Below are 144179 nucleotides of genomic sequence, written 5' to 3'. Positions count from 1 at the left end.
CCCAGAGGACCAGGAGAAAAATCCACGCGAGCACGGGGTGAACATTCAAACTTTAAATATACAGCAGCAGGCGTCAGGGTCGAGATCGAACCCCTCGACCTCCTGTATACCAGGCGAGGGAGTTAACATCTAATGATAACCACATGAAGAGGCGTCGTCTGCTTTTCAGTGGACGTTAAAGATTCCCTGACGTCATCCTCAGGACGAGCTCATTATGTGCCAGCATCAGTATCCAATGTTGCTAAATTCGAAAATTACACCTGCAAATTACTAAATTGGGATCTCATACACACACACAGCAGCAGTCATTACCCCCTAATAGCAGACTATTGCCCCAGGTTACTCTTGAAAATGAGACTCGATCATGTCCTCTTGAGGTCTCAACTGGTTAAACTAAATAAACCTGAAACTGTTCGACTTCCCACAAAGTGGTACTTGTTTATTGACCCGGTAGAGATGATTTGCTGAATCGGGAAAGAAATGCGGCGCCAGTGCTTATACAGCCGATTCCAAAATTCACGGAGTTGAACTGCAAATACAAAGACCCCCCTATAGCCTTAGCAGATTGTTGGAGCACGTGCTGTTAACGAACACGTATGAAGCCCACACAAACACACACGAACAAATGACATTAAATTCGAGAATTAAAATATCGCTTTGCTTCTCCTGCCGTGAACATTATGGTCACGTGTAAAGCGGGTGGGAAAGTGCTGCCCTCCCCTGAGTGGACCAGAGGTCAATTGAAGAAGGCATCTCAGAAGCAGGTCTGTGATATCCGCTTCCGTGGGTCGTTCTCGAGAACGAAGGGTCGCACTGCCGTGCGAGAGATCCGAAAGCGACCTTAGTTTGATGACATTGCACCGATTGCACAATCGGAATATCTATAATTTTTTTAAAAGTTAGATGACACAAGAGATATTAGTTTGATGATGCAAAGAGACATTAACAAGAGGAAGAAAGATTCAGCGAGATGGGACAAGCGAGAGGAGAGGAAATAGCCTAAAACACAAATAAGCAATCGCACCGGTCAAAACCCGAGGACCAATAAACCCCGTAGCTTCCAATCTTGTCAGATTTATGTATGTATTTATGTATCTATTTATTTATTTTAATGCAGCGTTGATATAAAACAAGATACGCATTTCGGGGAAGGTCGTTAGGCAGCCTTGTCCCGTTCACGTGACCTTCCGTCCACGTGACCTTCCGTTCACAAGGCCGGGGCACGTCGTGGCGGCGTGTCAAGCATAAGCGCCCACTCTTATTTATTTATTTATCTACGCGGGGGTTTTTTCTTTTTGTTTTGGGCTCCAGCAGGGTAGTTCGGGTTTCCCATTCATCCAGCGGGCTGCGCCACGGCACCAAACACGTAAGGTTCCACCGGGGTGATTAGGAATAAAGGGGGCAGTGTCCAGTTTGGGACTGATATAGCCGCTCTGTGAGCAACGGAGGCTCATCATTTAGGGACCCCAGGAGTGAAAGAGAAAATAAATGCCCCATTAGCAATGCTCTTACTTACCTGATCATGATGCTGGGCGGTGGAGTCGGGCTACCGTCTTTGGTCATAGCGCACGGCGCTACGAAGGAGGGTCGATCGCCGCCAACGTCAACTATTAGATATTTACATTTTTAAGGCCACACTTTTATTGACCAATGTTGGGGGGGGAGGGGTTTTATATATATAATGTGTGTGCTTATGCACCGCTGCCAATGCGGTATCACCAGATGATGTGCTCTTTGTTATTCTGGAGATCAGTGTTCTTCATTGCAAGGCCCGTGGGCCCCTGGCGGCCTTCAGTTCGGCCCCTGACCGTGCGGCCCCCGACAATCCACACAGAATGAAGTCGCCCCCCACCATCATCATCATCGTGCTGCTGTCAAACCCAGCAATGGTTTAAAACGCGTGGCGGCCCCCACACTGACGATGTCTCATCGGCCAAAGTGGCCCCCTCTTAAAATTAGTGAAGAACACTGCTGTAGATTATGAACTGCATTACACCCTGCCTCCCCCCCCCCACCTTTGTTTGTATGTTGAACTTCTTTCGCACCGTACGTAGCCAACAAAAAATCGGAGGCAGGAGAGAAGGACAGCACACTGAACTCATCACCCCCACACACGTGTCCATGCCCCACCGAGATATTTACCCACCAGCCACCACTGTCCGTGAGTTAAAGACCCATGCTCTCATTCGTTCATCATCATCAGCAGCAGCCATGGTCAATCCACTGCTGGATGAAGGCCTCCCTAAGCCGCCCGCCACCTCTCGCCATCGTGCGACGTGGTAATTCCACCGAGCGCCTGCACACGAATTTATTCCATCGTTCCACCTCGACGGCGGACGTCCTCTCGGAAGCGCTCCATCCCTTGGCTCGCCACTGCCGTGATTATCGAGGGCCGCCAACCTTCTACCCTTCCAGCTGTGACACGTCTTGCCCACAGGGCCCCACTGTCACGAGCACTCTGGATGAAGTCGTGAGCCCTGCGCATGTTCTCTGATCCATGGCTCCTCATTCTGTCTCTCGGTGTAGTTCCAAACTTGCATCTCTCCACGCACTCTTTCGTTCTCTCTTTTTGCATTCATGGCCACGGTTCTGACCCATATGTCACAGCAGGTAGTGCACACTGTTTAAAAAGCATTTGGCCTTAATTGATGGGGTTGATGTGAATGGCACCTGAAATAAAGTTGAAATCTTGGTCGGGTGTCAACTTAGCCCATTATCCCACCAGGATGATTAAATGATGTACTGCAGTTGTCCCGTGGGGTCACTCGCCTCCTGTCGTAGGAATGTGGAATTTCTGGTTTTATTCTGCGCGCAGGAGATGAGCGTCACATCACACTCGTTTGTTTTTTAAGCACTAAACCACCTTAATATGTTGATTTAAAGCTTTTCTTCACCTGAGGACGGCTGCTTGCGTTGTGGCCGAAACGTCGTAAGAATATTGTTACTTTCGGTAAAAAAATCCCGGGAAGAAATGTAAGTGAGCTTGTTGAGGACACGTCACGAGAAGGGTCGGTGGCCCAGACTAATGATGGAGTGCCAGCCAAGGGAGGGGAAAACGATGAAGAGAGAGCACGTTTACCCTGGAGACGGGGCGATGAAATCAGCTGGTCGTGCAGATGCTAGGTGGACCGTCCCATCATCTTTCTTGGTTCTTTCGGTAAAGTCACGTAGAAGGAAAATAAACAAATAATAATAAAAATTACATCATGAGATAAAATTCTCATGACGTTTCGGTCACAACGCAAGCAGCCGTCTTAATGACGCTATCTTTCCGACAGCCCTTTTCGTCACCTGAGGACGGCTGCTTGCGTTGTGGCCGAGACGTCGTGAGAATTTTTTCTTATTGTGTTTTATTTTTATTTTTGTATTATTTCCTTTCTACGTCACTTTACCGAAAGAACCATGAATATGAATCTATGTAGCCACGAAAGCTTTCAATCGAAATCGTCCCATCATTGTACGAAGGTGACAGCTGAGGGAGGACCTCGTCCGGCAGTGATATGATCATGGGTGACGATTAATAATGATACGAAAAAAAACAACGCCATTCATTACCTTTGCCCAGGAAAGTCTCACAGAATCTCATGAATGAATTCTAGATTTGAAGTTTTCGTGACTGCAAGGATTCATACTCTTTGTTTTTTTCAGTAAAGTCACGTAGGTAAAAAAATTAAAATAAATTAACTCACGACGTTTCGGAAGCAACACAAGCCTCCGTCATCAGATGTAAAACTGCTCCAGTAAAATTGAATGAATATGTTTCAAGAGCGCCGTGCCGCTGTTAAATGTTTATCCAGCTCCTTTGCCGAGTGTTCTCTCTCCTCGCTTTTGAGCGCATTAACGCTGCAACCAATGCAAGCGCAATCATTGTTTGTCATTTTGACGCGCGAATGTTCATTATAAAACAACAACAGCGACAACAAAGGACGGCTGCTTGCGTTGTGGCCGAAACGTCGTGAGAATTATTTTATTATGTTTTATTTTTATTATTTTATTATTTCCATTCTACGTGACTTTATCGAAAGAACCAAGAAGATGAATCCCTGCAGTCACGAAAGCTTTAAATCGAAATTTAAAAGTCGACGTTGTGCGTTAGTGGCTGTTTTTTTGTTAAGCCGGGGTCTCATTGAATCGAACCCAAATTGCACACGAGGGACGCCAGATAAGGCACGCGGCGCCTACGCGCACAATGTACTTGAGCACAAAGGTTGACGCTAAGATTCGTCGTGTTTTGCCTGGGGCGAGTGTTGTTAGTGAACACCTATTCATGCGCAGCCCACAGAGGAGCCGTGCGGCCAGCTGTCTGGAGTTTTTGGTTTCTCTTCTCGACCACAACGGCGTGCTGATTTTGGGCTGAGTGGGTCTAGCGGGAACTCACAGCTGCCAGATGTGGTTGCTGATGCCCGTTATTGTCTCGGCAAGAATGTTAACTCAGTGTGTGTGTGTTGCGAGGTAAAGCAATTGGCTCATACACACAAAGGCCAAGACCCCCCATATAGCCATTTAACATAATGTTGGGGGCAACACGGTGCCTGTGCCAGGCTCGGTGCACTTTAAGGCCGCGTCAAGTATCAAAGGCTCGCTGGCAGGAGGTCGCGGGACAGAACCAGGTGCTATGGGTTGCCTGACTGAGATGACTGGCAGTGCGGAAACACACACAAATACACACCGATAACCCCACCGTCATACGCTGCTGCCAAAGCACCTTGAACGTATGCCTCATTTGCCAGATAAGTTAAGCAGCGCTGAGCCTGGTTATTACATGGATGGGAGACTACCACGGTGTAGCAGGTGTTGTAGGCTTTGGCTGCGACGCGGCCAGCGGATGGCAGAATAGCAGCAAAATCGTTGAATAGCCACGTGCCAAGTTTTGAGTGTTTCCCCCTCGTTTGCGTGGTGCGTTTTTCTCCGTGTTCTCCGGGTTCCTTCCATGGCATTGCCCAAACCATCCCAGTGCGGCTGGACCCCTCCTGAATAAGCAGTTTTGGGACTCAGCTGAGGCATTTCTGGATAAATAGAGGGCATCATTATTTCTTTTTGTAACAGACGCAAGCACGCACGCACACGGGCCCCGAAAGCTGTCGGCTAAAACGGAATTTTACTGCTTTTAAATAAGCACCCACGAATTGGGTTGTGCCTTCTTATTTCTGCCTCGCTCAAGGCATTTCATCAGGGCCCGGAGCTCTCATAGGAAAACAAGCAATTTGCGGCCAAATGTTTAACATTCCTGCGTAAATCCACCCACAGCATTGAATTACACGCATGGATGTGCCCACCGCTTTTATTTAGCAATTCTGTCGGGCTTTAACGACGACAATGCGCCGCTACCACTGCTGCTGGCACAGCGGTGCGTCCGACGGTACAGAATGGTTTAATTTTACGTGACGTTACTTTGTAGGACGCGAACGAGGACTGCATACTCCCACCGAGGCGCCCACTCACACACCCTGCGTCTCTCCTGAAACAGCTGCTAACATTTCCGTGTATGGTTGTGATTAGGGCTTTGCAAAATAATGTTTGTGCGTGTGAGCGTGCGCGCGTGTATTATGTGTGTGTGGCGAGTGGTGGCGCAGTGGTTAGCGCGCCACGCTATAAACCCGGCGAGCCGAGTTCGATTACCGCTCACGGCCAATACCAGTGATTGTTGTCTGAACCGGTCCTGTGCCTTCCTTGGGTTGACTCGGCCTCAAATGACTACCCGCTGCGGTGTGTAAACATCGTCACGAGGGAGACAAAGGCGGTCGGGCGTGGTGCTGGCCACCCGCCCTCTCGTGTACCTTTCCGGCCTTAAAACGATGCTCGCTCACAGCATGTGCCCCAAAAGTCTGTTAAAGGCGACATGGGGGGTCGTTGTGTGTGCGTTTGTAGGTCAACTCAGCCGTAAATGAGCGGTGTGTGAATATCGCGCACTGGGGAGACAAAGGGGGGCCGGGTGTGGCCACACTACACCACCACGCCCGCCACGCCACAATGAGTCTCGCCAGCCTTGAATGTGTCCGCTAATGGGCCTTGCCTCATCAACATTCGCGCAATAATCACAGTGGGATACGTGCGAGATCATTGTGGGAGCACGAGATGAGTGCCCTACGCGCCGTTCGTTAACTTTCCGCGCTGGGGAGACAAAGGTGGCCAGGCAGTTTTTTTTTTATTTTCCTGCCACACCAATCACTGGCAGTAATAGTCGCTCGCTAACAGCACTCGCCCCAACAGCCTGGGCAGCCGAACATGCATTTGTCTATGCGTGCCTCTCAGCACTGGGGAGACAAAGGCAGCCAGGGCATTGTGTTGATCGCATCATCTACAAGGCCTTAATAGGCGCTCGCTAACAGCTCTTGTCGTATGCGTGCGATAAATGCGTAGTTGTATTTCCGTACCGAGTGCGCTGTTATTGCGATCCCGGCAAATTCTGGGTTTCCCATTTCTCGCCGTGATCGTTGCCACCTGCGGCCCATTGGTGTCGGAAGCTGTGTCGGAGCCTCCCTTAGGTCAACTCAGCCATAAATGAATACCTCAATGATGAAATGTGATGGCAAAACAAAAGTGGCCAGCCACGCGTGATGCTGGCCACAATCGCCTTTTTAGTGTGGCTCTGTTGACCTTAATAGCCGCTGCTAACAGCACTTGCACAATCTTTAAGTTTGAGCGGGGGATTTTTTTCTCTTTGTGTGATTGTGCGTGCATGCGTGCGCGTAACCATACTATTATTACCATGTTTGTGAGAAAAAAAACATTATCATAACCAAAGGTTGTATTCCTAGTATGATATATGATTAAGTCTGCGTGTGTAAAAAAAAATATTTTTACAAGGGTGTTTTTTTTAATGGCAGCAGATGTGTTCTAGGAATTGTACTTCATTGATTAATGTGTTTCTTCTGGAACAGACATTATCACATTACTTCACTATTAACGTTGTAAAGTATAAATGTGCTTATCGTTACTTAAAGCATGGTTCCCAGCACGGATAATTCACGGTTTTTCGCTTGCAAATTACGCACGTGTGATTTTTATTTTATCTCTTTTTTCTTTTTGATAAGGCGTTTAGTGCAGACGCATTACGAACAAAAAAAAATCAGTCACTATTAACAAAACCCCGACAGCATATTCTCGCACCTGCGAACAGCACGGCTGGCTACATTATGGTGCGAAAGACGTTCAACATACACACCGCATATGAATGAACATAAACACGAGTCAAGAAGAAGAGTTCCTCTGCTCAAATGATCGCGGGGTGCTGCTCATCTCTGTTGGCAGCCCAGCGTCGGCAGTGGAAATTCCACATTTCCCATGGCAAGTGTCAATCTCTCCATAGAACGAGGGTGGGGGGGGGTGTCTGCATGGAGCCTTCCTCGAGTGAAGGTCCTTGTGGCCGGCAGTGGCACGGGGAAGCGATTACAGGGAGATTGCACCTTTACCTATTCAGATTACTTTGCTGCTATAAATGTCCACGTGATAAGCCACTTCGTTGAGCTGTCATTTGTGGCCAGGTCGCTTCTGAAAAAGAAGCTAAGAGCTTAGTGGGCTTTACTTGGTAGGGTAAAAAAACGTTGTTTAGTTTCATTTGCGTGTATTTTTAAGTGATCTGTTTACCTTTCCTATACTTTGAACTCCTATGGTGTGTTTTGTATTGTTTATCGTTGTGACGTTTTCACCTGGAACTACTGGACATCTGTGAAATAGAGCTTTACAGCGCATAGGATTCCTCTAGTATATAAATATAAATTCTGATTCTTACCTTCCTACAACGTTGTAGATGTCTTTTTTGGCCCCGGTGAGATTGCTTGATATGTTGTTATATTTACTGCTGCGGTTGTGAGCCGCATTGCTCCTCCGATGGGAGCTCAGGTTCCAACGCGAGTTCATTCGGTACGATGTCCGACGTTTCAATCAAGTCCAATTGGAAAAAAACGCATCGGCAGGGGTAATAGCTGACGGTGTACATTAGGCCAATGTAAAGGCATCTTCCTTTGTATGGCACGGTGAACTTCATCATCATCTTCATCGCGATCCATGGGCAGGTAGCACGGAGGTGTCCACTGCACATTTCGCCAATTGTTTCCACTTCCCGCCGTCTTGTTCCATTTTGCTCAAGTGGTGAGAACTTAGCAGCATCATATGCGTACATGTATGTCGAGATTGTTAAGCTCTCCAGTCGCCTGCGTGGAGGCTCGGTGCATATAGAAAGCAATGAAACCTACAGACGTGTGTCCGCTCGGACATGCCACACGCAAGTATGAAGTCAATGTTTTCCAGATTAGTCACGCGAATTATCCAATATTCCTCAACGGTTACAATCATCCGCAACAACCCCAGAGGATGCATTCCTGACTCGCTTGCGGTATGCGGTTGTGAGTCAGTTTTTAATTATTGTTTGTGAACAGCTTCTGATAAACCACGTAGGTTGCAAACACAGTAATGACTTCTCTTGTTGCGTGTGCTCTGTGTTTTGGTGCCATTTCTCAATTCGTCTATTCATTTTTTTATTTTGCTTGGTTGTAATTGGGCTTTCATTCGCTTGGCAGTGGCTGTCTATGGGATTTGGTCCTTGTATATAATGAATGTACAGGGTTGTGGCATTCCATTAGCATGAATGACGCAATATCAAATGAAAGGATTCATATTTTGTATTGAGTGTTATTATTATTAAATACTGTACGTTAGATTACAAATATTTGGCAATCCACTGCAGGAGGAAGCCCCCCCCCCTCCCTCGCGCCTATCTGGGCGTGGGCGTTCGTTTGGCCATACTTCACCACTCCTTGTCAAATAAATGATGCCCTTTCTTCTTCTTCTTTTAATCTATATATCCAGGAACGCCTCGTTGAGTCTCAAGACTCCATTGAAATGTCCCGGAGATAGAAGTACAGGATGAATATTGAATCTGTCTGTGTGGAGCTTTGAGTGTTATCCTCCGTAGTTGTGCGAGTTTTCTCCAGCACCCCCTTCTTTCCGTGCACGCGACGGAAGCGAAACGCTCTTGAAGGAACGTGGCCAAGCATCTCACAGCAGGACCCTCTTGTACGGGAGTCTTGAGACGCATGGACACTTTTTTTTAGGGGTACATGGCACATATTGTAAAATCACACTACACATAAAATCAAACATATAGGGGTACAGAGTGTTGGGGCAAGTGCTGTTAGTGAGCACCTATGAAGGCCGGTACAGCACACGAGGCAGCGATGTGATCACCGCCGTCTCCCCAGTGCTGATGCGTTTACACACTTAGCAACTGATTTAAGGCAAATACACAAAGACAAATATTCCCCGTGTTGAAACAGACTCGTCGGGCAAGTGCTGTTAGCTGCATGGCATACGAGGGGGAAGATGGCCAACGCCACGCCCGGCCGCCTTTGTCTCCCCAGTGCTGATGTTTACACACCGCACCAGCTGCTCATTTGGGGCTGACTAGACCCACACACCCACACACCCACATTCTCCGCACATAAACTTAAGTCACAAACGCCGGGGGCAGGCTGACGGTGCGTGTCATAACAGTGGCAGTAAAGGCATCACAATTGGGTTAAAGGGGGATAAGTCAACGACAAAGCCAGTGCCCGCACTGGGCTCACAAGAGGTTATTTTAATGTGCCAGATACATTGGGGCCTCTCTAAACAGGCGGCGATGGATGTGGGAGGGGTGCTCGGTAAAAGTACAGGGGGGAGCTTTGAGCGAATCTCGGCATTCCAGGGGTGAAGAGCGTAAAGAGAAACAAGCGGAGACTCTATTTGTATAGTGGTGTGGGAGGGTGGCCGGCCTGTAAAGTTTGTTTGAAATGTTCACTAAGAGCCTCAGCACAGACCGTAAGTAGCTATGGGTGAGCGACTGCGTGCGGGTATTTAATTTACGGTAGGGAGGGGGGGGTGGGGATTACCCCAAGGCACATCGTGTAATATCATTGTCTACTAATGCGTATCACCAAGTCGCCCCCAAATGCACTCCGATCACGAACGCTGGCTGAGCACATTGTACAGGGTTCGTACTCGTATGAGGTTGAGCTAATCTAGGGGAATGCCCAGGCAGGCACCGGTTCAAATATCACCCGCCTCTGATGTTAGCCGAGGATAAGGGATCAAACCCAGGGTGACTCGGATAGTAACTCAGTGGGAACCGGTGCGTAAACACGCACACAATGCATGTGCACGCACCGGCACACGCTAAGTGATTCACGTTAAGAACTATGGCCAAATAACCTTCAACGCATGCCATCCCATCGGCTCTCTGAAGCTAAGCAGTGGCGAGACGCTATCTCCCTCGCGTGCTATGCAGAAGCGTGTGGGTTCGATCCGGGACCCTGCCAATGTCTGTTGTATATTTGGAGTTCGCGAATTATCTCTCTCTCCCCCCCGTGGTGGTCACGTGGATTGTTCTCCCGGTCCTCTACAACATGTATAAACGCGCGTTCAGATTATTTGTCTGCTACCATAAATTCCCACGTGTGATGTTAAAAGCCACTTCGGTGAGCGATCACGCGTGGTCAGGTCACCTTCTTGAAAAAGAGCTAATAGCTCAATGCGCTTTAAACGGTAGTAGTAAAGTAAGTTTAACTTTAACATCTGGGCATCCATCGGAGTGTGACCTCCCACCGGAAGGCTGCAGTTTCACAAGATTGTTCCGTGACCTTCGACCTCTGGGTAATAACAGCGATCGTGTGATGATGCACGGAGTGAACCAACGGCGTGGGGTCACAACTAAGTCCTTTTGCATTCGCTCGCCGTTGGATCGGCAGATGGATATTTATTCTTCATTAACTGCCTGGACTCCATGCGAGATTGACTTTTCCCTGCTGTGCTCTGCTCTTATCACACAGCATCACAAAGCCAAAGCGATTTCCTGCTCACATGAGCAACTGATGCTTAATCTCCTGCTTACAACCCAGTGCGGAGCCAGTGGTGGAAATTCCGCATTATTATGGCAGAGGCGAGTTCATCCATAAGACAACCACTGTTGATTACCTACCCCCCCCCCACCCCCAACAAAGTGGTACGACATGTATCGACCCTGACGGTCTGATGGGCTGACTCGACCCCCAAATCAGGATTTGAACTCGCTACTTTCCAACTGAGAGCCACTTGTTCTACCGCTGTTCCCACCTGGCCAGGTTGCATTACGCCCACCTGTACACAAGCATACGGAAGCCGCGCGCAGATACAAACACACGTGTTCAAGATTTTTTTGCCCGATAGAGATGCCGTGACAAACATTTAGCACGCCGCGTCGCGATCGAGCAAAGCCTGCACGAGTCAAATGTAAACTTTGCCAACGTGTACTGTACACGCGAACTGTATACAGCTGTCAGTGAATAATCCGTAAGTGCAGGGGGAACAAGATTGGTCACGCAAGAGGACACGATCAGGAAAGCAGCTAATAATTATTGAAAGCTTGCGACTAATCAACTGGGAAGGCGCCGTAGTGGTGCAATAATCGTTTTGCACACTCGACTTTCAACGCAGAGGTCGAACAACGGGGCGAGTTTATTCAATCGCCTCGACCTCCCCGCCTCCGATCATCGTGTCTGTCCCACCCAGCAGCGGTATAAAATGGGCACAATCACGGCCGAGTTTCGTCTGCAAGGTTGGTGTAAACTGCAGGGGTGGGGATCGTCCGGCCCGCGGGCCGTATAAGGAGCGCGAAATCATTTGGTGTGGCCCTGCCAAGGCAACCGCAGGCTGGACTCGAAATTCAAAAAATCTAGGAGCGAACCTGGAAAAGCAGTTGCGAGTAGCAACATCATCAATACCGGCTAACATCACACGCCTCACCAAAGAGAAGCAGTTCCAGCCATCACATTAGGGGGTGAGTTCATTAAACGTTTGACCAAATATAACAGGCACATTTTTAAGTTGATCATTTTGTATGGCCCGCGAATGATGTTATAAATGTCCAAATGGCCCTTGGCAGTAAAAAGGTTCCCCACCCCTGGACTGTAAAGCGTGGGTACGGCCAAGCCGCAGCCAAGGCGGTCTGGCCCATCGTTGCAGTTGGTAGGTGGCATCCTCTCTTCGTGCAGACAAGACGCCTCGTTAATTATCTTTAGTTTGTTTAACGTTTCGTGCGGCGTAAGAAATAATAACCTCTCGCCGCGATGAAGAAACTGATTTCACGACCGGTGATGGGGCTGTTGTTTTTTGTCCAAGGGTTCTCTCTTGGCCTTGAAGAGACTTTGGACAAATCGCGGCGCTTTTTTTTTCAGAGGGCACTTGGATGAAAGTCGAGGGAAACGTTTCTTTTTTTAAAAGTCTTATGACCCACGCACACACACACTCACGGAGGGGGAAGGGTAGCTATCGCCGCCTGCTTGCACTTTGTATAGCGGATAGGAGCGCTTTGTAAGGCGAATCGTGTGTTACGGCGGTGTTGTTAACCTTTTTTATTTTAATGGACCTACACGTTCACGCGCTGGTTGCACTCTCTTACAAGTGACCGCGAACGCCTCCAATGAGTCTCTGCGATGCACATTTTATTTTCAAGAGGTTTCCCATCGGGGTGCGTTTTTAGTTTGTGGCCAATTCGCTTTTAACGAAGCCGTAATTTTCACGCGCAGAATCAAAGTAGACCTCGACTTGTGAGAATATCTAAATATATTTAAAGCCCTTTGTTGTTGGTTGAAGGCGGGGGGGGGGGGCTGATTGATTGATGGTCGAGGTACCACTCGCCACTGATGTTCGCCGTTGCCGGGAGTCTAACTCAGGTCGCGAGGAGGTAATACTGAAACCCACTTGCCCTACTTCCTTTCCGTCGATGTCTCTCGCAACAACATACGACATTCGCCACCCAAAGTGGCGGTGACGTCACCACGGCATTTGTGCCAGGCTAGGTGCCCTCTATCTCACACCAAAGGCAAAGATCCACCCCCCCCCCAACCCTCCCTCCATATAGCCTTCAAACTTTTGGGGCAAGTGCTGTTAGCGAGCGCCTTCGAACACACACGCACACACGCGAGACTCCATCTGTACGCGATCCGTCTAACCCCAAGCTAAATGTTGTTGCAATTGGAGGCGCAAGAGGCGTGTACAATGACTTGATTGTGCGCCGTGAATATCCGTCCGTGCGTCCAGGTGAGACCTGTACGTCGGAGGCGGTGTCTCTTCTAAAAAAAAAACACCGGCAGAGCTCAAAGCGCGCAAGCTTTTATCTTACACCTCCACCATTATTGCCCTCCGCTGGAATGTCAATTGGTGCCACAAAGGTGCTCGCAGCTAACTTTAACAAAAGTAAATTTAGCCGTCCCCTTTGATCGCGCTTTGTACCTCTTGTTATGTATATAAAAAGACGGAACAAAATGTTTCGTCGGCGGGCTCGGGCATTTATGGGGCAGGGAGGTAGAGAGCGTGACATTGTTTTGCTGAGGGCTGACATCGGACAGCTATTAAAAAAACGTCGCCGGGAATGTGCGTGCCGAGTCACTGCGATGAGCAACGATGCAGCCCCGGCCGTGGGGTCTACACGCACGTGTGCGACATGGAAAATAAGAAAAGGTTTTTTACCCCTGTCTGGCGATGAAACGGGTGGCAAGATTTTTCGAACGCCAAGTGGGGGATCGCTTTTTTGGTTTAACACGTGGGATTTCGCAACCAATATTTTTCATAATAAAGTTTTTGGGTTAGATCGCGTTATTTATAAATGTGTCGTAACCCTCCTCCACCCGACACGGCCAAGTCAGAAAAAATGTGTCACGTTGACAAAAGACAAATAGTTCACTACTTTAGCCCACCGGTGTGTTGAAGAGTGAATCCACAACATTTACAATTTTTGAGTACGACGTTTCGTTGGTAATTACATCCAGCATCATCGGGCAATTTTTTGTTTGTTGTTGCAAAGAATCGAGTGTGCATGTAACCACACGTACACGTTTGAACATCTTAACACCTGTTTTATTGCCAGAAAGGGTCAAACCAATTTTTCATACATCGATACTGGCAAAAAGGGTCCCATAATATGTGTATGTTTAACACGTAGGCTTTCGCGACCAATATAATCCATAATAGAGTTTTTTTAGAAATGAGTTTTCAACCTAGATGTAAAAGTAAATAGCTCCAGTGGTTTCCAAATATCGGAAGAGGGTTCCAGACGGCCGCATCAGCACATCTGAAAGCGCTGTGCGATGCGGCCACAGTCTTTGTTCGATAGCTAGCGAAAAGTCGCCGCTGTGAGGATGACCGGAGTTTTGTGTGATGCTTTGACGAGATCGGCAAGGAAGTGGTATTGTGGCAAGCACTCTGTGCAATGAGCGCTAAAAGGCCCAAAACCTCTTTCCTGAAGGCCCCAACTATATTCTTGGTTCTTTCGGTAAAGTCACGTAGAAGGGAAGTAATAAAATAATAAAAATAAAACATAATAAAATAAAATAATTCTCACGACGTTTCGGCTACAACGCAAGCAGCCGTCTTCTTTTTTTTTTCTTCACCTGAAGACGGCTGCTTGCGTTGTAGCCGAAACGTCGTGAGAATTATTTTATTTTATTATGTTTTATTTTTATTATTTTATTACTTCCCTTCTACGTGACTTTACCGAAAGAACCAAGAAGATGAATCCCTGCAGTCACGAAAGCTTTAAATCGAAAAGGCCCCAACTATTTTAAAAACAAAAAGCTCCACATCTTTCACCCGACTTTCGAGCGACACTGAGCTGCTTGCCTCCGTGTCTCAAGAGCCGCGGTCGCTTCACGCCCGTGAGATATTTGTTGTGGCGCGTTACCAATTGCCTTCTTTCTCAAGTCAAAGTGATGTCCTTCCTTAAACGGGCATTGAGGTGGGCATTGGTGTTCCCCTCCTGTCGCCTAGTGGTGGGAATTTTCACGTTCAGAATCGTAATCTTTTATTTCAGAATCTTGTATTTGTCCTGGAGGAGGAGGAATTTGATGAGCTTCTGCAGATCGTGTTCAGAGATGTCCGGCAGGGGTGGCAGGTCGGCAAATTACAACAACAAACATTACAAAAAAACGATAGATGCGCGAAAAATAAAGAAGCGGTAAGGAGGTCACTTAAAATAAATAAATTAAAAATAAACTATATTCGTATAAATTGCATAAGCATATCATACATGCCTGTCGATTTTTCAACACTAAATGCAAGCATACTCTTTGGTTCTTTCGGTAAAGTCACGTCGATAGGAAATTAATAGATCACGACGTTTCGATCGCAACACAAGCAACCGTAATCAGGTGAAGCAAACACAGCAGGAGAACTGCTGACGTAGGAAAACGAGCTTTTTCCTACGAAACGTCGTGATCTGTTAATTTTCTATCTACGTGACTTTACCGAAAGAACGGAAGACTATGGATTCCTGCAGTCACGAAAGCTTCAAATCAAGACTAAATGCAAGTTTGGGCAAAGAATCACAACGAAAGACGTTACTGTGGCAGGGGCGAGTCTATCCAATATGACAACAGCTATTGACTCCTCCCCCCCCACAAAGTGGTACTCCTTTAACTGACGCCTGAAGGGATGATGGGCTGAGGCTACCCCCAGCCAGGATCGAACTCGCAACCTTCCGATCGCAAGCCGCTCGCTCTACCACTGAGCTACTTGGCCGCTTTCTGACCTCGGTGGGTCTTGGTGGTCAAATTATAATTAAGCATCGTAGGGGAACATGTTAGTAAAATAATGTCTCCTTACCATATTTGAAGCTGCACATATACAAATGTTTAACACGACCTATCAGCCACACGACCTTCTGATAGTGCAACACATCGGCAGCATTGGTTCAATATACAAGCAAGCTCTTCACTGGTTTCGACATCCTCATAAGCAAAGCCAGGCTTGCTTAAACCAATATAATCTGATTAGAAAAGTTTGGCTGTGTCGGGTGGTGGCGGGTTTAATGACGCATTAATATTTAAACGATCTAACCCAACAAAAAAACCTATATTATGGATGATATTGGTCGTGAAAGCCTACATGTTAAACTGCTACAACGTATGTGTATGCATGTTGAACTTCTTTCGCGGTGTACGTAGCCAATCACGTGAATGGGAGATGTGGATAATAGGTGCTTTCCAACAGATAATAGGTGCTTTCCAACAGCACTCGCCCCTACGGTCAATATGATTCAGAAGGGGATCTTCATCTTTCGTGCGTGGGTTTCCAGTGATAATAATAATTTGCAATTATTAGGCGCCTTTCACAACATTTCAAAGGAGGCGCCGTGCACAAAAAGGACAAATATAATAATGGGATCGTGTGGCAGAATAAGAGCCAGAGATGAACAATGCCGATTAGAAGTAGGCTTTAAAAAAATATGGTGTTTTTTTGTGTGTGGACTTAAAGAAATCATCAATGTGCGTATGTGCATATACATTGATGCTCGATAACATAACTTGCTCCTAAGGGTCTGTTAAAAGCTAGACGGGGGATCTTTGTCTGTACACATGTGGGTGTGTGGGTAGCTCTTGGTGTGGTGATTAGCACACTGAGCTCATCACAGTATCGCAACCAGTCCTAGGCCTCGCTTAGGATTAAATCGGCAATCGATGCAGTGTGTAAACATCGGTACTGGGAAGACAAAGGTGGCGGGTCGTGGCCACATTACACCCTCACGGCACGTAACCAGCCTTAATAGCTACTCCATAACATTAATAGCATGGTTGACAGCACATTCCGCCATTATTGACAATTTTGAAATTTTTGTTCTGAAAAGTAATGCACAAAACAACACGACACGCAATCTCGGTTCATTTGCTAGCCGTGAAACGCATCCTCCATCATTTGTTGTTTGAAAATGGCCTGGGTCTCCACTAGGTCAACTCGGCCTAAAACGAGTAGCTGCGTGAACAGCATCAGCGATGAGGAGACAGTTGACGGGGCATTTTTCCGGCCACCTCCTAGCGTTCAAATGCTGCCCTTAATAAACTAAACTATCTTGATTTGAAGCTTTCGTGACTGCAGGAATCCATACTCTGGTTCTTTCGGTAAAGTCACGTAGGTAGAAATAAATTAAAATAAAACAAGTCACAAGGTCTTGCTGAGGTCCAGAATCAGGTCTTGCTGATTTGTTTAATTTTAATTTATTTCTAACTACGTGACTTTACCGAAAGAAAAAAAAACATCTTCGTGTTTCTTTCGGTAAAGTCACGTAGAAGGGAAATAATAAAATAAAAAAAATAAAACATAATAAAATAAAACATAATAAAATATTTATTATTTTATTATTTCCCTTCAACGTGACTTTACCGAAAGAAGCAATAAGATGAATCCCTGCAGTCACGAAAGCTTTAAATCGAAAAAAAAAAACCCATGTTTTATTTTCTACTTTACCAGGTAAGGCCCAATGGGCTTGCTTTATTGCTCCTTGTCAGACGCAACCTGGCCACAAATGAGAGCTCAACGAAGTTTGCTTATGTGGAGGTTTCTAGCAGCCAAATACTCTAACCGCATGGTTCTAGATGCGGAGGGGACACACCGGAAGGCGTGGATAAGAATCCACGCGGCCACGTGGGGAACACGCACACTCCAAATATGCAGGCGTCACGGTCGGGATCGAACCCACAAACTTCTTGTAGACCGGGCAAGGTAGTTAACATCCCCCCCCCCCCCCACCGGGGTGCCCTGGTAATAGGTTGTTCGCTCAGTAACACTCGGTCCAGGAAACTTGCAGTATAAACTGTGTAGGCTAAATGGGTGTGTGTATGTGCGGTAGGTAAACATTTCCACTAGGGAGACAAAGGCGTTCGGGCGTGGTGTTGGCCACCCACCCCCTCGTGTGCCGTGCTGGCCTTCATAGGTGCTCGCTAACAGCACTTGCCCCTAAAGTCTGTTAAGGCTATACGGGGGATATTTGTCTTTGTCTTTGTTTATAGGGAGCCGTAGTGTCGCGGTTAGCGTGCTGCGCTACGAACCTGGCGACCCGTGGTTCGATTCCCGCTCACGGCAAACACCAGTGACGATTATCTGAGCCGGTCCTGGGCCTCCCCTAGGTCGACTCAGCCTCAAATGAGTACCTGCTGCGATGTGTAAACATCGCTGCTAGGGAGACAAAGGCGGATGGGCGTGGTGTTGGCCACCCACACCCCCTCGTGTGCCGTGCCGGCCTTTATAGGTGTTCGCTGACAGCCCTTGCCCCTACAGTCTGTCAAGGCTATACGGGGGATCTTTGTCTTTGCTTATAACCGAGGCTGTATCATAAAAGTAACAGCTTTCTCACGTGGTCGAAATAATTGCAGTGGAACATTTTTTTTTGTTATCTACGTGTGGCTTAATAATACTGAGAAAGTGTGGGTTCACTGGTTTCCTTGAAGTCCCCTGAGCAGTTCAGGCCCAAATAAACAGGCAGAATTAAACACGTGTTTGCCCAGTTTCGCCCTTTGAAGCCAAGCACAGTTGACCAATGCTTAACTGCCAAAGCCTCAAGCCAGGCATTTGTAGTCTTTGTTTGCGACTCGTCTCTAGCTGGTGTGGGTTTATCTTTTTTTCGAGGTGGCATTTTGACACGAACAACTGGGTCTCAATTACATTCATTGCCATCAATGCAAGCGGTGGGAATGTTTCGCTGGATATTGAGCGTGTAACATATTCGTTGTGTGCGGCCGCTGAAAGTGGTGCACAAGCACATGTAATAATAATAATAAAAACTACTCAACAAGTTTGTTGACAACACACCCGACCCTTAAAAAGTAGAAACAAACATATTTTAGTGGAGACGTTTGACGGAAATGGCTCAACATAATTCCTCATCTCATCTGCACTTAAGATTGGCCATTGCTCGAAACGTTGCCAACTATTGATTTTGACGCATGTTTTGAAGTTTTTGTTGTGAGCATCTTGTATTGTGCGTGGCTCTTTATTGTATATATTTTTGCACGCCCATTTATCGGTGCAATGCGGAATGAAGTCCTCTCCACACCGTGTCCGTCATGGGGATTTGGTTTTTGACCATACTTCACCACGTCTGGTCAGTGCGGTGGGTTGGGGAAGTGGTGGAGGTCCGGAACCAGGTCTTGCTGAGTTGGTGACACTTTGGCCAGGAATTGAACCGAGATTGTCAGGTTCATGGCACAGGTTAAAATGTGTTTAGGGGGGGATTAATTATGTTGTCATTTGGTTCATTGACCTTTTACAGACGGATGAAAAACCAGCAGCACAGTTATTCATTTTTATTTTAAGAGCACCCTCTGGACCGGAGTTTACCATTTTTGGGTGGCATCAGCAGCGTCGGGCTTGTATCTGTGGCACGATAATTTTCGAAAACATCAAGGAGCTTGACATCAAGCCCGAAGCTCATCATCTTGGCAAATTGCCGCGTGGGTGGTAACGGCCAAATTGGCACGTTGCTTGCACTGTACCGTACTTCTATGCTCCTCTCCACCAACTGCACTGAACAGCGTGGTACAGTATCATACTGTAATCACCCCGAGTGGGGAAGACATCATCCAGCAGTGGATTGACCAAATGTTTTGCAATGTAAATATTAGATCATAGTTCCAACAAATTAAACGGAACTTGTTAAACATGGGAATCGGGGTCAATGTGGCCGGCTCTTAGTGAGTGGTGGGTATTCAATGTACAATTGCTGTTGACTGCATAATATAATGTAGTACTAGTTTTAGCGGCCCTGAAAGAGATGATGGGTTGTCTGTCGGCCTCCTACTGGTATTGTTTGTTTTCTTTCTTCCATCCACCATGCTTAATAACATCGCATTTTAATGTAAAATCATTTTTTTTATGTCCGTTCGCAACACAATACCTCCTAATTTTAAGTCAAATTATTTTTTAAAATGTGTATTTAACTTAAAATTAGGACGGTACACGAATTACACTGTGTAACAAAAACATGTTTTTGTTCCTAGGTAGTAAGTGTTATTTCCTAATTGCTTATGCCTCAAAAGTACAGAACATGGCTATTATTCCCCACAAACTTTGCTTTTGTGACCAGGACAGTGATATTTTGAAATGTACCTATTTTCAATGAGAAAACGTGTGCATTTGTGTATTTTGTTCGCATAAAGTCCTGGTCACAAAAGCAAAGTTTGTGTGGAATAATATCCATTTTCTATACATTTTAGGCATAAGCAATAAAAAAGATAACACTTAGTACCCAGGAACCAAAATTGTGTTACATAGTGTTATATTTTGAAAGCTCGAGGGGAATTCATGGTTTGACCTTGTTTCTAATAGTTTGTCAGAACAAAAACATTTCGAACGTAGCTTAAATATTTAACAAATCCCCCCCACCCCCATCATACCATTGTTTTCATTTTAAAATGTAGAACTCATTACAGTTTGAAAAGTCAGCACCGCATAATGTCATACTGCGCCCCTCATTTGAAGTTTAAATACACACGCGCGCGGAACAAAAAAAAAGTTAAACCTCTTTAATATAGATGCGCTTTTTTATATTTTAATACTCTTCAGCTGCCCGCAAAAACAACTTTGATATTTATTATACTTTTGAGATTCATAAACCCACACGGAGGTATTATCCCCCTCTAACTTGTTTCATGTAGCTCTCTTAAAGGTCCCCTTTTAAATAACTCAAGGCTTATAAATAGAGGTTATTATTATTTAAACTTCTGCACAAAAGGGGGGGGGGGGGGTGGATGCAGGCTTGCGTGCTCTCGACTTGTAGTGCCGCCAGGAGTTTGCCTGCCATGTGCGCATGGGGGAAGGGAGGTTTTGTGGTCAGTTTGCATTCTTAACTGGATCAGGGGCTCCTTTCAAAAGAATAATGTGGGTTGCGAGAGTGAGAGAGGGAGGGAGGGTGGGTGGGGGGTATGTGTGGTAATGGTCTGTAAACAAATGAGTCCACTAACACCTTTTCTGCTGGCCAGAGTGAAAATTGTTGGCAGTGCGATCAGCTCACATTTGGAAGGCTTGCAAGTTCAAATTAAAGTGTGGGGGGGGTGGGAGCACGTCCATTATCCGATGATCACAATCATCATCATAATCATCCTCTTCATATTCGTCGTGATGTATAATAGTCAGCGTTATCATAGTTGTCATTCCTGTGTGCGTGTGGGGGGGAGGGGGGGGTGTCACTAAATGGGGGGAGCGGTGGTGCAGCGGTTAGCGCGCTGCACGACGAACCTGGCGACCCGGGTTCGATTCCCGCTCACGGCAAACACCAGTGACGATTATCTGAACCGGTCCTGGGCCTCCCCTAGGTCGACTCAGCCTCAAACGAGAACCTGGTGCGATGTGTAAACATCGCCGCTAGGGAGACAAAGGCGGCCGGGCGTGGTGTTGGCCACCCACACACCCCCTCGTGTACCGTGCCGCCTTTTATAGGTGCTCGCTAACAGCACTTGCCCCTACAGTCTGTTAAGGCTATATGGGGGATCTTTGAACTTTGTTTTTGTGTCACTAAATGAGTGCCACCTTTAGTGTTTGACCACTACGGTGAAGCTCACTGCAATGGGAATGTGGAATCAACGCAACTGGCTTGCTCCGAGCCCAGCAATGGAGATGAGGGCTGCCCTCCCGATGCTCGTCTTGAGCAGGGAGACTGGTGACCTTTGGGAAACTAAGACCCCGACTATGTGTGCACGTACAGACACCCATTCGGTTAATCCGCTGCCAGTTGAGGGCCTCCCAACACCGTGCACGTCGTGTGGATTGGGGACAATTTTGACCACACTTCACCACGCGACTGTTATTTAATATCGCGGCAAACAATTTTACTATCAGCCAGATACAACCCCCCCCCCCCCCACTTTTAACACGTGTAATATTTTCTTGGGTCTTTCGGTAAAGTCACGTAGAAGAGAAATTAGAAAATAATAAAAAATAAAACATAATAAAATTATCACGACGTTTCAGGCCACAACACAAGCATCCGTTGTGTTGTGGCCGAAACGTCGTGAGAATTGTAAAATGATAAAACATAATAAAATTCTCACGACGTTTCAGGCCACAACACAAGCAGCCGGTTTGTTGTGGCCGTAACGTCGTGAGAATTGTATTATTGTTTTATTTTTATTATTTTATTATTTCCCTTCTACATGACTTTACGGAAAGATCCAAAAATATGAATCCCTGCAGTCACGAAAGCTTTAAATCAACATGTGTAATATGATGACGGTATTTTCTGGACACGTCGCCTTAGAAGGGGGATTCATTGCCGGCGTAACCAACAACAAATTGACAGCGAGAGGAGGGAAATCGCCCGAGAAATCCGACAACCGCGGAGATGGAGCAAAGAGATGATCTCGTGCGTAGGTGTTAAACGGAATCCTGCATCGCAGGGCTGTAACATGAATTACAGTAACATGTAACGTGTTTTTTTGTAACACATGACATGTTACGTAACCTTCCGATTAGCATGTTTGGCTACGTACTGTGCAAAAGAACTTCAACATACGTACGTGTTCATGACGGCTTAGGGGTGACCTTCATCCAGCAATGGATTGATCATGGCTGATGATGATGGTGTTGAAGTATTTGAACATTAATGATGGGGAACCACTCATATAAGAGAGTGCCAGACGTAACTAAGCAGCAGCACCATGAGAAAGCAAAACAATAATCTTGCATAAACATGTTTGAGAGAATCCAATTGGTGATCCTGAGGCTTGTAGTAGCAATTCCACGTTCCTGTGACAGGAAGCCGGTTTCACAAAGTCGACAACTGTTTACTTTCCCAGTGGTGGCTTAGGTCACTTGGCACTGGAGGTGGGATGGTCAATGATTATGATGATGCTGATGGTGATGTTTGCTGATTGACGGGGCTGAGGTTACCCTGGCTGGGATATGAACTCGCACTGCTGTTATGATTGGAAGCCAAGTCCTTAAATTTACATCTCGTGTAAGTGAAATGTTTTTTTGTTGTTGTTTCAAAATACACAATTCGGATACACAAATCTCACAATTGAAACGACTGAAAATTCACTCGAGCTTTTAATAGCCTTGAGAATGCTGAAAGTGTTTTTTTTGCGTGTTAAGTGCCGACTGCTCCTTGGTTATGGTTGCACCGTTCGCCAATAAACTGAGGGTGATGCTCGTTCCAGGCTAGGTGCACTTTAGCTCAAAGCCTCTCCTTCTCACTGGAGGTCACGGGACCACAGACCCATGCGTTATGGGGTTCACTGATTATGGTGACTCGCCTATGCACCACCTGCCCTAGCCACTGTGTCACATCGACCTCCCCCCTCCTCCTCTGCTCGCCGTTGTGGGCATCATCCCTCCACATTGTTGCTGTCAGAAGGCGGCTGCTGCCAACTGTCCGGTAGCGCCTTTCATGAGCCCGTTCCGCAGAGACCGCTCTCGACACTGCGAGCCCCTTGTCGAACCCATTTAGCGCCTCTAACCGCATTGACACACAAAGACAAAGATCCCCCCCCCCCATAGCCTGAAAAGACTGTTGGGGCAAGTCCTGTCCCTAATGAAGGCCAGCATTGGCACGAGAGGGCATGGGGTGGCAAGCGCCACACAATGCGAGTGTTTACACAACGCACCAGGTTACAGTTCTCATTTTAAGGCTGAGTCGTTTCTGGGGCAGGATGAGTTCAGACATCCGTCACCAATGTTGGCTTGTGAGCGGTAATTGAACTCGAGCCACCGGATTCTTAGCACAGTGATAATCTCGACACTACCGCTCCCCTCCCCTCCACTACACTGCAACAAAGACCCCCCGTGTATACCCTTTAACAGGCTGCTGGGACAAGTGCTGTTAGCGAGCACCTATGAAGACCGGCACGGTTTTCGAGTATGTGTGTGGCCAACACCACTGCCGACCGCCTTTGTCTCCCCAGTGGCGATGTTTTTTTTTACACCGCACTAGGGTACTCCATTTGAGGCTGAGTCGACCTAGGGGAGGCCCAGGATCGGTTCAGAAAATCGTCACCGGTGTTGGCCGTAGGCGGGGGGAATCGAACTCGGGTCGCCGGGTTCGTAGCGCAGGGCGCTAACCGCTACACCACAATGTAAGTAAGTCCATAATACCTAATTAAGGTCAATTAAAATAAGCATCACATTTTGGTAAGGCATTAGTGGTTGTCTTGTGTATAGACTGCCATAGTAATGAGGAATTTCCACCAACGGTGGAAGGAAATGAGTGCAGCCTTGTTGCTTTATTTAAACAGGCAAACACTGACTTAATCAACCCGTCTGTATTGAGTCCTTGGAGAATAATTATCTTTTTGTAAGGCAGACCTGGCAGCAGAGACTGAGTAACACTCACACACAGTGACACATCACATTGTGTGATACACACACACACAGTTAAGACTCGCAAACATCAATTACATGGACACGTTTGAGGCACACGCAGAGTTTACATACACACCATGTCGTACACAGTAAAAGATCAACGAAATAGACTTTTGCCTTTTTTTACCAATACAAGCTGGTGGGGAAAGTGCAACGAACGGGTGCACATATTTGGGATTCGCGGTGCACAAGATGACTTTAGGATTTGTGGTTGCCAAAAACTACACTCGGCCACCTTTGTCTTCCCAGTGGTGATGTTTGCACACAGCACCAGGTACAGCACTTATTGAAAGGTCGATGTGACCTAGACGAGGCCCAGGCCCGGTTAGGCTATAACATGCCACTGATGTTATACACAGATTTGAGAGACGGACACAAAGACACACACAGTTATTGCCATACAGACACGTACTTAGACCCATATCTACACATCACATATTACACGTGTATTCGACAAACAACATCCAATGGTATACACAGTTAAAGACCATTAGACCACCACGTAACACATTCCAGCTCAGAAATGCAAAGACGCACACACAAACCACGTATACACATAAGCAACTCTGGCATGAGCACATCATTTAATAAACATAAGCAGTTGATGCAGGATGTAACATAACAACCATATCAATGAACAATACAGTTCATATGTACCTATCTCACTATACTGGTTCCATATTAGTTTGTTTTGGGCTTAGACCACGTGGTGGCACTTTTATGCCAAAATCCTGGTCATTAACCCTCCACGTTGTCTCGCTCACAAGGAAATCATTTATACTTGGCCAATGTTATCGATACAATTCTGATCGATACTGGCCTGAGACTGTGTGTGGGGGGGGGGGACATGTGCTTCTCCCCAACTGCTCTAGAGCTTCCCAGGGTAACGACCTCGGACGCCATCGTCGAGCGAATTGAGGCCACCCCACCTCGTACCCCGACTGCTGCTAAAGTCGCCGCACTGCCCACAGGGCGGGGGGGGGGAGGTGTCACTCCCGTTGTAATTTGTGACTTGTGTGTTTTTTTTTCAATGCTAGATTCTTTTTAAACGGCTTCTTTTCCCGAGAGAGAAAATCCATTCCCAATGGTTCGTCGGCCGAAGGTGCTCGACGTGGCATTCAAACATGAAAGCAGCAATTCTGTTGATTTGACGACGGCCCAAGCACTCGGTGATTCACTCCAATCAACTTCACCTGCTTATAGCTCGCCCGTGGTCACGATTACCGTGAACTTCACCCACCTACTTCCTGCACCCCATGGCGAGGACTCGGTCGAGCGGACTGACAGTTCCGTCTCGTCCACCCAAACACGCTGCATTCAACAACCACCCAACACTGCAGGTCACGGCAACGAAGACGGAGATGATCAGATCGCAACAGCCTTGAACAGACTGTTGGGTCAAGCGCTGTTAGCGAGCACATCCCATGGAGGCCGGAAGCGGCCGCCTTTGTCTCCCTAGTGGCGATGTTCACGCACCGCACCAAGTACTCATTTGAGGCTGAGTCGACCTAGGGGAGGGCCCAGGAACGGTTCAGATAAACGTCACAGGTGCTGGCCGCGAGCGGGAACCGAACTCGGGTCGCCGGTTTCATAGCACGGCCTTAATAGGTGCTCGCTAACAGCACTTGCCCCAACCGTCGGTTCAGGCTGTACGGGGAGTCTTTGTCTTTGTGTGCGTGTGTGTGCGCCAAAGCTATTTTTGTCAAGCCTTAAAAAAACAAGGAACTGAAGTGACACTTAGCATTGAAAATTTGGTGTACAGTATAGAAGAAATATACTGCAGGATTAACACGCTTTTACATTTAATAATTAAAAACCCATAAATGATTAATTCATCTGCTTTGGCATTCACTGATGTGTCAATTGATCAATTGTTTTGCAATTGGGAGGGGGGGGGGTGAAACAAAGATCGAAAAAGACCATAACCATTATCATCACGAAGTGTGCGTTCTCTCTCCCACGTGGACACCAATCCGAGTGAATTTACGCTTCCAAATTTACAGATCGCAGCAGTGAACTGTAAAAAAGCGCGTCGAAAGGTTAATGTCTGACATTGCAGAGGGAATAGGGGAATAAAACACGTGAATTAGAGAAGATACAAAAGTTAACGCAGACATCTTGACTCAGGGTCATTGGACATTAGTGAAATATCTATAAATGGATCATCCTGTGTTTATTGTTAAACCATGGCTGCTGAGCCATAGGCCCAAGACGCCAAACGGCCAGGTAACAAACAGTACCATAAAAGTTGTGATTTATGTAACGTTTAACACGTTGTTCTTTTTAATTCAGAAAGGTTATATGAGCTTGGGGGAGGGGGAGGGGGGGCACTTCGACAGGTTCGAATGATATACATTATAGATGCCATCGTGGTGCAATGGAATACGCATCAGACACAGCACAGGCTCTGTAAACTTCGTGGTTGGCGCGTGTGGTAGTACTGGGAACATCGCTATGGGTGTTTTAATGGGTTTGTAATAAGCTGGAGGGTATCGGGCGGGGAGGGAGGGAGGGAGTGAGTGAGGATGGTGTGGTGGTTATTGTGGGAGCAGGAACACGGCTGGTTTAAAGGTGTTTGTGTAAGCTTTGGGGTAACAGAGGAAGGGAAGGGAGTGGTGATAGGGATGGTGGCGATGGTGGGGGCAGGGCTATGGGTTTTAAATGGATTTGAATAAACTGGAGGATAACAGGGAAGTGAGTGAGGTGAGGGTAGTGATGGTGGGAGCAGGGCTATGGTTTTTAAAGGGGTTTGTCTAAGGGGGGGGTGGTAGGGGAGGAGGGAGGGAGGGGAGGGAGATGCTGGTGGTGATGGGGGATGGGTGGGTGGGTGGCTGTAGGGATAAGGGATGGGTGTGTGTGTGTGCCGGGTTGGGTGCTGGGACGGAGTGGGTGGGACGAAAGTGAAGCTTGTTCGGGCTGAACGTGGATCTTAGCGCAGTCGGAAGGTTGAGGCAGTGCCGTGCTGCCCATAGCATCGTCTTGTGTGTGTGTATATGAACGCGGACGGATGTACGCATAAGGTAAGCGTATACTCGCATATATAAAGACATACACAATGTACATATATGGTAATAGATACGAGCAGTTTCCGCAAGCGAGTATTTACTGCATACCGTACGACTACACACACAGCGCCGCGTACACGTGTGTGTATATATACACACACACACGTAAACGTGTACAATAACTATGCATGGAATACGCGTGCAGTATATCTAGACATACGCGCCCGTAGGGATGCACACACACACACATAGAGACGTAATACATCAAAAAATATACGTACATTTTCAAATCTACATTAATGCTTAATAAGCACAGAAGACGCACACGCACTCGCACACTCGCGTACAAAGATGCGAAGACAAAAAAAAATTCGCCGTGTAGGCTACACACGCGTTTGGGCCAAGTGCTGGTTAGGCTATGGTTGTAGCGGCGTGGGTTCCGTATAACCACGCCCGTCCGTCTTTGTCTCCCCGGCGTTAATGTAGCCACGGGCGCACACAAAGGATGAGGCCACGCAAACGCCACTCGTTGCGATTCAACTCTATCGCCGTCGAACTGGCCGCATTAAATGCCCAGCGTTGCGCTTAGAAACGCGCGCGCGCACACAGACAGACACTGCGCGCTTACACCCCAAACAGCAATGCAACAATAATAATAATGACACAAGGCATTTAAAACGGAGCCGAGACGTATATATCGGGCGACAGGCGAGCGCACAGCAGCGCGTTCGCGGAATGTCGGTCGTTGGACGGCAAACTCGTGTCATCTGCTGGTCATTATAGAATATATCTCTCTCTATTCGTTACGTTGGGGGTATTAACTAACGCCGCCTACGCCAAACGCAATGACAGAGGGCATTTAAACGGACCGAGATTAATAGAGGCAGCTGTATCATCAGCTCGTGGATATCAATAGACGATAGCGTGAAACTAATATCGTCAGCCGGACAGTACTATATTTGGTGCATATTCACGTACTGCTATAGACTGTGCACGGTGAATACGTGTTTTGTATTCCGGGTAATTAATTTCATGAGCTGTCCATTGTAGTAGTATTATCATCATACGCGCGTGCGCGTGTGTGTGTGTGTTAGACGAGTGTGTATTGTTAAGTGGATCGTGGCGCCTTGCCTGCTATTACATTACATTAACACCATGTCGGTTTTATATAGCATTGAGCGAATGTAGCCACAACAGAGAGAGAGACGCGTTTACTCGATATGGGGGGGGGGGGGTGAGATACGATTTGTGATTGCGTCTGGCCGCTAACTGCTGCTGCTGCAGCTGATGATGGTGATGACGATGATGGAGACTCGGATGTTGGAAATATCATCTTGATTGCGACGCTGATGATGATGGCAAACGATTAATGATATCACACTGCGGTGACATCGGTATAATAAAAATAATTGATATCGTTGGCATCGTAATACGAGTCTGGGAAAGGCTCTATATGCTGGATAATTTTTTTTTAATTGGACCTCTCTGGTATTGTTCTATGGGATGGTTGGATGGGTGGTGCTGATGGTGGTGGTCGCGGCGGCGGCGGTGGTGGTGGTGAAGGTCTGATAGAGACGAGGATCGGAGACGGCTGGACGCATGGCTTGCAATCTGCGGTCGCACAAGCATGTCCGGTGAACACTACGACAGTGGAGATGACTGGGAAATCGGAGTGGGCGATCTGATCATTGACCTCGACGCCGACTTGGAAAAGGATCGTCAGCAGAAGCTGAAGGAGCAGCAGCAGCAGCAGGAGGAGGAGACCGCGAGCAGCAGCAGCGGCGTATCGCCTTCCGGGAATAACCGCAAGAATAGGCACAGCAACAGAAAACATACGAACAAAACGAAGGGCTTCCCTGAGAGCGAGTGCAGCGGGGATACCGTGGACGCAGGAAGCGGCGTGGGCTCTGTAATTGTGGACAATAAGGACTCTGATCAAGCGGCAGACATGAAGTTGATCAATAACAACAGCAGCAGCAGCAGCGCCTCTGAGAAGACTGGGCGTGTGAAGGCGAATAAACGAAACAACAAGACCTCGAAGGCCAGGAACTGTCGACCGTTGTCTCCTGAGCAAGGCACTTTAGCTGAAACTGCCTCCACAACCACCCCCACATCCACGATCACAACCACCACCAGCAGCAGCAGTCCCACCACCACCACCACGACGAGTGAAAGCGCTGTCCCATCCAGCCCACAGACACTTGGAAGAGTTGGAGGTCGCGCATCTGGGAGCTCGAACAAGCGAGACAAAGCTAAGAAGAGCCTAAGTGCTGGTGGACAACATAGTTCGATTGACGATGATAATGATGGTGGTGGTGGCGGCAGCGGTGGTGGAGATGGTGGTGGTGACAATGTCAACCATCAGCATATTTCTAATCGTGGAAGCGGTGTCAATGGAGCTCAGTTGGATGATTCGGCCGAGGATAAGACGGTGTCTCTGCGGGAAAGCTGCGTGGATGTTTCGATGATGGACTTGAGAAATGTCGATGAATCTCAGTCCAACTCGAAGACTGCCAAGACTGGATTGGTAAGTGATTACAAACGCATCACCGTCGTCATCTCACGATCATTTACATTTTTTGAGATGTGATTTTTTTAAATTAAATATATATACGGGACCCGAAGAAAAAAAAACTGCTTCTTTAAGAAATATATACATTTGGCCAATTTTCTTTAAAAAATTCTACGTTGCTTGCGGAAATAAACTGGGCGCTTGTGGCCAAAGAAATTCCACACGCGCGCGCACACAAATAACGTAAAAAAATACTAACATGATGTCAGCAAACCTGCTTTTAAGACCCACAACACAATCAAACTATACAATAGATGCCGCCATACCATCCATACACGTGCCTATAACCATGATACATTGTTGGCATGTACGAGCACATGTTTGTTTTAAATGTATAATGCACATAATGCAGTCCAGGAGAATCAACGTCAATGCACCAAGTCAGTACTGTACAGTATATTTCGGTCAACATGCGCCTTTGTGAATGCACAACACCATGCAAGCAAGACGATAATTGCCCATATCTGTCTAAATTAAATTAAAGTGCACGTGTAATTTAACCATGTTCAGAAAATTAAGTGGGCCTCGACAGGACATGTCATGTGTACAGATGATGATGATGATGGCCCGGTAATGATCACGTCCAAGAGAACGTCCACCGTGGAGATGGAGTGATGAAATCAGCTCGGGTGCGAGGTGGCACTACTAATAATATTATACAATCGCAGGGTCGTGAGAGATTGCGTGGGTTCGGGGGGGGGGGCTTCTTCATCCATCCAGCGGTGGATTGACTGACTGATGATTAACTGTCTGCAGCATGTGAGCGAGCCTGTTGAGTCAACAATGTCTCGCAAAAAAAATACCACGAAAGGGTTATATATACTGTGTGCTCCTGCTATTAGTAAGTATTTATATATAGCCTTGTTAATTCTGGTGTATTCGTTCATTGGATTGTTTCAATGGAAACACTGGGAAAGCTGTCAATGCCAGCCAAGGTTTACGTATATTTTGTATGTATTACGTCTCTATGTGTGTGTATCCCTACGTGTGCGGGTCACGTTTACGTGGGGACAGTAAAAATGATGTTGCCCTCACCCGCTCCTTCTCTGTATTGTTTGCCATGGAATTTTTATCACCCTCCCCAACCTCCTCCTCCCCCCGTTCGTCTTGTTCAGTCGTCTTGCGACAGCTCTCCCGAGTCGAGCATTCTGGGCTAATTTTAGCGAGCGAGCAAATGCACACATTGCACCGAGCAAAAAGGCGTGGTTACAAAAAAAAAACCCAACACACAAACCCACTTGGGAGCACCCCAAGTGCTAATTAACTTAAATGGCAAAAGGCACACATGTTAACAGGGGACATCTAATCTCAGACCTCTCATAAATGTCCTTGGAGCTGTACTGTTATTATGTTTGGCAGCGAGTGTGTGTGTGTGAGTGCATGGCGTGGTGATGTGGCTACCTACCCCCTCGTGTGCCGTGCCGGCCTTCATAGGTGCTCGCTAACAGAAATTGCTCTAACAGTCTGTTATGGCTGTACGGGGTGTCTTTGTCTTTGTCTGGCGTGGTGCTGGCCACCTTCACCCCCCTGTTGTGCAGTACCGGCCTTCATAGGCGCTCGCTAACATCACTTGCTCCTCCATTATGTTAAGGTTATACGGGGGATATTTGTCTTTGTGCGTATATGTGAGCGGTGGCAAAGTGGTTTACAAGCTGCGCTACAATCACCAGTGACCCTTGGTTAGACTCCCCAATGGCGACGCAGAACATTAATTGGTGGGAAGTTGGTAACTGGACCTCTGTGGGTCTCAGTAGGGTTGCCTCGGCCTTAAATAAATACCCCCCGGAACGGTGTGTATGCAAGGGTGGGGGGACAATGGTGGCTGCGGTGAATGTGGAGATTACCATACCTTTAGCCCTGATGTATGCGGTGCCAGCCTGAATCGGTAGCTCACTAACAGCACACTTGGACAATTTAGGTGCGCAAAACGTGAACCGAAAAATGTTGAAAGTCCTTCCCTTTCCTGTCAATGACGGCGTAAGAAATCAGTAATTATTTTTTGTAATTAACCTGTCGCATTTTAATTACCAGCTATATTACGTGTAGGCTCAATTAAGTGGCAACTTGATAATCCCGTGGTCCGGGAGGGGGGAGGGGCACGCTCCTTTTTGGTGGCGAGTCAAGATAGGAAAACAAAAGTGTTTATTTTAAACTGCACGCAAGGAAATGTCCCCCGTGCCCCGCATTCAAACCCATCCCTCGATTTTGTTTTTTAGATTCTACGACAAAAAAATGACATCTCTTTTTGAAAGCGACCTTGAGGTTCGAATTGTGGAGATAACATTTCGAGTATTTCGCAATGCCACACATGCCATTTGTAAATGGCAGACACACAAATGCGCGCGCATGCACACGCATGTCCTCCTGACACGATGCTTAAACCGCTTCTTGTTAATGTGCGACTCAAGCGCAGCCCTCCGCCGCTAATTCGACGTCCGCGCCGTAATGGCGATGCGCTTTTTTTGGGTAGTCTCCGATTTTATTTCGTGACAGATTTGAGAAGCGCCCGAAACAAGCCACCGCGTCTATAGGCCCCATGCGAGCCGTAGATTTAATTTGGCTTATTGTGATGATCGGTAGGCAGGGGGGGACAATCAATTTGTGGCATTTTTTGCTTGATTGAGTGAGAGCTGTGTAATTATTTTGATCCCAATCACATACATTGGCATTTGTGCATGCTAAAGAAATGTATTTCGCTTCTAAGCAAGAACCTAGAATTGGTTTGAATTCGTTCATATGTCTCTACCCTTTGGAAGCATATGTGTGGCGAAGTAATATATTATTTAGCCGCTTTAACAAAGCTATATACAAATAGCAGTGTCTTTTTTTACGGAGAGAAATGGCTTTCCATGATCACAAAAAAAAATATATATATACCCCAGACTAACGTATCCTGCTGGGTGGCCCTTGTGGTTAAAGCACTTGGCTCACAGCTGGAAAGTTGCAGGTTCAAATGCCGGTCAGGGGTTGAATTTAACCAATCATCGTTTTGTGTGATTGGTAAAAAAAAAACGTTTACCGAGGAAGTGGTTATGACACACCAGCTGCACGACGCGTTGTGACCCACACAAACCCGAGTTTCGGTCAATGCTAACGTCGGAGGCAAGTCATCTGAAGCGGTGTGTCTCTCAACCCCCTCGCCTGCCACTTGGTGTCTCTTGTCAAGACTGGCTTCTGCCAAATGTGGAATGTCCATCACTGGCTCTGAGGGCCACCATCAGTGATCTTCTGCCCCACGCTCATTTTAAGCATCGGAACATTTCCACGAATAAAAAAAGAGTAATCGTCAGAAATACTCTCGCTCGCAGTGTGGAGAACGAACATCCATGGATTCAGATATCCACAATTTTACGCAACTTATCTGGAACAATCGGATTAACTTCACTTATCCGGATTTTTTTTAGCAGATAACAGGAGTTGGAATGTCATTACCCCACGTACATGCTGAGCAAGAATATGACCGTCCAAGACCCACGAAAATAGGATGAATTTGTTGTTGAACTCCACTTGTCTGCAAAACATTTGCGGATAACATGAAGACGTTCCACAATGACGGATGGGGAACATCCGCAGATGATTGTGGATAGCAGGTAGAATTGGGCAGCGGATTTAGTGGGAGTGTTTTGTGGACCGCACAACTGTCGCGGGTAATAGAATCGCGAATAAAAGTAGTTTCTACACTCCACGACTGTTTCCGTTCTATTGACAACAAACACTCTACCACAATACACTAATTATTAGATTTTAAAATTGTCTGGCCTGTGAGTGTGCGTGCGCGCGCGCCTTCGGCATTTGTCTGCGGGATCATCTCTTAATACTCTGGAAAGATTGAGGGAGTGGTTGTGGAAGGGGGAGGGGGGTGCTGGAGAGTGTGTGTGAGCAGAAGGGGGCTTGATAAGACATATTTGCACAGCATCCAAAAAAAGACACCGAGCAGTGTTCTAAATCACTGTCAAAAAGACATCGCAGTTCGCCAGTGGCGTTGTTTTTTTTACGCGGTGCGTTAAAATATTGTTTCCGAGGAATGTTGACGAATCCTGGAAGATGTTGGGTTAACCCCTTTGATAAACATTGTGGGTTTTTTTCTAACCCCCCCACCACCACCACCCCCTTTGCAACACTGTACACGGCTGCTCGATGGAAATTGAAGGAGAGTGATCTTTCCTTTGTGCTCGGAGCCGTTTTAAAGTAAAACCGTGCCACATAAGAGAGGGAGGGGGGGCTCCTCTATTTTTTTTTCTTTATTCCCTCGACGTCTCTTTTGTCCCTTGTGCAGCTTTTCTTTGAAAACTTTAGCTGCTCTGTGCAGTTTTTTTCTCCCCTCGCTCTCTTTCTCTGTGTGTGTGTGCCGAGTTTGCCCTGCAGCGATATATGGAGGCAGATGGCAATAAAGTGGGAAAAGGAGAAACGCAAGCAAGCGCACGCGCGCACACACACACACGCATTCGAAATCAACCAAAGGTCTGGAAGTTTAACAAGATGTATTGAGTCGAAACTTTTTTGGGGAAAGGTGTCGCTGTTCATAGATTCAGAGCAATGGAAACCTACTTTTTTGTGACGAGACAACCGCTGATGGTTTGCGTGGCGTGGTGTGGAACGGTGGCTCAGCGGTTAACGCACTCATTGCGAAACACACCGCCCTAATATGAATCCGATCCCCCCCCACCACCACCACCACCACAAACGGTCATCATCGGTGACTGACATCCGAACCATGGCCGTGTCTTCCCAAGGTCGATAGGTCTTAAATGAGAGAGACAAAGGTGGTCGGCGTTGTGTGCCGTGCTGGCCTTTGCAAGTGTTTTTTATTTATTTTATTTTGCCAGGTAAGGCCCACTGAACTATAATAGCTACTTTTTTCAGAAGCGAGCTAACCAACACTAAAGATGAGCCCAACGAAGTGGCTTGTCGTGCAAATGTATAGACGTCGGACGCTCATAACGCGTGTTTTTAAACGCTTACCAGCATTTGCCCCCAAACAGCCTTCTTCTCTGTATGCTATGCGTGGGTGATCTTTGCCTTTTGCACGCGTGCGTACGTCAATAGAGTCCGTGTGTGTGTTTGAAGCCCCAAAACAGCTGGCAAGACTGCACCTGTTGCAACTAAACTTGGCAGGTTCGTGAGAGCCAGTGGTGTTTGGAAAGGTTTGCTCGATTTTATTTTTTTCGCATTGGGCCGGATCAATTGTTACTTTGCCTGGCAGCAGCTTCGTTTGATGTCCTCCTGTTTTATCAACAAAAAAGTTTGCCTTTGGCCAAACTTCGATAATAAGGTGTTTACTGCAACTCGGGCGCTCGTAAAACTTATCGGCAGCCAGTGTGCGGTTGTAATCTACTCCTGGAATCGGATTACAAAAGGCAGGTGGTGTTAATCCAGATTTTTTTTTACAGTTCAGTATTCTCTGACCCTCCACGGTGGTTGATAAGTTTAGCGCGGTAGAATCTGGCTGTTAAGCAGCGCCGTACGCGAGCAACGCATGCCGTATGTTATCACACTGGTGGGAGAGGAGGGTAGGGGGGGGGCAAATGTCAACTTCTGATATAAGCAACACTGCTTCACTAGATGAGCCTTACTCCCAAGTGGTGTGCTTCTACTGACCACTTTGTGGGACGTCAATAGTGGCTGCCATTTTTGATGTACTTGCCCCTGCCATATGAATGTGGAATTTCCATTACTGGTTTTGCACTGAAAATGAAAGCTGATTGTTGCTGAGTGATTTCAATTTTAGTGGGAAGTCGTCACTTTTTTTTCTCCTCCTGTGAAATCGGTTAAAAATTACCATATACATGTTAATTACTTTGATCACTTAATTAATAATATTAATAATAAAAGCTACAATTATTCAAAGGGGGGAAATTATGCTGTCACAAGCTTAAGAATGTGTGAGAGAAACCGTACACTGCATGCAGGGCACGAGGAAATGTTCGGAACATTTCATGCTTTAAGTCTCTCGCACAGAAAAAAATCTTTGCACAAAACTATTTCCAACTCGTAACATTTTAAGGGGAATGGAAATGGGGCGACAGCATTTTCTAAAAGCCCCCCCTATCATTAGCGCTGAGAAGAATTTTTATGTCATGGTTTTTATTACCGAGGGTCAAAGGTCATTGATTGTACAAGGTACAATCAAACCCCATAGGTCTCTTGATCCTTCTGATCACAAAGAGCCCTTGCCTCATTACGATGACAATTACTAACGGGAATGCCGTGACTTTGACAGGTGGACAAATTAAGACCGTCGCATATATAGATGCTGTAAAGCCTCTAATCGTAATCCTGCAATCTATATCACTTATATGTGCTGTTAAACCAGTTTTTATACTGTACAAGTGCACGTCCATCGTTTTCAAAATCTGAAATGTCACCTTTGCTCACTCGCCCGGCAGTGCACAGCCACCACCTGAATTAAACCGGGAAGAAAAATCCCGCACGTGCCTGGACTCCGTGACACTTTCCAGGGAAGTGGTTTTTAATTGGCGATAATAACCTCGCCTTCCGAGCTGCGCAACGAGACGACGCCTCTTGACGTCACGGGGAGGTGAGGCTTGCGATGTCATTGTCCAGGCCAAAAAATATGTTTTCCATTTTTACGCTGTTTTTTTTTTCAATTCCTCGTTTTTTTGGGTAACCCGTTTTATCGATCAATGTGACCGGTTTTGTTGTTACGGGATAAGTCTTTCCGCCTGCGATTTTCAAGTAAACATTTGATTTGGCTCGTCCTTTTAAAGGACATCGTGATGCCACGCTGTAGATGGATGGCCGGACGGCCGCAATGCAATGGCGCTTCGCAACCGTGGTTGGAGAGTGTTTCAAAGCAGCCGTTCAAGTGCTGTAACATAATGTTTCGCTCTATCTGCATCAACATGAGGTCAAACGTGTTGGCGCATGAGGACTTTGCTTCTAATTAGACTAAGGCGTTTCATTTCACACGGGCAATTGCATATCATCAAAGCGAAGGCGGCTGTCGCGACAAGTGGGGATTCGGGAAGTGATTAAAAGTTTGACCTAACGAATGCGGTGCTTTTGTTTTAATAAGCCCCGCAGTGGCTGTGCGGCCACGGGGAAAACAACTAAAGAGTGTTGCTGTGGTTTACAAGGCCCCACGTTTTTTTTATATTAAAATCTCCTGCACACGACAATATGAGCTGCGTTGTTCAAATTGAATAGAAAAAAAATGGTCCCGCGTGCTCCGGTTTGCCTTCGCCCCATGAATTATGCTGCTGCAGTGTAATGTGTAATCAAGTCTAAGTCTGCGTGTCTGCCAACTCAAGTGAGTCATGGGGAGGGGGGGGCACATATCTCCGTCCATGGCCCTGAAACAAGCGGTGGAAATTCCACATTCCCATGACAGCAGCCAGGTTTTCCCACAGGACAGCCGATTTTGTTGCTCTCGCCGTGCGGAAAGTGGTGCTCGTGTCGATAGTTCCCAAAGGGTCAATCAGTTGCACATTTTTTTCTTAACACTGACAAGTACATATAAAAATAACACACCTCCTGTTTGACTTCATACGCAGGGGAAATGCTATTAACGTGAACTGAGTAAGGTCGGCGTGGGGACGCGAGGGGGCGGCGTGGACAATCGCTATGCCTGGCCGCCTTTCTCTCTGCAAGTCGTGAAGGGTGACAAGATGAATCATGAGCTGCATTACCAGTTTTTTTTTATTAATCTTGAGTAGTATGAAAATAAGGCCCGGATACAATGTTTGGGATAATTTTTGTTTTTGGTTTTCGGATAGATCAACAACAACAAAAAAGCGGCGCGACATCGTTAAATTACGTCACTTGAAAATGAAATTACTTCCGTGGCATTGGGTGACATCACTTTTGTGAGCACGCAGATATGTTAAATTGTTACGTAATAATGATCGGAAAATCCTCCCAAAAAAAAATCTGAAATTGTCTTTTGGAAGCCAAACGTTCGAAATGTATTATTTTTAATTCCTGAAACCCATCTTTAACGAACTGATCTCGTATACAGTTTAATCAGTTGACCCCCCCCCGCCCCCATACAATATTTTAAACATGGGATCTTCCCCTTTCTGGCAACAAAACAGATGTTAGGATGTTCAACACGCAATGGATACCTTGCAAGAAATCAAGTCTACATTTAACCACGCGTACTTGGGGTGAACATGCAAACAAACATGCTCTTTTTAATATATGCATTGTCTTTTGAAACTGTTTGGCCTCCATTTACTTTGATACTGACAAAAGGGTCCCACGATATTGGGACCTTCCGATTTGGGAACCTTGCATGCTGACCACTGCGCCACCCACACCCGGCCTCGTGGAAATTATTTAATTAGTACGTAATAATTCCATTTTATAGAGCGCCATTCGTGCAATTGCATCCCACAACGCTGTACATCAATTTGCCAGTCCCCTTGCACAGACGATACAAAAACAAAACCCCTCCGCTTGCCCAGCAAATCATAAACTTAATAGATGAATGCATAAAATAACGAGGGGAAAAAAAAAACGGACCCGGCAACTGGCATCTCGTTAACGCAGCTGGCGAGAATGTGTTGGTCTGTGGCCCCAAAACCTTGCCAGCGTAGTCGAGACTTTTTGCGGGCGCACCCGGCCGTTACTGCCGCCAGACTGAAATCCATCCGAGCTTTTTGGGCAGGCCCGAGATTGCGGGGGTCCTCGCCACCTCGAGGTGAGGCTTTATCTGAGGCGCGCGCGACAGCTCCACGTTACTTATAGTCAAGTGCTCTCCGATTGCTTCGCAGCAGTTTGGCCTGGGGGTGGCTTCCTCCCCACCCACCCCCCCTCTCGCAGTGGTTGAGAAAGGTCGCGGGGTATCTTATGGGGATGTCACGTTTGCCGGCGGCGGCCGTGTCAGTGGTGCTGTGTCACGGTAATGTTACGTACGCCTGCGATGGTGCAGCACCGTTTGTCAATCCGCTGCTGGATGAGGTTTGAGGTTGCCTCTCCACCGTGCCCTATGTAGGGGTCGTGGCAGTTGTTTGACCCCTGCTTTGGGCACGCTGGTCAGTGTGCGTTGGTGAAAGAGGTGGGGGTAGGGTGGGTGAGCGTGTGGGTGATAGGTTTTTTTCTGATGCTTTGGTTCCCTCCCACAAACCAAACACTCGATAATGGGATTGGCCAAACATCCCATTTCAGGTCCCTATTGATAGTCTTAAGTCTCGGGAAGGCTTTCTTGAATTAAACAAAGGGAATTATGATAGACATTGTACTAAATTAATTGTATGATCTTCAATACAGTATAAAAATAAGCCAATGGTATCTGGCGATGCTGCAATGGCAGTGGTGCACAGGCACAATTAACACAAAAAAATAATTATTAACACCACCTTAAAAAAAAACACAATAGCCATTTTTTTTTTTACACGGCAATGGCTTGCTATTTAACGAGCAAATGTGCCGACGCTCAGCCAGTCGTGAGAATTCCTCATTCTCAGGTTGGGAGGCCCAGTCCATCCATTGGTACAAGCTCTGCTGTCTCCACCGATGTTGACGCTGCTCATTCCCATCAACCTTAGGGGGGGGGGGGAGTGGGGGGGGAGGTTGATGGGCTCGACCCACTGAGCCTGGGGATTTTAAAATCGTGACCTCCGATCGTGAGCCGAGTGCTCTGACCTCTGAAACAAGCATTGGCTCTCCTGGTCACTAAAAACCCTTTAAAGCCACGGCCGTGTAACGCTTTAAGTGGCGGGTATGAAAATTGGACGTAACCGCATTGTCAGGAATGCCTTGAACAAGATGCCGATGCTTTACATTTCATGTCGGAGCCCCCCCCCATGCAGCTGTTAAATTACATCCCGTGATCTTGATCGATCTCCCAGAGAAAAGAGGGAGGCTGGGTGGGGAAGGGGGGGGGGTAAACGGGAGCAATGGGAGCTTGAGGGAGGAGGAATGGAGAGAGAGAGAGAGAGTTCCTTTGTTGGAAGGAGGGGAAAAACACACACATCTACTTGAGTTTTTATGGATTTTCAGCATTTGGTTTCCTGGAAATGTACAAGTTGGCTTACCCCTGGTGTAATGGAATGGCTGCTTTGTATGAGCGATGGGTGCGTGTGCGTGTCGTGTTTGTTTGCGTTGCCGTTGTTGCATCGCTAAGTTATTCACATTCGTTGAGTAATTTCTGTCTGCGTGCTTCGTGCACGAACTTTTAAATTGCGTTCCAAAAAGCGAAAACCGCTCCTGAAATTCCCCAGCCGCACGTTCTGCATAAAAAAAAAATAAAGCCTCCCTTTCCAATCGGAGACTCGTTAGCCGCTGGTGGGGAAATTCCACATTCATATGGCAAGCGCCAGTGAAGCCGCAGGACAGCCCCTGGTGATTGATTGGTTGAATCGAGTGGTGCAACCTCGACATACGGTACTAATTTTGCTGATCCTGAAATGGACGGTGATTATTTTAATGACGAGCCGGGCTGCGTTAACTGAGATAAAGAATTTAACGTTAACCCGATACTTTAAACTCACGATCCTTTGTTAACCAAATAAGCAATACTTTACCGTGCATTATCAGCATCGGCTGCGGTCATTCCACTGCGAGATGAAAGCCTCCCACAGCCATCGTCATCTCTCGCGGTTCTGCAGTGTAACGATCCATCCGGTACCATCACATAAGCTCATTTCATTGTAGCCTCTCCACTGTGGATCTCATCTCGGGTGTGTTTCCCTCCTTTTGATGACCATTCGAGACGGCATATTCACTGTTAAGACTTGCGCAGGACATTGCAAGAGTGCAAAATGGCCTTACCAATACGTAATTACACTGGTCAACACACTTTTTTCTGGCATAAGGTATTCCAACGGTTTTAAGGTAATTTTGGGGTGCTGATTCCAAATCTGGCATCAGTTTTTGTCTATCACATCAGGTTTTTTGAGATATCAAATATTGCATGTATTAATAAAAACTGCAGAGGAAAAATATTAAATGTGGATATCTACATACAATGATATTATAAACACACTATCCTAAAAATAGAGCACCATATTTTAACACTAAAGCAGTCACTGACTCGCAACAACTTGCAATCATAAGTGACAGAGTTAATTTCAGGTAAAATCAATGAAAATGGGGTATGCCGATAGCATAAAAATTAGATATGATAGAGCAAATCTGAGATCAGATTTGGAATCGGCACCCTGAAATTAGTCTGAAACAGCTGCAAAAGTCCAGGCCAGAATTTTTTTTGACCAGTGTTATAAGATGACGGTGTTCGGCTTTGCTCGTATATATACACACACACGTGTTTTTACGGAGGCGCCGTAGCATTGTTGTTAGCATACCGTGCTACATGAATCTGACGACCTGGGCTCGATTCCCACTCCCCGTTAACATTGGTGGCTAAATATTCGAAAATTCCTGGGCCCTCCTCCCCCTATGCGTGTATCCAATAAAGCCTCAAATGCGTCTCAGCACTCCCATTTACAGGAGCGGGGGGGTCCTGCTTTTTGGGATGGTTGGCCGTTGTTTGGTTTCATGTGTCCCTACAGTCTGGTCAGACTATACGGGGGTGGGGTGGGGGAAATCTTTGTCTCTGTTTATGCAACAGAGATATTATTGGGGCCAATGACAATTGCCAAAGCTCAAGTGACAAGCTTGGGTCACGTGGCTCCGTTTTTTTACTGGAGCCGAGTCAATAGCTTGTCAAAGTAGATCTCATTCCTCTCCTCTGGCAGCAAACATCGATATTGAGTACACGGTAAACGTATTGGGTGTCGTGGATATTGTGCTGTAGCAAAATATTGCTGTGCGGGGGGGGGGGAGGCGAGCGGTGGCACAGCGGTTTGTGCAGCTGCACTCGGACTATAACCCGAGTTCGGTTCCCGGCCGTGGCTAACATCGTGGTGTTAGCGCTTGGTGCACAGCCTATAATGCTCTCCATTACCAGGCAGTCTCTGTTAGCCAGGCTCAAACCTGCTTGGCGTTGAAGATCCGACTACTTCGCGCGTGTGCGTGTGCCTTCGCGTGGTCTGACCGTGGGGAAAATCACGTTACCAAGTGCAGCATAAAATATTTTAAGTACAGCTCCAGATTTTTGTTGGAGGGTAATTTTGCAAGCTGACACGTGTGTGCTTTCAAATGGAATGTGTGAACACCGACAAGCCGCGAGTATATTTTATGTATGCGGCTGATTTATTTTATGACTGCCAAGACGCCCGACGTCGCAGACTTTGGGTGGTGGGGGTGAATCAGCTGTAAAATAAACGAAGCAGTCAGAGCTGTCTCTGCACTAAGTGGATCTTCGCGCAGATTAGGGGGAAGCGAGACCTGAGAGACAGCGAGACGCAGAGAGACACGGAGAGAGAGAGAGATACGAAAGAGAGATGCAAAGATTGAGGCACATCGTGATGGACACACCACGTGACAGCAAGAGCGATAGACAGACAGCGAGTGAGCGAGAAAGACAGAGGCACACAGAGACACGGATAATAGAGGCGCGCATGCACACAAAGGCAGAGAAAAAAACACACAAGGAGACAGACATGCAGAGAAACAAAGAGCGAGATATATGAAGAGACCGATTGGAAGAAGCATAGAGTGAGATACAGGGGAAGTTGCTGAGAGACAGGAAAGGGCCAGAGAGTGGCACACTGGCACGCTGACAAGAGAAAGACATGCACAGAGAGACGCAGGGATTATAAATTCTAATGACTGTCATGTGTACAGTATAAACATCAATTTAAATGTTGCAGTGCGGACCGCTGTGATTCACAACTGTGAGACGCCACAACCTGCTTGCTTGGCTGTGAGCTGTCAGGAGATGGCAGGTCCAGTAGGTGGGTTTTTGAACCCATCTTTACGTTGCTTCAGTGTCATCGCTTTTGAGAACCATTATGGGGTTTTTCCCTTCCATGTGCAATGCATCGTTGAAATTAGGTAAATGGCCAAACATCTCAATGCGAGACCCTCTTGAACAATAAAGGTGTTTGTAGGATTCTAAGCTTTTTTTCTTTCCTGGATATATAAACGTGGTGGATTTAAATAGACGTTTTGCGCCATTGGAGATTTTGATTAACTGTGGGAATTTCATTACGTATCATTTGGCCTGTCCAAGACCAAAAACATTTAATAACGGTTAAATTGCTGACTTTAGGAGGTGTGCCGACCTCAAAAAAACAAATCCCAACAGCCCATTTAGAATTGCAAAACAGAATTTTATCTCTAGTGCCGCATGGATTTTTTTTGTAAATAAAGAAGTCGCAAATCCTCCATCCGCAGCAGAAATACATTTGAAGGGGGGGGGGTGCAAAATCACCTGTTTTTTTTTAAAAAGGAAATATTCCACACCGCGTGAAAATTGAAGATGATTTTGAGGGTTCTCCCGTGAGTTTTGCATGTTGGGTTTTTTTCTTCTCCCAAGCGAAATGTGAGTTGCAAAAAAGAAAATGTTTGGCTCTTGCTGTTTACCGCCGCCACCCCCTTAAGTCACATTTTCATCGCAAGTATGGAATTCATCTTTAAAATGACAAACCTGGAATGAAGTTGCTAAAAAATATATATTTTTTCGTGCTAAATCTTACAGTGGTACAATGTAACATTTCTGGTTTATGCAATTACATTTTTTTAAAAAACATTTACATGGATAAGAAATGTGGGCTATTGTTTCAGATGCCACGCCTGGAGATCGATTGCAAGCCCACTTCGCTAACCGTTACGCCACGACAGCATTTCTAGAGAATATAGCGTGCCACGTTTATTCCATCGGTTCAAAATCGGCAACCAGTTGGGAAGCTGCCTGGTGAAAAGCCACACCGAGGGCAATAACACTCCAGACGGATTAACCAATTGTTTTTCTTAAGTATACCCGCGTTTGGCAGTGGTGCACAAGCATAAATAACACATTCAACGCAATCGTCGCCAATAAACGCTTGCCCCAAACGGAAATCTGAAATATGGAAGAAAAAAAGGGGACATTTTGGAAAACGACGCCATGGCCTGAAATGTTGGCTTGGCGTCGGTGAGGGCGATCTTGAATTTTAGGCTGAGTCAACCTAGTGGGTGGACGACGATGATGTTATCGACGAATGCGTTGCTCAGATCCGCGCCCCCTCCCCCTAGGTTGACCCAGCCTAAAATTTGAGAACCGCGTGTGCCGTGTCGCGCACGGCACATGACCATTAACGTTTGTATTTGAAAGTCTACCACCTTTTTTTCTCTTGTGGTGAAATTTGTACGTTCGAACCTTAATGGGGGTTTGTTTTTCTATTTATAAGTCTCTGCGTTATTGCAACAACCGTTTCTTCCCCAGCCTTTGTGTGCGCATTCGCGAATGCGTGCAGAATTGAATGCAACGAGGCATTTGGCAAGACTGCGCTACTGTGCTCATTAATAGCCTATTGAGTTAAAAGAGATTTAACAACCCAGTAATAGGAGTCTGGCAATCCTCAGCTGATGTCATAATACATTAGATTGCTTTCATAGCGCGCTCTATAATAGACTTGCGTAGCCTTACACTGCTCATCCGCTGTTGCGTTCGTATGGGTGCGGCGGTGCCGGCGGTTGTGGGCTCCGTAAAATATTAATTACCGAGGAAATTAGATTTATTGACTTGTCGTTTTTGCAAATAATTTTTGTCTGGGGCCCCCCACCCACCCACCCACCCTTTCTGGTGATTGCGAGGATACAAAGGGGGCGATGTGATGAAAGATTTGCCGTCGCACGCAGGGGATCTCCCCTGTTGTCTTTATTGAGGTTTGGGGGGTGAGGATTTAGTGGGCAGATTGGCAGCTTCGTAGGCCACGTGATTACGCCAACGGCGTCCGTCGGAACTTCACTCGGGCCGGCGATGGGAGAAATGAGTTGCGCAACGATTTGAATCTATTCGTCGGCGCGACGATGCCGACCCCGGTTATTGATCCTGGCGGCAATCGCAGCGATTCCGGCGAGCGGTGATGGTGGATCACGATGACGAGCCATTTGACCCCGGCCCGGCAAAAAAAAACCCGAACTGATTTGACTTGTACAGCGCTGACGGTCGGTAACACAAAGCACAGCCGTGACAAATTCGTCACGATATACACATCCGTGCGGTGACACCCCGACACGATCAATCGCACGAGAATCAACACGCACGCACGCGCGCACACCTTAGCGCGGACACACGATCATCAGGCACGACCGCATCCGCCCCAAAACAAACGGTGGAAGAGAAGAAATAACCGCTCGGCATCTTCACATTGAGTGCAGGGCAGGGCGGGCGGGTGGGGAGGGCAGTCTTGCGCGTACGGCCCGTTATATAAACAGCGGTTCTCGCGTGGCTTTTTCTCTCTCTCTCTGCCACTGCGCCCGAGTATTTATGGCCATCATCAAGGTCACGTTTTCGCCCTTGCTCCGCAGCCCGTGTGTATGTGTGTGTGGTATCGTTAGGCGCGGGGCATTCGCCGCTCGCTCGCTCGGCCGGCAGGCCGGGCGCTGTTGCACGCGACCGCTCCTGGCAATTGTCGCTGGTGTTCGCGTGTAAATAGGGGTTGACATTTATTTTCTTTGTATTTGTTTTGTTGTAGTTATTTTTATTGCTCTTTGGCGTACGCGTGCGACCCCAGCGCGGAACGAACGCTCGATCGTTTGCACGTTTTGTGTAACGTATTGCTTGATTGTATTTCTTCCGAGTGGTTTGTAAGTGTGTAGCTCAGATAGTAATTGGACCTCTGCTATTAACCCGTGTGGATTGCAATGTTGACTCTTGCTGATGCGTGTACTTGTCCCCCCCCCCCCCCATGCTGTTTCTGCTCGGGTTCAGCCATCGGCTGTTTGAACAGTTTGCGTGTGTAATGTGTGTATGGGGGAGCAGCGGAGTGGTGGTGGTCTAGTGGTTATCAAGCACACTGTACTATGAACCCAGCCACACGAGTTAGATCCACGCGCAGGTCCAACATCATTGGCGGTTATCTGAACCCACCTTGTCTTGCACCGCCCAGAGGTTCTCGCTAACATCACTTGCCCCAACAAGTCTGCAGGGCTATGGGGGGACCTATCACTTGCATGGAGATTGGTGGTGCAGTTATTAGCACGCTGCATACAATCCCAGCAACCTCGGTCCGTTCAATTCACAGCCACGAGCAACACACGTAGTTGGTCAGTTGGGATCCGAAGTAGTTCTGTGGTGCCATATTTTTTGTTTTGCGAGAGCTGTTGCCTGAAACGACGTGCGAGGCCCTGCTGACTTCCGGGCAGGTGGATCCAGGAGGACTGCTGCTCAGTTTTGTTTGCGGCTTTGCTCTGAAGCTGCCCAACGTGTGCTCACCTCGCCGTTGTTCAATGGGACATCCTAAAACTAAAACCTATTTCTTTAATTTTATCACTGAAGGTTCACTGAGCTCCATAGCTCTTTTTTTTTTCAGAAGCGACCTGGTCACAAATGATAGCTCGGCAAAAAAAAGTGGCTTATCTCGTGGAAATTCATAGCAGCGGCACAAAAAATACTCGTAACGCATATTTCCTCGATGTGGAAGAGGGGGGGCGGGGGGGGGAAAACGGGAGGACCTGTAGAAAAATCCACGTGCCCACGGGGATAGAAACATGCAAACTCCAAATATACACAGGCGTCTTCTTGGTTCTTTCGGTAAAGTCACGTAGAAGGGAAATAATAAAATAATGAAAATAAAACATAATAAAATAAAATAATTCTCACGACGTTTCGGCTACAACGCAAGCAGCCGTCTTCTTCACCTGACAACGCAAGCAGCCGTCTTCAGGTGAAGAAGACGGCTGCTTGCGTTGTAGCCGAAACGTCGTGAGAATTATTTTATTTTATTATGTTTTATTTTTATTATTTTATTACTTCCCTTCTACGTGACTTTACCGAAAGAACCAAGAAGATGAATCCCTGCAGTCACGAAAGCTTTAAATCGAAATTTATACACAGGCGTGTTAGGTTCAGGATCAAACTCCACGAGCTGCTGCTTACAGGTGGCGCCCATATCCGACGTTCCCCCTCCACGCGATGCTGGAAGTTTTTGAGGAAATGAATAGCACGGCTTCTCACTCCGTCCCTCCGATCGTTTAGCGTTGGCAGCTGCCGCTGGGAATTCCCCCCCTCTGTTCTTGGGCTGATCATCTCGTTCTCTCCAAGAAACCCAGTGTCGTCCGGTAGCCTCTGCGTGCTAACCATTGCACACTCTCGAATGAAAAGAGTGATTCATATTTTAATTGCTTGTATCGTTACAACATTTGACAAATATTTGCTTTGCCCCGATAAATTTTTTTTCTTTTTTTTTACAACAAGAACATTGCACGCTGGAATACATTCGCCCGTGCGCACGGGCTTATTTAACATCGTCTTAATTCTTAATCCAATCTCCGGTAATGAAATGCCATCTAACCCCTCGCAGCCCTCCTGCTGCTCGTGTTACTGTGGATGGCAGAGGTGTCAAATTTAACACCCGCTAATCCTCACCCCAGTGGCTTTCAGGCCCCCGTGTTTTCAATAGCAGTGGGTGGAGATGTTCAATTGAACACCTCCGCTGGAGTAGTAGAGCAAGTTAACCTACAAGCAAAATAAACTAAAAATAACTGAATGGATTTCTTAACCCCCCCCCCCCTCCCTCTGTTTGAATACAATATTTAAGTTAAATATGAACTATTGAAGCGGTGAGACGCTTATTAATGACGGATTTTTCTCACCTCCTTGCTCTTGTGAAAATACGTGTTTGTTAGTAATAGGCCATTAAAGCGATTTAGTCGTCATGTTGTTAGATAAACAATAATTTACAGCCATTTGTCGGTGCCGCTGCTGGATGAAGGCCCCTCCCCCGTGCCACGTTGGTCACGTGGGTTGTTTCATTGCGCTCTGTCACTCTTTGTGCTCACTCACAGCACGTGCGCCAAAAGTCTGTCACATCTATATGGGGAGAGGGTCGTTGTGTTTGTTAGGGGGTGAGGGGGGGGGGTCGTGGTTAGGCCCCCCCTGCGCTACGAACCCGAGCCAACCCAAGGTTCGATTCCCGTTCTCGGCCAACAATATCCGAACCAGCCCTGGTCCCTCCAGCTCTGAGGATACAAAGACGACCGGGCGTGCTTGTTGGCCAATCTCCCTCCTCCCCCTCTCGTGTGTCGTGCCGGCCTTTAATACGTGCACGCCAACAGCACTTGCCCCGACCGGCTGGTAAAGGCTATCGGGGGGTGGGGAGAGATCTTTGTCTCTTTGTTTTGGTAGGGGGGGGAGGGGTAGTGGCAAGGATTGGTTCAGATATCACTCGCCACAGGCCCTAGCCATGGCTGGGAATTCAATTCGTGTGTTTGGGTTCTCCGAGTGCAGTGGGAGCCCCACTTTTGTCCACAACTACACCCGCCACCCCTGGTGTTGTTTACTCGATCGCGTGAGCCCTATCTTGCAATATTTTAATTGGCCAAATGAATAATTGAAGCTTGGTAATTGAGCAGCCCCGCCGTAAATACATCGAACAAATGAACGAATTTGTCGTGAGCATGGGTTCGCGATTCATCTCGGGACCATAATGTTGTGCTGCGTCAATAATTTCCCCTGGTTCGATTTCTACGCAAGGGGCCGTCCATAAATGACGTAACGCACCTAAGGGGGGGGGGGGTGGTCAGACATTTGTGACGATGTGTGATGTGGGGGGGGGGGGAGAAATGTGACGTCACATCAAAATGTGCAACTTTAAATATAGATAACACGTTCTACTTAATTAAATAGACTTTTTAATAAATGTTTTCTCCTACAACATCCGAGTGCAGCGCCACATTAAATACACACTACAATGACAATAGTTTTAAGCGATTTGAAGCATGTTTAATATTTTTTTTGGGGGGGAGGAGGGCAGAGCTTTGTGACGTCATATTTGAGGGGGGTCTGACTTTTTGTGACGTCGTGTGACGAGGGGGGGGGGTCAAAAATCGTTCAAAATCGCGTGACGTCATTTATGGACGGCCCCCAATCCAGTGCAGTACAAACGTTAACCTAATTGAAATTGTCTCCAAATTTTCCACGCGTGGTCCTATGAGCATAAGAATCAATTGAAATAATTGTGCTGAACACAAAAAAAAGTCATTACCTAATAGGTAAAGGTGCAGCCCTGAAAAACTTTCTATCACCACTGCTGGAAGCCTCCACTCGAATGAGCTCTCGAGAGGGTGCTTTGGCCTACTCTTCCACACTCGCCAGACATCCTGTGGGAAGAGATGGGAGTGTGCCCCCCCCTCCCACGCGTTACCTCCACCGCGCGCCAACCTGCCGATCGACTCGCCGCGCATGAGAGCTCGTTTGGTGCATGCTGGGAGATTGAACCGTCAAGCTGAATCTTGCAAGTCCCAGTGCTTGCCGCGTGCTCACCATTTACGGACACGGCAAATTTTAAAATGGTGGCGGGGCTTTCAGCGATGTAAGGCGCGGAAAGAGCCTCGGAATAAGGGTTACGCTGCAATTCTTTGCAGGTTTCATCGGCCGTATTGTTATTCTCTTAACTCGGCTAGCGCGCAGTTTTTTTCACGGTGTTCCACATTTTTACACACGCTTCCCTCCATACAAAAATAAACATCGCGTGTTCGTGCACAAACGTAGACGTCCAACCTTTCTGGTGTGATGCCTGTGGGAATATAATCATCGCCGCCGCCTTTATTTCCACAGTCGTTGACTTTGAATATGTCCTTTTGTTTAAATCTCAGCGGCAAGCAACCAGCGCCGTTAATGTCACTTCTGATTGATACTGTTTGGACTTCCCTTCACTGAATGTTAAGGTCTTTAGAATTTATTGTACTTAAATCTTTGTTTACACTTGCTCATCCCTTACCTTGCAAAGCCACTCTGCATCGTCCTCTCCAGGCCCTGACTCACTGCTCGACGTATTTTTTTGCGAACGCTCTTTAACACTCCACAAAGCCAAATGGCATCTCGTTAAATCTTATTAATTAGCTGCTCGACAGTACATTTTGTGGCGGCCTCCGTGGCGCGTTCTATGGACGCAAGCTTGACACGAGCCGCCTCCTAACAATATCGCTGCCCTCCCCCGCAAAGCCATTCCATGAATTGTCACAAATTGGATTCGGTGGTTCGGTCCCCACGCCGTCGTTCAATCGTCCGTTCCGTTTTCACCGTCCTCCTTAGTGTCGTTTTTTTTTCCCTTCGTAAATTTTACTCCTGTTCATTTTGTATCAATTGGCACAGCTTTAACATTGCCATGCAATTTGCAAATACGCACTTGTAAGTTGTAGGGAAAAAAAGGTCTTAATTCTCATGTGCTCGCTTTAATGGATGAATGTGTTTCAAAGGTAATGATTGATTTTTCGGTCTGTGGATTAATGCGTCGCTCTCGTACCCTCTAGCTTCTTATGAGAGGCATCTGCCAACTGCACTGCAGGCCTTTTATTTACCACCTCGGACGTTTCAATTACCGCTTTTGATATCGTTACTTATTGTATTCGCCATCGCTTGCAAATTCCCCGTCGCTTCCAAAGTCCCAATGGGTTTAAATAGACCCAGACCCGATTGGGGATGGGGAGAAAATGGAGTGGACAATTTACGTGCACAAAAGAAAATTTAAAAAATGCCGTTAACACATTCGTCAGTGACAACACACTGTGGCCAAAAAAAACCGTTTCGGGCAATAGCCCTTTATTTCACAAACATTGAGGCCAGAAATACAGTGGATAGTAAGGCGTGGAGACTACAGTTTGTGCACCGTGTGGCCTGCTGATAATTGCGTAAAAAAAAACAATTCTGATGGACCAATTTGTCCAAAATGGTATAGGAATAGTTACAGCCGCTATTGCTTGTGCACCACTGCCGCCAACAAAGTGTCAGCCAAATAATTAGCTTTAATTCCGTGTAACGGCTCCATTTCCAATCTAACTCGGGAGACCCCCCCCCCCCCACCCTCGGCGCATTGCGGAATACATTGCCGGGTCTTGCAGAGAATTGGTCCTGGTGAGTGAATTAGCATTGCGTGATGGAATCGGTTCCCAGGGGGCTCTCCTTCACACAGCTCCTTGCCAGCCTCGGTAGTCGAAGTGCAATGTCTACTTGCAGCTGGGATGCGTTTTTAGGGGGTCTGGCTAGGAGGAGGAGGAGGGGTGGTGGGTGGGTGGGGGGGGCTTTGATCCCATCATCTGTAGCTCTTCCGCAACCACTTCCCGTTTCGCCCGGACTCAATCTCCATCGCGAGAAAGTGGATAGGTCAACAGGAAGCAAATGCGATTGCAGGAAATTGCATCATCACCAGGAGGCACGCGTAACTGATATCCCCATGCCCCCCCTCCCTGTAAAATGAAATTCCCCCAAAAATGGGGTTCCCAGTGAGGGGGGGGTGGGTGAGAGGTGAGGAAGGGGGGGGGGATGACACGAAATAAAATTGAAAACAAATCAATAAAAAAATCCCAAACACGTAATGAATTGTAGATTACTGTTATACGAACCAAACCCGACGGCTGTAAGATCATAACTGACATTCACATGGGTTAGTAAATAGAGGCAAAGGTGCAACCCTGCAATTGTTTTCTATTACCACTGATGAGAAGAAGAAGGGCCGCAACTCCTTGAAGGAGGGACGCATCTCTCTTGGCCGGTAGCTCCAATTCACGAGAAGTTAATTTCATCGAACGGAGTTGGCGGCAACACTGCTCTGTCAGCTGGAGGTCGGGGCGTGGGGGTGGGAGATGGGGAAGTGTGCTGAGACTCGGAGGTGCATTCGCAAGCACATGTTGCGCTCGTTGGCACTTATTACATTGATGGCACCAAGGGAGCTTGCTCCTGTGCTCCTGAGCAAGAAACATTGTGTGCTTATCATCAGAGAGCGTACAGACTCTTAAGAATGCCAGCCCTGACACGCGTTAATCGCTCCCGAAATCGCCGGACTTCATGGTCCCTGCGAGCTTCTTTTTCCTCTGCGTCTGGGCGAGCAGTTGCGCGCGGCATGGGAAATCAAACGGTCGCGGGTTGAGATTGTTACGATCAATCGTAGTTCGCAAACGTGTCCACGTGGCGATGAAATGCGTCGCTACGAATCTCCGCTCGAAAGTGGCGTGTCGTAGCAGCAGGTTGTTAGCAACTTGCGAGCGATGGTGGCGGCAGCAGCAGTACCAGGTTGCGAGCAACGCACGCGTATAAGCAATTCAATCGCATGGGGTGTGGAGGTGTGATGCTGATCTCCGGGGTGTGGGCCCGGCTTCACAAGAGCATTAGCCTCCTGAGCTTCAGAGTCACAATCGCATAAGAGCCTTATAAATGCTCACCGTGCACATAGTGTCCGACGGTAGGTGAATAATGGTAATTACTTATTTATCCAGGAAAGCCACACTCAGTCCTCGGACTCCTTTTTCAGACGAGTCCGGCAATTGAGTTTGTTTTATTTTAAGATGCTTTCCGCCAATTGGCGATGTTATGCACGCGCGAGGAAAGCACAGAACGGGCGTGGTGGAAATACTCCACCCCGTTACAGATGGCGATGAGCCTACTTGCTGTACTTGCCTTCTCCTTGCGAGCCGCAGGATGGGCAGCTCGACGCGACTTGTTTCTGGATACGTTCGCGTACGTAGGTATGTTGAACTTTTTTTCGCTTTGCTCGTCGTCAATCGTGCAAATCGCAGGTGCAGGGCAAGGACAAACAAACGAAAAAAGACAAAGCCGTTCTAATCAAATGAGTTTTCAATCGAGATTATTTTTACAAGTGCACAGCTACAGCGGCTTCCAAAAGTCGGAAGGAAGAGGGCCGTGGAAGCTCAGCTGAAAGCGCGTGATGCAATGACCGCGACCATCTCTGTTCGATGGCCAGCCCTCTACCCCAGTTTCCTGCAAGTCAAATGCGATGTTGCATCAAACTTGTTTAACCGATGGTGGGCCACCTAAAATTCCAGTCGGGAGCAGACTCGGCCCACCATCCCTGTAGGGTCCGTACAATGTGTACCTTGTGTACCGCTTTGTGCGGAAGGCACTGCTGTTTTTTTTCTTCCTCCCGTGGATAGGGTTGCGTCTTGTCCATAGGAATGTGGAATTGACACCAACGCTATACACTTTGGTGCTTCTCAATCAAGCAAAGTGGGGATGCGCTGACTTTTCAAAAAGCTGCACTGAAAACGTTGGCACTAAATATTTTCTGCCAGATCTATGGGACCTTTTTTGCCAGTATCAAAGTATGAAAAATAAGAATAGGTTTCACCCCGGTCTGGCAATAAAACCAGAGGTGTTAAGGTGTTCAAACACCAAATAGAAACCTTTTTTCCCCATGGAATCAAGTCTGTGTTAACTGCACACAGTACTTGTGGTGAACATGCAAACAAAACACGCTCTGATAATATATGCTTTGTCTTTGAAACTGATTTTCCTACACCCAGAGAGAGCCCTCTTTGTGTCTCAGCAGTGTCAGACCAGAAAACGCCAAAAGTCGAACGATACAAAACCTCTTTATTTTTCATTTTTTTTCTCCCTTTTATTTTTTGTGCAATTCGTGGGCCCTACTTTTAAACGGCATAACATCCTTATTTCACTCCCAACAAAGAAATTCTCTAAGTGCTTTTATCTGCAAGTGGGAATGCATTTGCGAGGCAGCGTGCGTGTCCACACCCCAGCTGTGTACATTGACTGGGAGCAAAACAACAGCGCGCGGAGGGTTAGACAAATGCTCTGTTATGACTGCCCGGGCAGCCGAATACTTTAAGACCATCTGCTACAGAAACCTCATTGTTTAAAAGCCTTTTCCCTGGAAAGCCATCTCTTGTTAGGGCAAATGAAAACGGATTCTCTGTAGTAGTAGTAATGGTATTATTTTTTTCTTACCACTGTCTGGTTGCTTGTGAAGAGGGAAATGGTGTTCGGTGGGGAGAAAAGTGTCCGTATTTAATGGTTCACCCTCCACTGTGTTAGAGGAGTCTAGGAAATATGTACCCTGCAACCTTTATAACGTTTAATTTAGAAGTCCCATCATTGTGATATATAAGCCGTGACAGGGTTTAATATTAATAATTATGTATTTACAGGAAAGCCTCGCTTGGCCCCAATGGAGTCTCTGTTTTGCAAGCTCCCCCCCCCCCGCCACACTGAGATGTTTGTCCAATCCCATTAACGAGAGTGTTGGCTTCGTGGTGCTTGACGAGGAGGAAACCGGAGAGCCCGGAGAAAACCACCAGCAGCAGCAGAAGCGCGCGTGCGACGGGGGCGGTCGTGACACGCGCGTACGTAGCAAGCGCCGCCCCCCCCCCCCCACACGGCTAGCGACACCTGGCCAGGGCACTGGCGGATCACCCCAATCCTCGACGGCGCTGGCGAGCGTTTGACATGCGGGCAACGTCTGTCACCGGGTGTGGCAGGGACCTTCCTGAAAAAAAAAATTGGGTAGGGTGCCTGTCCCCCCCCGCCCCGTTAAATGAAGAGTGTTATTGTCGTCACTGTTAAATCCTTGGGAATTGCAGGAAAGAAGTGGGGTGGATGGTTGTGTGGGGAGAGGGGTGTTTACATTCGGCGTCCCTTACCCACCACAGTCCAGACTAGATTACATTTACTTCTATAAACACGGCAATGCAGGGGGTCAAGCTTAAAGCACTTACTACGAAAATAGACACTCATCGGCTTTCAGCGAGATTCCCGAACACCCCCCCCCCGCCTCCTAAATCTTAGGGCCGCTTCCACTTACGGAGAAAAGGTGTAATTTTCCTCTCGTCGACATCATCGTGAGCCACGCGGGGCTGGGCGAAGGCCCGCTCCATGCCATCCTCCACCGCTTCACGGCTCCACTATCCATCTCCTGTGCTCCTGTGTGCACGGTGAACTTGTTTCGCGCACCGCACGTAGCCGAACGTGCTAAGTGGAGGTGCGGTGGGTTGGTGGGGGGGACAAAAAACTAAACGTGAACAAAAGCATCTTCTTGGTTCTTTCGGTAAAGTCACGTAAAAGGGAAATAATCAAATAATAAAAATAAAACGTAATAAAATAATTCTCACGACGTTTCGGCCACAACGCAAGCAGACGTCCTCGGGTGAAGAAACAGGTCTGTCGGAAAGACAGCGTCTGAATGACCTGTTCTTCACCTGAGGACGGCTGCTTGCGTTGTGGCTGAAACGTCGTGAGAATTATTTTATTGTGTTTTATTTTTATTATTTTATTATTTCCCTTCTACGTGACTTTACCGAAAGAACCAAGAAGATGAATCCCTGCAGTCACGAAAGCTTTAAATCGAAAAGTGAACAAAAGCAGTTGTAAAGGAGCGAGTTGTTTTCAATCTAGACGATTTAAAAGTGCGTACCTCCCGTGGCTCCCTTAATATATCGGCAGGAGGAGGCTTTACAGGCGGACGTGGAAGCGCATCTGATGGCGTGCGATGCGGTTGACCATCCCTCGTTTGACGGCCAGCCAAAAGCGTCTGCGCTCGGCCGCTTCTCCTCCTTGGCACAGTGCCCCTCCTTGGGCTGCCATTCCGTCGCCGCTCTCGACCGTCGGTTGTCGTTGCTCTCTTAGCCCAGGATGCGTCTTGCCCAAGCGCGCTCGGCTCTTCCATAAGTGAATGTGACGTCTCTAAACTTGCGTTTTGCTCTTCCATCCATGTTGTGGCTTTTGTCTGTCTCCGTGTAATTCTACAAGAAGCTCACGCTTCGTTGTGCACAATTTTATGCTTGTGTTGCATTTTTTTTGCCCTGTCGGTTTTCATGCTTCTGATACATAAATCATAGCTGCAAAACGGGCACCGATTGAAAACTCCCCCCTCCCTCCCCCCCACAGACTCACAACTTCACTCCCATGCCTGCAAATGCGGCATTTACAGACATAGATTGTTTGTTAATTCCATCGGACACCCTTTCAATGGAGATATTTTTTTGTCAATACGGGATTATCCTGGTGGAAAATGTTCTCCGTCTCTGAACTACTTTGGCACCGGTACGTGGGCGTTCGTGCTAATCGGACTTGCGAATAATAATGATAATGCAAAGATGACTGTGCAGAAGTTTCGTACGAGCTACATATCGCTAGGCTTCCAGTGATGGCACTCAGACTTAAATAAGCAGCAGCAACAACAAAAACGGCCCTAGTCTTTTGGTTTGTTTTGTTCGTGTGCAGTCTCTTCCGAGAGCTTTCCCGGCCTGCACAAACCAAGCGCGACGGGCTGCTACGAGTGAACGCTGTAAATGGTTGTGTCGAGTGTGGAAGAGTAGGCCAAGGTGTACCCCCCACGGAGAGGGGCTCAAGGTGCTCCCTCCAGTGGTGGGGGGAGGCTCGTCTGTGAGCATGGAAAAAATTGCACGGCTGCGCTTTTACCTATGCTTTGGTTCTTTCGGTAAAGTCCCGTAGATCGAAAAAATAACAATAAAAATAATAAAGTGAATAAAAATATCACGACGTTTCGATCGCAACACAAGCGGGTCGTCGTCAGGAAAAGAAGGGGTTGGCCTCCAAAGGCAAACTGTTTATAAAGGTTTGGAGATGGGCGTATACCAAGTGTCTCAGCAGCACCAGCAGCGTGGGCGGTGCAGCAATGCCATTGCAGCAGCAATGCCATTGCAGCAGCAATGCCATTGCAGCAGCAATGCCATTGCAGCAGCAATGCCATTGCAGCAGCAATGCCAATGCAGCAGCAATGCCAATGCAGCAGCACATTTACCTGTTACTCGCAGGGGTTGTTGAGCTGATGCAGCCAGTCACTGATTAACCAATCTGAACAGCTCGCTAAATTAAACATTACCTCGGGATGGGGGTTGTTCAATGGCACACACACACACACACATCCCTCCTCCCTCTCATTACAAGTTACAGGTCGTTAAGTGCGCAGTTAATTCGAGCCAGCATAAAACAACTTTCAGTATGCTTCGAAGAGCAGGCTTGCCCACTCCTGCTAATTTTAGTTTCTCCCCACTTGCAATTGCTCTGACTTGCCAACGGGCACTCTAAGGATGAGGGAAAATTGCCTTTACATGCAGTGTGCAGAAAAATGATGTTGTCCAATTTTCAGAACATTGAGTAATACGTTCATGAAGCACAAGTACATCTCTGCAAAATGATATTTTGGTCTTACTCTCAGTTGTGTGTGGCCTTCGGGAATAACTTGTCATAACAGTATTTAAGCAGGAAAACTCTGGGCCGATTTTGACCTTCGGGGTTTCATCAGCAGGGTCATGCCCGTTAAAAGAGGATGGCTGTTACGTTCCCAGAGATTAGAACTGGGCTGTGGGTCAAGTGCTTTGACCAGAGTCACTCTAGAAATATCAGCGAGAATGTTTGGTCCATTGTTGAGCCACTGCTGGATGAAGGCCTTCCCTTGCCGCGTTTTGGCCGCACCTCACCACGCCAGGCAGCGTGGGTTGGTGAAGGGCTGAGATACGACTCGCTACTGATATTCGGTGTGGACCGGGATTCAAACTCGGATTGTTCGGTCGATCGCACAGTGTCAACGACTGCGCAGCCACTCCACAATTCCGTGCGGTGATATCGCAAATAACATGAACATATATGGCCGACGGTGAAGTATGAACGTGCGTTTTTAGAGTTTTTGGCTGCTGTAAATTGCCACGTGATAAGCTACCTTTGTTGAGCTATCGTTTGTGGGTCAGGTTACTTCTGAAAAAAAAATCTATATACCTCAGTTGGCCCTTAACTGGTAAATGTAAAAAAACAAGTTTTTTTTTTTAAACCAATGGAGTGACAGCCAAAGGAGTGGAATGCGTCCGATAGAGTACGTATACCGAGGAGATGGAGCGATGAAATCTGTTCGTGTGCAGGCGCCGGGTGGATCGTCAAATCGCAGGATCGCGAGAGGCGGTGGTGGTGGTAGTGGCGGTGGCTTGGGGGGGGGGGAGAGACATTCATCCAGCAGTCGATTGAACATAGCTGCCTGCTGATGATGAATACACAACTAATATTACACTGAAATGAATAAGCTTGCCACGATAACAACAAAAAGTGTGGCTTTTTGGAATAGGTTCCTCAAAATGTGTGACGGTCAACGACTGGCTGTAATATCCACATAAGCAGCAATGTGGATTTACAGTATAACTGAAAGCAATATTAGGCTCTTTTTCCCATTCTTCTTTTCCCTCCCTTCTCTCTGCACGGAGATCATATCGTCAAAGGTCATCTATATCAAGAGAAACGACGTCTCGCAATAATGGGTTTTAGAGAGTGGGAGTGACTTTGACCTGCGACTCGTTCACCGTCGAAGCATTGGGGGTCACGATACCCAGGCTCCGGGGCCTTCCCCAGACACGCTGTCGAGATTGATTAAGCATTTCAAGAGTTATGACAGGGTCGCAGGCACAGCGCGGGGACGGGCGCTTGAAAACGCCGGCGCTGTGCTGAGAATTTACCGGGCGGGCGACACGGGCGACGCGGCACTAGGCACCTTCCGACCGATGTAGCGATGAGTTCAGATCCTGGTGAGGGTTCGAGTTGGTCCCCGCGGACATTGCCCGGGGCTGTAGTCGTCGTTTTTAGTGGGTTTGCGTCATCGCTGCCCAGATACTGGAGTGAGATGTAGGCTTGAGCTTCATTGTCACCATCATCATCGTCGTTCTACATGCAAATGTTAAAACAAAAACTCAAAGCGCTCGTCAACGACACTGTGGTCTTAAAAATATATAATTGGCGATGGTTTGGCCAATAGCCCTTCTTCCCAGCACACGTGCCCTTCATGGTGTCATCGTTGTAATCGTCATTATCAGTAAATCAGTAATATAGTGTGTCCATTGTCATCATCCATCATCATCATTACTTGGTTTCTTCTTCAATATGATCATTACAGTTGTTAAATTACACGCTTTTCATGCCTTCATTTTTTGTTCGTGAAGCAATGTAGTCGTGTATTTGGCGTTTTTCAACCAGTTCCCTGTTCCTGTAACACGTGACGCACGGACCGATACTCTCTGTTTGTACCGCGACCTATGTAACCATGATTGTGTCATCCAAGATCTGTACTTTACAACAACTGCACAGTCGAAGGACGCCCATGAAATACAGCCGAGCAGCAAATTGGGGCCCTTCTGGCTGAAATAATAAAATCTCTAAAACTCGATCACCATCATCATCATCATCATCTTCGTCTCAATATTATTATCATTATGATCAGACCGTAGTGTCAGCGTCAATACAGTAGTGCTGTCATTGTCATCACCAAAGGCATCGTTATTTTAACTTAGTATAAATCATCATTGTGATCATCAAAATCATTATTACCATCACATCATCGTAATGAATAACATGCAACATGTTTTGTCATATCATCTTCATTTTCATCATTTGGCACCGTCATCATTGTCATCACTGTCACAGTTATTATCATCAACAGCAGAGTATCTTCATAATATTTGTCATCTCGCTAGGATGGGTGCAGGAAAGTCAACAGTAATGTCATGGTATAGACTGGTCCCCTGCCACAGCAATGTAGAATATATTGAAGGATTGGCCTATCCAATGCATTTCATTAACAGGCTACACCATGCTGGTAATAATTGATAATAAAAAAGAGAGAGCTTAAATAATCAAATGTCATTTGGAAACGCCAAGATGTTGTTAATGCATCAATAATTCAATAATGTAAGTGCTTGTAGTTGCAAGTGACTGCAGTGCAGATCATTAATTGTGACATTAATATTTCCACGTGTATTATTTAGTGTGTTTACATAAAAAAAATTGCGGTCTGTTTACATTATATTGATATTAGGCATGTAATGAGGCATGGTTTCACAATTTAGTATCAATTCTTCAGCTGCACTTCTACGCTGCCCGACCCTTTTGTTGGTTTTACAACACGCACCGGCTTGCGTGGCGAATAATCTTTCACATAACCTTCACATCCCGATTGTGGTGTGGGGGGGGGAGCCCTTAAGCCAGCAGTAGCTTGACAAATCGACTGTGGCACGAGTCGCGGTGTACAGTACACTCTTAGTGCCCTGCCGCCACAATCAAACGCGGCGTCTAAGAATGCCGATTCCCCGCCCCTGCCGGCTCCGTCCATGTTAAAGCTTCCACGTGGTGAGAAGCACGAAAGAAACCCCCCCCCCCCCACGTGAAGCCTGACTCTCCAAATCCTCCACTTTGCCGCCGCCGCTCGCAAAGCTTGCCTCGACGGAGGTCAAGAGGTTAACCTGCAGAAGCGACGGTGTCGGGCTGTGGAGAGAACCGCTCGCAAAAAAAATAACCCTCCGGCCCCCTTCCCGAAAACAGAACGCACGCTAATTGCCAAACGCACGCATCAAGTGCCCTTTCTTGCAGTGGGTTTTTTGCTCGGAGAAATCGATTTTTACGGTGTTTTGTGCGGAAGGCTCCCCCCCCCACCCCCCCCCCCACCCCACCCCTCTTTTTTTTCACGTGTTACCCTGCCCGAGAATCCAACGGTGGGGATGGGAAAGGGGCCCAGACTCTTGTCGTGGTTCTTCAGCCCCGTGGTCTGTTCCAGATGACCCGTCGCTCGCACGCCGGAGAGAGAGAGTGTAAAATATAAAAAAGGTGTCCCAGTGTGCGGTGCGACCTGTGGTCATCCCAGAACAGACCATACAATTGTGTAACGACACACGGTGCCCGATCCGCAAATACGAAGGAGACATCACGACGATACACTACTCCCCGGCGCCTGACGCGGTTGTCTGGCTTGACCACCTGAATGTGAAATTGTGGTTATTGTTGCTCTGCGTCTACATCAGCAGTCGTACAACAACGACAACAAAAAGCCTGTGGCCTAAGCCCTGTTTGCTCTAGGTTAATGCGAGCAGCTCGCCATAGGAACGGTGCGAGTTCAAATCCTCGACTGGGGGGGGTTTGACTCAGCCCATCGTCCCTACTTTGTTGGGGGGGGGGGGATGGGGTTTCAAGCAGCGGGTTGTTTCATGGATAGACTCGCCCCCGCCGTAGAAATGTGGAATTCCCTCCAAAATGGCTCTGTGGCTATGAAAGGCAAGGCGAGCACCGCCATCGATGCTCATTTGAGCAGGAAATCACTTTGACGACTTGTGGCCTCTTCACCGGCCGGTCTCTCCTGCGGCTCGCGAGAACCGCTCACCCCGAGCCACTAGCGGCGCAGCCTGCGGGCCTCCTACCATCCTCGGGCCAGCTGAACAAAGGGGAGCGGTTTGAGGGGAGTGGAGGAGGAGGAGGGGGGGGGACGTTATGGAAAGCCAAGCTCTCGCAATCAATGGCAATCCACTCTCTGCTCGGTCAGGCGTGCCTTATGGCAGCTGTGGTTGCATGTTCCCCTTCTTTCGACTTAATCCCCCCCACTCCTACTACCCCTGGCAGTTAAAAGCCCACACTTGTGTTTTCACATGCCTGGCTACATATGTGCTGTACTGTATATACACGGAGATGTCCATAAATATATCATCCGTTTATGAATAAAGGATTTGACAGTATTTTTTTCTTTTTACAAGCACACAAATCACAGTTTGCCGAGGGACACGGCGCTGAAAAGCCAAGTGGCCACCAAAGAGCGTCGCTCAGAAGTTGTTTCTGGGATCGAGCAAAGGGGGGGTTATCGTCTAAGAGCTTGGGGAAAAAGATGCCATGGGAGGGAATTCCAAAGTGTGGAGTCTGCGCCAGGGTAAGAAGCGGAAATCGGTGGTGGTGGTGGTTGACCCCACGGTGTTGTGGATTTGGATGAACCGGTCGGTCTGATGGACGGAGTCGTCGTCCTCGAACTTCGCAGTTGAAATGGTCTCTGACCACGTCGCTTAACTTTCATAAGTTTTTTTTATTTTACTGAAAAGCTTTTGAGCGATCGTTGACGGCGCATGATAGAGAGGCGTTTTGAAAACGATCGCAACCGACGAGACGCTGGCTAAACCTGGGACAATGGAAATGTAAAAAAATAACTCTCCGATGCCGTGACTGTGGTCACTGAGATGGGACCGTGGAACGTACAAATGACTCGACGCCCGATTTCATCAGAAACATACGAAAGAGGCATAGCCACAGCGACGGTACACTCGGCTATTTCTCTCGACTCGATTATCTCACTCAACCCACCTACAGTGTAAAGTTGACGAGTTGTTGCTCGGCATCGGCCGTACGAACCTGGTGAAGTATGGTCAACCAGTCCCCCCAACAGTCGTGGTGGTGTGGGAAAGCCGTGATTTAGCAGGAGATTGACAGAGGGCTGAGGGTTTATTATTGTTACTGAAAAACAAAGAATGGCCCCTTTGGAGTGGCGACTTGGGAGGGTTGTTTTTAGAGGGACTCGTCCCTGCCACGTGAATGTGGAATCTTTACGCCGCTGATGTTGGGGCCTGAAATTGGTGATGAACTCTGACCTCCCCATGCTTATTATTTTAAGCATGGAGGGCCCCCATTGTTATGCCAAGATAAGTGGTCTCCCCATTTTTTTTAAAGCTCTACGGTATGGATATATTCACTGCGAGGCTGTTGGCAGGCACCTATTAATAAAGCAGGCATGGTGAACGTGTGCGAGGAGGGTGATTTTTACGGGGCACCCCACGCACATGCCGCCTCCTGTTTGTTTTAGACTCCAGTTCTTACATCGACTTCATTACTATTTCTGGTACACATTTTAAGCCATACTTGACCTATGGGGGAGGGCCAGGCCCCGGGCCTGACACCAATAGCCACTCGCCTTGTGCCGAACTTTATCCGTCGCTGTTGTTAACACGTGATTATAATTATTGTTATGGATTGCGGGACTAATTCGGCTGTGAATAAGTGTACAAGATGGTAACATCTGACGGCAATCGCAGATACGTGTAGGAATTTTCGTGAAACGATGTGTTGCGACAGTCGTGACTAATCTGACATCGTAAAAAAATACTTGGCAGAAAGCGCCCTGAAATAGTTGTGGGGATTAAGAGGAATGTTACTGTTTATATAATCCACACTTAAACTGCCACAATAAGTCATAATGACATGAACCCTTATTGGATTTCCCTGGGCAAAATTTCCCGACTCCGGCAACGTGCTTAAACAAAGCGTTCCATAGATTGGAGAGAGAGGGGGGGGAAAAACCGGTCACGTTTAAAAGATCTTTTTTTTGTTACAGTCAGCATCATCTGTCCATTCCCGGTCAGCTCATTGATGCCGATGGAGGGTGGGGGGGTGGGCAAAGACACATCCCGCCACGTTTCTCAATCTTTCTCCCAGTATCACCGCTCCGCTCGGTCTCAATCCATTCTTTTTAGGAATCTCTTTTTTGCACAATTGCCTCGCTTCCCTCCCATCGTTTGCCGTCTGTCTCCCCCTGCTCCCGGTTTCCTTCGCGAAGCAAAAAGGGGGGATGTGGTTGTCTCAGTCTCGCGCGGTGCTTGTGAACAAAAAAAATGCTTTTTTGTCGCGGTTAATGTTTGTTGACGAGCAGTAAAGTGTTTTACAAGTTTAAAGGCAAAATGGGAGGCGGGCGTTATACTTTGTATCCTTTTTAGTTCAGGATGACGGATGCTTTACACAAGTGTGTTGAAAGGCCCACTACGTTTTTGTGCCAATCCTGCACTAACAAAATGATTGTAGTTTTCCCTTAGCTTTTTTTGTAAGCGGCTGTGCGTGTAGATCGAAGTCTGCCAGCTCTCTCTCTCTCTCCCTCCCTCCCTCCCATCCCAAATCCTGACATCTTGTAATGTTGCTCGCGAATAAATACGTTCCAGATTACAATAACTGCCCGCTCTGTTTATCGTTGACATAAATGAATGGTAATGAATGCCAGCTGCCACTAATCTGGCTATATAAAGGATTTTAAAACGGTTTTGGTGGGGGGCGGGCGGGGGGGAGAAGTGGTTGGGGGGGGGATCTGGATATTTGTTTGTGACGTTTTTTTTAATTAGTGAACCCGGGGACAGAAAAAAGTGTTGGTTTAACAACAGAGGAGGTCGCACTTGCAAATTGGCAACTGTCACGTGGTAATGAGATTAGAGGCTGTCGTTTTCTTGTTGACCGCAGCAGTTATTGGTGGCGCAATATTTACAACTTCGAGAAGGGATTAAAGTCTACGTTTATTTAACCTTTTGAGAGGACCCCCCCCCCACCCCATTTAACGTCTCATTACTTAGTGTAAACACGCCTCATTCGGATCATCTAGCGGTGGTTTGGTCAATTTGAGTTTCGGCTGAGCCAACTTGGGTTTGCGTTGCTCGTTTATTGTTGCGTTTTAAATGCCACTTGGGCCTCTTGGCATCGCTGGGCCCTCCCCCTGCAATTGCCCACTCCAACAGATGACTTTGCGCCCAACTTCAACAACAACAACAACCAATAGACACCATCATCCACCAAAAAAATGACCCACCCCCCCCCAGTCAATTCCGAGCACTTGATTTGATTTGCACCGTGGAAAATATTGTCGAAGTGTTCCGCTCGCACAAGTTTATCTCGTAGCCGGCTCGTGGAATAAGTGGCAAAGCAGGAACTTGCGGTACCCGTCGTAACAAGAGGAGACTTAGAATATATATACTAAATAAACGTATAGAACGGGAGGGTTCAACAATGGGTACACAATAATACTGCCACGCCATGTGGCCTTTTGTGACTGGTTGTGTGTGTGCGCGCTGACTCGAATGGCTCCAGGTCAGGGGGCTAACAGGACGTGACACGCGGTCGTTAATATTCCGAGAGCGTACAATGGATGCTGTTTAAAATTTTAAGGAGTGGCGTGTGTGTGTGTTTTTTTTGAAAGGCGCGTTGACGGACACGTTCTCATTTAAACGTGTTCAACGCCGAAACTGGGCTTTTTACCCCCCCCCACCACCGTCTTCAACACGCGCTTATGGGTATGAACGGATGAGTTAACGTCTTGGGAAGATGGATTCCATTTTTAAGGGTGTGTGTGTGTATAGCTAGCTGTGTGATCAAGCGGGGAGCGGTAGTGTAGCGGTTAGCGCGCTGCGCTACGAACCTGGCGACCCGAATTCGATTCCTGCTCACGGCCAACACCAGTGACGAGTATCTGAACCGGTCCTGGGCCTCCCCTAGGTCGACTCAGCCTCAAATTGAGTACCTGGTGCGGTGTGTGAACATCGTCTTTGGGGAGACAAAGGCTGCCGGGCGTGGTGTTGGCCCACCCACCCTCTCGTGTGCTGTGGCGGCCTTCATATGTGCTCGCTAACGGCACTTGTCCAAGCAGTCTGTTAAGGCTATACTGGGGGATCTTTTTGTGATCAACTTAAGGAGAAACCATTTTCGTCGGCTCTGATATAAATATCTCCCCTGCGTTTAAGAAAAATGGATAAAATACACGCAATCGTCAGCATTGCATTTCTAAGCTTTTAACACGTTTCAATGGGAAATTGCTCATGCTAGGCATTTGCGGCACATGTGTTTCCTGGCCCTATTTGTGGATATTTCCCCTTTTTGCTTTGCGTGGGTTTTGTCCGGGTACTCTTAATTGCTTCCCAAAATACAACCTTGCGTGCGGCGGTAACGGCGCAACACTCCCCTGCTATTTCTTAACTGATGCCACTGCAGGCAGAAAGACCACCACGCGAGGGAGCTCGAGATAGCCTCTCTGAAGGTTTTTGTTTTGTTTTGGCCCATACATCTTTTAGAAGACTTGGGAGTAACCCACACTTTCCCCTACCGCACGTGACCACCTGCTCAACAATAACTGGTGGTGGACCCATACCCATTTATACTGCCGGATGAACGGGGGTAAATACACCCAGAATATAAAATGGCTAAAGGGCCTCAGCGGGGTGGGCGGGGGGTGGACCCATTTGAAAAATAATCTAGACACCTCTGCGATGGGGAGTCATTTCCTCATCACTGATCATCAGGCAGCAATCCATCGAACAGCTGCACGCGAGCCGATTTCCATCGCTCCATCTCCCTCGGAAAGACGTCGCTTGGGTATAGTAATTATTATTTTTTTTATCCTTAATTATCACAACCGCATCTGGACATATTTAACATATCATGGACGCAGATTGAATAATGAGATGTACAATGGGGGAGAACAGAGGGTTATTAACCGATTACTGCGTTGCGTAGCGTCTCAAAAGCCACAAAGCTACGGGCAGATTATTATTGCATTGGCACCCGTTCAAGTGCCTGCCAAAGCAGTCGATAAACGTCCAAAAATGTAAGTAAATTATCAACGTTTGCGCTAATGCGTTTTTCTGAAGGGCATTATTATGAAAGAGACTGTTTGAGGTTAGTGTAAAAATGACACGCAGTTGTGTTTATTTTTCCCCTCAACAATAATTAAAACGCACTGGCACATCAACAAAGAGGCCCCTATATTTGTCCGATGCTGCAGCAACAGCTGCGCAAATCCGTGTGCGCGCGCGAGTGGTAGCGTGTATTTACGTTGGAAACTATGTTGAGGTTGTTAGCAAACTTCGCTACCATCCCCAGCGGTCCTGGTTCGATTCCCCGCCCGTGGTTCACTTAAACAACACCTGTGGTCTTGCTGACAACGAGGTCAACTCGGCCTAAAGTAGAGCGCCTGCTGCTGTGCAGTTAACAGCACCAGTGGGAAAAATACAAAGGCATTTCTTTGAAAAATGACTGGCCTTAATAGGTGCTCGCCAACAGCATGTGTCCCAATAGGCTACTCGGGCTAAAAGGGGGATCTTTGAGTGTTCGACAAAGCGTGTGTGTGTGTGCGCGTGCGCGTGACTGTGTGTATGGGGAAGTGTGGTTAGCGCGCTGCGCTATGAACCCGGCGACCCGAGTTCGATTCCCGCTCACGACCAACACCAGTGATAATAAGCTGAACCGATCATGGGCCCTCCCCTAGGTCGACTCAAGCTTCAAATGAGTACCCAGTGCGGTGTGTAAACATCATCACTGGGGAGACAAAGGCGGCCGGGCGTGGTGCTGGCCACCCACCCCCTCGTGTGCCATGCCGGCCCTCATAGGATCTTGCTAACAGCACTTGCCTAAACAGTCTGAGGTTATGAGTTGGGGGGGATCTTTGTCTTTATCTTTGTGTACATGAGAGCGTAGGTGCAGCAGTTTGTGCAACTTTGCATTGAACTCCATAAGCGGCGAGTGGTATCCACCCCTACTGTGGGCCCTCCCTTAGATCAACTCGGCCATAAAATGAGCACTACCTGGTGCGGAGTGGTAAACATGTACACTGAGTGAACAAGGGTTTGTAAACGCCAATCTTTATTCGCAGAACATTGCATACTCTCAGACGCCATGCGGCGTAAATTCCGTTGCGAATTTTGTTTTATTCTCTTGCAAAAGTAGCGCTCAACGCATCCACAAATAAGAAACGTTTGACCTTTTTGAAACGTCTTGCAAGGACGATGATTTTTTTTTTCACGGGTTAAGCGACGCAATGATTTGTCCAAAATCTGAAGCCGTAAGACCTTCCACCGCACGTCATAGCCCAACATATGATTGTCACGTGGCGTAGCGTTTAATCAACAAGCTAACCCATCATTCTAGATTTGAAGCTGTCTTTTTTATATCTACGTGACTTTACCGAAAGAACCAGAGACTATAACCCATCATTGTTTCGGTTCGCCAAATTTTGGCCAGATCATCCTCGGCCTCGCCCCGAAGAAATCAAATTACGAATCCCAACATTGGCTGCGAAACACCCACGTGGTTACGCGGTTATATAAACCAGCAAAACACGCTTTATACAAGGCCCCGCGATGTATTAAACGCGCGCACGCGCACACAAAAGGCTGGTGGGGGAACGCGCAGTGAAACCCAAATACGCCGCAACACGCGTGCATCTTTATAATGAAACTGCGGACTTGATTTCCCCGCCATCAACAAAACCAGCGTCTCTCCGCTGCACCAGTGTTCTCTCGCCTTAATTCTCTCGGCTCGTAAAATCGGATTTTGAGAGGCTTTTGAGAGTTGGGGGGGGGGGTGAGCTTTTGCATGGTTATAGACGGAGGCGTCTCGCTCGGCCTGGACTGGCTTGAATCGGCTGTGTGTGTGTGTTATCATTTAGATGTTGGCAAACAGACTTAATGTCTGTAGCTGGGGTAATCCTCCTGACAAGCCAGGCATGCCTTGACCCTTCCTTTCACAACGGCATTGTTCTCTTAGCACTTCATTCATATGCATGATAAAACCTCTTACGGTTTTTAGTTTTTAGATGTGATGGTGGTGGGTACGTGGTTAGTGGTGTTGGCCATTAAACCCCTGAGTGTGTCGTGACGGCCTGCATAGGTGCTCGCTAACAGCACTTGCCCCATCAGTCTGTTAAGTCTATACGGGGGATCTTTGTACAAATGCCACAGATCGTTGATTTCGCCTCTTCCGCAAATTTCACGTGCCCCCTCCCCCGTTTCAATCCCACCCCCCCTTGTGGCACTTGCGCGTTTATCCGCTTTGCGTCTGTCGGGATTGAACATGGCACTTCACATTCATTGGGCGAGATGAATAAGAAACGGCGCAAAGGGAGTCGTCACTTGCTTGTAAAAATAAAAATAAAGTATTTTTCTGCCCGGTGCTAAACATCCTCGGTACGGAACCTGCCGTGATGTACTCGAACACGGCGTTCTTGTTTTTTTTCGGGGTCTTAATTTGGCCCAGCGAGCCTTGGGTTTGATTTCTTTTCAAGGTTTATTAAAATGTTTTATGACTTTAACCAACAGAATGGGTTTACACCAAGTAATAAAAAAAAGACACAAAGAAAAATCGACTGCAAATATTCGTCGATTATCGGCCATGATCAATCCACTGCTGGATGAAGGCCTCCGCAATCGCGTCGCCCTTCTCCCAACGCTTTCGCGGCATAACGATCCACCGGGCTCATGCACGCGAGAGCCGAATTCATCGCTCCGTCTCCGTGGCGGACGCGAACCCTCTCAAGGACGCAAAACCCTCTCAGGATGCGTTCCACTCGTTGGCTGCCATTCCGTCACTTTACTTCAACCTTTGGCCATCGTCGCTTCGAGCGACGCCTCGTGCTTCCCCGAGCTCGCTCTCTGTTCATTGCGGGCTGGTTGTTGATGTACTTTTAACCCGCGCGCGCATTTCCGCGAATCCCACGTGGTTTTCTCTTTCCGTCGCTCCTCGGTGTAATCCCAAGTAATGCGCTCCTCTCCACGCACAAAATGTTGTGTACCGTGCTGTCACCCGGCGAGACGTGAGATGTCAATTGGACGTTAATATCGCACGCGCGTCAATGTCGCACGCACGCGCGAGGTCTCTACATGTTGTGCAAGCGCATCTATTTAAAGCAAAGATGAAAAAAAAACGTAGGATGTCAAAATAACTAGTAATTTGCCGTTTGCCCAAGCGAGATATTTAAAGGAAACGCTGCCTGTGTGCTAAGACTGAAAAAAAACCCACAGTTGCCCTTTTTTTTACCGACACAAAGACCTTAACCATCCCTTGTTAAACAACCATTGACGTGACTGCTACAATCGCCACAATCACCGGTTACTTCCTGCCTTAAAGCCAGTAAAAGCCATTAAGCCAATCGCAGTTGAGAATTGTACCCACGCGTATCGATTATTCCTGATCAATAGCCCACTGCGCGCGTTGCAAAAGCTTTTGTTGAATATTTTTATTTTTTTATTGCCGTTCGCTTGAAAATACAATTTTTACGACCGCAAAAAAAAATGGATCCATTACTGCGTAGGTTCCGTGTCCAGTATTTTGTTGAAGCTACTTACAATGCAAGTTGATTAAAATCAACCCCCCCCACCCCTTACCGCCTCTTGTCCACCCAGAGTATAAAGGAGTACACCACCACGGTTTTGTTGAACGGCAGATAGGACGTGTGGTGGGTTATCATGTGGGAAATCGCACACCTCCTTTCGCCACGTCGAGGAAGAGAAGATTGAAAAAAAATGACCCCCCTGGAAGGAAGGGACCCATCAGCCAGCAGTGACATTTTTACAAGCCTTTTGTAGTGTAGGACATTTTCCATTGACCCCTTTTTGTATAGAGCACTGTATTGGAGTGGTCATGTTCAACAGCGCTAATACACACTCCGTATCTCGGCGCGTAGCTGTTACGGTATTTGTGTTACGGTCCGGTCAAATTATTGCGCTTTTTAGCCACGTGTGTGCGCACACAATTCTCAAGCACATTTAGGTCGTGCGCGCGTGCCATTGCGCTTACGAGCTAATCATAACATCTGTTCCTAAATACTGTACGGCGCATTTGGAATAAAACGTTACGAGGCAACAACAATATGAATATGCCTCTCGCGGGCTGCAACTTGCGAGGTCGGACGAGCAATTTTCTTCGCGGCTTTCAAATAACGGACCCATTAATCGACACGACGTGTACAGCAAGTGCAATAAGGGAGCACTTTTGCAGGGATTTTTTTTCTCTTTAGGAAATCTGCTTTATTTGCCGTCCATAAATGACGTCTCGCGATTTTGGACGATTTTTTATCCCCACCCCCCCCTCGTCACACGGTGTCACAAAGTCAGACCCCCCCTCATATGATGTCACAAAGCTGCCCCCCCCCCAAAATAAAACATGCTTCAAATCGATTTAAACTATTGTCATTGTAGTGCGTATTTAGTGTGGCGCTGCACTCTGATGTTGTAGGAGAAAACATTTATTTGAAAGCCTATTCAATTAAGTAGAACGTGTTGTCTATTTCTCAACCACCCCCCCTCCTCGTCACACATCGTCAAAAATGTCTGACCCCCCCCCCCTAGGTGCATGACGTCATTTATGGACGGCCCCTTAGCTGGTGGTAAAAGTAAAAAAAACGGTTTGGCTTGAGGGGGGTGGGGGCTGGTGACGCTTTACACAATTCTCACGCCGTGTTAGCGCAACTGAAGCCAGCAACTGAGCCAACATTGCCCAGATTCTGGGGTTTAGAATCCGGGTTTCAGCCACCCGTGATCCAAACCGGTTTCTCGAGTCTATCGCCCCACACTCAGCAAATTGGTCTGAGGTTGCCCGCCCTCTGGCCTTTCAATAAAACAAAAACTGAATAAATATAGCTTGGCTTGTTTGAGTTAACACATTTTTTTCAAGTTATGTAAGTTGAAAAGCTTACATTTTTTTTAATTACGGGAATGTCTTTTAGCATAATGTGCTGCGATTTAAGCGGTGTGTTTTTTTATTACAGTATCACATTCCCAAGTGTAGGGAACGATGCCCTGGCAATAATGGTTAAGCACACTGGACTTGCAATCCAGCGTTTAACGCTTCAAATCTCCCGGCACCAGCAGTTGAAACAAAAGAGGCCTCATTCTTAAATACCCCCCCCACACCACCATCTGTCCACTCGACAGAATAAATCGGGTCCAACCACAGTTAGTCAATTGGCAGGTTTTGCGTAAGGTTGGGGGCAAAGTGTGGGTTGCTCCCCACGGCTCTTCCAAATTGTTTGGGACACTTTGGGGGGTAGGGTGCGGAAAGAAAAATGGGCAAAATAATCTCGAAAGGAGGGCTTCGTAGCGACCCCTCGAGTGAAAGGCTAGTAGTGGCACAAGCGATTGCAGGGCCATACCCTCATCAGCCATTGTAATGTATACAGCACTATGCACTTTTTTTTTACACAAAGAAGACAAAGATCCCCCATTTAGCCTTAACAGACTGTAGGGGCAAGTGCTGTTAGCGAGCACCTATGAAGGCCGGCACGGCACACGAGGGGGTGGGTGGCCAACACCACGCCCGGCCGCCTTTGTCTCCCCAGTGGCGATGTTTACACCGCACAAGGTGCTCATTTGAGGCTGAGTCGACCTAGGTGAGGCCCGGGACCGGTTCAAATAATCGTCACTGGGTGTTGGCCGTGAGCGGGAATGGAACCCGGGTCGCCGGGTTCATAGCACAGCGCGATAACCGCTACACTACCGCTCCCCACGATTTTTGTTACACACACACATATATATACACACACGCAACACACATGTTCTTGGCCACGGCTTTGTAAACGCCAGCGGTGGGAAGATAAATGCGACCTTGAATGTGCGGTGGTGCTGTACCCCCGCCATCCCGCGGTTTTTTGTAACGTGTGACGTTGACCTTAACAGGGAAAGTTGCTGCTCATGAGAAGTAGGCTCAAGTGGGATCTCTCTGTGTGAGAGCTTGTGTGTGTGCGTGCGTGCGTGCGAGCGTGCGAGTGTGTGTGTGTCAAAGAACGTGCGGACAATTTGTCAACCCGTTGGCTTGGAATCTTAAAGCACTTTGTAAAAAGCTGCCTTCTACTGTATACGCTTTGGCAGTCAAGTGCAAAGCAGTGGCCTTTTAGGTCGCTTGACACGAAAAAAAAAGTCTTGTTTTGGTCCACTCAAGCTCCAATGTGTCAAAATAACGATTTTTCCTTTGCGCACTTTTCAACCGAGCTCTTAAACCACTACTTATTATCATACTGTCGCATCAGGCCGCATTGAGGAATAATCGGGTCTTGTGGTCAGTACTGTGTTACTACAGCAGAAGGGTTTCGCTGCAACAATGGTGCAAGATACGTGGATAAATGTAACTGGACAAAACAATATGTACGTGCAGAATCTCTTGTGTGTATGCACGTTAGACTTCTTTCGCACCCGTACGTAGCCAAACGTACTAATCGGTTGGCTACGTGGAGCGGTGGTGCTGCAGTGAGAACAGCGCCCTGAATCCGCTGACCCAAGAATTTGATGCCCGGCCACGGCTGACGCTTGTCGTGAGTGATATCTGAACCGGTCCTATCCCCCCCCCCCCATTCACTAATGTGGAACTGGACCAAGAATACAGTGAAAGAGTGGTCAAACAATGCTCGTGGCCAATATGCCGTGGGGAGGCCATCGCCAAACAGTCGATTGACAAAAATGCGGAAAATGATCTCATTGTATTTATAGAGCGCCTTCTTAGCTCAACTATGACAGTTTAAAAGCGGTGCAAAAATAGTGGTTTCGATGGCAAGGGGGCACAGTAGCAAGGGCCGAGGAATAAGTGACCCTATCAGAGGGCACGTGGGGAGGTCACGGAAGGGCTCAAGGGGAGGGACGGGATGTACTGGAGGGGGGAGGGAAGGGAATGGGCATCAGAGAAGAGGTGAGGCTTTGAGAGGGGAACGGGAAAGGAGGAGTGTTTAATTGATATGGTTGGATGCGTATGAATTAAGTGTTCATTGTGCGGTGTTACCATCTGCCTTGTGTGTGTGTTGTTTTTAAAGGGAAGTCGAGGTGTCCACACGCTTTCATTAGCGTCGGGGAGCACTATCTCTTCACATCCGTTAGCCAGCAGTGGTGCTTCCCGATTGCCCACGGTAGGGGCCAATTTGTGTGTATAGGCCCTTCATCCCTCAGCGCCTAACATCCATCCTGTGTTTTGGCCACTTGATTTTCTATAATGTAGCACTCGTTTTTTTTATCAGCCTTCTGCAGATGATGGGCTGAGTCGACTTTCGACCTTAGGTGTTACTCAACTTGCAACCTTCCAGGTTGTGAGGCGAGCATTCTGACCACATTGACACCGGGAGGGATCATTACTGCTATTATTATAATCTTATGATGTCATTTGGCATCGTGTAATGGACAGCATGCTGAACTTGCGATCCAAAGGTGGCCGCTTCGATTTTCCCGGCGCAGCAGTTGAAACAATGGGGCAAGTTTCTGAAATCCCCCATCCGTGTGTGCACGTGTGGGCCCCAGCGGTACCAATGGGTTATCACCACGGTAACTTGATCAGAAGGTTGCGTGTGGTACGGTAAAGTGTGGCTACTCCTGAGCGCTTCCAAAGAAGTCTGGGCAATGTGGAAACAAAAAAAAAATGTCCGAGCTACTCTCTAGAATACTGTTTGGTTTTTACGGTAAAGTCACGTAGGTACATTTTTTAAAATAAAATACATGGAAACAACTAAATTAAATCACGACGTTTCGGAAGCAACACAAGCCTCCGTCTTCAGGTGGAACACGCCACAGTGATTTTTCTGAGTATGAATCCTTGCAGTCACGAAAGCTTCGAATCTAGAATTACTCTCTAGACGTTCGCTCTAGAGCTGCCTCCAGTGGAGGCCCTTCCATCAGCAGTTGCATGAGCAAGCAATTGCAGTCCTGCACCTTTACCCTTTCGATTTTTTTATTCCAACAACAACACAAAATCATCGCTGCAATATAACAGTGATTCAACTCTGAATCTGGCAGACGCTTGAGTCACTGTATACACATTCTGGCAGCAGAAGAAGTTGTGTGTGTTTTCTCCTCTCTCTCTTTCTCGCTCTCCCTCGCTCTCTCTCTCTCTGGCTTTTTTCTACTATCCCACGAGTCTCATCCAGCCCAAAACATTGGCTCTGCAGCAAATCGAAATCTTTGCCTTCGTAGCGTTGGTCATAAATAATTACCACATTTTTCACACGACTTGCCAGTTCATTTTTTTTACCTGCCAAAACATTGAAACCTCAAATGCGCATTATATCTACGAGTTGGCTGGCTTTGTTTTTTTTCAAATGGTTTTTGAAAGAAAAACATACATTTTCTCCCGTACTTTTCAAAGCCAAGTCTGATGGAGTTTATTTTGTCGGCTTTTACAATAAAGCGGCTGGTAGTTCTGTACACACAAATGTGTGTGTTTTATTTATTTAAAGGCCGGTACAATGGAATACGGTTTGCTAAATATTATTTATAGGGTGTCTGTCGATATAAAACGGTCAGGGACATCGTGGCGAAAATTAGGAAGTATGTATTATATACATCATCATTGTCATCAGCAGCCTTGGTCAATCCACGATCCCGCGCAATCCAGCCAGCTCCCGTGCACGCGCAGATTTTGTCGATCCATCTCCTCGGGGAACGTTCTCTCGGTGTTGGCTGTCACTCGGTTGTGATTTTCGACCATTTGCCGTATGTATGTCATGCACTTATATAATTGTTTTTTATGGGGATAAAATGGTCATAGACAGAGTAAAGACGTGGAGGCTCCCAAGCCCTCGGCTTGAACAGGGCCAGGGAGTTGCAGACAGACCGGAAGCAGCAGAGGGAAGGGAGCGACCTCCCACCGAGCAAAGGTTGACTGAGGACTTTGACAGATTTCTGGAGTGGGAGAGCACATGAAGGGCGAGGAGTGAGATTATCGGGAAGAGGTAGCAGAGGGCATGGATGGATGGGAGTGAGGCGAGTGGGGAGAGGTAGGTGAGTGCGTGGGGTGAGAGGAGGGGGGGGGAAGAGATAGCTGGGAGCGAGTCCTTGTAGGATCTTGAAAATGATGGACTTAATTTCAATATATTAAAATTATTAGAGCATGTTTTTTGTTTGCATGTTTTTGTTTGCATATTTACCACAAAGTATGTGTGGTTAGTGCGGACTTGGTTCCTTGCAACATATTTCTATTTGGTGTTTGATCATCATAGCACCTGTTTTATTGCCAGAAAGGATAAAAAACCATTTGTTATTTTTCCATACTTTGATACTGGAAAAAAAAAAGGTCACGTGTTGACGAGGGAATTCTTGAAGTTTATCCGGGGATCGTATTGGCAGGCGAGCGGCTGGCTCCGGAGTACGCGGTCACGTCTTCACGGGCGCAGTTGAGGAATTTGACGGAATCGTTTCGGTGGACGGTCTCCGGAGATTGGAGGTGAGGGATTTGGCCAAGGCCCGAGAGGAGCTTTGCCAAATTCAAGATGTGACGGAGAGAGGGCGCGCGGGTGAGAAATTCGGCAACAGCTGGGGGGCAAGCAAGTGCCGGATGTGGAGTTACGAAACATGTGGTAAATGTAACAACTATTTTTTTTTCAAGTGTTAACATGTGAAGCGAACTTAACAGTGGGGCCCATGTGTTTGTTTTAGTTGGTCGTAGACAGTCTGCACTCTAAAAGACTTAAATGTGACGTAGAGTAATAACATATTTAAGTAGACATCCGTTCCGTGTCTCCCCGGGAACAAATAGAACTTTTTTTTGTCCCATCGGCCTACCGGCTCTCCAGACCAATATTACCCAGCAGACGTTTGTTTTAGGCGAGTGAACTGTGCAGCTTTGAGATTCTGGATCTCATCAGCTGAGTCGGAGGTCGGCAATGTGGTACAAAAAAAAAGAATGCTGCTGGATAATATCGATCTGCAGAGCCAAAAATGTTGATGGACTAAAAGTGTTTCACTTGCACGTGGGACGCAGGTGTGCTTCTACAAGTTTTCACCCGTAATATTCCACAGACTCAATTAGGTTTGTGCCCAATATATATCTTTTTACATTGAACAGGGGCCCTATCTAAAGCTTTCGTGACTTGCAGGGAATTCAGCTTCTTGGTTCTTTCGGTAAAGTCACGTAGAAGGGAAGTAATAAAATAAAAGAAACATAATAAAATAATTATCACGACGTTTCGGCCACAACGCAAGCAGCCGTCCTCAGGTGAAGACTAGGTATGTCGGGGAGACAGCGTCTGAAGACCAGGTCTTCACCTGAGGACGGCTGCTTGCGTTGTGGCCGAAACGTCGTGGGAATTATTTTATCATGTTTTATTTTTATTATTTTATTATTTCCCTTCTACGTGACTTTACCGAAAGAACCAAGAAGAGGGGCCCTATCGTTTAGACGGTGTGCTCTTGCCAGTAACATCCGGTGATCCAACAGCATTCGTTTTTACGCAAGCCCTGGTCGACGTTGAATAATGCGTTTGTAGCGTGGAGTGATGTATTTGATTGAAGACAAATACGATCCGTCCTGTTGGGAAACGCAGTTGAACTGAAGAGAAATGCAGTGACGTCTGGTTTTCACCAGTGACATAATGTTCCCGTGTGAAAGTGCCAGCGATTGGTACACCCCCCCCTCCCCCCAACGACATACAGACTCTCTAAAGCATCAATGCAGCTTTACAGATGTAAAGATCATCTAGTGGGGTGCAGACAAATGTCAATAACACATTAGCTGCCAAACTTGAACGAGTGGGAATGTAAAATACCGTTCCTCGATGAGAATAATACAGCTGTACTCGTTACTTTGCATGGTGTATTGGTGAGCACACTGGACTTGCGATCCAGAGGTCAACGGTTCGATCATTTCTTCCAGAAACGGTTAAAATAATTGGCAAGATTCTTAAATGCCACCCCCTCTCCTCCACCACCTCTGTCCACCCAGCTGTAGAAAATGGACACGCCACAGTCCGAACTGGGCATGTCGTATGTGGCGGCGTACTGTGGTCGTAGCGGAAAAGTAGGCCAAGTTCCCTATAGGGCTCCCTCCAGCGGGAAGCCCTTCTGTCAGCAGTGATGTGAGCAAATAATTGCAGGGCTGCACCTTTGCCTCTGACTGGTGTTTTGCATTAGTTCGTCGTTATGGCACCTCCGATTGGCACGATTGGGCTACGCACGGTGCGAAAGAAGTTCCAACGTACAGTGAGGGAAAAAAGTATTTGATCCCCTGCTGATTTTGTACGTTTGCCCACTGACAAAGAAATGATCAGTCTATAATTTTAATGGTAGGTTTATTTGAACGGCGAGAGACAGAAGAACAACAAAAAAATTCAGAAAAACGCATGTCAAAAATGTAATAAATTGATTTGCATTTTAATGAGGGAAATAAGTATTTGACCCCCTTTCAATCAGAAAGATGTCTGGCTCCCAAGTGTCTTTTATACAGGTACTTTTTTCCCTCGCTGTACGTGCATGCACGCACACATGCTAACGACCCCGACGGCCGTTTTGTGACGTCACGTGCAGTCGACCAGCGGGGTAACGAGCGATTCGCGAGTGCGGCCGTGCTTTTGGGTGTTCATCAATGATGCGTCCTTAAGGGGGGGGGGGGGGGGCTGCGCAGCAGGGTAGGTTTGCCAAGCCCATCAAGAGGAAAGTGCTGGAGCAAGATTTTTGGTCCCACCTTGGTTTGAATCGCTTTTTTTTATCGGTGAAGTTTTTTTTTTATATACGTGGCCAATAAATGTGGGATTACGTAAGAGTATCCAATCAGCTGTGCGTCAGGTTTACAACCCGTATAGTACCTTAACCTTCTTCAGGCATCGTGTCCCCACAGTCGAGGACTGCTGCGATGTACATGACTGCTACGAGACGTGTACCAAGAGTTTAAACACACACATTTTGGCGAGCTCCTTTGACTCCTAAAAAAACGATTACTCCCCCCGCCAAGCAAAATAAATGCCATGCACGTGATGGGTTAACATGGCGAAGGACCAACGAAAATTACGTCACGGATAATTAACGTGCACCTTGCTAGAGAGACCGCAGGAGTTTTACGTTTCTTTTTCACCTGGTTAAGTAAATAATCGTCAATTTACGGCCTTTCTCAAGCAACGACCAGATGGACTCCTGACGCCCGTGTCAGTCTTGGGAGTTATTCGACCGTACTGCAGACAAAGCACGTAGGTAATAAAACATGTGTGCCAAACAGCAACCCTTTGCAAGGAGTCCTATCTGCATTGACCGCACACACTTGGCGGTGAACACGCGAACTCAAACATGCTCCGATACTGGCAAGAAAGAGGGCCCACGACGATAAAGCACATGGGTGTCCGCAGCCTCTTTTATGGCCACATCATTGCATGGCCTAACCCCCGAAACAAAAATCAATTGTGTGAATTATTCTTCACCTTGCTCGTGGTGGCGTGGGAGGGGGGACTATGGCCAGGCCTGGTTCGGACACCGCTCGCCACTGATGTTGGCCGTGTCCTGGAGTCGAACTCGGGTCGCTGTGGTTTTTTGTTGTTGTTGTTGTTGACATCGTGCCGCTGGTGAAACGGTACAATTTCGAGCCCGTTTTTGTCACTCCGCTGCTGGGGGAGGTGGCAGAGCCTAGACACGGCTTGAGGGATGGGGTGGGGGGGGGGATTTATGACCATACTTCACCACGCTGGTCAATGCGGATTGGTGAAGCTGGGGGGAGAGTGCATAACAGAGATGGTTAGATAAAGGGTAAGAAAAACATTTTTCTCCTTCATTTAATGTCGCCTTAAAATCCGTTTTTTCTCGTTCGCATAAATGTGAAACTACCACATTATCTTCGCCATTGATGTAAGCAATGTCACGGCGGCGTTTTAGAATCGCATTTTAAAGTCCGATAAATGTGCGCGTGTTTTTCGGCTAATTCATTCCTGCACAGCATCGTGAAAAATGATGAAACGGTTCCTATACAGATGGATTGTATCGTCCGATTTCAGGAATAGCGCACGGCTAGTTGGTTTTTGCAAAAATTCATTTCCTATGCGGCACGGCTCACTTAATGCAACTCCCACTTCAATTTCACCTCCCAAAGATTTGTTATTGAGCCCTCTATATGTTCTCGGTAATGCGATAGATACAACACGGGCAACTTTACTTTTGACGAGCGAGTCGTCCCCATGTGTGCTGTGTGTTGCTTGCACACTACTGCTGTCTGCTTACTTGTGGTTTGGTGAACATTTCACGTGAATTGATTGTTTAAGTGCTCCGGTGCATTTTAGGGTTATCAGTCAGGGTCTCTTTTTGAGAGCGATGTTGCCAAATCCATTTATACATTTATACTAATGCGTGTGCATTTTAACTGGGCGGTGTGGTTTCCTCCAACGTTTAAAAAATATATATACTCAAAGTAATTGATGAAACATTCCGAGCAGTATCCTCCTGAATATGAGTCTTGTATCTATTCTAGATTTGAAGCTTTCGTGACTGCAAGGATTCATACTCTTAGGTTTTTTCGGTAAAGTCACGTAGGAAAAAATAAATAATAAAAGATAAATAATAAAAATAATAGAAATAAAATAATAAATCACGACGTTTCGGAGGCAACACAAGCTTCCGTCTTCAGGTGTAACCATCGCAGCACGATTGCTGTATCAAGTAAAGAGAAATCCCAAGAGACCCGACCTTGTATATATACTGGTTGAGGGGGTAGGAGCCAGGGTAGACCCCTGGAGAGGAGTTTTTTATGAAAAGTATGGTGCGAAACGTCGTGATTTATTATTTTATTTCTGTTATTTCTTCTATTATTTGTATTATTTATCTTGTATCTATGTGCGTTGAACTTCTTTCGCACCGTGCGTAGCCAGCCGTGCTCATTAGAGGTGCGGAGTCGTGAGACTCGGCGAGTTCGAACGCAACAGTGGTTTTCCTTCGCGGACATTATTCCCTGCCATGGGAATGTGGAATGTCCCAACACCAGCTGAGGATCTCCGACAGAGATGAGCGGTGCCCCCATATATATATATTTTTTTGGGAGCGTGACATTTTTGACCGATCTCATATTAAATTGGATGTAAAAAATTCATTTCCGGTTTAGTTGCGTTTGATGGGCCCAGTGAGATCATAACACTCAACTTATGTGGTTGTTCGGCTGCAATAAACAGTGAATAAAAGAAACGTTTTATTTTCTAAATTAATTACGTCCCGCTGCGATGAATAATTCACTGTGGATGTTAAAAGGCTTTGGCTCTTGTGGCCCATGTCAGGTTTTGTCGCTTGCCAGTAGAATTTACACGGTGGCTGGAAACAGGGCTCGAACATTGATGTTTTCGTTTAATTCGGCTTCCCTCTTAAAGACGTTAACAATTGTAAATCTTCTAGAGTAAATGAAACGGTGAAGTATGTTTATCGGTCCGCAAATGTTTTCTTTTTCAAATTGCATTAAATGTTATCAAAGTTAGGGATCTTTCTGCTCTTCTATCACGAGCATTGGTCAGTGTTCACCTCCTGTTTGCAGATCTGAACCCTTTGGTGGAAAATCCACATTCCTATGGCTGGACCGACCACGTTGCGTTCCGCGTGGGTTCTTCACGACTGTGCCGCGTGGCTCTTTGGGTTGGTCGTGCCGCGTGTTTCTTGGCGCGATGTTTGACGTTTCCTAGCTCCACGCGTGCTGTGAGCTTCTTGGGCAACTAAACCCAATTCCGGGAACTGAATTTAAACTATATTAGCTGTTTATTTTTTATTTCACCAGGAAAGGTCCCACTGAGTTATATAGCTATTTTTTCAGAAGCGACGCGGCCTTAAATGATAGCTCAGCAAAGTGGCTTATCACGTGGAAATGTACAGCAGTCAAATATTCTAAACGTGTGATGTTGATTCTAAATGTGGGGCGAAAAACCGGAGGACCCGGAGGCAATTCCACGGGGAGAGAGAACATGCGAACTTCAAATATACGGCAGGCGTCAGGGTCGGGATCGAACCCATGACCTCCTGTCTACCATGCGAGGCAGTTAACATCTCCTAGCTACCGTGACGCCCATCAGTTGACGAAGGTCGTGGAACGAAACGTCAAACCAAACTTCCCGTGTGGGTACGCCGCGAAAACGCATCGAAGAGAGCGAGCCATACGCAGGATTTGTTGAACTCGTGCGAGTTTCTCGCCGCGAAGTCTCCTGTCCACAGTGAATGCTGGCCAGATGGGACCGGCGTCGATGGTGGCGTGGGTGGGTGGGGGGGTCGAAGTTTATATTGCAGGGGCCATTCTTATATGCGTGTAATGCAACAAATTGGTGGATCCAATAGGTCTCGCGAGTGCTGTAAGGATGGCAGACTTAGCTGTTAGAAGCCAGCGGACCTCTGATTAGCATTTTACGACCCCGCTCACTGCCCCACCCCCACAGAGACAAATGCAGAGATCCCCTCTTGAAACGTCTTGCCTGTTGGGGGGAGCAAAGGGTTGTTAGCGAGTGCCTGTTAAGGCCAAAAATGCAATCCTCTAATAAGACGACGGCACGTGGCGTGTGCAGCAGCCGTGCCTCGCTGCCGTTGTTTCCCCAGCCGCATCAGATGTTATAATGACCACACAACCCTGCCCAGGCACTCGTGTGTGTGTTTTTTTGTTGTTGTTGTTGCCGAGTTGACCTCGAGGAGGACCGGCACGGCTTCGGTTGGCACCGATGTGCACGGCTTACAAACCGCGCTGTGTCTCCTCTCTCTCTCTGCCTTGTACCGTTGGCGCGAGTGCTTTTGGCGAGCACCCATGAAGATGATCGGCAATGGCATTATCCGAGGGGTGATGCGGTGGGAATCACGCGTGCCATGCTCCCTTTGTCTTCCCCATTGCTTGCGATGAACCCGGAGCGCTTACTGTAGGATCGCACGTACAACACGGCAGGAGGCACCGTTCGGTGATGTCACCGCAGAACTGTGGCCAGGCTAGGTGCACTTGGAGATCACTGCTCCGGTTGAGGTCGTGGGGGCAGAAATCGGGTATTGTGGGTGCACAGGCCAGGGTGATTGGCAGATCGCACCGCCTACCATCAGCAGTGTCCAACTGCTACACGTCCGCCTTTGATGCCACACCACTCCATTTTGCGTGCAATAAACCTGGCTCTTTTTCTCGGTTCTTTCGGTAAAGTCACGTAGATAGAAAATAAAATTATTAATAAATTTAAAATGAAAGCAAAAACCTTTGATGTTTCGAGGTTTTTTTTTTGCTTTTATTATTTATGTATTTTTTATTTCATTTTTATTTTATTTTTATCTTCTGTCTACGTAACTTCACGGAAATAACCAAGAATATGAATTCCTGCATTCACGAAAGCTTTAAGTCAAAATATGGCTCTCTATACCGACAGTTGAGACCATTACTAATCCATTGAAGAAGAAAAAACACTGCTAAAATAAAATTAACACTTACCAAACAGGCAACGGAGTATTTCATCACCTACACGAAATAAACTGTCCCGCTTACATTGTAGGCTAATGTTTTCCAGTGGTCTTTGTTTGAGTAGCGAAATAGTGGCGAGGTTTTACTGGTAGGAACCTCCTGGTTACACCAGCCCACAGGGGATTATTGTGTCCGTCCGTCGTGCTGAGAGGGGAGGGGCTGGGTGGGGAGGGGCTGGGTGGGGAGGGGCTGGGTGGGGAGGGGCTGTGTGGGGAGGGTGGGGAGGGGCTGGGTGGGGAGGGTGGGGAGGGGCTGGGTGGGGGGTGGGAGGGGTGGGGCTGGGTGGGGAGGGGCTGGTCACCCCGTGGTGCCCTTATCAAACTCAACGTTTAACCTACTCTCGCCGGCTTGTGCCTGCCCTCACAGTCGGCCATATTTGCGGAATACATCCACGCCGCCGTTGACCCTGGCCATTGACCGAGCAACCCAACGGCTCCTACGAGCTCCCTCCGCAGGAATGTGTTTTGTGACTTTCTGTGATTCATCACCAATTGTGTGGGCCCCCTTAAACACGTGCGCACGTGTGTGTGTGTGTTGCCTTGTTATTGTTAAAGCAAGAGGCACCCATGAATACCGCAGGGGGGGAGGGGGACCCCCTTGAGTGCGGTACGGCAAAGTTGTACACAATCCACTATTCGTTGTCTTACAATGGGGCCTAAAAGCTCACTGGGCTCTTTCTGCCGAAATGAGTTAAATCTAAATCTGGTCGTGCAGATTGCATTGTTGTTAGCTATGGCTTGATTTGAAGCTTTCGTGACTGCAGGAATCCATACTCTTTAGTTAAAGTCACGTAGGTAGAAATAAAATGAAACAAATCACGACGTTTCGAGAAAGAAAACTTGCTGTGGTTGTCTCACCTGATGAAGATTTGCTTGTGTTGCGATGGAAACGTCGTGATTTGTTTTATTTTATTTCTACCTACGTGACTTTACCGAAAGAACCAAAGAGTATGAGTGTAGCTATGGCTGTTTTATTTTTGTACTAGTGGAACAACAGGGTAGCCTATCTACGTGACTTTCATAATCAACGTTTTTGCGTTTAGATCGCGTTATTTATAAATGTGTCGTAACCCTCCACCACCCGACACAGCCAATCAGTAAAAAAGTGTCACGTTGACAAAAGACAAATAGATTACTGCTTTAGCCCACCGGTGTGTTGAAACGTGAAACCACAACATTTATAATAATAATATTGGTCGCGAAAGCCTACGTGTTAAACTACGTGACTTTACCGAATCGGTAGAGTGGAGCGGTGGTGCAGTGGTTGGCTCACTATCGCGATCCCTGCGACCTGGGTTCATCGGTGCGAGTGGCATCTGTCCCTGGTTCTGACCACCCCGACCGCCTTTAGCAACCCGCAATGACCTGCGTGGTGAAGTATGGTCAAACAACCTCGATGATCTAGTGTTGGTTTGAATAACGTTTGTAAAGCCTTATATCCCGGTAGTTGTATACGTTTAATAGGCTATGCTCTGCTGATGACTCAAAGTTGAAACTGGTCCAGACTTTGCCCGTTTTTTTATTATCACGGTTGCTCAGGAAAGAGCCCAAATGCAAATAACAAACATGACGATACCTTCTGTAACCGTCGTAAGACATTGCATGGGGACTGAACAAACAACCGTAAACATTTTTTTTAAGATGCGGTCGGGGGGACTTGGGCCTCCGAAACTTGCACCGTTGTAGTCGCGGAACGCTCGCGTCGCCGGGTTCCAACATGAGATGTCTGACGAACCTCCTTCAGTTTTGACTTAACACTTTCGTGACTGCAGGAATTCATATTCTGTGGTTATTTCGGTAAAGTCATGTAGATAGAAAAAAATAACAATAACATAATAACAAAAACATATTTTATTAATAATGTTTTGTTATTTTAATATTTTATTCTGATTTACGTTACTTTCCCGAAAGAACCATAGAAATATGAACCTCAACTTGTATTTTTTTTGTTCTTCACACCCCCCTCGTCCGCCCGCCGCCCCCCGTTGATAATGAGGTGGCGGCATCGGCCCTTTATGCGTCTTTGTGTTATTCTCTGCGTGCCGGCGTGCTGGCTTCGTTATGCAAAGGGCATCGCTCTGCTCCCTCCCGAAGTTTAATACATTCAAATACAATTTGCGCAAATGCACATTGGCCGCCGCTGCCTCTGCCAGCTCCGACTGGTCTGGTGTGGGTAAGTTTCCTTTTTCAAAAAAAAATGCGGCCGTGGCAATCTGTCAGGGGTGGAATGCCTTCTCCTCCGTGCGCTCTCGCTCTCTCCCTCTCTCTCTCTCTTCCCCCTCTCCCCACTTTCTCTCTCTCTCTCCATGCCTCAGTGAGCTTGCTCGATCGTCTCCCTTTCATTTGATCACGCGAAGGAATGATTAACTGGAGTAATTTCATCCGATATTTAACTCCTTGCCTTTCCCGGGAAAGCTGCAAAGTTTTGCATTAATATTAAATTAAGTGCAGTCGGGAAACGTTATGATATATATTCAGGGGTGTATTTGTAGTCGATTGAACCATTATTTTAACTGTTAGGGTTATAAAACGTGGATTTAGCTGTTAGCTATGTGTTTAATGTGAATGTAGATTTATGCTGCTATCTCTTTAATTTCATCGTTTCATTGTTCTTGTTTATTACTTTGAATACAATATTTCGTCTCACTTGAATATTTACACTTTTTTTTCCTGTTTGGAGCAGCTAATTAGCAATAATAATGATAATTGCTTGTTCACATCGCTGCTGGCGGGGAAGGGCCTTCACAAGCGGGAGCTCGAGAGAGGCCCTATCGTGGGTATTTTGCCTCTGGGGAGGCTGATCTGGACAGAGGCATGGAGTGGGGAATAAAAAAAAGATAATGGTGATGCCACAAATAAAAATGTGGCTCGTTGTGAAACATGTGCATGTGGTGATGTGCCTCTGGTTGGCCAAGCCTGAAGCAGTTTTTTGGAAATTCCACATTTCCAGGTAGGCCCCCGTATTTGAATCCACTATTTATGTTAAGTATGTAAAGGAAGTGGAGTATCCAGAGACGATCGACGTGCACCAGCGACCTATTAAACATTATGCAGTGAGTCCGTGAGAAACCTATTTGCTGTCCTGCCCTATTATTGAGGGAAACAACTTGCTGTCAGGCAAATGTGGGTGCCTCTTAATTGTCATCGGAGTGTCGCGGGTTGAAATTCCGTTTGGGGTTGACTCGTCACGTCATCGACTATCAATAAAATAAATAGTACCACTTTGATGTGGTCGTGGATAGACTGGCCCCGTGCCATACTAATGTGGAATTGCCACCACCGACTGGGTTGCTGTTGCATGTTAGCGGCACCTCCTCACTGCTCGAGGTGAAGCAGATGCTGACTTGAATTTTTAAAATAAATGTATGATGTGATCTATAATGCATAACTCGGGAAGTGAACGGCTGATTATGATATGTGTACAGCAGTTTAACATTGTATGCTGCCATCGTGTAATGGTTAGCACGCTGCAGTTGCAATCCAGATGTCACTGGTCCATTATTCAAACCGCACCTCCGATTTTAGTGTGGTTGGCTGCGTATGGTTCAAAATAAATTCAACATGCAAACATATTCCGGTTTAGCCGTTGAAATAACGGTGCAAGTTTTTTTTTTTAATCCCTCGCAACCCCCCACCCACCTATCTTTCCATCCAAAAATCTGAATGTGTAGTACGCCACAATTGAGAGGTAAAGTGGGACTGCTCCCACCACTTAAGAGACGCCTACCCAGGAGTGGACGAGAAGGCCCAAAATAGCCTCTAGAAGGGTCCCTTGAGCTTCCTTGAGCGGGCGGGGGGGGGGCGTCTTCCGGCAGCAGTGGCGTGAGCAAGCAGTTTCAGGGCTGCTCCTTTACTGTTGTTCGGGCAAGTATAGCGTATACGTGATGGTCCTACATAGCCCTGGGACCCAATTTAGTAATGGTCAATTCTCGGCGTGAGAGGCTGTCTGTTCAAATTATCCATTGATTAAAGGTTTGGTACTGCGCTAATGCTTTATGAAAATGTGATTAATTTTCCAAGACATGTATTAATAGCCTGAGACTAATGTAATAATAACTGGCTCGGGAAGAAGCGCCACTGTGATTTACACAACAAGGGGGGGTGGGGGGGCAGGGGGGTGCTTAATGTGAAACACGACCACCATAATGCAACACAGAGTCGTCAGCGTCGAGAGCAAAACTAGAAAAACTAAACTTTGAACCCCTCATCCTTGACATCCACTCCTCTGCTCATTGTACGACGTACTTAAAAAAAAAATATCCGTCTTTGAATTGAATGCATGGTTAGTTCCAAATGTTGACCCGCACTAGAAGTCACTTGTATTTGTCAGCGTTTGATGTTCCTGCAAGTAAATTTCGGAAATTAATGATTACAAAAAATTATAGTTGAAAAATAAAAATTAATCTTCCACAATGTTATTACTCTTGTTTCTATCAACACACTGTCGCGATGAAAACGTCGTTCTTTTGCGAACTTTCGCAGCTAGCGGTGTATCACCCATGGCTGCGAGAGATGACCGTGTGCATTTTTTTGTACCTATTTATTTTTATAATTAAGTCTCCTATTGAACCCAAACCGAGGAGGGCTGCGTTCGTGTGATCTGCAAAGTGTATTCACCGCATGTCAATCAAACAAAACGTTTCGATTTTCAGAGCTGCAATTCAGCCAAATCAAGTAAAGAACTACATTTCACGTGATGTTTTTTAAAATCATTATTGATTGAGCAGAGACCATAAACTCGCCCACATATGAGATCTACGTTTAAGCACTAGTGGCTAAAACCTGTATTCGAACCCAGGATGTCTGCAGTGCCTGCTCAGGACTGCAGTTATTTGGCCATTTCCATTTAAAATCTGTCCCTGCGTGTACGAATCCTGTATTGTTGATGATTCCTATACATTGCCTTTATAGCTATTGATTTCGATAGATTCTATAGATTACTAGCCCTATCCAAGTCTTCATGCACTACATACAAGGGAAAGTACATCCATGGTCATCTTTAAATTGTGACAATTCATAGAGTCGTGACGGAAGTGAATAATTGTAAACAATTAAGAACTCGTTCAGAGGTGATTATCACGTTGCAGAGTTTTAAGTCGCTGCTTGTCAACTTCTGAACTGTGATGTGTTTGCCCAACGTCTGTTCTGGGCAACAACAAAAAAAATGGCACAGCTCGGATCAAAGACGTTAGTTTAAATTTGTAAAAAAAAAAATACTTCATGTAAAGCACGTGAGATCCCACCGACAAACATGTGCCAGACACGAGGGAGATCTGGAGTGGTGGGGGCGGGCGGGGGGGGGCAAGACCATAGAACAAAAGCAATTACCCGGACAATGCATCGGAGCACAAATTGACAAGCGGCCTTCCGGACAAGCACGTGGTGCAGCAACGACGACGCCTGAATGTAAATCGAGCACGTGAGCGGCACTTAGCAATAAACTTTTTTTATTTTTCTACGAGAGAGAGACACGCAAAAGCGTTAACCCCCCCCCCCCGCATGTCAAAAGGTGAACGGTAGAACATTAAACAGCCACGGCAAACAGAGACCTTTTTAAACGGCCACGACAAACGGAGCCCTTTTTTTTAACAAAAATGCCTGTCCTTGACCTATGGAACAAACACAAAGTTGCGTGCCATCCTGGGCAGGGGGGGGGGGCTTCACGGCGCTTATAATGAGTCGGCCGCATGAGCACATCAAATGGATCGCAGCTTCGGCTGCACTTGCCTTAACTCCTACTCGGATACAAAAAAACACCAGGCCCACCACCGCTTTGTGTTGATGGGGGGGGGGGGTTGTATGTGGGAGCGGCGGTGGCATGAAAGTTAGTTCCAGCCGATCGGGTTTCCAAGTCGTCCTAATCGTCGTCCTAATCGTCATCCTCGGTGGCTTAAAATGAGGTTGATTGTGAACAATGGGTGGTAGCGTGAGACTTGCCGTGACTCAGCCCGATGGGTGTCCCAGGGATGTGTATATCGGTGGCACTGTGCCACGATGGCGGGGCGATGGTGATGTGATGGGGTCTGCACATCGGGCTTTTTAATTGGAGTTTTTTTTTTAAATCGATCTCCCCGGCGGCGCGGCAAGTGGGAGGATGGCAGTACAAGTTGGGTAACGCGCTACGGTGAGTCGATCCAATTGGTGGGGTCGCGTGTGGATTGAGGAAAAAAAAAGTACTTTTACTGACACCCCTTCCAAGGTGTCTGGCCGGAATGGAAGAGAAGGCCAATAGCAACATTGAAGGGCTTTCTTACAGCTCCCTCTAGTGGAGGCCCTTCTGCCGGCAGTGGTGTGAGCAGGCAATTGCAGGGCTGCTGCTCTGTCTTTATTTTTTTATTATTTGGATTAAATGGCTGCCATAAATTTCCACGTTGTGTAAGCCACTTCGTTTAAATATCATTTGTGGCCAGGTCGCTTCTGAAAAAGAAGCTAATAGCTCAGTGGGCTTTACCTGTCAAATTCAAAAGTTCAGTTTTCCTATTTTTTTAATATATTTGTTTACTTTGTGCTCCTATCGTGTTTTTGTATCGTTTGTTGCAACTTTCTGACCCGCCCCTTCTGGACGTCTCTTGAAAAAAAGCTTAATAGCTCATCGGATTCCTCCTCCAGTATAACTAAAGATTATAATTATTTCGTGCCACTTCGTGGGAAGTTTGCCGGCCTGTGTCTTTTTTCCCCTCTCGCCCTCCCACCGCGGTGGGCCACCGGCGTAGATGGGCGCTGAATCATTGCTCGTTTGTGCAGCAGCGAGAGACGCTTTTGACTTTGTCTTGTCGAGTCCTGTCTGGTTAGCGGACGAAAATGGGTCCCGTGTCCCAGGGGGGGAGTCACAGCGGCTGTGTCTGATCCACTGAGTCGGCACTGTTAAGATAATGCGGTTTTAATTCCGTGCAGTTTTAATCCCGAGTGCGTAGCTCAAACGAGTGTGTACCAACCCGCTGGGGCAATGAGCACACGTGTGCGGAGACGGTCTAACTTTTAAACCTTGTGGGTAGTTAACCGTGGCCGTTCCCATGGATAGACTGACCTCCGCCAGGGGAACGTGTAATTTCCATCACTTTCTTGCCGGCTGCCAGTCGAGACGAGCGACGATGGCCTTACATCTTCTTGGTTCTTTCGGTAAAGTCACGGAGAAGGGAAATAATAAAATAATAAAAATAAAACATAATAAAATACAATTCTCACGACGTTTTGGCCACAACGCAAGCAGCCGTCCTCAGGTGAAGAACAGGTCTGTCGGAAAGACAGCGTCTGAATGAACACCACCAAGCTGTCTTTCCGACAGGCCTGTTCTTCACCTGAGGACGGCTGCTTGCGTTTGTGGCCGAAACGTCGTGAGAATTGTATTTTATAATGTTTTATTTTTATTATTTTATTATTTCCCTTCTACGTGACTTTACCGAAAGAACCAGGAAGATGAATCCCTGCAGTCACGAAAGCTTTAAATCGACGATGGCCTTACACTTGGACGGAACGGCTCGGCAATCGTTAGTAGTGGCTAAAGGCAGAGCTTGCCTTTTGGTTAGTTAGGACGCAGCTGGCGGGCGCGCACACACACAAGCACACTGTCATTGCATCACTCCCACTCCAGCCTTGCGACACAGCGCGTGGTGGCTGAGTCTTGGGTGCCCGGCGAACAATGCTTGGAGAGCAGCACTGTGGAGAGAAATTCACCCGCGCGATTCGCTCGGGCCCTCATGTTGTTCGCGGGGCCCCACCAATTACGTGTGGCGGTAATCCGCCTAGAAACCGCCCCGCCCCGAATTGAGCCATTATGCGCCGGGTGTCATGGTCAAACCAACAGTCCTGCGGAGTGCCTTGCCGTTGCATCTTTCACCCTCCCCACCACCACCACCACTCACTTCCAAACAAAGAGTCCCCCCCCCGCCAGCCCCGCCAGCCTCGCCAGCCCCCCACTCCCTTTGACAGGCACGTTCACCCGAGCACTGACTCAATAAGGGTGACAAGCTTGTGTTCGCCGTGTTGACTTAAAGAGAAAGCGCTGGCTGTAAACAAGGCTTGAGTCATATTGACCCCCCCATTCATGCCGCTTGGCTGAAAAGGCTGACGCGCCGCATTCGGGAGCCGTTGGCGTGAGCAATGGAGTTGCCCCCGTTGGGTTTGATTTCCCGTGAACTCGGAACTGTTGACACGAGCAACGCCAGTCGCCGCTGTTGGCAAAGTTCCCGTTGACTCGAGCGGACGTTGGGTCGGTCGGAGCTGCGATGCCTTCCCCGTGTCACCAACTGGTCCAGCGGAGCACGTTTCTGAGACCCGAGTTCGAGTCGTGTTGCTGGGCTGGGACTGTGTTTGTTTCCGTGCAAAGAGCCAGTTGTTTTTTGGGGGAGGTGGTACGGTCAGTTTTTTGTCGCAGTGAAACTCCTCTTATCGGTGGCCCTGTTACCCGTGACTCCTACTATTGACGTTCCAAGTTTTAATCCTTTTTTCCCAGGTCCACTTTAAACTAGAGTGTTTAATGGGGCTGCTTCTTCTTAAAATCGGTGTAACGATTCGCCACCTTCAAGATGCAACGGACCGTCTCGATTTATGACCACAAGTTCGTTCCAGGATTTACTCCATTATGTTTAACAACATTTCTGTAATTGTAGCAGCTTCTTGTGGACGCAGGTGATATTCCAGAATTAGCATCTTTATTTATACCGGAGGAGGAATCCGATGAGCTACAAAGCTTTTTTTCCACAGATGTCCAGTCAGGGCAGATCAGAACATTACAGCAACAAACAATACAAAAACACGATAGGAGTGTAAAGTATAGGGAATGTAAACAAATCACTTCGAATAAGTACAAATAAAACCATATATATATTTTTAATCTTTCCAGGTGATGCCCACAGGGCTCTTAGCTTATTTTTCAGAAGTGACCTGGCCATCACAAAATGATAGCTCAATGAGAAGTGGCTTATCCGCGTGGAAATCTATGGCAGCATAATTATCTAAATAATCTACAAGCATGTTTCTAAATGTGGAGGGGAATAAGTGGAGGGCCGCTTGCAGTGTGACCTGCGCACAGTGTACAAAACGAACAAAAGAAAACGTAGATCCTCACGCGTGCGATGCTATTCACGTGTGTCCTATGACCTGGCCACCACCGTGAGCCTGAGAAAAATCGACTGCCACTGTAATGGAAACAAATCGATGCATCACTCCACCGACACTTTGAACTAACGTGTTTTCGGTGATCGCGCTGAACTGCCGGGGTAATGTTCCCACACTTTGGCGCGCAGTAAATTATCACGAATGTTTCTGCGTCGGATACTCGACGTACGAACCTGAGAGCGATTCACAATTGAGTACTCAAATGGTAAATGCTGTGAGTTTACTCTCCAACACCCCGGTGTGCTGACCAATTGGCACGTTTGGTTTCCGTGACAAACCTCACTCATCGGCTGTGGCCGGGTGGTGGCGGTTTTAACGACGCATTTATATTTACCCGACATAACCCAACAAAATGTTTATTATGAATGGGTCATGTGGCCAGTCAAAATTTGCGTAGCCTGTGGGCACATGAGTATACAAGCGCGCATTACTATGTCACTCGCACAACTATGCACACCAGTCACATCCCATGATTAGTCAAGCATATCGGTGCTTCTCTGTTCTCCATCGCACATTGTTTCCACGCTCCCATTTGGCAATGATTGCGGTCTGATACTGCACATGGTTACAGCCCGTGCGTAATCGCTAACGCCCAACGAACACAACAAACATTACCATCGGACTTCTTATTATCGTGTCAAACGCGCTATCAGATGGCTTTTGTCGATAACATCTGGCGAGGCGGCGGCATTTGTTTTAATCAGCCTGGCTGCTCATGAGACTCTGAAGATTGAAGTGGGGCCAGAGTTTGGCAGCTTAAATAAACGCTGCAGTGAAACATTGGTCTGTAAGGCCCTTTGCTGGTGGCCTTGATTTTGCTGACCTGCCCCTCCTAGACATCTGTTAAAAAGAGCTTCATAGCTTAGTCTAAATACAAAAAATATTCTGAATCATTAAAACAATGTCCGTAGAGGCACAAACCTTGATTCGTTTATTTATTTGCACCATATATCGTGAGAATTAAGGCTCCTGAACGAGTAAAAAACACAATACCGGCTTTCGGCTTCCGCTCGGCAACTAGTTTTGGCCTAGCAGCTTTAAGTCAGAATCTGGGAAGTCAGAACATCAATATCCCCTGACCAAGATTCTTAAATGGGTGTTTCGCAGAATTCACCTGAGAAACAATCCGATTCAAATGAGAATAGTATTGACCGTGAAAAACTATGTGCAATGCCGAAGCAGATTTGTGTATTGGCATTCTGTGTCTGTGCACAGCTGTTTCATCAGTCCACTGGTGGTGGGGTGAAGGCCTCCCCACACCACCGCGAGCTTTTGCAGTTATTTGACCATACTTTTCCCATGCTGGTCAACGTGGTCCCATTTAAAATATCTATATTCTGGTCATTTTGCTATTTCATCTTTTCCCGCAGGCGGACCCAGCGTTCCTGATACCGGCCGTGCCTCCGTCCTCCACCTCCCCGGGCTGTACGACGTCCGACGGGGAGGGCGGCAGCCTCGCCGCCGCTTCACTGCGCTCTTCTCCAAGCCCAGCGACGACAGCGACGACGGGAACTTCGTCGGAACCGCAGCAGCAGCAGCAGCCGCAGCAGTCGCCGCAGCCGCAGCAGCAGCAGCAGCAGCGGCGGAGAAGATCCTCGGGAGGAGCGGCGGTGGCGGCAATGGCCGGGACTGAGATGGGACCCGGCCGGAAGCGTTGCGTGGCCGGGACGGCTCGTGACGCGAGCACGCTGACCGAGCCGGAGTGCCTGGGCCCTTGCGATCCCGGCACCACCGTGTGCCTGGAAGGCATCGTGTGGCACGAGACATCGAGTAAGTGGACGATAGGGAGGATGTGTGACCTCGTTTTGCGTTCCTGGTCACAGCGGATATCGGTGGTGGTGAGCGGTATCTGAACCCAGTCTTCCTATTTTACGAAATTATACTGACCAGCGTGGTGAAGTATGGTCAAACAACCTCCACAACCGACACGGCATGCAGAGGGTTTTGTCCGCGAAGGGGATGGATAAAATGGTGCAAAAATAATCATTATTATGATATACAATCACCTTCACTTTAGGATACAACGCATCTTTCTGACTGATTAAAGTGCTTTAGCCACGTCTACCGGATCGCAGGCCAAATGTGCACATCCTGGGTGTGTTTTCGTCAGTTGTGTCTTCTATTTTTAACTGGCAAGGAGTGTATGAAATAAAATAAAAAAAACAAGAGAGAGACCACACACTGACAGATAACAAATGTCCAGAGAAGATAAGATTGTACAAGGCCCCTTTGATGCAGAGCTGTGCTCAGTGTTTTTGTAATCTCGAAACAAGTTGAGATGAGCCCTTAATGTCTGTAACACCATCCCCCTTTTGAAGTGCTGGAAGAGTATAGCGTGCCAGCCGGATATGAAAAGTTAACCAGACAAAAGTGTTTTTTATATTTTTTTCGAGATGGCCAGATGGCACGGAAGTCGTGGTGGCACCGAAGCTGGCAACCGCTTAGATGCCGAGTTCCAATCCCGGGTTTCAGCCGCCTGTGAATTTAACTGTGTTCTCATCTGTATTGGGGCACTGTTTATCGGTTCGGTCACCAATGACTGCACAGTACAAAATGTAATAAAAGGTTGTTTTTTTACTTGGCCTATTCCAAGCCTAAACAATTTGGTTTGATTGACGTGCAACAAACACAACACAATGTGTGTCCCCCGAATGTGGATAATGAGACCTATTAAAGTGACTTCAGAAGTGGGTCTCTGACATCATGGGACCTCCTTTGCCAGTACCAAAATATGAGAATAGGTTTTCCCCTTTTATCTGGCAACAAAACAGATGTTAAGATGTTAAAACACCAAATTGAAACCTTTTACAAGGAATCATGTCTGCATTAACCACAATACTTGTGGTCACAATGGGAAAAAAAACGTACTATGATAATACATGCATTGTCTTTGAAATAGATTGGTCCACACCAGAGACCGTTTTCTTTTGAGCCTAGTCTCAAAACGGTGTTAGACCAGAGGACGCCAAAAAGCATACAGCACAAAGACAATGCCAACTATCAGAGTAATGAGGGCTCTGGGAGAGAATCTACATCATGGGACCTCCTTTGCCAGTACCAAAATATGAGATAGGTTTTCCACTTTTTTTCTGGCAGTTTCAAAGACAATGCATATATTATCAGAGTACGTTTTTTGTTTGCATTCTGACCACAAGTATTGTGGTTAATGCAGACATGATTCCTTGTAAAATGTTTCAGTTTGGCGTTTAAACATCCTAACACAACTGTTTTGTTGCCAGAAAAAAGGGGGGGGAAACCTATTCTCATAGTTCTCCGACTTAATTTTCTGGCCCATTTGCTAACACGAGGTGTGATGCACTGCTGCAAGCTGCGTGGGCATGATGGCACAATTTAAAATCTAAAGGGAATATAAATTAATCAAACATACATGAACAATGTGACAGTGCTCACATCTCCATTCTAATCACCCGGTTGTGGAAATGTCACATTACTATGGCAGGAGCGAGTCTATCCGTTTGATGAAGGCACAGTGTTGAATTTCCCACATGCGGGGTACACATTTGATTAACCCACCCGACCTCGGATTTGAACTCTCAACTTTACTGCAACCGTGCATCGGTCGCTCTAACGACATTGCCACCTGGCCAGATTATGTGTTTTGGTTTGTGTGTGTGATGATATTGTTGTTGGCTTCTTGCCAGTGGTGTTTTTTTTATCACAAAGAGTATTTTGGCAAGAATTGATGCTCTTTCGATCGCGTGTTTGAAAGCCGCAAACAGATTATGTGTGTGGTGGGGAGGGTCGTGGGTTGGGGGAAAATGTGCCGTATTGAAAGGAAGGGGCCCTTGCCCAGATGTGCGTGTGTAGTCGCTGTTACTGTAAGTTTTCTTTGAGCTGGCAATGCTGAGGATAGCTGGGTTCGAATTCAGGTTTCAGCCACCTGCGCCATGGTGGTGAGATGTTAGCTCCCTCGCCTGGTATACTGGAGGTCCTGGATTTGATCCCCACCCTGATGCCTGCTGCATATTCGGAGTTTGCATGGATTTTTCTCTGGGTCCTCCGGGTTTTCCCTCCACATTTAAAAACATGTATTTGGAAATTTGGCCGCTATACATTATTCACACGGTAAGCCACTTCGTTGCACTATCATTTTGGGGCCAGAATTGCTTCTGAAAAAGAGCTGTATAGCTCAGGGGGCCTTACCTGGTGAAATAAAAAAAGTTTTAGTAGTTTAATAGTTTTAACTGGGTTCTGCATCAAATTTAATAACAAAAAACGATAAAAAATTATTAAGAAAATTAACATGTATAATTAAGATAATTGGTTCTTTACCCTTCTATCTGGCAACAAAACTGACACCTTTTTTTACAAGGAGTCATGTTTGCATAGACCGCAATACCTGCAGTCATAATACAAACAAAAGAACATAACTCTGATAATGTGCACTGTCCTTGAAGTTGATTGATCCACACCCGAGACAGCTTTCCTTAGTCTCATATGGGTTGGACCAGATGACGCCAAAAGGCGCACAACTCAAAGACAATGCACCATCAGAGTATGAGAGCTCGGGGCAAGCATCTACACTATGGGAACCTCATTTGCCAGTAAAAATATGATAATTGGTTCTTTACCCTTCTATCTGGCAACAAAACTGACACCTTTTTTACAAGGAGTTTTGTTTGTATTATGACTGCAGGTATTGCGGTCTATGCAAACATGACTCCTTGTAAAAAAAGGTGTCAGTTTTGTTGCCAGATAGAAGGGTAAAGAACCAATTATCATATTTTTACTGGCAAATGAGGTTCCCATAATGTATAATTAAATGAAAAAAAATATTTACTTAAAAATGGTTTTAGTAGTTTAATAGTTTTAACTGGGTTCTGAAGTTTAGCAAATTGATGATGGTCTCGGAGCCGGTAACCGGCGACTGCGGACGCAATAGAATGCACATTTATTTTTTCACTCAGTGTAGGCAATGTCTGGCGCTCGGAATTAAAAACCAGTAGGTTCGGGCCGCTGTCGTGCGGCGATTTGTCTCGTAGCAGAGCGATGTGGGGAAGTGCGACCACTGCCGCGCGAACGAAAAAAAGCGCCGCTTGAGGGAATTTTAGGTTTTCGGAAGCCGTGTGGGGATGAAAAATAAATCGCCTCCCGCAGCCGTTGTACGATGCGCGCGCGCGGGGTTGCAGATTGCCGCTCTGCGAGATTTCCGAATGGATTCTTCCACTCGTGACACTCCGTTAATATTGTGTCAGCGGCGATAACATGGGGGGTGGTGGGAAGGTGGGGTGGATGTAAAACCAAACCATAAATAAAATAAAACACATTCTAGCAAAGGCCATTAGCACAATCGCTGACAGGTCGGTATTCATGCAGGCAATACTAATTGCAGTTGCTGTGTTCACCCGAGTGTGTTTTTGAAAAAGGTCTAATGATTCTCGATTGACTCTCACTTGGTTAAAGGGCATGTTGATAATTGTGCTGCTGCTGCGTACCATCTGGCCGTGTGGCGCAGTGGTTAGAGTGCTTAATTTACAATCGGAAGGTCGCGAGTTCAATTCCCAGTCGGGGTGCGAGCAAATCGGTCCATCGTCCTCAAATGAGCAACGCCGCTCTCCGCATGAAGCTAATGGTAGTCCTGCGGATAGCCTGGCCTTCGCCACCGCAATGTGGAATTTCCATTACCGGAAAAGGGGCCATCGACGGAGATGAGTTGCCGGCCAACATCGGTTTGATCTGCAGAACACTTTGGCTCAACTCTTAACCTGTAAATTGCACCCTGCGACCCAGAGGCCCGTGAATAATCCCTGCCATTTTTTCTCTTGCAGGCTTGCTTGTTGTTAATGTGGCGTGGAGAAATAAAACGTACGTGGGGACGCTGCTGGACTGCACAAAGCACGACTGGGCTCCACCAAGGTAATCCTTTAACTTGGACTAACGTAGAGATGCCGTTTTATGATTAGTGTAAAACATCTCCCGTTATCCGTAAAAGCCTTGCCAAGTCCTCAGACTCGTTTTCAGGAGGGTCCTGCATTTGAATGTTGGGCACTGAACCAGGTTTACATGATCCTCTGCAAATAATGCGCTTACATGGGTCTTTGTATGCGTGTGTGTCTGTGTGTGTGACTTGGGGAGTGGTAGGGCAGCGGCTAGTTCAAATATATTCTTAGGTTTTTTCGGTAAAGTCACGTAGGTAAAACATCAAAATTTATGAAAATAAAATTAAATAAAAACAAAAAAAGCAAAAACAAAAACAAACAAAAACAATCTTATTTTCATTAATTTTGATGTTTTACCTACGTGACTTTACCGAAAAAACCTAAGAATATGATTCCTTGCAGTCACGATAGCTTCAAATCTAGAATTAGTTCAAATATGCCACAACCCGAGTTTGATTCCTGCTCACGGTCAACACCAGTAACGATTATCTGAACCCCACTGGAAGACGAAGGTGCGGGGCCGGGCGCGATCCTGGCCACCCCACACCGCCCCTCGTGTGCCGTGCCAGCCTTCATAGGTGCTCACTGACAGCACTTGCCCCAAAAGTCGTAAGGCTTGCACGGGGGATCTTTGTCTTTGACTTGCAATACGTGCACATTAATCTGTGTGCGTGCAATATGGCACAGTGCCAAGCACAGGTGGTGCATTAGCCAGTCATCTCATTCGGTTAACCCCCATAGCATCTGGATCTGTCCTAGTGGCTGCATGCCAGCGAGCCTTCAACACTTAACGTGGTCTCAAAGTGAACCTAGCCTGGACCAAGCCGCGCTGTGGTTACGTCCTCGTCGCTTACGCCACCTGAGAGCCCGGTGCGGCTCAAGTGGCACGAGGTTTCTGCTTTCTTTCCCCACTGCAAAAAAGCCAAGCTCGTGCAGCGAACGAGACGCGCACAACGAACGAGCCGGGACGCATGCTGTTGTGACCCCGTGTGTCGTCAATTGCGTACCAAGCGACGTCGCACGCCGTCGTGAACCCTATCATTAGCCTCCCCCCCGCCCGTCCTTTCCCCCGTGACCCAGAGCCAGGTTTGGAATGTCTTGCGAGGCCCAAATCGTTCCGCTTTGGTTCCGTCTCAACTCGGCGAATAGCCAGTGGAAAACCAGCTGAATGGGAATCAGAATATTTGTTCATGCTGGAGGAATCCGATGAGCTAGAATGCTCTTTTGCACAGATGTCCAGTAGAGGCGGGTCATAAAGTTACAACAAACAATACAAACATATAATCGGAGTACAAAATAAAAGAAAGGTAACGAAATTACGCAAAAAAATGAAAAATAAAACTTAACAATTTTTATTTTACCAGGTAAACCCCACTGACCTATTAGCTTATTCTTCAGAAGCAACCTGGTCACAAGTAACGACTCAATGAAGTGGCTTATCATGTCGAAATTGACAGCAGCCAAATAATCAAAATAATCAAAACGCCGTGTGGGTCCCAAGCAGACTCGGCTCGAACACGCGGCGAATGGCGGCTGTCATCTTCGCTGTGGCGAGCGCGTGCTTGTACCCGTGCGCTCGCTCACGTCATCTCCCCCGCCAGGTTCTGCGAGTCGCCCGTGAGCGACGTGGAGGCTCGTGGCAACGGCGGCGGTGGCGGAGGCGGTGGCCGCGGGCGTGGCAAGCGAACCCGCGCGACCTCCAGCTCGGGCACGCCGGGCGAGCCGTGCGGCACGGGCGACGCTGCGCGGGTGGCCGTGCAGGGCAAGGGCCGCGGCGGCGGAGCGGGAAGCGCGGTCGGCGCCGGCGGCGGCGACGTTGCCGCCTCCTCTTCCGTCAATACCGGCGGCGGAGGGAAGGGCCGTAGGGGCAACCTCACGTCGAACGGGCACTGGGGCTCGTTGCACCACGGCGAGAGCCCGCGGGCGGGCCCTGGCGGCAAACGGAAAGGCCGTCCCTCGTTGGATATGTCGGCGATATCTGGGGCGGCCGCCGCCGCAGTCGCGTCTTCATTGCTGTCATCGGCGCTGTCTAAGCAGCAGCAGCAGCAGCAAGCGGCGAGCGAGGAGGGCACGCGGCCCGGCAAGCGGTTGCGGCTGAGCGCGGCGAGGACCGCGGCCGCGGGCTGCGGAGGGAACGGCGCCGGATCCGGTGTTGCCGTGGCAGCCTCCGCCGACGGCGGTGCCACGGAGCAATTGGGCCTCACGCCGCCGTCGTCGTCGTCGTCGTCGTCCTCGTCGTCGTCCTCGTCGTCGTCGTCGCCCACGTTCATCGACTGCCCACACCCGAACTGCAACAAGAAGTACCGGCACATCAACGGACTCAAGTACCACCAGGCGCACGCGCACCTGGAGAACGAGGACAAGGCGGACCCGGGCAGGGGCCGGGCGGACGACGAGGGCGGCGGAGATGGCGCCGCTGCCTTTGGCGCCCGTGCCTCCAGGGCGAACGGAATGTTGGAGCATGGGGCGGGTGGCGGCACGGTTAAGACGGAGTGCTCGGAGCGTTTGAAAGGCGCTCGGGCCGAGGAGAGCGTCGCCGGCTTGAACGGAGCGGACAACCCGAGCAGCGCCTCGCCGCCAGCGCTCGGCGGCAGAGCGAGGGGTCACGCGAAGAAAGTCAAGGGGGAGCCCGCGGACGTGTCGAGCGAACGAGCCGCAAACCCCGCTGTCGCCGAGGCCCCCAAGCCGGAAGCCGAACATTCGGCCCGCGGCGCTTCTCGGCAGGAGGCGGATGCGGAGGCGGTCAAGAAGGCGAGCGGCATCAAAACGGAAGGCAAAATGTCCCCGCATAAGAACAGAACGGCCGCCGGTCAGGAGGCGCCGCCGGCGGGCAAGGGAGCATTCGGCGGTCCCGGTGGCGTCGGCAGCTCGGTTCCGCCGGAAGCCGGCGACGAGACGAACGGCGCTCGCGCGAAAGACGCCCGTGCCAACAGCCCCTCGGAAGGCGCCGGAGCCTCCGCCGCCAATGCGCTGCTCGCCAAGGAAAAGAAGAAGAAGGACAAGAGGAAGTCCAAAGAGCGTGACGCCAAGGAGACGGTGAGCCTCAAGCTGAGCCTGAAGGTCATCGGGCGGTCGGACGAGGCCAAGGAGGCCTCGGGAGGCGAGCTGCTGCAGTCGCTGAAGAAGGATTACGTCGTCAAGACGGAGGGCCTGACCAACGGCTCGGCCGCCGCCGAGTCACCCGAGAGGCGCATCGCGAGCATCAAGGAGGAGGCGGCGAAGGTCTACAGCTTCTCGGACAACACACCGAGCCCCTGCATCGGCGTCGGCTGCAAGGCCGAGGGCGCGCGCCCCCCCCCACGTGCCCAACGGCAAGGCGGCGCCCGCGGCGGCCCAGCCGCAGGGCGCGGCCCTCCTCGGCCTGGAGGCTCCGCCGGCCTCCAACGCCGGCAGCCCGGCCTACTCGGACATCTCGGACGAGGAGGAGCGTGGCGGAGAGAAGTCGAAGAAGTCCTCCGCCGTCCCGAAGGGTCTGGGCTTCAGCGACGCCGAGCTCACGACGCTGGACACGCGCGCCCTCCGGAGCGACGACCCGGCTTTCTTCGGCAGCTACAGGCCGTACTTCTCCCCCGTGGAGCCGGCGCCGCAGAACGCGGCGGCCGAGGGCGGCGACGGAGAACCTCCCGCGGCCGCCGCGGCCGCCGTCCACAACGGTCAGATGATAAAGAAGGAGCACGAGGAAGCGGCGCCGCCGCCGCTGTGCAGCGAGCGTCAAGCGGTGAAGAGCGAGCGCGAGGACACCCCCCCACCCTTGACTCAGCAGCTGTCCCGGCTGTCCCCAAACCTGTCCAACTACCAGCAGTACATGTACGGCTATCCCTACATGGAGCAGCAGCAGCAGCAGCATTATGGCTCGGCTCCGCCGCTCGCGGTCGCCGACGAGCAGGAGGCCTTGGCGAGGAAGCACGGTGGGGACAGGAAGGGAGGCGGAGGCGCCGGCGGTGGCAAGCACCGCGCCAGGGACCTGTCGAACGGCGCCGACGGCGCAGCCAGGAGGAAGGCCCGCGCCGCTTTCGGTGGCGAGCGCGAGGCGAGCCCCAGGGACGAGTGGTCGCTGGGCGAGGCGCAGAGGGGAGAGGGCCTGGCGGCGAGGCAGATGCAGGCCAACGAGGAGCAAGGGCTGAAGCAGATGGTGGGAGCGGTGGATCACTGCGGAGGCGGCCGCGATCAGTACGCTCAGGTGAGCGCGCGGGGAGGGGGCGTGGGGGTTGGGCGGTCTCCAGCGTGGGCCTTTTGTAACCGCGGTGGGGAGGGGGGGGGGGTACTCTGATAGGCAAATAGTGCAGCAGCACATTTTACTTACTCAGAATCAGAACGTTTATTGAGACTGAGAGGAGGAATCCGATGAGCTGATGAAGCTGTTTTTTTCACAGATGTCCAGTATGGGCACGGGGTCGGCAAAGTCACAAGAGCAAACAATACAAACACAGTTTAACACGTTGGCTTTCACGACCAATATCATCTATAATAGAGGTTTTTTGGGTTAGATCGTGTAAATATGTAAATTTATCGTTAAACCCGCCACTACCCGACACAGCCAACTAGTAAGGGTTGACACGTTAACAGAACGGGGCCAATTCGTCACTAGTACAGCACACCATTTACAATGGTGGCGGGTTTTAACGACACATTTATATGTTCATGCGATCTAACACAAATAACCTCTGTTATGAAAACAAACACCTTGGGAGTGCAGAATAGAGAAAATGGTAAGCAAGTCAGAAATATAAATAATTGTAGAAGTACACTTCATTAACATCGGGCAAGGCAGCCAAAAAACAAAACGGTCCCAGACCCACACCAAGATAACACAAAGTAGCCCCTCAATACAATGCCATATCAACATTGGACTATCATACACTGGTAATTTGCTACACTTGAACCCGGATTCATCACAGCTGTCTGAAACCCGGATTCTAAGCAATGTTTTCAGTGGTGCCAGCTCAATGTTTCTGACCCCCACCCACCATACCGCCAACCAAACCCACCGCATATTTTCCGCTTAAATAAACATCCCATGCAAGAGTGAAACGAAGAAAGTAACTTCACCTCGAGCGCACGTGCAGAGTTTCACAACAATCGGTCACATTTGTGAATCACGTGAAAATTCGTTAATTTTAGCTGACACATTTTTAAGGAGTGCAATATTGCGCAGCTGCGCCCCCTTAATTGTCTTATTATGCAAGCTCGCGTGTAACAAAACGTTGAAGCACGGGAAATGTTAAAATCTGGGCCGCTGGCACGCGGTGTAACGATGAGCGCAATGGAATTGCGATCCAGAGTTCGCCGGTTAGATCTCCTGGCGCGGCAGTTGAAACAACGGGGAATGTGTTTTAACCCACGAGCGGAGGCCCTCCCACCTTTACCCTTTGTGCTTGAAATGAAACCTCTAAAGTTGTACAGCAACTGGTTTGTTTGAAACGTCGAGTCAAATTCACGTCGGCACACCCATCTGTCACGTGCGTACGTAACAATTCGTGCTTGAGTCATTTGCATGCGAACAGAAAAAAAAAGTATCTTTGGCAAACACAAAAAAAATACAACGGGGGTGGCAGCATGCGTTGCATGTCGTGATGACAACTGACCATTCTCTTGTGCATTGTGTGTTGGACTTTTTTCATCTGTACCTAGACCCCAACCATAGACGTGCACGAGAAAGGCCGTAGTTTCCGTGGCATTACCGTTGACATAAGTGGCAGGTTTGGCCATTGTGTGGTGCTATCCATTGGCCTAAATATCACCGTGATAATAGCTCACACAGCTCTGTTGTCAACACACGACTACCTTAAAATACAAGTATATAATAGGAAACGTTTCGGCCAGTGACCTGATTTCACGGCACATGAATAATTTAGTCATTATAAAGGGACATTGCGCAAAATGCTGTCTATTTAATCAATTTTCTTCCCTTTTAAGGCCACCGTGTTATTGACGAATGTGAGGCTTTTGTTATCTTTGCCTGTGCACCACTGCCAAACGCAGTATCTGCCAGATAATTAGACGTAACATCCGCATGTTCAAGCAGCTAACCAATTGCTAAACGGATAGTACATTTTACATTGAGTTTTGGCTGAACGTTTTGGAGACATCGACAAATATATAAGTTTGGAGGTTCTGATTTTACCTGTATTGCCAGGCAGCAATCTCTGCTTTTGCCAAAATGTAATCTGCACTTGCCAATGCAAAACGTCTGCTGTGCTGGTAAAGAGGCCACGTGATAGAATTGGGTTTGGTTACGAATGCGCACGTTAAGAGGCGTGTATACTCCGCGTTGTTCCTGCACTATAATATGCATGCATCATAATATACAACACAACGGTAATGCAGATGAAGGCCTCCCTGCAACCGTGTCAGTCGTGGGAGTTGCTCCACCATACTTTGCCATGCTGGTCAGTGTGGGTTTGATGGGGGGGGGACGACTGTTTCGGATACATCGCTCGCCACCGATGTTGACCACCGTGGCAAAGGACGAAATTTGCTGACACGTCCTAAGTAAGCCCCCTTCCTTTACCTGTTCAAATTCGTAGATAGTAGGACGGAAGTTATCCGCCACTTTTTGGCTGACTCCTCTAACTGCACATTAGAGTGCGGAACATGGGAAAAAATAGCCCCCTTATAATTCGATTAATTAAGCAGAGGATTGCGTCAGGCGTTGGTTTTTGCGCTTTATTTTCACCCAACGATTTAATTGGCGATCCCAGCGACCGGTATCGGCGTCCGACTCGCGCTCATGGTGTATGTGTGTGGGACACCGCACGTCGTGGCATTGTTAGCGGGGGGGGGGGGGGGGCGTATGGCGCACGGCGCACGTGATGTCATCACGGCTTTGGCTGTGAAGGCTTTTTACCTGCTGTTGGCAAGCTGAGTTTTTAAACCCTTGAAGCAGTTCGGCCCCCCACCCCCCCCCCCCATTTGTCTCCCTTACAACTTTGGACTGACGTTTTGTTTTTTACATTGGTTCGTCGTTACGATGGTTACCATGATCCCATCTTTCGGGGACCGACGGAAAGACAATCGGATTGCGCCGTAATGCATTTTTGACGCTTTCGGACAAACTCGTAAGGTGTAAAAACAGCGGATAATGCAAGCGTTCACAGATATATCGGTTGTGTGTGGATAAAAGCCGTCGCGCCTGCGACGCGAGGACCATGGACAACAGGATTCGTCTCCTTCGCGTTTGTGCGCGCGCACAGCGGCACTCGACAACGCTCTTGAGCGCGTAATTGAAATAATGAGCCGGCCTTTCTCGGTTTCACAACAAGGGGCGGCAATTCACCGCCGCGATGCCGCAAATTCGCTTCCACGCTGACCCTATTTCACATTTGCCGGTTGAAAGTCACAAATATAAATATAAATGCGCCGCCGGTTTATTTTTAGCGTCGGCTGTGTTTTTTCTTTCTCCCGGCCACCCAACCCAACCCAACCCTCTCCCTCCCCTGTCTCTCGGACACAAACATTTCCACTGGGGCAATGCATTTCCGCGCACATGTGCTGCTGTGCCTTGGGTAATACAAGCCCGGCGCAAGAACGGATTGACCCTTGTGGTCTGCCTTTAAAAGAAAAAAAAAGATTGGCTTGCTCTCAATGGGCTCTTACCTGCTCATAAATAAATAAAGGTCGTTTATCTCGCCGTCTATCGTACAGATCCTACACCGCCACACCACGTGTGCCCTCGTCCCTTGCCATGCCATCTCTTTATCGTCCACTCTACACTCCCCACATCCTCCCTCCAAGGCCCTCTTCTCCACCACCCCCCTTTGGCCTAGTTTCCCAGCTCAAGAGGATACACTTTTGCTGGGTAGTAATCTATGTGAGGCCTGATAGGGGTTGTGATCAAGAACCCAACAGCATTGATCAAACAAAACAAAAAACTGGCTTGTCCGAATCCTACAAAATGGCTAGCCAATGATATTGTTGTTTTCAAAAAGCATCTATGAGTATGAATGATCTTTCAGGAGGGTCCTGCATTGGGATGTTTGGCCAGGTCCGCATTGTTTGTTGAGTTTAGAGATGGGAATGGGAGTATCCAGAGAAAATCTGTGCAAACAAGGACATACAAAAACAATTAAGTACTTGCTTTCCTTGTTAAGTCCATTGCTGGAAGAAGGGCTCCCCATGTCATATTGATTTGTGGGGGGTAGTTTGACCGTACTTCACAATGCTGGCCAGTGCCAGTTGGTGAAGAGGAGCCCATGACCAGTTTAGATGTTGCTCACAACTCGTGTTAGCCATGGCCACGTATCAGACTCAGGTCAACGGGTACATCGCACCGTGCGCCAACAATTGCGCCACCGCTCCTTCGCAAGCAAGAAAACAGCAGTTGGACGTCGCGCGGACTAAAACTTGCCGTAAGAAAACTAAATATAGAGGGGGAAACTGCGTGGGTTTTGTCAGTGACGCGTAGACGTGGACCAAGAACACATCAACACGACATGCAGCATCGCTGGCTCGTACCCGAAAAAAAACAAAAACATTAGTAGGTCAAGATTTAGAGCAACGGCTCTTCGTCAGAGACGAGGAATTCGTGGCTACAATATTGCGACTGGCAGATTTTGGTGGGGGGAGTGGGTGGGGGGAGTTTTACGACGCGTGGATTTGTGAGCACGCTGTGACATGCTCTGGCTTAGGAGCCGTGCAGGCTACTCGGGGGAGTGTTTTGGCTGCGAGCTCAACCGATTTGTGGGTATTTTGGCTTCCCTTTTGTTCCCGGGAAAGCGACTCTGAACGCCGCCGTTTCTGTTTGGATTGCTTAAATGTATGGCAGCGGGGCGGAATTGGCAGTAAAGCGAGTAAAATAAACACCATTATATGCACGCACAGCTGTTTGCGTCCGGGCCAGTCGGTTTGATGTCACGCTGCAAGGTTGGTGATGTAAAAATAAAAAAGCCCGTCTGGTTATCGCCACTTGTAAAGACCAAAAGCCCCCTGTTTAAAATGTTTACGTGGACTACGCTCAGCTCGGGGATGGAGTATTGTGACTCGGTGGGGGCTGGCTAATACTTTTACCCTGCCCCCTCCCTTTATTAGATTGTGTGTGTGTGACGTGTATTGGCATATTGTCTGTGAATCTTTATTCGCCACCCCCCCCCCCCCCCTAATTTTGTGTGCACGTGAGGTCTTCTCCTGCTTCGTTGTGTGGTTTCCGGCCACGTGCAAAGATGCTCAATGATGGGATTGGCGAAGCATTCCAGAGGAGTTATCCTTGCGATGAATTAGTCTTTAAAAAATAATACACAATTCCCTCTGTCTATACAGGAAGGCCTCACTGAGTCTTCAACCTTTTTTTAAATCAGGGCCCTGTGTTAGGAAGTTTGGCCAATTCCATTATTGAGCGATTGACTGGTCGGAGGATCTGGAGAAAACACAAATGTATCAGTGACTAGCAGTTAAAAATGCACTCAAATATGCCAGTGAACAGGTCAAGGATGAGTGCTTGGTATGTGTGGCTTTTCTGAATATGAAGGACAAAAAAGTAGCAACGTCGCTGTTTTATTCATGAGCCCACTTCCAGACCACTCGGAATGTGCCCAAACTTACCAGGTCTCGAAAGCTAAGTAGGGTTAAGCCTGGGTAATGTTTGGATGGGCAACTGCCGTTTTTGACAGGTGTTATAGGCTGCTGCGGCGCTACATGCTGGGCCACAGAGGGCGGTGCAGAAAAACAAAAACCCATTGTTAGACTATACTTATATGCTCCCACATCTACACGCCCTGGATTTACCAACTAGCATTGAACAGCGTCGTGAAGTATGGTCGGATAACGCCCCAACGAACCGCTCGGCACGGGGAGACTCTTATCCAGCAGTGGATTGCCAAAAATGGTTATACTCTTAGGTTTATTCGATAAAGTCACGTAGGTAAAAATAAATAATAGAAATAATAATGGAAATAAAATAATAAATATTGTGTTTCTATTATTATTTCTATTATTTTATAATTTATTTTTACCTACGTGACTTTACCGAAAAAACCTAAGAGTATGAATCCTTGCAGTCACGAAAGCTTCAAATCTAGAAAAAATTGTTATGTTTTGGCGCATTGACATGGCCTTGGTTTGCATTTTGGGCTGCCATCTTCCTACTGAATCACGTGGTTAGTTGGGTACAGCAGCCGTTCTCGGTGGATTTTTAACTGTTGTTCACGCAGTCGTTGATATCGAATGGGATACATCTGAGAGGGGAGGGAGGTGGCGTTCAGCAAGGAGATGGGAGCGATACAAATCGGCGGATTATTTCCCACGATTGCGTGATCGTGAGAGAAGGCAGTGGCTTGGGGGTGGAGGCCATCATCTGGAAGTAGATTGCCCACGTCTAATGATGGAAGCGGTGGTGGTGGTGGTGTTTTTTTGTTTTGCTAAAATGTATTTTACTCTACTTTTCGTGATTATTTTTTCAATACCGATTGGCACGAAAGAAAAGAGGGGGGCCTTTTTTGTGTGAAAACTCTAAAACGCGCGGTCCCTCCCCGCCTGCGCGCCCGCACAGGAATACGAGATGAATCGCTGGCAGCAGCTCTACTACAGCCAGTACCTGGATCGGCAGCGCGCCGCCGAGAAGGAGCTGTGGAGGCGTGCGGAGAAGGAGCCCGACGTGAGCTTAGAGCAGCACGAGTGGAAGGGCCCTACGCTGCTCCGCGCGGGCCCCACGGAGCCGGTCGGCCCCGACGGACGTGGCATGGGGCAGCATAGCCGGGAGCTGCAGGGCAAGCTGCCGCGGCCCTCGCAAGCGACCGCCCTGAGCCCCTCGCTACAGGCCGGCATGCCCGCCTCGTACGGGCAGATGTGCGACTCGGGCCATCCGGCCTACCGCGGGCTCTCTCCCATGATGATGCACTTCTACACGGGTGAGTTTGGCCAGTGGGCCCTCCGGCGGGGCGGGGCAGTTCGTCCGTGCAATCCTTTGTCTGTTTATTCACCTCTTTACGAATCGTGGTGTTGATGATGGTTGATGGTCGGAGAGAACAGTGGAGCGACAGGAGACCTTGGTTGCTGGAGCAGAGAGAGTGTGAAGGGGGGGGGGGTAGAGTGAGGTGAGGAACAAGACGTAGTCCGTGGAGGACCTTTTGAAGATTGTGAGGGGAAAATCCTGTAGTTGTTTCCCAACCTGGAGCCCTGGTGGTGTACAACGCCATGGGGAGTAGTCTTCGGAACTATTGCAGCTATCTGTGATATGTATTTATGTACAGAGCACCCAGTATAGTTCGCATAAACGTTTTGAGGATTTACAGTGGCCAGCAGGTCCAGAGAGGTTTGGAACCACCGCTGTAGTTGACCCAGGACTGGATTTGGAGCCAGTGGAGTGATCGATGGCTTGGGGGAGATGTGGTCCCCATCGATGGGTGTGGGTGAGAAGGCTGGCAGTGGGATATTGGATCCTTTTTGGATGTTGAAGTTGAGGAATTTTGGGGGACGTTGTGGAGTAGAGGATTACAGTGGAGGAGTCGAGGTGTGCGATAAAGGCATGGATGAGATTTTCGACAGCAGCTGAGGCAAGCATGCGGCAGACAAAGGGAAGGGAGACGCAGATGGGGGGGTGGGGGTGGGGGGAGACACCGACGGGGGGGGGGGGGAAGACGCTGACTGACAGATGAGGTCCTGCAGAGTTCATAGACAGCATTGACATTCTATAAAGTTTACAACATCAGCGCCTACTTGAATACATGCTACAGTACATAGCTTTTGAAACGGTCTTCTGATGTGTGAGCTAGTGACTTAATGCGCTTAGGTGCATAATGTTACTCCCCAAACATTTCGCTTACAATCTAAGCATCAATTAGTTTAGCTCAATATGCCGAGTCGAATCGGCGTGTCCATGCAATTCCTTACCAGCTTCTATTGGTGGGGCACTTAATTGTTGTTAATTGCAATTACCGCAGAATTTTGTAAATTACGTTTAATTATTTTAAATTGCTTTAATAGCCTGTAAAAAATGTAAATGTTTCCATTCAGTTGAGCTGAGCTGAAAGCTGCATCTAGAGTTACAGACTTGCCACACCTAATGCGGCAGCAGCCTTTATTATTTATTACACATCGCGTGTGCTTTTAATTAAATGCTTTATTATTTACGGCAACTTAAGTAACGTTTCAGTAGCCGCAGTTTACGTGTTGCGAGTTACCAAATATGCTTTTAACAGATCTCCCTTGAGGTCACGCATTCCAGTGCAGCGTCAATCGCCTCGACTCTGTTACCTGTGACATGAAACGCAGTGAATTATATTTAGCAAAAATCAAAATGTATGTTCGTCATCAAATTACAACGCTTCTTTTTGCCGGCTCTCTTAAATGTCTCCGTTTCTTGGAGCTCCACGGTATGAAGTTGTCACCTCCAACCGCAAGTCAGCAATTCTCTCTGCCACGTGGTTCTTCTCACTGTACTCTGATGAAGGGCCATTGCTCCAAAACTTCGGCTTCCTACACTCGTTTCGTGTGTTCTTCTTATTTAGCAATCGGCCCGATGGCAGGTCTTGTGCTCAAAGCCCCCTTGCGCCCTATTCCCGTCATAATAATCATGACGTTGACTTACATTTATACGGCGCAATTCATCCAGCGATCTCAGAGCGCCACGCACGAAGTTAGGAAATGGAATACTGCAAAGTCTCAGAGTCCACTGGTCACACACGGGAAGTGTAGGCCAGGCAAAACAGGGGAGTCTTGAGAGAAGACTTAATCGCGGCGAGTCACCTCGCCCATCTCCCCACTGGTGGGAGGAGAAGGCATTCCGTAGTTTTTGCGCAACGAATGTATAGGCTCAGTCAACCCGTGTGCAGAGTCGAGTTCTCGGCACGTGGAGCAGATGTAAATCGGTGGATCGGAGAGGTTGTGACAGTACGTGAATGTAAAATGGTGCAAGGCCATTTAAGGGCCTTGTATGCGAGTGGCGATATTTTAAATTGTTCCCCAGATTTATTTGGAAGCCAATGATCATGAGCTTTCGTCTTCATTTCACTCTTCTGTGGCATCCACCCTCCCCCTCTTCCTTGAAGTCATCAATTCGCAAAAAGATGATATTGTGAATTTCAACACGATGACACCAGATGTAGCAGCAGGCACAAAATTACGACCCTAACAGGAACTGACGGGAAGTCCCATTGTTGCGGTCGTGAAATGTAATAACGCAGCGTTAATAATGGATGTGTTATACCCATTGCACGCGTTTTGTTTTCGCAGGCCACTCTGATTTTATTCCCACATGTTAAATCATTTAATCATAGTCGGCCAAGCATCCCAGTGTAGGGCCAAATATATTGCGCTATCTTTGGCTGCCTTCCCCACATGTCTTTGGTTTTTGTCCAGCACCTCTGAATACATTTTCTCTCTCTTTCAGTGAACGGAAACCACGCGCGTTAAAAGCTTGCGGATTTTATTTTGACACGCCGTTGTTGTTGTTGTTGTTTTTTCACACGTGCCCCTTTTAACTGACCAATGTGCGTACACGTTATTCATTCAGGGGGTTATGTTCCACCGAACCTCTACTACTCGAGCTATGGGAAGCTGCCGGGAAGTGAGGAGTTGGACCCGGAGCGACACGGCGACGGAATGTTCAGCATGAAGATGGAACCGCAGAAGTCGAGAAAATCGCCAGGCGTAAGTATCCCCCTTGGGTTTTAACGCAGCCATAAGGCCAAGCATCCTGGTGTGGCGTGTAAACGGCAGCACTGGATTGCCGAAGGCAGCAGGACGAGGTGCTGGTCACAACCATCCCTCGTGTGTCTTCCTGACCTTAATAGGCACTTGCAAAAAATCGCACTTGCATTCCGCCAACCATTGTGGCTAAAGACCTGCAGAGCAATCGCCATCCATGCGATGCATGAAACAAATAATTCCCAGATACGGTGTTGCTGATCAGAATGGCGTAGGCCAATACTTGAGGCTTAGCGTGCAGACTGGCGTACATGATCATTTGCCGAAATCTAATGTGTAACACTGGACGTTGTGATGGGAGGGACACGTGTGGTGGGCATAACGGGAGAGGGGCATGGCACTGAGAAAGGCGTTCGCTGTGGATTCCATGAGGATGTGGTCTCATGCCAGATGTTGGTGAAGAGACTGTAAGAACAGCCTTTAGAGGTCTGCTATTCCCTCTGCAACAGTTTTCAGTATTTGCTTTGCAACAGGTCGATGCATTTGCGAGATAACTACCTCGTCTGCTATACAGGAGGTCGTGGGTTAGATCCTGGCCCTGACGCCTGCTGCCCCCCGTGGTCGCATGGATTTTTTTTTCCGGGTCCTCCGTTTTTTCCCTCCACATTTTGAATCGACATTCGTTTTGAGTATTTGGCTGCTATGCATTTCCACATGATGAGCCACTTCGCTGAGCTCTTATCTGTGGGCCAGGTCGCTTGCATAAAAGATCTATATACCTCAGTGGGCCTTACCTGGTAAAATAAAAATAGTCGTGATAGTTGCGGGGATCTGGCAGAAGGATGGGCGTAATTTCACGAACGGCACTGGCCGACGTTGCTCTGTCCGTCGCGAACTGTCCTGACATGGAACGACCTCTGACTTCAGGCTGCCGAGAGGTCCTCCGCGGACAAAGAGAAGGACGCGGGCGGAGAAAAACGGAAGAGGGCGTCGAGTCCGCCACCTTCGAGACGGCAGCACGCCATGACCCTCCAGGGCACAGGATACCCCGACCCCAGCAGCCCCTACGACCATTACACAGGTGTGGGCGCCACGGTGGCGAGATGTTAACACCCTCGCCTGGTATACAAGAGGTCGTGGGTTCGATCCCGACCCTTGAACGCCCTGCTGCTGTATATTCGGAGTGTGCGTGCGTCTCTCTGCCCGTGGTCGTGTGGATGTTTCTCCGGGCCCTCCGATTTTTTTTCCTTCCATGCGTTTTGAGAATTTGGCTATCATTTGTGGGCCAGGTCTCTTCTGAAAGAATAGGTAATATAGCTCGGTGGGACCTGATAAAATAAAATATTTTTAAATAATATTTATAAACACAGCGTCACCGGTTAAAGCCAATTGCGGCCTTTCCACGGCCGTTGTAATTTAGTCGGACCCGAACCGTGCTGGGCACATTGTTGTAATCGCCTGGCACGGGCTCATTTGTGTTTTTTAATGTTTCACTTCCCATAGTCTTTTCCACACAGAGGCCTTGGCCTACGGACACATTATAACCCATAAGCGGAAGGGGGTTGGTCAGTACCACGTGGGGAGAACAATGCTATGAACGTCCACCATTCCAGAGAGATTAGCGTATTCGTTTGTCTGTTTTATGCGCATGGTCTTTATATTTATTGTCTAATTCTGCATATGATTCCAATCTGAATAGTTTTCGTTGAAAACAATATTATCTGTCAAACTGTGACTGCAAGGATTCATACTCTTAGTTTTTTCGGTAAAGTCACGTAGGTAAAAAATGAAATTTAAACTAATAATTATTATTTTAATTTCATTTTTTATCTACGTTACTTTACCGAAAAAACTAAGAGTATCTGTCAAACGTTCTATGGTAGCCTTAATGTATTAACCTTAGTCTGATAAAACGCTACAACGATGGCCTTGCTATCATACATATGTGTGATCTACTGGAGATGATACGGTTTAAAATCAATGTTTAAATTGCAACCTTCGTTGGTACCAAAGAGACAATTTTGGGAGCATGGCTCCCAAGCGTTAAATACAACGCATTCATTGTGACCATCTGTACGCATGTCTATCAGTCATTGACTACGATTGGACTTGGTAGCATTGTAGAAACTTGTACTGACAGTGAACTTTGTGCGTGCTGTTGTACTGAAGGTGTATCTGGCCCACCTGTCTTATCACAGCCGCCTGCATCTGCGACCGTTTCACAGCAAAGGTGATAAAAGGTTGGTGAGCCTCCTGTCCTCAAATTAGATTCACCTGTTCAAAATAGCCATGTAGCATGGTTTCTTCTGTTTTGGTAGCTCTGAACCAGAGGTGGAAATTACGCATTTCTGTGGCAGGAGTCCAATTTAAATCATAACACAGCCACTGTTGACTTGCACCTCAGAGATATGATGGGTTGAGTCGAGCTAGGGCCAAATCATTGTGCACGTTTGCTGTTTACTCACCGCGCTGCAATCCCAATCCAATCGTTGGCCATGATGCACAGCATAGGCAGCAACTGAAATCTTACCTTGGCCTGGGCCTCTCCTCTACGTTGGCTGTGAGCCAGGAGTCGAGCTCAGATTTGCTGGGTTTATAGCACAACATGCAAACCACTACTCCTTCCACCCACTCTCTACAAGGATTAACAAGGCATTATTATTGCAAATATATGAATGCATATAGGTTAGTGACTTGTTATTATCACTAACAAGTAGCACGGCTGGCTACATATGGTGCGAGAGAAGTTCAACATATGTTATCTCCACCTAATAACAATATTTAACATTACTCTAGCACACCATCCATAAAGTGAAATACCCTGTGATATGATGCTGCTGCAGCCTGCTATAGTGTAATGGTTAGCACACTAGCCTTGCATATCCATAAGTCGCTAGTTTTATCTGTCGGCTCAGCAGTTGAGACAGCAGAAACATTCGTAAAATCCCTCCCGAACCACCGTCCACCCAGCAGAATAAATAGGTAACAGCACTTCCAGTCGTTTGGCAAAGTTGCTTCCAGTGGGGTAAAATTGTGGGTATTCCGTTTTGGCCGGTGTGAAAGAGTAGGCCAAAGTATGCTGTAGAGGGGGCCTTCTTAAGCTTGCTGTAGTTGATGCTCTTCCAGCAGTGGGGTGTGAGCAATTGTAGGGGCTGCGCTTTAACTGTGTTGCTTTAAATTTTACCCTGTGACATGATTTGCATCAGTCGGAGCAATTGCCCTTTTACCAACTCGGCGCAAATTGTCATACGTTTGAAACGTAAGCCTCTGTTTTGTGGATTGGAACCGCCATTCAATAATGATTCATGGTTGCTAGTAGTAGGGTAAGAATACACTAAGCTCAGCCAAATTAAATTCACCCCTGGCTAGACAGCTGTACGGCAGTAATTGGCTTATAGATGAATGGATGAATAAAACATACGGAACTAATTAAATAACCAAACAGAATAGAGATCATACAATGAACATCGGGGACAATGCTGTGCGAAAAAAATGTTCTTAACAGCTTATTCACATGTTAGGGGGGGAAATGTGTATTATGGTGACAATGTTTCATTAATGATTGTATGGGTAAGAATAACTGTTCTACTAAATACGATTAGGTGACTATTATATGATGAGCCCTGTCTGTTGCATTATTAGTGCGCATTTTGAAGGGAAAACATTCAAAGTGTTGGGAGAGAGGGGGATTCCATTAACTCGACAGTATATCTCCCTTGAAAAGGTCACCCGTATGCATGGGACTAATTTGTCAATTTCCATTCGTCTTCACACTTATTATATCACCGGCCCCCCGAAACAGCTGTGTTCTGCGTGTGCGTCAAAGAGAGAGAGTGGTGGCGAAGTGGTTTGCGCACTGCGATATGAACCCGGCAACCCGAGTTTGATTCCCAAATGTGGTTGACACCAGTCGGGGGGGGGGGCGGGGGGGCGGGCACATTCATGAGCGTGACTTTCCTAGGTTGATTCGACCTTAAATAATAATGCTGGCCCAGTGCCGTCACATCGCGTCGGCGGCACATTTGCGCTTCTGAGGCTGACCTGGGCTACCTCTAGGTTGACTCAGACTAAAGTGACTACCTGGTGTCTGAAATGTGAACCTCGGTGTTAGGGAGACAAAGGTCACACTGCCCTCTCATATGCCATGTCCTTAATCGGTGGTTACAAACGGCTCTTTCCCCTGTAGTCAGTGTATGCACGTGTTAGTGTTGTTTTCTTAAGCAGACATGCAATATTATTGTGGTCATATGATAGATTGGGCAGATTTATGTTATGATGTGGCCCGGGTAGCAATGTGGTTAGAGATGCCTGACTCTTAGGCTAAAGATTGTGGGTTCAAATCCCAGTCAGAGGTCAACTCTTGACCTGCTATTCATGTGACCTATTTTTCGACACGTCGAAAGCGGTTATCTAATGAACTGACCCCTCCATGGGAATGTGGAGTTTCCACCACTGGTTTAGGGACCACAGAAATGCGTGCCACCCCTCAATTGCTTGTATTTTTTTTTCCACATCGGCCAATGATTACAGTTTAACACGTGAAATATTATCTATTAAACCTACAATAGTGCTGTTTGTTGCGGTTTGATTAGCGTTTTAGGTCTCTGGGCATGCGCTCCGCAACCGTGATCTACAAAAAAAACCACGCGATATCCTAGAGCAATAACAAAAATGTATTGGCCAAAGTTCAAAGTCTGTTAAATTGTTGTAATTAAATCGCGTTATCTGACTCGTTTTAATTGTCTCGTTGCAGGCTGCGAATTGACCTGAAGGAACAATCAATATGCTGCAAATTCATGTGCAAAGGTGCATATGATGACGACTCGTACTGTTGTGTAACAAACATCAGTTTAATGGTGTGTGGTTAATCTGCCTTAACAGTAGGTGGGATCGTTTTACTGGCGCTGTATAAAATATCTTAAAATATCTTTTCAGTTTTTTTTTTTTAATCTGTGAGCCTAAAATTCACGAGTGAAAATATAATATTCGTCCACTATATTAAAGATTGTCTTTGCCTCCATTTAAACTGCCTCGTTCTTGCGAAAAAGCATTATCGATTTTTCATTCCTCAAGTTTTACATAAATTATTAAACGGGAGTGGGTGGAGGCGGTTTGCATTGTCTCACGTTCATCGCGTACCTGGTTGGATTTGTCGTCGAAATAAATAAATGCCGTGGAAAAGTGGCGTTACTTTTTTGTGGGACGGTTCGGCAATTGAGAGAGGTGTACAGCTATTGACTTTGCGACGCGACCTTTGCGAAGCGAGGCTATAGCATGCTTCAGTCTGGTGCCGAGTGGTTAAAGTGAGTGCTCAAAATCAATCCTGGTGCACAGCCACATGGGGCATCTTTTGTTTCTCCGCGTTTTTACCCGTAGACTACATCCGGCAATTTTAATACCGCTGGGCTCGATCAATTGCTTTAAACTATTCTTACTACGAGGAGCTCGCGTAGACTTTCAAAGGGATGTTTCTTCAGTTGCTGGCTTTCTTTGTACCTCTACTTTTAAAGAAAATTGTCATATTGAAAAAGGGACATTTGCAAAATGGATTTATTTGGAAGATGGCTGGGTTGTTCATGAATTTCAGATTTTCCTCCTGTGATCTCGGGCCGAGCCAGCTCAGCTAATCCTATGTGCTTATAATATCAGGTGTTGATAGCGCAACGACAACGTTTCATGCTATACATTTTTTGTACTCTCCATCAATTCACCAGTGGCTCCAAAAACCCAACCACGTTGACGTTTGCAATTGTTCTCGAATCGATCATAACCACGAGTTGTATTCTGACGTCTAAACATTTGTTCATGTCAGAAACATCTGACCCGAGGTGGAACCACCATCAGGTGGTCAGTGAGTGGGGCTTCACTCGCGAGCGGAAGCTTTGCGAGGTTAAAATCCTACTAGGGAGGTCGATTCGGCCAATCGTCCACTACGTGGTCAATATAAAGAACATCCACTATATGGGAAAGTCTCCAGTGGGCTGTTCTATAAATATATGCACCCCTGGCCACAGCAATGTGGAATGTCCACCGCTGCCTTGACCGGGAATAGATTAAGCCACTTCTCCCATGCTTGTGAAAACCAGGAAACCAATTTGACTTGTTTTTACTTTTGAGTGAGGTGCTGGGGTGGGTTAAGCCTTGATTTCATGTCTTTATCAATACCTTTGTGTTAGATTGCATTGCAAGATCGGTAGTTTCTAGCGATGGAAGAGCATTTTGCCCTAGATCTAACACCACTAGCACAATAATCAAATAATTCATTACAAACACCGCCCGCCTTCTTATGTTAGACAGTATCTGATTTACCCCTTTTATCGGCAGTTCCAGGAAGAGGCTTCTGCGAACCAGCCTCGTCGAACATTATTGCAATGAATTATGTAAAATCAATCGCTTGAATGCCCATATGCACACACAAGCAAATATAAACATTAATACTGTATCATATCTTCATGCAGTGTTTACTGTTTGGTGTATATAAATTATTTACGCGATATGTATAATCCATAAAGTATTTATCTCCTGTTCGCTAAAGCTACTCGTTAAAAAGTAACGTGCATTGCCGCGTAAAATTGATGAAGCTTTGTCGATATGTAATTTTTATCACGTTTATATACGTGCATCTGTAGAATTCAAGTGACTTACCGACCGCAATTTCAATAAAATACCATCTTGTACGGTAGATTTATTTGGTAAAAAAAACAAAACAACAAAAGGTGAAAGTGCACTATTAAAAAAGAACTGCTTGATGTCTATGGTGAGCCTAGGATCGTTTTATATTTCACATTTGTTGGCGTACGAGCTAACGGTGATTAAACAGTGGGTATTTATACGACGACGTGATAATTTATGTTTCTGCAAGCGAAGTGTACGAATATTTATTTCAAATGTTGATGACGGTTTCTTTTGTTTTTTGGCTCAATATCGCGTGGCGACTTGAGCGTGTCTAACCGTGTTCGACAATGTCTTTTAATATTTATATTTAACGAGAAAAAAAAAACCACCTGGTCCCCCTAATACAGAAATGAAAATCGGCTGGCGGTGAGATGTAAGAAGAAATATTTATCTACTGAATTGAGTTGGCTTTGTGCTCTTTAACGTTGGTAAACTCCATGGAACCCGTCCTGACCGTTTATTTATTTCACATCAAAAGTCGCCCAAATCTAGAGAGGGGCCTTGTTCAGAGCTCCCTCGAGTTGGGGGCGCTTGTGCCAGCAGTGTCAGCGAGCAAAGCAATTGCAGGGGGGGGGGTGGGCGCTCCATCTTTACCTCTTGTGTGACCTGATTTTGGGTCAAGTAATAAGATTCGCCTACTCCTCCCAGCTATTCGACGAATTGTCACGATCGAGTCGCTGTAATGTTTTCATTTTGTACACGATGTTTGTACAATCTCATTGGCTTCATGAGAATAATTTGCACGAACAATTTATTCTCACATTCGCAACTTCATTTTGTCGGCGCGCTTAGAAACGATTTTGATCCTCGAAATCGATCCATCGTTACATGCCTACTGATTTTGTCAACGTTTTATTTGCACAGCAATGGAAGCCTGCACACACAAACCAATGCATGCGTTTTTTTTTTTTTACAAATCCGCATCCACGCATCAACAACTCTGCGGCATTACCCGCACCGCCTCCCGTAGGTTTTCGCGATCATACCGCGTTGCTCCTTCCAATTGTGTTTTTTTTCATTTGGGGGGGGGGGGGGGGGTGGAGGTTGTTTAACCGCGTGCTGTTGAACAACGCACAGCAAGGTCCGAGCGTTTCGCGGCCGCGCTCGCGGATGGCCTCCGCATTCGCGAGCGGTCTCGCAGATAATTGGCAGGGAGAATGTGGCGGGCCGGGGGAAGGCAGTGGAAATGGAGCCCCTTTTTGATCGCTCGCTGCAGGATGAAAGGACGCAACAAAAGCCTGGTGGGGACACCTGTTGGAACGATTCAACCGCAATTGGGCTTGAGGTTTCCAAAGGGGGGGGGGGGGGTGGTGGTGAGGGGGGCGATGGGCAGGAAGAGAGAGAGAGATGCCACGACAACACCCTGGGAAAGTAAGGCCGGGGAGGTGGGTGCGGTGGCTTTTGTAGCGTCTTGATCGTCTTGATCGCGTGGTAGAAACTGTCAGGACGGGGGGGGGTGAGGGTTCGAAGGTTAAAATGGGTTGTGGTCGCTGGGGGCAGCAGATCGTTTCGTGAGGAGGAGGTGTCTGTCGCCTCGTTGTTGTTGACGACGATGATGATGCACGTCTCCCCCCCCCCACCACCACCACCTCCACGAGAGTTATTGTTTTGGCTGCGGAGGGAGAATGACGCGCAGTGGTTTAACGTAACCGCGATTGCACTGGAAACTCACGCGGTAGGCACGCCGTGATTCGTCGATTCGAATGAAAGCAGCGCTGGGGGGTCGGGGGGGGGTCATGACTCGCACGGTCCAAGCAGCTAATGAGCACGTGTAAGAATCAATTATTTCTGTGCATATTTATTTTCTGTTTTGTTTCGTACAGCATTGTGGAGTCCACAGATTCGTGCCACCTAAACTATGTCGGTGATCTTCTTGGTTCTTTCGGTAAAGTCACGTAGAAGGGAAATAATAGAATTTAAAAAAATAAAACAATAAAATATAAAAATAAAACATAATAAAATATGTTTTATTTTTATTATTTCCCTTCTACGCGACTTTACCGAAAGAACCAAGACGATGAATCCCTGCAGTCCCGAAAGCTTTACATCGAAATTTAATGTCGGTGATGGCCACAATTGGGATTTCACTTCGAAGTGCAAACACATCTCAAGACCACGTGAATAATACAATTAAATGAGCATAGATTTGCGAATCGATTCGTGACCCTGAGTCTGTGACGGTTTATACGCTGAGGGGGAAGGGTGGGGTGCGTGGATTGGCCACTTGCAAAATCCACTGTTAGATGTTCTTTCCAAGCAGCCACCACCTCTCACGCAATTTTGGTGAGTTTGGCCCTCCCTTGAAAGCGCTGGATTGACCCATTGGCTTACGATGGTGTAAGGGGGTGAATTGTCACATTCCGAGCAGCAACAACAGGAACCAGAAGGCATGTAAATAGACGCTGTCGCGTGCGTGCGTGCGCGCGCGTGCGTGCGTAAAGGGTACCTCGTTCCTCAGACCTTTACAAATACACACAGCAAGTAGTGTGCGGCATTTAATCAAACTGTCTCCGGTTTGCTCGTGCGCTCTTAGGCAACGGTGGATGGGCGTAATTAGCTGAGGGTGTTGCGTTTTATGACCTTCACAATGACGGTGTTATTGCATTGTAAGCGCCAGCTGACTTAAGAGAAACAGCCTTCGGAGGAAACGAACATACAGTTACAAGGTTACGGCTTTCGTATCGGAGTTGTTTAATTATTATTGCTACTACTACTATTTTTGGCAAGACAATTTGACCTGAATAAATTGAGCCCGCTTTGAATATTCTCTTTAAGATGATCGCCCCCACCCACCCATACACCCCATCACATTATCCACACGCCCGCCCATGCGCCGGCCCCCACCATCTCATCCAAATAGAACCTCTTTGCCGGAGAAAGAGAATGTTGACTGACCGAATAGAAATTGCGCTGTGCGCGGGCAGGGAATTGTGTGGGGGGGGGGGGCGGAGCAGGGCGAAAGGTGGTGATGGTGGTGGTGGAAAAAACTAATTTATTAGTTGATTTTTTTAATGAGTTTTTATCTCACACGCGTTATCGTAGACGCTTCCCCTACTGCATCTGGCCATTTAAAGCAGCCGTCACCCCGCGAGGCTGTGTGTGTGTGTGGGGGAGGATGGAGGGGGGTGGTCGTCACTGTTTTAAGTGACACGTTTGCCGTGTCACTTTGATCTCGGATGCCGCTTAACGAAACCCGCCAGGTGGTTTGCCGCTGCTGTCATCCTGAACGCGGTCTCGGGGTTCTTCTTCCCTTTCCTACAGACTTGAGTCTCGGCTAAGAGGCGTTCCGTAAGGGCCGGGCATGGTGGTTGTTGTTGTTGTCGTTTTATTATTAATCGTCCTTTGTTTTGTTTTCATGCGGCGGGTGCGTTTGTTTATTTTTTGGCTCCCAATTGTTACGGACTTTGGGGTACAACCTGTCATTGTGGTTCGGTGGTTGGCGGTGGTTACACTTGAAAGCCCTCGCGATGTTGATATGTTTACACACTCGAGTTGAAGCTGTACACATTTCCTTTCCGACGATGTCTCTTTATTTGGGGAGGGGTGGTTGGGGATGATTCTACGAACGTGTAATTGTATTCTTTGATTATTTTTTTTTACATACGGTCTCATATAAATATGTAAACAGTATACAGTGTATTATCTCCTCTGTGTATATTGCAAAACGACACCCTGATCCTTCCCTGTTGTATATGTGCCTTGTATAATGAGGCGTTCTAATAACAAACGAACAACTTATTTCTACACAACTGTGGCTTTGTCATTTTTGTTGTTGTGATTGATGTTTTTAGCCGTTGCCCTGGCAACAAAATTGATGCGATGCAGAATCGGAATCGTTAATTAGCTTCCATTTCATAGGGGAGGTTTTTTTGGGTTAGATCGCGTAAATATTAATGTGGCATTAAACCCGCCGCCACCCAACACAGCCGATTAGTAAGGTTTGTCACGTACACAAAACGCGGCAATTCGTTACTAGTGCAGCACATACAGCACACCGGTTGTTTGTAGGAGAGTAAACCCACGACAACATTTACAATTCAAGTACCGTGAATTGTAAATACAACCGGCATCATCAGGTGACAGCCAGATTTGTGTAGAACTCCTCCTCCTGTAAATCGAGGGATGAATGTGATCGCGAAAGGCCTCCGTGTTAAACTTTATTCATCGTGTCAGAAATCAGATGAGCTATTAAGCTATTTTTAAATCATTTATATTAAGTTCGTTTGCTTGCTTGCGTGCTTGCTTGCTTACGACCGTGCAAATATTTAGTTCGTTTTTTAAGCCACTTCCCGTGATCCAATCGAGCTGAGATTTTGCACACAGACTCGTTGTGCGTGACAATACATTTTCGTGAATTTTTTTCCCAAATTTTACACTGTTTAGGGGAAATTTTTTATATTTATTTACCAATTGCTTAATGCTGCCAGGCTATCATCTGACCCATAGGTGGTAGCCATCTCAAGCCAGAGGACGAGATGACTCTAGCCGCCCGTTTCAAACACCAATGTGGGCTGAAATAAAACCGATGCCACGCATATAAAGGATTTATAGTGAAAAACTTTGTTTTTACGGGTTAATTTTTTCACAACTGCCCAGTAAATTGTCTCCCCCCCCCCCTCTGCCCAGTATGGGGGAAGGATGCGTCTTATAATCCAGATAACCACATGCCCTCCTAGGACGACGCGGTTGAATCTAATTGTTCAGAGTCATCGTGAGGAAGTCGTCATCCACAATCCATGCTTTTCCACGCAGAGGACAGAAGACACTGCAGCCGATTCGAATCCTCGTCCAAAATGCATCTCTGCCTCGTGTCCATTGAAGCGGCTCAACACAGGAAATGACGTCACCCCCCAGAAGATGCGATTCAATCTAATGCGGGAGTGTTTATTCAAACTGGAGAAATTCGATGAGTTGTGAAGCTCTTTACTCACACATGCCCAGCAGGGCCGGGTCAAAACACTTACGACATTTCTCAGTTTTCGTGGCGCTCCGTAGTACAGTGCTCAGGAATATAAAGTTCAATTGTTAGCAAAAAAAAAACACCCCGAGGTGTGGCCATGTCTTACTTTCCAGGGCATCTTGTTAGCTTAAGAATACGCTTCAATGATGCGTGTGCGTCAAATGCCGGGGAGCAGTGGCACAGTGGGTAGCGCGCTACACTTTGAACGAGGCCACCCGAGTTCCATTTCCCGGTCGTGGCTGACATGGGTGGTACGTGATTGTCTTTAGATGTCCTGGGACTCCGTTTGGTCAACTCTGCCTAAAATGAGTGGTGCAGTGTGTAAACAACAGCACATTGGCGCCACAGTGGGGAGATGTTAACTATCTCGCCCGGTATACAGGAGGTCGTGGGTTCGATCGCGACCCTGACGATGTCTGTATATTTGGAGTTTGCGTGTTCTCCCTGTGGTCGCGTGAACATTTTTCCGGGTCCTCCGGTGTTTCCCTCCACATTTAGAAACGTGCGTTCATAGCATTTGGTTGCTATCAATTTCCACACGATAAGCCACTTCGTTGAGCTATCATTTGCGGCCAGATCGCTTCTGAAAAAGAGCTATATAGCTCAGTGGACCCTACCTGGTAAAATAAAAACGTTCAAATGTTCCGTTTCAAATGTGGCCAGCTGTGGTGCTGGCCATGCCACTTTTTTATGCACCTCCGATTATTAGCACGGTTGGATACGTACGGTGCGAAAGAAGTTCAACATACAAAGAAGCTCCACATACATGCACCGTGACAACCTTCGGTGCTCGTTACCAGCAATTGCCCCAACAAGCCTGTTCGGCATTGTCGGAAATGTTTACATTTCTAAGTAAAAAAAAATACTGTGGAGCATTTGTGCAATGTTTTGCACGTGGCACTACACACTCTGTCACATGAGTTCGATTCCTAGTCAATGGACAATATCACTGGACAAGTATCGTAGTTTGTCTCCCTGAGGTTGACTTTATAGCACAAACGTGGTACGGTGTGTGAAATCAGCGCGGTGTGGTACTGACCACATTGTGTCCGCAACATATTTCGCCTCCGAGCCTGGTCAGAGCCACCTCTAGGTTCACTCAACCTCTAGGAAGGCAAGGGCAGCTTCGGCACGGCGCTAGCCACACCACTGCCTCGTATCCTCTGCGCCTTACATGTGCGTGTGCTTGCCAAGAGCCCTTGCCCCAACAGTCTTATCTGGCTGAATGGAGGGATCGTTGTCACTTGCGTAAATCGTGCGCATTGGATATCACACTACTGCAGTGTCAGTTCCCCAGGGTTCATCCCTTGGTAACACAAGAGCTCCAGTTTCTCTCACCGAACCTTACCTTGGCTGACACTGTAGTGGACAGGTTGGTCCAGATGTCTCGTGACCCCCAAAATGAAATTTTCTAAAAGTATTTTTTTTGGAGTAAGGTTAATATAAAACATAAATGTAACATGCTAAGGAGAAAACATCTTTGGGGTCATTTATCGGAAAGCGGGGGGGGGGGGGGTGTCAGAAGACATCTGGACCACTATAGATTGGCTCGGCCTAAAATGATGGTGTAAATGCATTACGTCAGAACTAGAGAGACAAAGGTGACCAGGTGTACTTGGCCCTGGTAACTCCGCCCCTCAATAGGCGCTTGCTAACAGCACTCGCCCTTTTATGCAGTCGCTTAGGCTAAACAGAGAGACCTTTGCGTTGGTGTGTGTAAATGAGAGTGACCTACATTACAAGCGTTTGTGGTGTGGATGTTATTCTAGCGCAAAGTCTGCCTCTATGGCAACGTGATTGTCATAAGAATAAGAATAATACCGGCCGCAAAGCTGTGTTGTACCCAGAGCATTAACATGGGCTATTTGTGACCTAACATAAACAGTGTTGGGAGGATTACTCGTGAAACAAAAAAAAATCAGTTTCCTATTACCCATTAATTCATGAGTGTATTGACTAATTCACATTTAACTTGCATTTAAAAAAATACTTTATTGACTGATGGCTACTGCCCTTGCATTGACCCGTGTTCTCCAAACACCATATTCGCCCCATTTTCATAATTATTTTTGGGATCGTTTAACAATGTTTGAAAAAATAAAATAATCTTATAAAGTAATGAACCACTAACGCAACGATAATCTAATTACACACTAAACATATATTGTATACTAGTAATTGTTGATTACTGGCAATTTTTATTTTTTTTATTTAGAAAGCTGCTGGAGCTATGCACTTCTAAATGTAGATTGAAAACGAATTTCTGTAGAGCTGCTTCGTGTGTTTAGTTTGTTGTCCTTCCGCATCTCCGATCAGCACGGTAGGCTACGTACGGCGTGAAAGAAGTTCAACATTCATGCATCAGTTGTGGCATTGGGTCTCTGTGTGTCTATGTTGTGTGTCTAACTCTGTGTCTCTGTGTTGTCTCTCTCTGCTTGTGTATCTGTCTGTGTGTCTCCGTGTCTGTTTTGTCTCTCAAATTTAGTTCTACCTGATGACGATTGCTTGTGTTGCAATCGAAACGTCGTATTCTATTATTTAATTTATTTTCTTTTTACGTGACTTTACCGAAAGAACCAAAGAGTAAGGTACAAAAAAATAGTTTAGTTTTATTTGTATTTATCTTTTAGGTGATCTGTTTACCTTTCCTACACTTGGCACTCCGATCGTGTTTTTGAATTGTTTGTTGTTGGAACATTCTTACCGGGCCCCTAACTGGACATCTGTGAAAAAGAGCGTCATAGCTTAGCGGATTCCTCCCGTGTCAGTAAAAATTCTGATTCAATCAAAAAATAGTCTGACATGCAATCTGATTAGGGGTAACTTTTCACTTGTTACTTCTTCCCACCAATGAGATAACAAGAACGCGAGAGAGGATATGACCAGTGGCTCGTTCGGTCACGAGAAAGCAGATCGAGTCGAGTATCTCAGCGAGTTTTGTTTCCCGAGAAATCCCAATCAACCGTCTTGCACCGCGTCCTGTGTTTGCCAGCGGGTTCCACACTCCCACAGAGCCCCTCTGTGTTGTCTGCGTTGCGTTCAACGCAATCGCCTCCTCCTCTGGGCGTCGATCTCTTGTACGGTTTCTGTGCAGAGCGGGTGGTGGCCAACTTTGATAACAGACCAAGAAACCAAAAAGCACCCATGGCTTCTGCAAAGATTCAAGTGTGTGTGTGATTATATATGTGTGGATAGATACACTGACAGTTTTCGGCACAGCATAGGGGGAGACATTCATTATTCTTTGCTGCTACTGCGTAAGTACGTTCTGACGTTATGCCGCTTCGATAAGAGCCGCGTGCGGTGGCTTAAAGAGCCGCATGCGGCTCGCGAGACGCCAGTTGGCCCACCTCTCCCGGGAGCCTTGAGACTAAACCCCTGAACGACCGACGATTGATGACAAATATGTCATCGCTGTATTCCACCTTGGCCTACCCTCTGGACTGGTGGAGTGGTGGCATAAGTGGTGAGCGCATTGGCACCACGATCCCGGTGATCTGAGTACGCGCGTGTTCAATGTAATGTTGTCTTAACCCCGCACCGCCGATTGGCACCATTGGCTTACGTACGGCGCGAAAGAAGTTCAACATACGTACGGGTCATACTCTTAGTTCTTTCGGTAAAGTCACGTAGGTAAAAAAAATGAAATAAAAATTAATAAAAACAATAAAATCACGACGTTTCGGAGGCAACACAAGCTTCCGTCTTCAGGTGAAACTGTCACCTACGTGACTTTACCGAAAGAACTAAGAGTATGAATCCTTGCAGTCACGAAAGCTTCAAATCTAGAATAAATACTTACGATCTTAATTTTGGAGCTTTCGTGACTGCAGGAATTATTCTTTGGTTCTTTCGGTAAAGTCACGTATAAAGATAAAATAATAAATTAAATAATAGCATACGACGTTTCGATTGCAACACAAGCAATCATCATCAGGTATAATGAAATAGCGACATAAAATCTAACCAGAAAACTATAGACAGACATATAAGCAGACAGATATCACCAAGATACATAGAGCGAGCAACACAGGTACAGAGAGGGGTGATCGTCTCTGTGGGGTGGCCTTAAATAGACAGAGGGGGGCGGAGGCAGCGAGAGGGAGGAGGGTTAGAGACAAAATTTACATGCCAATGAGTACGAGGAGACGCGTAGAGAAGTACGCAGGCTTAGAGGGAGAAAAATAATAAATACTTACGGTTATAGTCCACGACTAACATCGGTGGCGAGCGATATCGGAACCGGTTCTGAGTTCTCGCTCTGCTCAAAGCTTGCGCTGACCAGAATGGCGAAGTATGGTCAAACAACACACAAGTGCTGGCATGTTGCATGGCCTTCATCCAGCGGTGGAATCACAGAGGGCTGTGAATTATTAATGTTCTTGAACATTCTAATCGCAGAGGCAGTGTTTGCATTTTGTTCACCCCTGTTTACAGCCCTGTCCCGAGCGTTGTAAATTTGCACGTCCAGAATTACCGTATTCTCTCGATTATACGATGCCTTCGAAAGTTGAACGCAGCTCAAACGCCTGCCCGGTGTCAATACAATTATACAAATGTGGCCACACACACACACACGCGCAGCTGAGCTACTTGTTTATAAGACACACACCGCCCGCTCCAGTTGAACCTTTTCGTGGAGAATACAGGGATAAAGGAGTGCATCCTATAGACCGCAGAATACCGTAATGTTATTACACCGTGACGCGATTGAGTGAAAATGAATCACAGGGCGTTGTCGCGCCCTGAGCCACAGCCTAAATACATGGTGATGGATGTACCGGATGATTCATCATGCATGCAGGGAAGGACGCTGGGCTACAATGGAATGGCATTGGACCTGCGTGGGTGTATTACAACTTCATTTGAAAGTCATACCGCAGATGAATTGTTTAGAGTGAAAAAAAAGGGAATATATAATACAAATCAAATGGGAATGCTTCCAGGCATGAGTGCATTCGAACTGTAATGTCGCGTACATACAGCCCACGCAGAACCGCTTGTGTGTGTTTCTTGTGGTATTAAATGAGGACACGGGGTGTACGAGCGAGCGCCGATGCCTTTTTTAAATCCAAACTCCAGCGAATCCATTGTCCTCTTAATGAATCGCCGAGCAGTTTCACAGCGGCCGTTGGGTGGAGGCCATCAGCATTTAACCATTTAAAGGTTTGCACTCGGGCTTTCTTTTCTGTGCCAATAGCAGAATGAACTTAACAGTAACACACACAAAAAAAACTCAACGCATCCGTCAATAACACCGTGGCCTTAAAATAAAAAAAAAACTCCACGATATATATAGAAAAGCGGTGACATTTTTGGGAATGGGCCCTTTTTTTGTTCATGACACACAAACGTTTAATAACACTGTAACACAATTTTTGTTCATGGTTGGTAAGCGTTATTTCGTAATTTCTTTTGCCTAAAAAGTATAGAAAATGGCTATTATTCCCGAACAAACTTTGCTTTCGTGACCAGGACAGTGATATTTTGAAATGTACCTATTTTCAATGAGAAAATGGGCGAACTTATATCTTTTAGTTTACACGAATTCAGTAAAAAAACAACATGAATCAAAATTAACATGCATTTATACTAAAGTAATACAAAAATTACTACAAAAGATTTAGAAGTGAGTAGATTTTCGAGATTTATGATTATGCTGTAAATCACTTTCACGAATCGCCCCCCAAATGTAGTCTCCCATCATGTTCTCGTTATACTGCCCTTGGTAGCGGCATTCAAAGTCCAGTATATCCTGGTGGAAGCGCTCGCCTTGCTCCTCCGAGTACGCTCCCACTTTCTCCTTGAATTTATCAAGATGAGCATCAAGGATATGGACTTTGAGGGACATCCTACAGCTCATTGTGCCGTAGTTCTTCACCAGTCTCAACCAGCTCCACATAGTTTTCGACCTTGTGATTGCATCGGAAGCCACAAACCACTGCGACAAAGCTGTTCCAAGCCGCTTTCTCCTTACTAGTGAGCTTCTTGGGGTAATTCATTGCACTCCAGGATCTTTTTTATCTGTCGTCCGATGAAGACACCGGCTTTGACCTTTGCCTCAGACAGCTTAGGGAAGAAGTCTTGAAGGTGCTTGAAGGCTGCTGACTCCTTATCTACAGCTCTGACAAATTGTTTCACAAGGCCCCAATTTGATGTGCAGTGGTGGCATCAGCACCTTCCGGGGGTCCACCAGTGGCTCCTACTTGACGTTGTCCCTCCACACAGAGAACTCGGTCCGCTTTGGCCAGTCCCGCCTGTGGTAGTGCACCTTGGTGTCTAAATCTGATGTAAGCAAACCATTGCTGGACTGGTTATCAGTCCAATGACCGATTATCGCTTCGATTATTCATCCCTATTGGGGTTTTGACCTGGCCGAGCGAGAATTCTAGAAATCGTTGCCACTGTGTTGCCGAGAGTTCGCGGTTCTAGACAAGTGGCCTCCCTAGTTAATACCGAAGGTGTATCAACCATGAAAATATGCGCAGTCAGCATCGTGGTAGATGTTAAAGATCCCGTGGCATTTAAAAAAAGAGTAGGCCATGCGTGCAGGCGTCATGGCACAATAATTTGTCAAATTAGAAACATTAGAAGAAAATTACTCAATTTGGGACAATGTATCGCAACGTTGCCACCGACTGCGAAAACTTATCAGGAATCTCCCGAATCAGATACATCCACACATTTTCCCATCGGCTCATTGCAAAGCGACTTCCAATTCTGCGCACATTCTTCTTAGATCGGAGGAATCGACTGTCTACAAATATTTTCCGCGGGATAAGTGGATGCATTGTTTTGAAGATAACCCCGGCGGACGACGGAATCCGCGATATTTGTCCATCGCATCACCCTTGCCACATCGCCGTGGATGAGATGAGTTCTGCATTGGTCTGGCCACAGGCGAGACCCACCCCACTGTACATGCGTCTAGTTATACCAAGACAGCGCTATTGTGTACCGCAATTCATTATTCCTTTTGGGGCGCAGCATCTCATTACAGACATTTCACTATTGTGCTCTTGCATTGCTTGAGCAAGACCTATTTGTTCCCGCGACTAAACACATTGCAGCGTGCGCTGTCACCAACAGCCAGGGTTTGACTCAAAGCATTTGACCTCTGCGACTAAACTGGGGAAATATTAAATTCATTGGGATAATGAGGTCTCTGAGGGTAGCCTGCATAAGCTGGCTTGCGTGCACCCGTGTGTGTTTACATGCAAGCCAGCTTATGCGAAAGCCAGCTTTCTAGACCTTGCATCTTCCACCCCACGGAGAGTAGCATCTTTAACAAGCCGACAAACCAGTGTGTTGTCCCCGTTAATCATTGTAGAATAAATATACAGTGTATTTTATGGATACAAAAGATGTTGTAGTCTATCAAACTATCTGTATACAAGATTGTACTTGTTGTTGTTGTTGTTGTTTTATAATGAATACGGCTCCATAGTTTAGATCAGGGGGCTCGGCAACCTGCGGCTCCATAGCTGCATGCGGCTAATTGAAGGATCGTTTCGTGACGTCATTGACAAACGACCCACCGTCTTGTATTCATTTTATTCATTCCTATTCCTTCATTTATGAAGGACCCATCATCTCGTATTCATTTTATTCATTCCTATTCCTTCATTTATGAACGACCCGCCGTCTCGTATTAATTTTATTCATTCACATTCCTTCATTCATGAAGGATCCACCATCTCGTATTCATCACGCAGTGCATTTAAGGCTCTTGAAATATTGAGATTAAATTTTTTTACACCGAATTCGACAAAAAATGCCTCCTCTTGTGATTTTGGTTGCCGACCCCTGGTTTAGACAGAGTGCTCTTGCCACAATGACGTCCGATAGGACAGCAGCATTTGTTTAACAAGCCTGACTTGACAATGCATAGTGATTGTGTATGGAACGTTGTCAGACCCAGAAACCCGTCCGGAGTTTGCTTGCTTGAACAATTTCTGACGTATAACACGCCTACAAGACCAATAGTCAAATGGACTAAAACATATCTCCTTTTTTACATTTGTATTACTATATTTTTTGCGTGGAGATACAGAACAGAGAGCTGCTTTTATATATATGTGCGTGTGTCCATAATGTTTCACAACAACGCATAACGAGTTTGTATACAATCATCACCATCGGCTCTGTATACCATATGGGAGACTAATAGCACCCTTCCGAATTATCCTCAGCATATTGCTCAGAATACAAATGTGGCCTGGCTACCTGAGCCGATAGGAACATTGGGTGTTAACACTGACATATCAGAATCTTAACTCTTATCAATCTCCGTGATGGGTTTTTCTTGGACCAAATCAACCGGAATGTGCCCGATTCTTGTCAGATCTCGTAAGCCAAGCAAGGTTTGAGACTGGATAGCGCCTGGATAGGCAACCACCATGCATAACGTGCGTTATATGCTATGGGGACTACTCTATGGGCCATCGAGGGCAGTGCAGCGAAATGCATTGTTGTAGTGTACTTCTATGCGCCCTCGTATTTTGTCCCTGCATTCACGAACCCGCACTGACCAACGCGTTTTCAATGCAGCCGTAAAACCCCCACAAACCTGCACGGTGTGGGTAGGCCCTCATCCAGCAGTGGAGCTGTATATGTACACGGGGCCATGTGTGTACTTGCACTGCTCTCTCTGGCTTCAACGGTGCCTTAGACATCATCTCTCCACCACGCTGCGTGCACAGGAAGAGGACGATGCACACAGGGGCTTGGCTTAGCCTGGGACGGCGTTTGGTTCTCAAGTTCAAAGCGGCACGATGCGCAAACATCTTCCAATTCAGCAAAAGTAGCATAATGACAGAAGCAAACATCGTTCAATACGACAATAGTGGTCTGTGAATGATGACATCAAACATATTTCAGTTAAATAAATAGTGGCATGATGTTTCTTGTGTTCCCCTGTGGCTGCCTCCACGTCTCCCTGTGTCCACCTTTGTCTGCCCTTGTGAGGATTATGATGATGATGGAATCAAATACCTTTTGGGTAATCGTCAGTCACGAGCCGGTCCTGGGCCTAGCTTGACTCAGCCTCAAATGAGTAGCTGGTGCGGTATGTAAAAACATCGCCACTGGGGAGACAAAGGTGGCCGGGCGTGGTGCTGGCCACGCACCCCCTCGTGTGCCGTGCCGGCCTTCATAGGAGCTACTCGTTAACGATACTTGCCCCAACAGTCTGTTAAGGCTATGCGGGGAATCTTTGTCTTTTGTTATTGTTGAACTTCTTCTGTACCGTACATAGCCAACCGTCCTAATCGGAGGTAACGTTTTAGGCAATGCTCATTCTTGATGGCACATAAATAGGCAGGCCAGTTAGATAGCGAAGAACAATGGGAATTCCGACTTCCAACATCTGGCTTATAAAAGATCGTATCCTATTGCGCAAAAATCATATCGCGGCTAACCTTGTTGCGAGACTTCTTGTGGAGGCTTTGCTGGCTAAACAAAGAATTGTTATTATTGATATTATAATTACCGGAACATTAAGGTAATCTGTTGTGCTGTGATGTGGCTGAATATGATTTCCCAGTGTGGCCGCACGGTTTAACGCGGCCAGTGCGTGACAGGCGCAGGCCTTGGAGTCTTAAGCTTTAATCTCTGATTGATGGCTGGAATAATTGAATGTAATGAGCAAGTGTCCCATCATTGACCCCCATTCATCCTGGGTTATGCAAAACCCAGGCTGACACCGCCTGCCTTTATTATTTTATTTGCTTGCGTTGAATACCAGCTGTTGGCATTCAAATGTCCTTTTATTCATTATTTATATCCCCGCCGCTCGCCCGTGAATGCCAAACCATGTTCGTGCCGTAATGGGTTCTTTATTCCTATAAATAATTGAGTTAACGACGCTCTGTGTTGTATAGCGTGGGTGAATTATGTTCATGTTATTACACGTTTTGGTGAGAACACTTGATGTGCCTATGGAGGGGACTGATCTCTGCCATAGAAATGTGGAATTCTTACCACGAGTTCAAGATCTGCAAACAGATGAACATTCCCCATGTTCGTTGGAGCTGACATTTTTTATTTGTAGCCCAATGTTGACAACATACTTAATTATAATAACATAATGATCTTTATGTCAACCCCCTGCAGAACGAAGGACTGCCCAATCCACATTGGGCACGTGGCCTTGCTTTACCATACTTCACCACGCTGGTCTGTGCGAACCGGTGAAGGGGGCAGCCTCGGACGGGTTAACAAATCGCCACTGACATTAATCATGGACGGGGATCGAGCTCGGGGGGTGGTGCTGTGATTCGAATGCTTGATTCGCCATGGGCCCCCCTCATTCACCCTCTGGCATACCTCCCTATTCGCCCTAGCAGCTTCAGAACACCCGAGTCTGACACTTAGGGAAGGGGAGTTCACACAGATCTAAGGCCCCCTCGTGAATGCCACTCCAGAGGCCCTGAGTTGACTTGACTGAACTTGAAATGAGACTGACTCCCCCCCCCCGCCTCCTCTCTTTCCCACTCACTTCCCCGAAGACAGGGGATCTGACGCACCACGTACCACGTAACGCCACGGTCCTACACGTCCACGCTGCTTGTCTGTCTGAGCCGCCTATCCCTCTATGCACCACTCACCTGTCGCGGCATTTGTACCCACACCCCGTGGTTGGATCAATAAAAGTAATTAACAAAAAAATAATTCTTTATTCGCAATTGGAAGGCCATGAGTTCAAATCCCATTTGAGGTGTCAACTGACCAATCCGTGTGCCATTGTCCTGGCGGGGTTGTAACAAATGCCTCCTGCCTTCGGTTGAAGATCTACGGTGGTTTTCGAATTTATTTTATTTCACTTCACCAGGTAATAACTCGCGAGAGACCAGGATAATTCACTTTTTGCTAAGAGTGACCCAATTTATCTGAGGGGGACACCTAGCCTCTGCCATGGGAATATGGAATTGCACCATTTTGGCTCAGGATTTCCAAAGGAGATTAGCACCACCGCCCCCACGTTTGCTTCAACGATGACACTTTGCCCTTTCCAATCAGATTTAATCGATACACTAGACTCAACAAACAATACTCTCCTTGAACAATTAATAATAATGGCACCGTGAACACGTGCAATTCCTCGTTTTTTTCTTCCAGGAAAGCCTGAGTCTCAAGACTGTTTTTTTCTTCTTCCTTGTTTGCCCGGGGGTTGTCCAGGCACTATGGTTTCCTCCCCACTCGAACAAAAAAAAGACACTTGAAAAAAAGAATTGGCCAAACATCTCAAGTATGGCTCTTTCCGTCGACTATCCCCACATATGTACACTGAACAATGACGCTAACCGTTACACGGTGTAGTGATTTACACACGGCACTTGTGAGCATGGGGACGATGGTCAAGAATAATGACGGGATGTGGCAGCCAAGGAAATGGAACGCGTCCCAGGGTTCATACCGCCGCGGAGATGGAGCGATGGAATCAGCTTGTGTGCAGGTGCAAGTTGGATTGGGGTTAGAACTATAAAACATTTTTTTTGTATTTTACAAAGCAAGGCCCACTGAGCTATATAGCTCTTTTTCAAAAGCGACCTGGCCATAAATTATATCTCAATGAAGTGGCTTATTGTGTGGAAATTTATAGAAGCCAACGACTCTAAGCCAGTGGTTCATCTTAACCTGGGGTGCACCCTGCACCCCCTGGGGGTGCGAGATGACCTTTCTGCGGGTGCGAGACATGGCCACATGATTTTTTAGAAGGTAAATAATCGAAAACAAATTAATCACGGGCCATGTAAGTACAACTACTTTGTTTAATCAAACCTATGCATTTATTGACATTTTACATTTTTACGATTGAGAACCAAAGGGGTTGCAAGGCTGCAGCAATGGTTAAGCACCACTGCTCTAAATGTAGGGGGGGGGGGAACCAGAGGACCAGGAGAAAAATCCACGCGACCACAAGGAGAACAAGCAAACATGAGAACATGCAAACATGAGAAATGGGCGCAGGACTTTGGGGGAGGCCTTCATCCAGCTGTGGATTGACCTTGGCTGATGATGATGTTGATATGTTTTTTTATATTTTGTCTACAAATATATTTTTTTTCATTTTGACGGTCAGGGTTAAGAGGTCACCACGGCCAATGCTGTTGAAGTGACCACACTTTGCCGTCACTTCCTTCCTTGTGCTAGTTCCCACAGTTACACAGTTAAGCTTTGCTCTTACGGCTACATCATCATCATAATCATCTCCCACATCTGGCTTAAGGTCGTCCCCCTGGATGCCAACCTCTGGGTGCTGCTCCAATGTTTGTTTCGGTAACCTGCCCTTTTCCACCCTGCACGTTGCTGTCACTTTAGATTCTCAACTTCCAAGCTACTTACCGCATCCTGCCGTCAACATTCATAGTCGCCCGGTGCATGTACATTCATTCAAATGCTCTAAGCTTCTTTTCGCGTGGCTTTGTTGAAGTCTTGTTGGATTCAATTACGTGGTATTTTATTCATGGAAGTTGCTTCAGACTGTTGGCAAATGATCTGTTAAAACAAACAATCAAAGAAAATTGTATTTAAATTTAAATGAGCACGTGATAATCCCTATTGGGAAACCTGACCCCAGTGGTGAGAATTCCACATTCTTATGGGAGGTGTAATGGGTTCATCCACAGTTGGCTTCGCACAAAGTGTTATTTAATCCCTTGGTCTTCTTGACCTAAGGGGCATATGCCTTGCTGCTTCTCCCGCTGTCTCTCAATGCTTTGCTACCTCCGAGTTGTGCTACCTATTTTATCCACCAAAAGGGGATGATGTGTTTAGATATTCTCCAACCCGGATTTGAACTCGCAACCTTAGAACGGCGAGCCCTGCGCACTTTAACCACTGTGCCACCCAGCCGCCCTGCTGATAATGTATTGTTTCAGCCAATCTTAAGGGCAGCAAATCAATTTTTTGACATTTTTGACATGCGTTTTTTCTAGATTTTGTTGTTGTTATGCTGTCTCTCACTGTTTAAATAAACCTACCATTAAAATTATAGACTGATCATTTATTTGTCAGTGGGCAAACGTACAAAATCAGCAGGGGATCAAATACTTTTTTCCCTCACTGTATACTCCTGTTTTATTCAAAGTGTCTGGCCAGCCCAGACCTCTATATGTGTTTTACTTGCATACATCCATAACAATGATATACGTATATAACAAATAAATATATATTTTACGTATTTTTTCCAAATGTGCCATTCTACCTGTTTTTTTTTGTTGCAAGGCCGTGCACAGCTAACGCAATTAGTGCATGCAAAATAGGCGCCCTCCTCCACCCCCGTCATCTTGACCATTGCTTTTTTCCCCCCCAACACCTGCTTGCACAGAGGAGCGCCTTTGTGTAACAATTAAAAATGAATGTGTTAAAGGCAAATGCGAATAATGATGAGAAGCGCCGCCGCCGTCGTCACCGTCGCATCCACGAGTTGTGGAAGAAATAATAAAACCACGCGGTCAGCCCGCAGCAAATTCTTGTTTTGCAATGCGCGCGAATTCTCTGATTGTATTTTTTCTTTCACCAACACCCTCCTCCCTCCCTCGCTCCCTCTTCTCCCTCTCCGTAACTCGCTTCGCTTCTGTAAAGAAGGATTTTTGTTTAATAAAGCTACGTTAAGTGGCACTTTAGAAAAAAGGCATATTTACAATGAAAGCAGCGGCTGGAGGGTGGCTTCTTAAAGTGAGCACCTGGCCATAATGAACCCCTTATTCCCAAAAAAAACTAACGGAGCAGCTATGACCTTATTTTCACAAACCCACGTGCAAAATAGGCCATCTGTTCGAAGAGGGATTAATAGGGATTTGATGGGCACAATAGGAGTGCACGTGCCTTCTCGTGTATATGTGTCCTGCATGTATATATGTGTACGCAAGGTGCTGTGGATGTTATTATGGATGTTATTTCTATGGAGACCTTATACGTGTGTATTTATAATTGCTATCCACAATAGAGTTTTTTTGGGGAGATTAGATCGCGTAAATAAAAATGCGTGGTTAAACCCGCCACCGCCCCACACGGCCAATTAGTAAGGTTTGTCACGTGAACAAAACATGCCAATTAGTTACCAGTTTAGCACACCTGTGTGTTTGAGAGTAAACCCACAACATTTACTATTCAAGTAACGCGACGTTTCGCCGATAATTGCAACCAGCATCATCAGGCGGTAGCCAGAATTGTGGAGAAATCCTCATCCTGTTTCGGTCTTAAAAAGTTCAGTCCTCCAGTTGTCATTAATATTTCGTGCAAAATAAACATCTAATCATAAATTAGCATGACAAGAAGAGGTGGAGCGATGGGTGTAATGTTTAGCGCCCTGTGCTACCAACCCAGCGAAACTGAGTTTGATTCCCGCTCACAGCTGACATCAGTGGTGAGTGATGTCCTGTGTGCCTCCTTCACCAATCCGCACTGATGAGTGTGGTGAAGTATGGTCAAACAATTCCCATAAAACGGCACGGCATGAGGAGGCATTCGCCCTCACTCTGATGACATACATATATATATACCGTACACGTGAAAATATATATTGAAAGATAAATGTTTTTTTTGAATGTGCAATAATACATTACAAAATATAATTATCAGGTTATTGTCAATCCACTGCTGGATGAAGGACTCCCTATGCCCTGTCAGTCAGGGGACATGTGTGACCATACTTCAACACTCGCCACCACCGCCGATGTGAGTTGTGGCTGGGAAAAAAAAACAACCTCAGGTCGTGGGGTTCGCAGCGCTGCGTGTAAACCACTGTACCACCGCCGTCCCCACAGCAGGGTAAATACCAGAGGTGGGACAAAGTCATTGTTATGCAAGTCCAAGTCGAGTCGCAAGTCATCAAATTCATGACTCGAGTCTGACTCGAGTCCAAGTCACATGACTCGAGTCCACATCTCATAGGTGGGACAAAGTCATTGTTATGCAAGTCCAAGTCGAGTCGCAAGTCATCAAATTCATGACTCGAGTCTGACTCGAGTCCAAGTCACATGACTCGAGTCCACATCTCATAGGTGGGACAAAGTCATTGTTATGCAAGTCCAAGTCGAGTCGCAAGTCATCAAATTCATGACTCGAGTCTGACTCGAGTCCAAGTCACATGACTCGAGTCCACATCTCATAGGTGGGACAAAGTCATTGTTATGCAAGTCCAAGTCGAGTCGCAAGTCATCAAATTCATGACTCGAGTCTGACTCGAGTCCAAGTCACATGACTCGAGTCCACATCTCATAGGTGGGACAAAGTCATTGTTATGCAAGTCCAAGTCGAGTCGCAAGTCATCAAATTCATGACTCGAGTCTGACTCGAGTCCAAGTCACATGACTCGAGTCCACATCTCATAGGTGGGACAAAGTCATTGTTATGCAAGTCCAAGTCGAGTCGCAAGTCATCAAATTCATGACTCGAGTCTGACTCGAGTCCAAGTCACATGACTCGAGTCCACATCTCATAGGTGGGACAAAGTCATTGTTATGCAAGTCCAAGTCGAGTCGCAAGTCATCAAATTCATGACTCGAGTCTGACTCGAGTCCAAGTCACATGACTCGAGTCCACACCTCTGGTAAATACATTTATGCATCAACAAAAGCCCCCATCTGTAAGTCACTGGAAACCCGCCAACGTCCTTCGCACCTGACCCTCCATCCGTACAGCCAGCCAGGCAGCCAGTCAGGGAGCCAGCCAGCCAGCCAGCCTTTTTGATGTTATAAAAGTAGACGTCGTTGACGGACGGTTCACCACCACCCCCAACGTCTCCACGTCCCCACCCCTGGATGACCAACCTCGCCCCCCACCGACTGCCCCCCCCCCATGCTCCCCCACCGTGCGCCCCCACCCGCGTGTCGGTCACCCACGTGCCCCCCCCCCTCTCTGTGTGTTGAGTGGCGCATGTGACAGTCAGCTGGCCAGTCAACAAAAACCTTTATATTTTTTCTGATGTAGTTTGATGTAAATTGATTTCCTTTCGCCAAATTGAAATGTTGCCTCTGATGTCTCAAAGAGTTTTCGAGAAAATAGAAAACTGGAGAGGAAAAAAAGTCGAAATGGTTTCCCGCCAAAGATGAGCAACAGCGGGTCGTTGCTCGGCTCGTATTTACCGAGCCTGGCGTGGAAATACCACATTCCTGTGGCCGGGGTAGAGTACATCCATCAAATAACTGCTCTGGACTTTACACAAAATGGTACTAATCCTATTGAACCCAAAGTGATGGTGAGGATATAGAGCGTAGGTGAGGTTTTCCATGCCATAACATGGTTTTGGCCACGAGGACAAGTAGTAGTAGCAGTAGGCGATTATGGTTAGACTGTGCCCATGAGCACACATAATAATTAAACCTTCATACGATTGCCTTGTTGCCTTTTCCTTACTTCAGCTGCCTAAAAAAAAAAACTTCCTGCTCGTCTGTAAAAAAAAACAATACACATGTACGGTGTAGTGTTTTAAATATCTTTAGATTGGAGACTATATGTGAGATTATTGTTTTGCTAAGGGGCAAGAGTAGAGGTGCAGCGATTCACGCGCTGCTCTGTGAACCCGGTGGCCCGAGTTCAATTTCCGGCCGAGGCGAACATCAGCGGCTGTGATACCTAACCAGCATGGCCAAACAAACTGCCGTAACCGAGATGACATGGAGAGGCCATTTCTGCGAGCACTGGAGTGGAGTAGGTTCTGTGCATTGTTTATCTTCTTTGATTTTGTTTTGTTAAATCCGTGCGAGGCCACAGGCACCCCAAGAGGAGGCCCAGTTGTGTGCCGGAGGCCCCCCGGCCCAAATGTGACACAACCTGCAAATATCGTCATGAGACTCGGTGACACCTTCCTGTGTAAACAAGCGTAGTAATAATAGTTATACAATAACGACTCCACCTCTGTGGTATATCTGGACGCTGTAAAGAACCACCATTGCCCAAAACATTATATATATACTGTTTGGTTCTTTCGGTAAAGTCACCTTCATAAACAGCCTGATTCAGCAGATTCCCCCTCTTTTTCACCTGAAGACAGTTGCATATGTTGCGATCGAAACATCGTGATCTATTTTTTTTTATACCTACGTGACTTTACCGAAAAAACTAAAGAGTATGGATTCCTGCAGTCACGAAAGCTTCAAATCAAGATTATATATATTTACATATTTTTCAAGGCCACAATGTTCTTGATGAATGTGACATTTGTGTTATCTTTTGGTGGTGCACCGTTGCCAATTCCGCAGCATCATCAAATGGTTTGTTAAATGTAAATAATAATACAAATAATTATTATAATAATTTGAGATTTGTAGTTTGATTTTTTTCGGTAACATCGTGGAAAAGTGAAAATCAATCTTGAATCGCAATATGGGCCTCGAAAAAGCCTACGTGTTAAACAATAACTTTTACATGCACGTCTATGATAATAACACTTTTTCTAAATGTTTTCTTTGAGCACTGTAATACAAAAGAGAGATAATGGAAGCTGTAGAGCCATGAAGACTAAGCGCAGTGGCCAATAACGTTACCAGTGCCCGTCAGATGACGGGCGTTATCCATCAAGCGGAATGGTCCACATATTGCGTTGCGTGTCCGTGCGAGATCCATCTATCACGCCTCTGTCTGCGGTACATCTGCGCCGCACAATTCAGACTCGCATTAGCATGAAAATGGCACCAAGAGGCAATGAAATCAGTGGGGAAATTTTTGTTTAAATATAATAATAATAATAATAAAGCGTATGCCGAATAACTTGTTTTGGTGGAGTTTGGAGCGGAGTGGAAGTGAAAGAACAGTGATGCATGTTAACTAACGTTGGCTCAACGTTTCCAACCACATCCCAACGTTGGCCCAACGTTGGCCCAACGTTTCTAACCACATCCCAACGTTGACCCAACGTTTCCAACCGCATCCCGACGTTGGCCCAACGTTTACAACCACATCCCAACGTTGGCCCAACGTTGGCCCAACGTTTCCAACCGCATTCCAACGTTGGCCCAACGTTTCTAACCACATCCCAACGTTGGCCCAACGTTGGTCCAACGTTTCTAACCGCATCCCAACGTTGGCCCAACGTTGGCCCAACGTTTACAACCACATCCCAACGTTGGCCCAACGTTGCATGTTTACTGGGTTAGTTTCCCCATCATCGTCATTATTATTATTGTACATTTGCAATGTGGAGTAATATCGCTTCTGAATGCCACCAGGCACTGTGAGCATCCGAGTGTCCAAATTTGGAGCTAGGTTCTCCGATTATTTAAGTAAACACGTGAATTCACCGATTATTTAAGTAAACATGTGAATTCACCGATTATTTAAGTAAGCATGTGAATTCACCAATCATTTAAGTAACCTATAACTATTCTGATTACGTAAGTAACCTATGGCTCCACCGAATATCCATTGGATTTCTCGACTAATCAGATATACAAATGAGCTGCTGGGCGGGGGGTGACGTCATTGGGCGTGGCTTGTAGGGGTTTCCCACCTTCAGGACGCAGTACTGTAAGTCGTTTATCCTTATTTTAATTAAGCACAAAACAACGTGGTGGTTTTACAATATTTATTCAATCAACCAGCCTCATTGGCTGATTGTCCCCACCTGATGCCTAAATGCAACAAGACTCTTCTTCTTGGTTCTTTCGGTAAAGTCATGTAGAATGGAAATAATAAAATAATAAAAATAAAACATAATACAATAATTCTCACGACGTTTCGGCCACAACGCAAGCAGCCGTCCTCAGGTGAAGAACAGGTCTATCGAGGAGACAGATAGACCTGTTCTCCACCTGAGGACGGCTACTTGCGTTGTGGCCGAAACGTCGTGAGAATTATTTTATTGTTTTTTTTTTCCATTCTACGTGACTTTACCGAAAGAACCAAGAAGATGAATCCCTGCAGTCACAAAAGCTTTAAATCGAAATAGTGATACATGTTCAACACAGGGGATAAGAAGGCTGCATGTATGTACATCTACCATTTACTGCGTGTGTGTATATATAAGAACGAGATTATGCAGTCAAAGGTAGAAGAGAATAGTGTGTAGTGTTGTGCCTGGACTTGAACAGGAGTGGTGAATCAAGAGGCAGGATGGATGGGGGCACAGAAGTCCACGCCAAGGGGGGCAGCAGAGGAGAAAGAGTGACCTCCCACTGAGGGAAATATTGACTTAGAGCACGTTAGGTGGTAGGGTTAGGGAAAGGGAAATGTTTTTAAATTGGCCGGTTTTGCCCTGCTGGGGCTTATCAGCAGTCGAGTGTTGTGAAATGGTAACACTGGTCAACACACTTTTTCTGGCATAAGGTATTCATTTTAACGGTTCTAAGGTAATTTTGGGGTGCTGAGTCCAAATCTGGCATTAGTTTTTGTCTATCACATCAGGTTTTTGAGATATCAAATATTGCATTTTCAATAAAAACTGCAGAAGAAAAATATTAAATAAATGTGGATATCTACATAAAATAATATTATAAACACACTATCCTAAAAATACAGCGCCATATTTTAACACCAAAGCAGTCACTGACTCGCAACAACTTGCAATCATAAGTGACAGAGTTAATTTCGGGTAAAATCAATGAAAATGGGGTATGCCGATAGCATAAAAATGATGTGATAGAGCAAATCTGAGATCAGATTTGGAATCAGCACCCTGAAATGAGTATTAAACAGCTGCAAAAGTCCAGGCCAGAATTTATTTTTTATTTTTTTGTTGACCAGTGTAATCTATCGGATTGTTGTGGTCTCTGCAATATGGCGACGCTACGGTTTTATGACCAGCGTGAGATCCATGATAATCGTATTTGTTCGTTTTACTAAATATCTTCGTGACGCGATCAGTTATCGCAGCTCATTTTATACTTCTTGAATATTTTATTCCCACCCGTTAAAATATTTATGAAAATACGAACTCAATAATTGAGGTTGTAAATAAATATCTGCCGTCCAATTAATGCTTTGTAAAATAATTTGCGGAGTAACTGATGGCGTGGAGATTATATGAGGTCATTTGTTTTTGCATTTCAACAAATTATTTAATGATGTGCATGTCTATCCCTGTCTCACATCAATCCCTGGCCTCTCAAGTTGTCACCTGGTTAAGCAAACTAAACTCGAATGTGTGTTATAGATTGTCATTATTAAAACGAGTGGACCTGCAGTTGAAGAACCGTGGGGTAATCTTTATCGCACTGGAAGTACAGCGGAGCACAACAACAATGCAACAATGCAAATGTGATCTCAAGTGATTAAGTTATGGGAAACGGATATTGCGCTCGTTGATGTTATATCCTTCACTTTAACCGGGAGACGAAATTAACCCTGATGCAGACGAACGAAACATCATTGCCTCTTTTGCAAGAGGCAGACCCGGGTTACATATGTAGTGGTGATACGCGCTGGGTGTATACGTTGTGTGCCAGCGCGTATGTACGGGTGTGTGTGTGGTGACGCGCGCTGACGGGGAGGAGCAGGCGTCAGTGCGCGGGTGGGGGTAGTGCTGCTGATTGGCTGTGTGCCGGTGATGCGCTGAGAGGGAGTGATCGGGGGGCAGCGCGGTGTGATTGGTCGGGGAGTGGAAACACGCGCTGGGGGGGAAAACGGATCGTAGAGATAGCGCGTGGTGATTGGGTAACTGAGGAGCGGTGCCGACGTTGAGGTCCGCATCCGCTCCGTCTCCCGGGAGGAAGAGATATATAAGGTGATGCACAGAGGAGTAGAGGGCAGAAGTGGAACCATCTAAGAATGAAGACGAAGGTGCAGAGATAGAGCCCGGAGAGGAGAGTAATGGAGAGGAGAGGAGAGTAATGGAGAGTAGAGGAGAGTAAGGTATAAGTGTGTAGCCAGAGAGAGAGAGAACGGTCTACACGAGCTGAGTAATGTATAGTGTGTAGCCAGAGAGAGAGAAAGGTCTACACGAGCTGAGCGATGTATAGTGTGCAGCCAGAGAGAGAGAAAGGTCTACACGAGCCGAGTATGCATACGGTGTAGCCAGAGAGAGATGTAAAGTCTACACGAGACGAGTAAAGAGTGTAGCAGAGGCGTAAGGTCTACACGCGACGAGTGAAGAGTGTAGCAGAGGCACAGAGTCTACACGAGACGAGAGAAGAGTGTAGCCGAGGCGCGGAGTCTACACGAGGCACAGAGAGCCAGCAGCACAGAATCTACGAGAGTCAAGAGAAGCGTAGGGCGGAGAGAAGAGGTCACGAGTTGTACCGTTGTATGGTGACCGCATTGTGAAGAAGAGAGGCCACGCGTTGTATCGTTACAAGTCAAGATTTAATAAAAGAAGTGTGTTCCCGTCAAGGAGTTTCCTGCCGTCATTTTTCAATACTTCACATAGATTGCAAAAAAAACAATTCACTAAATAATCGCGATAACTATAATATCGTGAAATCTGATCACGTGTCATGAAACATCACCCTCATACAAACACGAGTTTCATTCTCATCAGGCCCCACAGAGCATAGTGCAGTCTCCAGCCCTTGTTAACTCTGTCCTTCTGCTCTTTCTATCTGTGTGCCGTGGTTAAGGACCGTTGCTCGAAACGTCGCCCATTATAATGTTTCATTTTAAGCCCTCACGTGACGAATGGCCCCTCGACATAGGCATTTATCTCTTGAACATATTGGCCATGCGCGAGAATATACATGTTGAGGCCAGCAGTATTATTGACCAATGTGTTTGGTATATGTTTGGTTAGTGAGTCACTTATGAGACACTATTTTAGGAGGCATCAACGTTTATTCTACACGAAATATCTTACACACTGTTTACACACGGGATAACGAATTATGGGTCAGAGCAGCTAACATGCTGTCTGACCCACGAAGACGTAGTACCTCGGGTTCCATTCCACCGTAGACAGCCCCGATTCAACCTCGGGGCTTTCCTTTTATGCCCCTTGGCTGCTATACCCTGCTCTGTCGGTAGGACTCATATGCCCCTCTCTACCAGCAGCCAGCACCACGCACCCGAGTGACCCACTGCGTGGCAATACATGCTGTGCTGGCTGC

At 47.1% G+C, this 144179-nt stretch overlaps 2 protein-coding genes across 3 annotated transcripts; both read left to right on the top strand.

The window, feature by feature from the left end:
* The first annotated feature begins 27004 nt into the window (after window positions 1-27004).
* On the top strand, window positions 27005-107743 carry LOC144945899 (zinc finger protein 608-like). Of its 2 annotated transcripts, XM_078874529.1 has the most exons (6): window positions 27005-27155; window positions 28704-29667; window positions 92457-92856; window positions 96876-96963; window positions 98588-101166; window positions 107470-107743. In XM_078874529.1, exons 2-6 carry the CDS (start codon window positions 28768-28770, stop codon window positions 107670-107672), a joined length of 4170 nt encoding a protein of 1389 aa, XP_078730655.1. In that variant the 5' UTR covers window positions 27005-27155; window positions 28704-28767; the 3' UTR covers window positions 107673-107743. The 2 variants fall into 2 exon arrangements, with proteins under 2 accessions (XP_078730655.1, XP_078730656.1); XM_078874530.1 differs by lacking the exons at window positions 27005-27155; window positions 28704-29667 and adding an exon at window positions 45000-45007.
* Window positions 107744-110340: 2597 nt separating this feature from the next.
* Window positions 110341-117958, top strand: LOC144945900 (uncharacterized). The gene is made up of 4 exons (XM_078874532.1): window positions 110341-110567; window positions 111492-111645; window positions 112734-112804; window positions 115318-117958. Exons 1-3 carry the CDS (start codon window positions 110406-110408, stop codon window positions 112796-112798), a joined length of 381 nt encoding a protein of 126 aa, XP_078730658.1. The 5' UTR covers window positions 110341-110405; the 3' UTR covers window positions 112799-112804; window positions 115318-117958.
* Window positions 117959-144179: the final 26221 nt, after the last annotated feature.

The sequence above is a fragment of the Lampetra fluviatilis genome, chromosome 39 (genome assembly GCF_964198595.1).
Source record: "Lampetra fluviatilis chromosome 39, kcLamFluv1.1, whole genome shotgun sequence".
NCBI classification, from domain to species: Eukaryota; Metazoa; Chordata; class Hyperoartia; order Petromyzontiformes; family Petromyzontidae; genus Lampetra; species Lampetra fluviatilis.
This window is presented reverse-complemented; position numbering and strand designations above follow the sequence as displayed.

Bases quoted from the DNA above. Each gene is read 5' to 3' on its own strand.
- LOC144945900 (XM_078874532.1), top strand. From the start codon at position 110,406: ATGTGCGTACACGTTATTCATTCAGGGGGTTATGTTCCACCGAACCTC. The intron at 110,568-111,491 runs GTAAGTATCCCC...CTCTGACTTCAG, and splicing joins AGTCGAGAAAATCGCCAGGC to GCTGCCGAGAGGTCCTCCGC. The intron at 111,646-112,733 runs GTGTGGGCGCCA...GTTGTACTGAAG, and splicing joins CCCCTACGACCATTACACAG to GTGTATCTGGCCCACCTGTC.
- LOC144945899 (XM_078874529.1), top strand. From the start codon at position 28,768: ATGTCCGGTGAACACTACGACAGTGGAGATGACTGGGAAATCGGAGTG. The intron at 96,964-98,587 runs GTAATCCTTTAA...CTCCCCCGCCAG, and splicing joins CACGACTGGGCTCCACCAAG to GTTCTGCGAGTCGCCCGTGA. The intron at 101,167-107,469 runs GTGAGCGCGCGG...GCGCCCGCACAG, and splicing joins GCCGCGATCAGTACGCTCAG to GAATACGAGATGAATCGCTG.